Source organism: Halichoeres trimaculatus, unplaced genomic scaffold (genome assembly GCF_033239565.1).
Source record: "Halichoeres trimaculatus isolate MK-OKI-2021-1 unplaced genomic scaffold, fHalTri1.1 fHalTri1_scaffold_5, whole genome shotgun sequence".
Taxonomy (NCBI): Eukaryota; Metazoa; Chordata; class Actinopteri; order Labriformes; family Labridae; genus Halichoeres; species Halichoeres trimaculatus.
In genome coordinates this window covers 36911472-37045508 of record NW_027437183.1, presented here as the reverse complement: position 1 = coordinate 37045508, position 134037 = coordinate 36911472, and the positions used below count along the sequence as shown (strand labels likewise).

General features: G+C 42.8%; 5 protein-coding genes across 7 annotated transcripts in view; 2 read left to right on the top strand and 3 right to left on the bottom strand.

The window, feature by feature from the left end:
* Positions 1–13239: 13239 nt before the first annotated feature.
* npdc1b (neural proliferation, differentiation and control, 1b) lies at positions 13240–57503 on the bottom strand. Of its 2 annotated transcripts, none has more exons than XM_074671008.1 (9): positions 57116–57503; positions 38482–38649; positions 31414–31506; positions 31123–31332; positions 27947–28013; positions 22216–22297; positions 21526–21605; positions 21295–21394; positions 13240–16926 (listed from the first exon to the last, which is right to left on the bottom strand). In XM_074671008.1, the coding sequence occupies exons 1-9, from the start codon at positions 57183–57185 to the stop codon at positions 16855–16857; spliced, it is 942 nt and encodes a 313-aa protein (XP_074527109.1). In that variant the 5' UTR covers positions 57186–57503; the 3' UTR covers positions 13240–16854. The 2 variants fall into 2 exon arrangements, with proteins under 2 accessions (XP_074527109.1, XP_074527111.1); XM_074671010.1 differs by having other exon boundaries at positions 31414–31503.
* Positions 57504–63961: 6458 nt separating this feature from the next.
* Positions 63962–69644, bottom strand: LOC141790366 (NLR family CARD domain-containing protein 3-like). The gene is made up of 10 exons (XM_074670191.1): positions 69553–69644; positions 69237–69359; positions 68987–69106; positions 68639–68711; positions 68020–68227; positions 65950–67756; positions 65645–65818; positions 65374–65547; positions 64622–64668; positions 63962–64497 (listed from the first exon to the last, which is right to left on the bottom strand). Exons 1-10 carry the CDS (start codon positions 69642–69644, stop codon positions 63962–63964), a joined length of 3354 nt encoding a protein of 1117 aa, XP_074526292.1.
* A 33933-nt stretch (positions 69645–103577) lies between these two features.
* LOC141790365 (NLR family CARD domain-containing protein 3-like) lies at positions 103578–109994 on the bottom strand. The gene is made up of 11 exons (XM_074670190.1): positions 109924–109994; positions 109152–109257; positions 108840–108962; positions 108590–108709; positions 108239–108302; positions 107620–107827; positions 105551–107354; positions 105262–105435; positions 104991–105164; positions 104238–104284; positions 103578–104113 (listed from the first exon to the last, which is right to left on the bottom strand). Exons 2-11 carry the CDS (start codon positions 109241–109243, stop codon positions 103578–103580), a joined length of 3342 nt encoding a protein of 1113 aa, XP_074526291.1. The 5' UTR covers positions 109244–109257; positions 109924–109994.
* A 7543-nt stretch (positions 109995–117537) lies between these two features.
* On the top strand, positions 117538–121139 carry LOC141790364 (NLR family CARD domain-containing protein 3-like). The gene is given in 8 exon segments (XM_074670189.1): positions 117538–117574; positions 117688–117734; positions 117821–117925; positions 118337–118544; positions 118808–120200; positions 120202–120591; positions 120691–120864; positions 120962–121139. Coding segments are annotated over 8 exon segments (2532 nt in total).
* Positions 121140–131964: 10825 nt separating this feature from the next.
* Positions 131965–134037, top strand: part of LOC141790172 (uncharacterized) — a 2942-nt gene continuing 869 nt past the window's right edge. The window contains exons 1-4 of one of the 2 annotated variants that reach the window (XM_074669854.1): positions 131965–132193; positions 132843–132914; positions 133106–133180; positions 133461–133892. In XM_074669854.1, the coding sequence (XP_074525955.1) occupies positions 131972–132193; positions 132843–132914; positions 133106–133180; positions 133461–133892 (801 nt within the window). In that variant the 5' untranslated portion in view covers positions 131965–131971. Of the gene's footprint in view, positions 132194–132842; positions 132915–133105; positions 133181–133460; positions 133907–134037 lie in introns of both variants that reach the window. The other variant, XM_074669852.1, reaches the window with a different exon arrangement.

Here is a 134037-nt window from a genome sequence, read left to right as displayed (position 1 = left end):
TGCTCCACGCAGAAAGGCCCTCAGAACCAACTGGGAATCAGATCAGTGACCTTCTTGCTGTGAGGCTGCGGTGCTAACTGTTGCACCAATGTGCAGCCCGACAAAAATACAATCAAAGTAAAAAACAAAAAAATCTGACCTCAGAGACATGCTGCTAACTTTGGACACATCACTGTTTCCTCCATGTTCAGACTTTGCTGCTTAAACTTATTTTAAACTCAGGTTCAAAAGTATTGAAATTCACAATATAAGAGTCTTCACAGTCAGGAATTATTCTTTCGGGTTGAAGGACCTGAACTTTCCCTCCGCCTCCTGTTTCACTTCCTGTTTCAGTGGAAGGAGTACAGTTAATAATAAAGGGGAACACAGCTTCCAGAGGAACAAAAACATACCGTGATGAAATATGAGCGTGTTTCACAAGATGTCTTATTGAGGAAATGTTTCATCACGCAAAGATCAGAGACTATCTTCAACACACACTTCTCTATTCTGTCTGTGTCTCAGTTAATCTGATGCTAGTTTCCTAAAACTGAGAGTGTTTCCCCTAAATGACTCAGTGATGCTGGATTACATCCACAGGCCGCTCTGTTAGGTAGACCTTGCTAGCACCAGGTTGGACCCCCTTTTGCCTTCAGAACTGCCGTAATCCTTGGTATTACATATTAGTCAAGGTGCTGCAAACCCTCAGAGGTTTTGCTCCATATTGACATGATAGCATCACACAGCTGTAGTTGAAGGTCCGTGGCTGAACATCCATGATGAGGATCTCCTGTTCCAGTATCAGGGAACTCATTGTCATGTCAAAGAAGCCAGTTTGAGATGATCTGAGCTCCACATTCACTCAGTAATCAACACAATATGAGACTTCATTGATTCCCAGGGGAGAAATTATTTTGTTGCAGCATTCAGCTAGTGAAAAAATTAAAGAGCAGTAAAATAAATTGCACTGTGCAATACACAATAATATATGTAAGTTTTGGCTTAACTTGTATTTATCATATTTTCGGTACTACTTGCTTATTTTTGCCTGAGACTAATTTTATTTCAATGTCTGTCTTATCTTATTCTCTTTCTAATTTTATTTTGTTGCTAACTACCTTATTCTATTCCATTTCCTATTTTTAATTCCTACTGCTGTGCAGTGTGAAGAGTAATTGGTAAATCCAAACCACCTCCTGGGGATTAATTAAGTATTTTCTGATTCTGGTTTTAAAGTGTTAAGCTTCTCTCACTAGGAGCTGGAAATGACAAAATTTTACAAAAGCAGTTTTATTTCTCTATTCAGGCATTTTAAAACAATTAACCTTAAAAACTTTTAAAGGAATAGTTCATACATCTCAAAAAACATTTCCCTTACCCGATGCACAGTCATGCATGGCTGCTTTTGGCCTTTTGGCCACCACACATTGGTATGCCGAACAAAAAGGGGGACGACAGAATATTAAAAATATTAAAGATTCTGGCTGTGACATTGACTCTCCTGCCATCTCCTGTAAAATCACATTGATAAAAATGAATTTTTATAACAGATTTAAGAGGATAAAGATTCTGATCTCCACAGGGAGATTTTTCCTGAGCACTGACAGAAAAGGTCAAAGGTCACTCTGGGTCCTCAGCTTGGACTTTGGGACGGCGAGCAGAGCTCTGGTTGAGGACCTCTGGTTATAACCAGGCATGCATAAACTGAAAAGATCAGAAATGTACTAAGTCCTAAGTCCAAACAGACTTTAAAGGTCAACAATAAAAGCAGTTCTAAAATGTATCAGGAGTCTGTGAAGGGAAGCTGAAACAGGAGAAATGTGGCCTCTCTTTTTAGTTAATGAGGATGTCAATTTAAAAACACATACAAAGCTAATTGCTGATGAAGAGAATCAGACTTGAATGCTTAAAACTGCAAAAAATGAAGAAGTTGAATCAGACAAAAACTAATGGAAGAATATGTCTTTAGAGGAGGATTTGTATCAAAATCTTGTCACATATTTATTCTCAAGTATTCATTGTGATGCATGTCTGTATGTGATGTTTAGGGCTGTGGGGCCTCCAAAGTGTGTTTTCACAGGGGGTATTGGTTGTGTCTGCTTTGACCTGTAGTTCAACACAGAGACTTATGACGTGTGTGTTTTGACTGGTTCAGTCTACACGTGTCTCTGATTTCCATTTCCTGTTGAGAAAGTCACATTTACGGGAATTGACGGGAATTGTCCTCACAGCCAATAGAGGAAGAGAAACTACTGCAAAGATCCTTCAGCTGTGAAACTGAAATCCCCTCACACATCCAGCTGACACAGCAATAACCTGTTTCCTTCACTGACCTATTTAGCATAGTTAAATATGAGATACGCTATTAAAGTTTTCTTAACCTTTCCATGCAGAGTCTGGATCCTTTCAGAAAAAAACTTTTCAGCTTCTCAGCATTTAAACACAATCAAATCTTTAACTTGTGCTTTCTTTTATTATAGGTGTCTTTTATTGTGGTGCTGTACTTTTTTTTTTCATTAAGCATGATGTGTCAGGTCAGTGCTCAAAATTATTTTTCTCTTGAAGTAAAGGTGCCAAGGATTTAAGTCCTACATTAGGCTGAGAGCAAAGGTCCACAACATGTCCAAACATCTAGAAATCTTTAGTTTCATTGATTTAAGAAGAAAACAAACGGAATTATGGTGTGTAAATAATATATTCAAAGAACTTAATTTATCCGTTAGGAACCTCATTTGTGCAGAGCATCAGTGTGTATACAATACAACATGCATTCAAACAGTCAATCCCTATGCTCATACATCGAAAAGCAAAATCGATGAATGGATGCATGAAAATGTACAATTAATTAAAATGAATAAGTGAATAGATAGTGATGATAAAAACGGTTGATTAAAATACAGAGGGTATATAATTAGGTAAATAAAAACCGGTGGCGAACCGTGGCCCCAGCCACTGGGCCTTCAGTAGGACCATGGGACCACACGTGGCAATAAACAATCAAACAAAGAAATAAAAACAATAGCCAGAATCATGTGACATGGAAGTTCAGTATATTGATAGTTTTGCGGAATTACAAATTTATCATGTGCCTGAACACTGCAACACCTAACACAACTTCAAACAATAAAAAAAAATTAAGATATAAAATTGAAAAAAAAAATCAACTTAAAATCAATCAGTATGCTCACAATGGGCCTCATTCACGAACAGTGCATACACACAAATTTTTGCTTAAATTGTGCATACCTGTAGTGATATACTGTATACTCTCCTGGTGTCTCCTCTTCATCCTCCTTACAATAATATTCTCCATCTTTTTATATCAGGTTAAAAATAAATACTCAAATAGAGAAATATGGGAAATAACAGGTACATCCAGAGTAACATACATTTATTTTCTCTTTTTTTTCTTTGTCTTTTCTCTCCCTCTTTTCTTTGAATTAGATGAAATGAGAGAACCAGATATATACTCAGTATCAGATGTTAAGGCTGTTTATTGTTTAATTGTAAGATGTGCATCAAACTTCCAGCTGCCGTCAGGTTAACTTTCCATTATGACAAACGGCTTTAATCTGACATCAGATGTGATGGGACAGTTAATATAGATATAAATGTATATGCTGGTTCAGACAGTTACATTAAATAGTGATTACTGTGATTGTTTATTGCATTAAAATGTGCCTGACACTTTGGAAACCTGCCTCTGAGGCGTGCACACATGTGTGCTTGTCACCAAATTACAGCTGTGGAGGGTGCGCTCCGCCCTGGGCCGAGGTTAGACCAGGTTGGAGCTGGTGAGCTTTCAGTGCACTTTCAAGCTTTTCTTGAAAATGGAGTTTTAAGTAATCCAGCAACCACACTGTCTTCTCAGTTACTTTCCGCCATTTCTCTTCACGTTCTGCCAACTAGATCTTCTCTTTTCTCCTCACTCACTCACAGCTACAGTTGGGCGAATCCATTGAGTATTCCCAAATCCCCGGAAGATGACAGGAAATGATCCCGCCCACAACTTAACAAAATATGATTGGCTAAGACGGCTGTCATTGTCAAATTGTGTCCACATTTGCTTGAGTTACACAGGCATTCGTTGCAGTTACTGAAGGCCCTGCCTGCCAGAAGGTGTTGCTGATTTACCCAGATACTGTCAAAAGGAAAGTTGTGATTGGTCCATTTTCCATTTAGTTATATTAACCCACTGTTTGCCAGGACAAGTTCATAAAAATAATATAAAACTCATTGCGATGATTTCAGTGAGTAAAACAAATAAATAAAAATAAAATAAAATAAAACAAAATAATTTTTTAGGAGTACAAAAATTCTTTCAATATTTTTCATTAGGCCTTCACTAAATACCTTGAAGGCCCAGAGGGTTCCCCTCTGATAAAAACAGACCCTAGTCATAGACTCGTGCAAACATACATGGAGCAGGCTTTCATGAACTTTTTGCAGATGTGCAAAGTGCAAAATTACAAATTACAGACAGGTCAGGCATTCCTGAGCCGGATGGATGTGGGTATGAAGCTGGACATGGCTCTCTTGGTCCTGAATGTCAAAGATCTGTATCTCTTGCCTGAGGGCAACAGGTTGTAGTGACTGTGCAGTGTGTGTGTGTGGTATCTGAGGCTATGTGTGTACCTTTCAGTTTAACCCTTCTGTTGTAGATGTTGGTGAGTGAATCCTGCTCCAGTCCAATTATTTTACTGCTCAATGTTATGATTTTGTTGAGTGGGCTGCGATGGATATTGGATAGTGAACCAAACCAGGCTGATATATTGAAGGTGATGACAGATTCAATGAAGCATTTATAGAAAACTGTCAGGACTGACTGGTGAACCTGGAGCCTGTGAAGCTTCCTCAGGAAAAAGAGGCACTGCTGGCATTTGGAGAAGAAGGTTTCACCGTTTAGGTGGAAGGTGAGTCTCTGATCAATTATTGTCCTGAGGTATTTGAACGACTCGACCCTCTCTATCACCTGGTTGTTGACTGACAGAAAGGGGGTGATGGTGGGGTTTTTCTGTTGGTGTGTTATTAGTGTCAATGATCACAGTGTCATCAGAATATTTGATAAATGTTGTGTCCGGGTTGGTGCTTCTGCAGTCGTCGGTGTACAGAGTGTACAGGACAGGTGAGATGACAGATCCGGTGGAAACAGTCCTGGATGAGCTGAGGTGACCCCTAACCCTTACCCTCTGCTGTCCGTCAGTCAGGAAAGAGAGGGTCCAGAGTATCAGATGTGGGTTGACGTCCATCTGTAGTAACTTACCTCGCATCAGATAAAGTAGCACAGCATTGAAGGTGCTCGAGAAATCCACAAACAGCAGTTTGATGAGAGACTTGGGCTTCTCAAGAAGAGCGTAGGCGCCGTGCAGCGGTGTCAATACTGCATCATCCACACCCCAATGGTGTTTGTAAGCAAACTGAAGGGGGTCAGCATGTATGCTGACTTCATTACCACAGATGTTAGTGCTACTGGCTGAAAGTTGTTATTGTGGATAGGATTGCTCTTTTTGGGTACTGGGCAGATAATGGAGGATTTCCAGAGATGGGATTGTGTGTTCAGAGAGGGAGCTGTAAAAAATGGCAGAAAACACTTTTATTTTCAACATTTATTTTAATGCTAAAGAATAATTATTTGATTATTTTTTTCAGAGAACTCCTTTTAATGATCACTCCATATAACAGACATCTCCTGCAGACTGCGATGACTCTGAAGCTGAAACTTAGACCAAAGAAGTGTCTGAGATTACGAGAAAAAGGATGTTGAAGGAAAAAGGAAGGATCTGAAAAGTGAAAGTTCAGCTGGAAAGTGAAAGTGTGTTATCATGAGTCACAGGGTGTGTATAAAAGAGAGACGTTTCTGAGCTGAACACCATCAGTGTCCTGACTGAACACAGACACATACACAGACACACAGAGGAGTGTGATCCAGAACCTTCTACACACACCATGAAGATAACCATCATCGCCTTCCTCTCCTGCCTGCTCGTCCTCTCTGCACAAGGTGAGACAGTGTTTTATAATGTGACGTCTGGATGCATACTGTAGAGAGTTCTGGATTCAGCCTCTCTGTGTTTGGAGCCGTCCTCTCTCTGAGAATCATCCTGCTGCTCTCTGTCTGCTCTGAAGATGATCATCTTTTATACCCAGTGTCTTTGTGCCTTTCCCTCACACAGGACAACCAGACATGGCTGAAAGGTGCAAGTGTTCTGGCTGGTTTAAGGGCAGGGTCCACTCAAAGATCATAAAGGCCGGACCCTTCATACACGAGCCCAGTGTCTTCTGTCCTCGCACAGAGATCACGTGAGTAAAACCACTCTGTTTACCCACATGTCTTGATCCTGGATCATTGAGAGGTTTTGATTCTGACCAGGTTTTCTCTGGTTCCTGTCACAGATTCATCACGACAGCCAACAAGATGAAATGTGTGGATCCAGATTCTCCGTCAGGAAAGCTCTTCCTGAAGAACAGGTGAGAGCAGCTGGTTTCACAGTGAACTGATGAAGAGCTGCTGTAACCTGCAGGACTCTGACTAACTGTGTTTAATGTTGATTCAGTCAGAAGAAGAAGACAGCTGTGAGCGGGACCACGGTGACCGCCTCGGCTCAGACCAGCACACAGAGCACCCCAGGCCTCCAGACCACGACCAAGCTGTGAGAGTCTGACTGAGGAGGAGGAAGAGGAGGAAGACCAATGCCAAGACTTTATATCAAATTATGATCACCGGCTCTGTGTAAATATCTTATTTTATACAAAATGTGTATACAAAGTAATATATGTGTAAATACCTTTGGAATATAAAACAATAAAACCATCTGAGAGGACTCTCTGAGCTCTGTGGGATGTTTGACCACGTGCAGGTTTATTTGAATCAAAGTTCAAATGTTGACATGAAGATCACAGAAAAGTGAGAGGATGGCAGAGACAGAGACAGAAGTGACCAAATTTCAGCAGATGTTAAAATATATATTTGATCAGCATCCAAGTTTGAGTAAACTCAAAGTCTCTTAGGCTGCATCCATGGATCCCACGCTCGTGTTTTCCACTTCCATCAACCCCCCACCAGAGATTCCTGAATAGGTTCAAGGAAACAAATAGGAGATGAGGATGAAAACAGTGGGTTTTAAAGAACACATGGCTTCCTTCCCTCTGCAACTCATGTGAGGTCATTTTACCTTGTGATGAAAACAGCCACCACAGGATCAGCTGTGGGTCAGCTGAATCCTCCTCAGCAGGGCAAGGAGTCATTATTAAAGAGGCTGTGAGGACTTTCTTAGTGATCCTGAAAATGTCTCACCTGTAGATATAAGCCTGGTTGTAATTTTAAAATGAGATTATCAGCACCAACATAGGTTATTTCCAGATGCTTTAGTTATTAAATATAGGGCTAAACAATAAATCGAGTTTAAACCTACATCGCACTGTAATACAATGCAATTTTCAAATCCCGAAGGCTGCAATTTGAAAAAGAAAGTTTTACAGTGCATTTAAAAAGTGTAATCCACAGATTTCACACATAACATATTTCAGTGGTTAAGCCAAAAATTTGTTTATATATTTATTTCTGCACTTCGATTTGTATTTTGTTATAGATGAAAGATCAGTAGGATTTTTATACATTTGGTTTATATATATATATATATATATATGACACGTTTGTATTTAGGACCCGGGAGCAAGTAGTTGGTGACAAACAATGAACAGTCTTTTTTGGCAGAAACTTAAAGGCACAGTTCAGAGCAGGATTTGAACCCACACACTTTGGAATGAAGGGTGAGTGTCTTTCCAGTAGAGCCACACAGGACACGTTTGGGACAAAGGCTCAGACAGTCTTTGAATGCAGGGAGTTGCAGCTTGAGCGGGGATCAAACCCGCAACCACAGGATCTCTTAGACGAGCGCTCTCCTGACTGAGCCACACAGGAGACGTACAGGCAAAGGCTCACGTAGTAGAAGGCCGGCGAGGGTTCAGTAACCAGGCAGACCAACACGGAGTTGGATTCAGGCGATACTCAGAGTCGAAGACAGGCAGGGATCAGGTACCAGGTAGACCAACACAGATCAGGACAGGCTGAACTCGGCGTCAGAGACAGGAGCAGGATCAACAGCCGGGGACTCAGGCAGGCAGGTGAGTGACGCACAGAAGCTTTAGTCGATACCTTGTAGTCAGGCCGAGGGTCAGGCGTAACAGGCAGAAACTGGGACGAAACTTGTAGGCAACAGGTAAGCAGTCCGAAGACAGGTCTGAAGTTCGGGCCCCTTAGTACCAACTGAGCATGGTTTAAAGTCCACAGCCTACCTGAGTATTGTTGCTGACCATGTCCATCCCTTTATGAGCACAGTGTACCCATCTTCTGATGGCTACTTCCAGCAGGATAACGCTCCATGTCATAAAGCTGGAATCATCTCAGACTGCTTTCTTCAACATGACAATGAGTTCCCTGTACTCAAATGTCCTCCACAGTCCCCAGATCTCAATCCAATAGAGCACCTTTGGGATGTGGTGGAACGGGAGATTCTCATCATGGATGTTCAGACGACAAATCTGCAGCAACTGTGTGATGCTATCATGTCAATATGGACCAAACTCTCTGAGGAATGTTTCCAGTACCTTGTTGAGTCTATGCCGCCAAGGACTGAGGCAGTTCTGAAGATAAAACGGGGTCCAACCTGGTACTAGACAGGTGTCCCAAATAAACTGGCCAGTGAGTAGAAACATACCGATCCACAAAATTTGCATCGGCAGTGTTGATGATGTGACCCTATCAGTTAATGCAAATAATAATAATGCCTTGGAGACTGAAACAGTAATGCTAAAAGAAAAAAAAATCATTGCTGCTCTGTTTGTGTGAAAAACGTCGCTCTCTCCTTACTATTCATGAATTATGACCATGGTTATGTCAGATGATGGTTATTTCTGTGATCCTCACTGCTCCCTTTTCAGGAAGAATTCAACACGATTCAGCCTTGGAGGGACAGACTTTGTAAGCCTTCAATCATCCCGTCAACTAAATCAGGCTAAAAGGACATTAGCGCGATTATTTAAACCACGTATGAGTAACTGAGCTCAGCTCTATGTAACTGTTGATAAATAGGGGAGACTGGGGACAGTTGCAACAAGGGACGGTTGCAACAAGCCTTATTTCTCCAATCAGAAACATGCTAGAGTGATGACACTCACACTGCACATGCTCAGTTAGACCCTCTACCCACCAAGAAGAGAGAGGCCATATTGAGCATCTGGTCCTGCTTCTATCAAGTTAAGTTGTTTTGGAGGTATGAAAGTAGCTTTTTTCATGAGCTGTTTTTTTGTCATACTGTCCTGACCTTATGTATGAATGAATCCAAACCTATCTAGTTTGAATCACTGTTTGTTGACTATTAAATGACATGGTGAGCATGTGTCAATGTCAATGTCAATGTGGCTAGCTAGCACATGGTGTTTTGGGGGCAGTTGCAACTGTTGCAACTGTCCCCATGCTATTAGGTTAGTCATATTAGAAGAGACCACACAACCATATTTTTAAAGATTTTTAGTTCAAAATAGGCAAAATTAATATATTTTATTGCTCATGATGAACAGAACAGGCAATCATATGTAGAAACTAACACTAATGATAAACAGAATAATTTCCCAAATTACTTGTTAAGCAAAAATGAGCAATTAGTTATTATTGTATGTTGTATGTGTCATATAAACTTGTCATATAGTAAATGAAACAGCTAAATAGAGACATTGTAAAAAAAAAAAAAAAAAAAAAAAAAAAAAAAAAAAGAAAATAAATTATTCCATTCTTTTTGTCCCAAAATGCAATATTGAGTTTTTATAGCTTCAGTAATATCTGCACATTGACTCAAAGTAGGCCCATGTTTAAAACACAACAAAATTAATTAAATACCTTAAAGCTGTACAGAAAAGAAAATTGAATTTGAGCCCACTCTGGGTCATAACATTGGTATTTGTCCTATTTAGACAAAACACTGAGGATAGTTAGTGAAAAATTAATGTTTGTTTTTCATATGTTGCAACCGTCCCTGATCTGTGTTGCAACTGTCCCCAGGTTTGGGCTCAGTTGCAACGTCTGAATTCCTCTATTCAAATTAATAGTGTGATTAATATGTTATATGTAGCCATCTTTAAATGGTATGGGCATTGAGCAGACAGATGTAGGTTTAATATGTAAAGATTTGGTGAGACTAGTCCAAATATTCTCTGAGTAACTGAGAGTAATGTAAAAAGTGTTGCAACTGTCCCCAGTCTCCCCTACCTCACCTTGTTGCACTGAATCCAGTAAAAGTTGTCTTGAAGAAAGAAAAGTGGTCTCAAAAAGAAGATGGTCATTTTTTTTTCAATACAAACACACGCCTTGTTACGAGTCATGTCATCATGTCATGGTGGATGCATCGCGCCCATGTGAGGCTGCATGCTCCTTGGTGTCTGTGCTGCGACACCTTCCCTTCACAACACCCTTCCAGCTCCCACATGGAAAAGTCTTTGAGTTTTGTTGTAATGGTTTATCATGTGCTTCTGTGCTGAAGTGTTTATGTCCTAATCCCACACTGCGCCCCCTACAGGAGCCCAGTGTGGTCTTTGCTTTTCCCCCTTCTCCTCCATCATGTATTCTCTTCACATCTAAGGAGACGGGCCCAACAGTTCTCCAGCTCCTGTCCTCCCCCTGTTACATGTCACTGCCTTTTTATGTTTCTTAGAAGGGATGAAACTGAAAAGTTATTTCTCCTTGGGGATCAATAAAGTATTTTTAAGTAAAGGTTTCACTGCAATCCAATTCAAACAGATAGTCCTCACAGTCCCTTTAAGTAATCCATCCATTATTTACATTTCCATTCAGTGGGTTTCTAATCATATCTGTGTTTCATTCACAGGAAGCTCACATTTATTTTGTTAAAAAAAAAAGTTTGACAGAGAAACCAAACACTATCTGAATCAGTGTTATTGTTTTTCTGTTCACTGTTGTCTCAGATCTCAGTTTCAGCCTCAGATGGTGGGGTCAATAAAGCTTTGTTTATTATCAGCCTTTTCCATCCCTGATTCTCCTCCATCAGGTATTTTTGTGTTCTTTAAAGACTGAAACATTTCTGTGTGAAAGATCCTGTGAACAGAGACTATTTATGAAAACTTAATTCATCAAAAGCGTCACAAACACAGACCCTCATCTTTGCTGATCCTCGACAATGCTGCCACCTAGTGGCTGAGAAGTAGATGTACACTAAAAAATAGCACTTGGTAGGTCTTTGAATTGGACTTTGATGGATTGGTCCTGAGAGCCGCTCCAAACCGCTCCTGCTCAGTGAGCTGCTGTTTAACAGAGTCTAAAGAAGTCTGTCCCCGTACAGGTGTACGACAGGTGGAACGTGAGAGCGCTGTCAGACAGGAAGCTGCTGCCCACCATCTCAAAGTGCTTCTTCTACCTTTCCTTTGAGAATTCTAAAGCCACAGACTACAACAGCGAGAAGCTCTGGAGGAATGCTGTCCAAGCAGGAGTCGTTCCGGTGGTCCTTGGCCCCAGCAGAGCCACCTACGAGGCCCTGGCCCCCCCTGGCTCCTTCATCCATGTGTCAAATTCAGGAGCACAGAGGACCTGGCTGCCTATCTGAGGCGTGTGGCTGCTGACAGGAGGGCGTATGAGGAGCACTCTCAGTGGCACCGCACTCACAGAGTAAAAACTTACACTGACTGGGTAGAAAGGCTGTGCCAGATCTGTGTTCAATACCCCAGGCTACCTCCACACAGGGGCTGTTTTCCAAAGCCCAGATACCTTGCCTTGCCTTGGAAGGCAGTGCCTCCAAAGCCACTTCCTTCCAATCCAAGGCAAGTGTCCTGCCTCTGCTCAAAAGGAGATGCTAATGGAACAGCCTTCAAAGACATATTTTTTACCATCAGATTCCTGTCACAAATGTATATGTAATTGGAGGTTCATTGTCTCACATAACATGTGTTGCACTGTGGACAGTGTTTGGAAAGTTTATACAAACGTGAGAGTAGACCGTATGCTCAAGCGGGTACTAATATTGTCATGGCTTGCCACTTTTGTACGTTTTTTGCTTTTTTATTGTCACATCATCGACACTCTGCAGGTGCAGCTTCTCAGTAGTTATAGTTACGTGAGTGACACATAAAAGAGTTAAGTGGTGGGCATGGTATAAGTTGTTATTTTCAGAGGTGTATTTGCCCACATCAGACCAAGGCAAGGCAAGGCAAGGTACCTGGGCTTAGGGAAGCAGCCAGGGTCTATGAGGACCTGTAGGGCTGGGTCCACAGCTGTGGGCTAGGGAAGACTATGAGCCTCTTAACCAGCTACAGGGTGCCAGATCTGTTACGCTCATAAGCGGCACATATATATATATATATATATATATATATATATATATATATATATATATATATATATATATATATATATATATATATATATATATATATATATATATATATATATATATATATATATATATATATATATATATATATATATATATATATATATATATATACATATATCTTGTAGTTTGTGCTCTATCTCCCCCCTGTTTATCTTTCTTCTGCTCTTCTGTCCTTTTTCTGTCTGAGAGTTAGGCTCCAATGTCCACCACCACTACATAATTAATCACAGAAATCGTTTTCAGCAGAAAAAACACAGATCTCTCTTTTCACCACTGAACTCAGGCATGATGTTGTCATAGAGACTTGGATGTACTACAAATCAATTCAGTTTTGCTCAACCCAATCAGGAAGTAGCATTTTGTGATAATCTATATTGATGCTTAAGATCTCATTTTAAAGTGAGGATTACGATTGGGTATATATCTAGAAGGGAGACTTTTTCAAGATCACTTTCAAACTCCTCACAGCCCCTTTAAATTAGTAAAAAAAAAAAAACAAAGTACGACATCAAAACTTCACAAATTATAGCTTGCACTTGTGTTTTAAGAAATATCAAATATTTATCTTTGAAAGCACAGCATTTGCATGAATCTGATAACTTTCTTACGCTCATAAAACACAGGGGCTGGTTGGGTGGCCATTTGGGAAAAATAGATCTTATGTTTCATTGGTCAAACTCTAACAAATCTGAAATTATTGGCCCAGGATGTCCTCTACAGAACACAACAGGTGTTATCCATGCAGACTACTTTATTTTTTAAAGAAAGCTCTGAAAGTGATGTCCTCTACAGAAGATAAAAATGCATTGTTGGGTCTCAGGAGGATGAGTTTGGCAGAAAAAAGAGACTTCACAACCCAGCATGTTTCACTTGAGATTATATAAATATTTATTTCCTTCATTTCAGCTCTGGTGTATCCTCATGCATGCTAAACAGGTCGATAAAGTACTGTAGTCTGAAAACAGTCAGTATCAAAGAGAGCTAGTCTAGGTAGTTACAGAGTTCCTTCAACAGACAACCTGCTGGGTTAGTGTTCAGCTCACAGGTGAAAAGAAAGCAGAGATATGTCACATGGAAAAAGGCAAACAGTATGAGAGTTATGTTTCTGAGCCTGTCCTTGGTTCTTCAAGCTCAGCGAGTTTGAGTCAAACAGTCTTTACAACACAGCTCACTCTCCAGAGTTAATACTCCCTGGTGTTTCTGTTTTACATGAACACACTGTAAATGTGTGTGTGTGAGTGTGTGTTTGATAAATAACATGTGCAGGTCAAGTACAGTTTTTCGAGCTCCTCCCTGTGGGCGAGCAAGAAGCAGAGAAAGAGGAGTGGAGAGAAAGAGAGGAGCCACGGGGAGCGGCTTTCCTGAGAGACGACAGCGAGAGGCCACAGTTACATCCAGGGTTCCTGTTAGAGACGTCTGTCAGAGGAGCTGACAGTCGTCTCACGTGTGTAAAGCAACATGTGTGATCTCTGAGGGCAGCAGGGGGAGTGGTTACATCAGGTGGATGTAGGATCATTAGGGTCAGGTCAGATAGCAGCTACAGTAAAGGAGGAAGCAGAGAACATCCGCTCAGCTCGCTTCATTCAACGTGAAAAAAAATGTTTTTAATTTAACTCACATCAGTCTTTGAGTGATCACAATTTAATTAGTGGCCTCTTCATCGTTCACACTGTTGTCAGGTTCCTTAAAACAGGCTGCAGCTTTTTGATGTCTTGTATAAACAGCATACAATACGTAACAATTGATAAAGACCACCATGACACATTGTTCATTTATGAAAATGTGTTTGTTTTTCAGCCACATACTTTAGGCTGCTTTTTTGCATCTAGGTTTGATAGAGAAGAGTTCAGCATTTTTGACAGTAAAGTCTTTACACTGCTTCATAATGTTGAATCAATAAAATGTTATATTAAGTTTGATTTTATAAAATCTCCCAAAGCTTTTACTTTTTTAAATTTAATGCTTTTTTTTAGCCCTTTCTTAGGTCCTCCAACCAAGAACTTCCTTTTTATTTCATCTGCAGCATGGGCGTGGCCTTTTTTCAGTCCATAACATCCCCTAAGATATGTCCTGACAGCTCTCAGGTCAACAGTAGACACACAGACCTCTCAACCAGGCACCTTCAGCGGTGTGAAGCTGGAAAAAATACCTTCTTTAATTATGTCCCTCTGGTGCCCCCCTACCAGTCCCTTCTAAGTCCCTTGTTTCCTCTCACTGGTGTTTTTAAGCCTCTTTGTGAAACGCTTTGTTTTAGCTGCTGTCTCTTTAAGACTCCTTGCTCCACAAACCCCCTTCACTCTGATTGGCAAGCCCTTTGGAAGCCCGCAGTTAAAAGATCCTTATGTGATGACGTCATCATTTCAGGGAGTCTGGTTAAGATCCCATGCTGATTTTAGAACACACCATTTTGATCCATTTACAGACAGATTCAGGGATTTTTTGCAACATGTGAGTATGTAGAAGTTTGAAAATCTGCACGTTGAGTCTGAACATCCAGCTTTGTTACTGTAACTCTGTGTTTAAAACTTGGGGTAGCTGAATACCCCCTCTTTAAGTTTGATAAAATAACTTTATGATGCAGATTAGCAAAACATTTAAAAGTCAAGCTTTATCTGGTCTGTCTTTAAGAAGAGAAATTACTGCCCCCTCTGCTGTGACACTTTGTATACTTAGGTCTTTGAGTCAGTTGCAAAGTCATTTCACTTTATTTTTTTCTCATCTTGTCAATTTACGACCATGTTACAATCTGATCAATCACTAACAGTCCTTCAATGGCTTCATGATTCTGTGGTTTGGACGACGTGGTAGATTTAATAAAACCTTTATGTTAAAATATATATTTCTTTTGATATTAATTCTATGGCTATATACCATCTTTTTTCAAATTTGTGGCTCTAGCATTTAGAGTCGTTGGTCTTAACAATACATAAAATATTATTAAGAACCCACATACATGCTTTTTATATGTTGATTTTTTTAATCAAAGATTCCATAAAATGGTACTTTTAGCTGCTTACAATATTTTCCATCCATCTATGTTCCAGGTCCTAGTTGTCTTTATGCAATATATATATAAAAAAAAAAAAAGATCATAAACTGAGCCACTATGGAGGATTTGCAGCAATTATGTTCCTTAGCTCATGCATTCAGATGGATGCAGAGGTGGAAAAACACCAAAACAACCTCCACTAACACTCCACAAGAATTAGTCCTCTACATGTGTCCTAGAGTCTGACCCCTAAAAAAGGATGAATTTGATGACTTGTTGCGGCAGTAGTTGAAAAGAAAATGATAAACTATGGTTTGTTTTTGGTTCCCCCTATACACAGAAAGAGCATTTTCAGCAGCTGTAAAACCAGCAACATGTGGACCGTACTGTCAGTGAATTCCCCACTGGTGAGCTACAATGATGGATGAGAAAAAACATGTTTTTCATGATATGGGGCTTTTAAAGGCTTGGTTGGTTTGAAAAACTTCTCCTCATGTTTTTATAAAAGTTAATCTGTGTGCAGATATTCTCTGCTTCCCCCTTGTACGCTTTACATAAAAACCTTTCTGCACAGTAACAAAGATATTAGATCACACATGTTGTACACCCGGACGTCCTTTACACACGTGTAGGAACCCTGCAGATATCATAACTCACAATAAGGAAACATATAAGTGTAGAATATGTGACACAGCACTCACTGACAAACACACGGAGTGAGAGGTAACATCTCTGTCCTGTACAACACGTCAGCAGCTATTTACACGTCACAAAACCATGGGACAGGTGAGTGGGATCATGTATGTACAGGAGGGCGTCGCTCTGGTTCAGAGGTCTCAGTAAAGAGGTTTCAAATTCCTTTGAAATCATGTAACTTACATATATATATTCATATATATAATCATGGCAAGTTTGCACAAGAAACTTGTAAGGGTTTTAAATGCATATTGACTCTCAGGCTTCATAACACAGCATCATCAATTCATGCATAGAGGAACGAGACTGAGAAAACACAAAGGCTACATAACGATCTGAGAGAGCACGCTGCTGCATATCCTAAAATCATGTTTCTCTTTAAAACACTCAAAGAAACAAAAAGCTGCAGCAAACAGAAGAGAAGAGTGGATATTCATGGTGATCTATCAGTGAACTGCGTTGAATACTTTGAGTTTCCTGTGTGACCTGACAGAAGTCAAAAATAGAAAAAACGAAGGAGTGAATTCGTAAAAATAGAAAACAGAGTGATAAAACTAAAAGAGGAGGATGTGGCTGTAGAAAGAGTCGTTCTTCAAACCAAAAACTGGTCCTTAGACGTCCTCTTCCTCCATCTCCTCACGCGGACCTCACACTCTTCATCCTGTCCGTTTTAAAGGCTGGACACTGAGCACAGTATCATATGTGTACAGTGTGTGTGATGTGTGTAAACTCAACTGCTGTTACACACAGGTGCTGCATTTGGAGCGGGGACACGAGTCTCAGTGTCCGGGTTTACTTTGGGAACCTCTGAAAGTAAAGGGTGGAGTCGTCAAACAGCGGGTTCTTCACCTCCATCTCCCCCGTCTGCAGAGAGACAGAGACTCTCAGTCACACAGAGCAAAGTGTGGAAGATAAGCATAAAACAGTCTCAAAATAATGAGCAGTCAACCCACAGGTGTTTCATGTGCTGAGATTAAAGCAGCAGCCGACAGGAGGAAACATTTGTTGATTTTATCCAGACTGTCACAATCAAGTGCTTCAGATACGACTGTTTGAGCTGTAAGTCACCAAAAGTCCCAGATTTTTTATTTTTATTTCTTGAAATCCTCCAATCTAATATGTTAAAGGTATATCTTAATGGTTCTAAAGAAAAAGAATAAAACAGAGAAAAAAGGAAAAAATAGTTTTGAATACAAATGTCTGTATTTGAGAAGTAATAACAGATTAAAAACTACTTTGACAGAAATATTTTGCCAAACAGGATCATGTGTATAATGAACAGGAAGGGTAGTTACAGTCTCTGTGAGGATTATCTGTTTGGTGTTGACTGCAGTGACACCTGTGGACAGTTTTGGTAGTGTTTTTTCTTTTTTAAATGAAGGCTGTTTTCCAAACCACCTAGATTAGTATGAATGTAGTTTGTGGTCAGACAGTTCTGTTGGGTCTTTTTGTACATCTTTACATTTCAGTAAGTAACATGCAAAGAGATTACCAGGTGGTCCATTTAACATCAATCAGTGGTAAAGAACAGATATGTTTGATAAAAAGTAAGTAAAATGTGAATGAAATTAACAAGTGAACAAACAAGTTTTTTTTTTAATTAGCTTTTTTTCGTGTTTTATCCCTTTAATTATTTTCAATGTTTGAAGATAAATCTTAAATTTAAAAAGAAAAACAAAAATTTCATCATACTTTATTTTTAAGCTCACACCCAAATTCATATTGTTTATTGAAATTTAATCTGGAACACACTGCCTTTTTATTTTTTACAGCTGATGGGAAAAAAATCATGTATGGTGACCATCTAATGTCAGTGTTGTTGTATTGTAGCTGTAATGCTGACTTCTCCCAGAAGGTGGCAGTAACTTACCTAAACCTGAGTGCCACCCACAGGTGGAAACACAGTTAGATCTTTCCACATCTAGTCGTATAAGAAGCTGAAACGATCTCACAGGTAATGTTTGCTTCTACCTAATTACAGTTTTTCTCAGTTGCTTTGGTACATTTCTGAAATCATCCTTGTTATTTGCAAAACATTAAGTGCATTTCTCAAAACAGTTTGTACAAATATCAGAACACCATGGATTACCTGCAAAAGCCAGTCTTTTACTCAAATTCTTAGTTTATCCCTCAAAAGTCAATTTCCATCAGTGAACGTGTCATTGCATCAGAATAAGGAGTCCTAGTGTCAGTGTGTATGGATAGGTCAGTCAAAGTGCTGAGTCATGTTGTCAGTATAACAGTTCACTCTGGAAGGATGTTCTGATGTAAACTATGCCTAACGGTTTGATGACAGTTATTATAAATTATAAGTTACATCTTGGTGTGTGTGGGAGATTGATTACAAGAGACTGGACAAAAGTCACTACACTTTACACTTTTACTTTTTATGCTGTAATTTGTTGACTGACCCCATCATTGGGATACAGAAAGAAGAATAAGGTGCTGCATTGCACAAAGAAAAAAAAACAAGTAAGAAGTAAAAGTAAAGTAAAAAAAAAAAAAAAAAAAGTGATCTTAGGATAGTCTCTTTGGGCTGTCCATGCAGTGCTGTGGGAATTACAGAGCACTGCAGTCTTCCTACACCTCCTTATGTTCCTGTATGCTGGACCACAAATTCTCATCCACATCAAAACAAAGATCTTCTCTGTCCACAAAACGTCTGAGTGATTGAGAGCACAGTTGTTCTCCCAGCTTTTGGCTGCATCCTTTAACCAACCTGGGCTGTTATAAGCTGATGATTGAGATCATGGTCCATAGGTGTGATAGATCTTTATTGTCCTTTACAGGAAATCTGTTGTTTCTGCACAGAGGAAAGTACACACACAGACTTACCAGTTGATGGTTCATGAGATGAACCTTTGAGCTTTTTCAGAAAACTGGTTGATCATTGGTTGATCTGATGCGTCACACATTTCTATTTGTAAGAGAAAGTGAAGATTGACCAGGGAGCAATTTACCAATCCAGACAGATTTAGAAAAACAGGCTAATGAGATTGTGTGGGAAGATGTTTGACATATTATGATAACTTGTTCAACCTTTTTGCATGTAAAGATTTATGCATTGAACTAAAGACTAAATGTTGTGGGTAGTGAGACTATTCAACAGAGACCCATGATAATCCATTTAGATCAACATGACAAAAGCAACTAATACTGTAGGAAACAGCAGAGAATTGTACAGATTCATTTGCATGGATGTCCGAAAGCATCTGCATCTTGTTCAAAGGAATGAGAAACTGCTTTTCTGATGTGCACAAGTGACACAATGATGTGAAGACTGAACAAGTTGTTTAGAGAATTTCAATTCTGATCTGAGGAATGAACCAAAGCAACTGAGAAAAACTGTAATTAAAGTCCATATAAAACATTTGTTAACTCTATAACGCCAAACGTATCATATTTGATACATGACTTTTTCAGCCCTCCACATGAGCAGTGTGGTATTTTTTATCCTGAAAAACCTGATGTGTACAATCAGATACATGCAGTGCACAGATAAACCAACACTGGGTAGTAAGTCACTCATTAGCCGTCCTTCCAGTGACACTCTAAGACTGCCATGACTCAGGACTTGGACACAGGTGGTTTTTCAAGAAGAACTTTGCCAAGTTTCAAAAGGTTAAGGTAAGAAAAACATTACAATATTTACTGGCACATCAATAGGAACAGTTACTGGGTTCATGCAAAGTAAAAATACTAAAAAATTCACAATATATGTTTGAGTAAACCGTGATGAAGATGGCGTATCAAATTTGATACAATGGGTACATAAGGTCATGTAACTAAAACAGTCAATCGCCATTTACTTGTATTTCATGCATTATATCTAAAATCAAGCAGCATACAGTCTTTTTATTTTTAAATTACCTAGTTTGGTACATTTAGTTAAAAACTAGGTATGAAACTTTCTGTACTGCTGTATGAAAGGATGGCCTGGATCGTTCCCCAACATGGGAAACCCGACAGAGATGCAAGCAGTGCACAGGCCACTTTGCCCATGTGTACTGTCATGCGGAGCGCATCTTTGCTTAAACAAGGAGAGAAACTGTTTTCAGGCCTTGCACCATGCAAAATAAAAGGTTGTAAACCGCAGAATGAGTAAAATACTAAAATGTTATTTTTTTCCAGGCTTCCACCCAGCCAGTTCCATTGTTGGCTTTCTCACTACTGCATGATGGTAGCACTGTTTATGTTTGGAAGCATTTGTTACATTTGTTTGTGATTTATTATGTTTTTGTTTGTTCAGGAAAAAAACAATCATTGAGCATTGTGACCTGATGCATCAAATATGATACAAATTGAAACTCAAATATGGAAAGTGATATTTGAACATTTTTTGGGGGGGTTGTTCAGAGGGACCAATCAAGGCTCCAAGTTCAAAGAACTGGAATTTTCTGTTGATTATTTAATGGTTTGGACTTTATAGGGTTAACTTTTTTTCAAACCACATGTGGATTATAAGAAGGCGGTCTTTCCTTCAGCTGTAATATAAAATGTTATAAAATGTTATAAAATGTTATAAAATGTTATAAAATGTTATTGCGCAGCATAAATGTATTTATTTAAAAAACCTAAATATAACTTTAGGTATAAAATAAAAATCATATATGATGAATTCTGCTTTAATACAATGCTACGCATTTTCCGTTTTTTTTCTATTTCTTAAATAGGACACTAAAATCTCTCCTCCAAAAACCTTTAAAAAAAATATACAACAGTTAAAAGAATCCTTCATTGAAATAAAATAACTTCCTCCCAACACTGATTGATTTACAAGAAATGCTCCACCTGGCAATCTTTTTTCATATCTATAACAGAAATGTCAAGATGTGCACGTAGTTAATTTAGTACATCAGCTGAACTTCTGCAGAACAGACGCACTACAGACTACACTCACATGTAGCAGCAAATAAGCGGTTTGGAAAACAGCCTCGGTTTCCCATGAGCACTCACTGTCAAACAGATGTGACGCTTGCCAAAATGTTTATTTGTTTTGAAAGTAAGAATCCTCTTTTTAGCTCTGTTTTTCTTTTTACAAGACATTTTTCCCAAGATGCAAAGCGGAAAGGCAGTGTATTTGTTTGTAGTTACGTAGGGTCATTGTTTGAAATCCCTTCCTCCTAACAGTTGTAGTAGAGTGCTGTGGGTGAGTTAGCTGACCTGTTAATATGAACCCAGTGTAGTTTCAGTGAGTTAATCATAGGTTCAGACTCTGCAGGTTTTACTCACCGGTGCCAAGCCAGGACACTCGTACACTGTGAAGTCTCCTTCATCATTCTCCTCATCCGTTGATGCTCCCGAGTCAGGAACCTTGGGCTCGTCCCGTTGTCTGCAAACAGACAGACACACACAGAGTCAATATTCATAAGATAGCAAATCATTTGGAGAGGCTTCGAGGTCAGACGAGGACACGACAAACACGCGCCCTCCAAAAGACGAGCACGGCGGGGGATGACTCACTTCTCCAGGGAGAGCATCTGCTGCTTCTGGTGCTGGTAGTGGTACATCTGAGCGCTGTGGTCCAGCTTCTTGTCCCCGGGCTGCAGAGCACAGAGAAGCATGAGGAGCTCAGGGGGTAAAGACCTCAGGTCACATTGTTCGTCTGACATTCAGCGCAGCAGCATGTGTCCGCTCTGCACATGCTGCTCAGACACATTTGTCCTTTTCAGGATGACTCAGGCGACTTTGTTTCCCAGCTCAGGTTCATTCAGGCTGACATTTGCAGAAAAGCATTCACAGTTTTACATGTCTGTCTTTCTTCTAAATGAGATGATAAGTCCGGATAGATGTGTTTAGTTAATATGAATTTAAATGTGTATTATCTATTTAGCCACTTGAGGGCAGCAATCTTAATAATGTGAGCACGTGAATGATCAGTGGGCTGCTATTTACTGATCCTGCAGGAAGAGAACGACCTTCATTCAGAGTCACGTTTGTCTCCCTGTGATAAGTCACTTGGTTACTTCAAATGTGCTCGGATAAATCTGGATATAAAATGGTTTTACTTTCTTAGTGGTAGTTTTCTGTGGAAGCAAATTCTTTCTATGAGGCAGAATTTTGGAAACAACGCAGATAAACATTTTAACATGATAATTAATTTTCTCTGTAAATCTACAATAATGTGTAACGTCACAGAGGGTCTCTGCTCACCATGTTGTCAAAGGTTTGGGCTCTCATCAGTCCATAGACAGGGTAGTCCACCTTCTGAGTCAGACGCACACTTTTCTGCAATCTGCAACAACAAGAGAGATCATTAGAGATACCATGAAATAGAGACAAATAGATAAATAAATAGAGATAAAGTGACATTTTTTCCTGACTTCTTATGACTATCATTCTGAAATTTCTAAGTGGATCGCCTTTTTTCCCATCAAATGCTGAGGATGGTCATCTAAATCATCAATTTCCCAACAGTCAATCATATAGCATAGAGGTTACACAACAGATTTATGCTGAAGTATAATCTGATCAGTGCCAGAATTGGGAAGATAAAATCAATACCATTAGTTTCTGAAACAGCAATGAAAATTACTGCAGTGTATTTTTCATTACTTTATTATTTTTAAAACGAAACAGAACAAAATGCAAGGCTTGCAGAGCAGGTTTCCTTATCATGTCCCCCCCTTCCCCCAAGACACATATATGATTGTACATTAGTAACTTCAAAGAGTGACACTCATCAGCAGATCATTGACTCAAGAGACATAATTGTTAAGTATCACTTCAAGGATGCAGAATATGCAGCCCTGTTTCCACCAAGCAGTCCGGTTTGGATCAGTACTGTTTGGTACAGGTAGGCCTGTCACGATAACAAATTTTGCTAGACGATAATTTTCCAAAATATTATTGTCGTATAATAAATTTAACAAACGAGATAGAAAAAAAAAATACAATGAAAATGAAATGGACTCTCTTTTAGAAAAAAATACATGTCAATGAAAATGATTAATACTAATCAAAAACAATAAAAACATAGACCTTGTCTCTAAAGAAAAACAAAACTCCAAAAAACAACAACAATAAAAACTATAGCCTAAATAAAAGGGAGTTTATACAGTTCCTGAATTGTTTGTAACATGTACTTTTCCCCAGTCAATCCGTACTGTCTGTCAAACATTTTGAACATTTCTGGCTTTCAACCGTATTGAAGGGCTGCATTTCTTTGGCAATGTATCTGTCTTTGAGCGCCCACCATTTGGCGCTTTTATTTCTATTTACTTTGCCGACCAAAAGCCTCAGTAAGAGCGGATTGTCAAAGAACAAGGCTCCGCTGCACCTCCCCTTCTTCTTCTTCATCGCCACTATTTTCAAACAAATGCGACATATCAGCTGGTTGGTGTTCATGAGCTCACACTTTGTTCATTTTGATAAAAAACAAAATATTCCCACACTGGGACTGTGGCAGGCGGCTTAAGAACCGTATCTTTGGTGCCATCACTCATATTAGCATGTGTTTCTTCCTTACCCCTCAGGACGCTCGCTTCAGCTCTCTCCGTGTGTACGCGCGAGCAGCCCCGTCTTCACCCCAAAGATCACATTTTTGACAGATGCTCACTCCGCTATAAATCCTCTAAATCCGCTATAGAACCTATGCGCCCTGATGTTAGGAAAGATAGACGTGGTGAGCCATCTTCTCATTCAGCCTCTTTGGTGGAAAGAGAGGAGGAAAACAAACATGCATGCACGTGTCAGTTTATCGAGGCTGGCAAACTTACCGAGGACGTTTTTATTTATCGTTCGGTTAATTGATTTATTGATTATCGTGACAGGCCTAGGTACAGGTTGAATCTGGGGATGTCCCAATCCCAGTCCCTAATATTGGATCGGGCCGTAGTAACATGTGAGGATGTGATGATGGTGAGATCAGTCTGACAACAGAAGTTTTCCCTGGTGTTTCTGCTGGGCCTCGCAGCACACTAGATTGATCCCTTGCCATGGATGGTTCATGTCAGTTAAAATTAGAATCTAGTTTGTAGCAAAATAAGTATTTCCATGAAAGGAGAAAGACATGACATAGTCCCATTGGTGTTCAATATGTACGATTGAACTCTCTCACCATCTTTGGAGAGTTGTGTTCAGGGCAACCTCTGATTCTAGCCTGCTGTATTACATGCATACAAGTTGTCCACCACTCAGGGTTTCCTGAAAGCCGTAAGAAGCGTAGAATTATTATTATTTTTAAACTAAATTTAGAGAGCAAACTGGTCATTTCTGCAAATGTTCAGAGAAGACAGACTCAAGGGGTGTTGATGAAATTCTCTCTATTCTGCGTGATGTTAAGACATGTTTCCAGCTTCGTATGTGATACATTCAAGTACCCTCGGAAACTTGAGAATCTGACAATTACCCCAGTTTTTTCAGGTTTTAGATTGAACAAATGGCTTGTAAATGCCAGTCATTTAAAAAATTATTTTTTACTAGTTTATCTCCAAACCCAAAAATTGGATTGGGACTCTGTTACGATACTCAATATCAAATAAACGGGATCAGGATCGGGGGGCAAAATATGCTGATTGGGACATCCCTGGTTGAATCAGTAAAGCTTGATCCTGTTTGTGTTTCCACAGCCTACCATGCACCCTCTTGGTAGGTGGTGTATGAGCCAGATGCTGATAGCAAAGTCAGCTTTGTAATAGTATGACAGCATAGCAGTGTACCCGCTAATAAATCCAACAAAGAAGAAAAACGCAATGAGAGCAATAATGGAAGACATTCAGCAATTTGTCTTCTTTGTGATTGGCTCTTTGTTAGCCTCTGTCACACAGGAAGTGATCATTCTTTCCACAATCAATGGACTGTAGTGTTTCTAGCTCCACCTTCTGGGGTCAGATTAGTATGTATGGCACCCGGGTCGGCAATTTGGGGTCCTGGCCTGATTTTAGTCAAAGGAAATGCCACAAAATGTGAGCAAAACCAAAAGAAACCAAACCAAACTGCTTGGTGAAAACGGGACTTTTGTTTCCACTCCTTGAGGTACTGGCTCCTCATCTGTGTACGTTTGAGATCTGAAGGCAGATAATCCAGGGCTGGATTCCAGACCTTGATAAATAAGTTATCATTGGTCTATAGGAATGCACTTGTGCTTTCATGAGGCATTACACTGAAGATCTCCCTACACCAGTGTTACTGTGAGTGGTGTGTCCTCAACTCAACTCTTTACAACACAATTTGCACATTTGCTAGCAAGAAGCCGAAGTTTGTCGATCGATATTTGATAATTGACCTTAGACTGAGTCCTGCCCTCAAATGTGATGAGCCAGACACAGTGGGTAAAGCCATTCCCATACATTCAGACATTCTCTGCCTGGACGTCCATTGAAATGAAGAAAGTCAGTTTTCGTTCAGTTTCATGAAGTATGTCTGAGATTTTTGGTTCAAAAATGACCACACTGTGTTCATGGGGTACACGCAACTCTGACACAAGGTATCCTGAGAGGCTCTTTAACCCTTTCCTAAGACACACTGAACAGAGAAAAGTGTCTTCTTTGGATAAAGTGTGCAGTAGACCACACAACATCAGCTCTGTGTGAATCAAATGAAGAAGGATGACTCTATCTGTTCTAAGGTCAGCTGACATGGTCAGCTGACAAGCAGCAGATTGTGACTCTGCTGTAAAGAAATATAAAGTTATCTTTCACACTAGACGACCACTGAGTCTGACGGACATTTGGGGATTTTCTCTAACATTAGCTCAAGTTAGATAACTTTAGCCTAACGTTAGCACCTAGCAGTGTTGTTCATCATGTCTCTTCGTTTGTTGGGAGTTCATTGGCCTGTTGTGTTCTAGTTTTTGTACTTTGGTGATCGTACATCATCGTGTATAACAACGCTGATCTTGTTGTCTGAGACTACATGTGGTTTATCAGGTTTGCTCTGGGAGCTGTAAATTTAGTCTGGAACTGAAGCTTTTTATCAACCTTCCCCACAATAAAATGATTCATATAATCCTGTAATGTGGAATTTAGAGCCTTTTGGGGAATGAAAGATGACCTCTGATATTTCTGTCTACAAAAATCATCAAACAAATTACATACTTTTATAGTTACTGACCCAATTCTGTCTGAGAGAGTACTGAAAACCGATTCACAAAAAAAAAAATTATCAGCACCATGTTTGGGTACCTAAACCCATCCTTTTGACTGAGGGAGTGGAAGAGTAGGTGATTTTCCATGCTGGACATGAACACAGCATTGCAAGTTTATATGTTGAGAAATAAATACGTTAAATTGAGACACTTTGAGATTTTGTTATCAAACAGATTAATATCCATTACTGCATTAACACAAACAAAAATACCAAAAATTGGTTCTGTTGAGTATCAAAACCCATTGCCAGGCACTGGGCTTCTGTATCGTATCAAACATGATGAGTAGCCATCTCTACCAGTGTTCCTCATTGAGCTGATTTCTAAGCACTTCCTCCCATTTTTGGGTGGTATCATCTGTTGCTGTATCTGCTGTTGATGGAATACAGAGTAAAAGTGAGAAATTACATACTCCAGATTCTCCATCTTTAGTACAACATTTCTGCTTCACTGAAGATGGCATTTACCTCTGATATCAATAATTCTTTTTAAGGTAGTAGGGATGGCTACCTTTCACATTTGACAGGATACGGTACTAATGCCCGGTACCTTGTAATTATGGTTACATGGTACTCAACAGTACCAATTTTCAGTACTTCTTGTGTTTATGTGGTAAAAATTTCAATTTGCTTAACTACATTTTTTTTAAAATTTGACATATTAATTATTTTATATTTGACCTTGCAATGCTAGATCACCTACTCTTCCACTTTCTCACATTCAAAAGGATGTGTTTAAGTACCTAAACATGGTACCTTTTGATTTTATGTTAATTGGTACCTGGTACTTCTAACAGAATTAGGTCAGTACCTACCATATTTTCCACACTACAAGGCGCTTCTGAGTATAAGGCGCACCTTCAATGAATGGCCCATTTGAAAACTGTTTTCATATATAGGGCGCACCACATTATAAGGGGCATAGAATAGAAGCTACAGTCGTGGCTGGGGTTGCATTATGCATCCGCTAGATGGAGCTGGGCTTAAGGGAATGTCAACAAAACAGTCAGATAAGTCAGTCAAACTCAGGCTACATCCACATGGACCGGCACGTTTTTCTATCGGACTATTTTCTGTGCCATTTTCAAAAAAAGTGCGCTGTAAAGACTAAGCCGTTTCTGCCGTCAACAAAAGCCGTTTCCAGAGATCAGTTCAAATGCCAGACCTTTGGGGGGCGCTGTATTGCTCTAACAATAAACAAGAGAAGAAGCCCGGGCCAGCCTGTGAGCCAACGTTAGCACTTACAGGAATTCCTCTTTACAGGTTCTCACCGCTATTACTTCGTCAACTGCTACGGTAGCCATGATTAATTAATATTGATCCATATATAAGGCGCATCGGATTATAAGGCGCACTGTCAGCTTTTGAGAAAGCTGAAGGCTTTAGGTGCGCCTTATAGTGCGAAAAATATGGTATAAAAGTTTCTAATTCGGTACCCATCCCTATAAGGTAGTAATGTCAGGAGTCATTCGATTTTAACTTCTCAGGGTAAATGTTCGATCCAGAGCGAATTGTTGCTGCTCTTTGTGCAGATATCTGTTCATGGAGAAATGTAAATCCTCCTCAGATTACAAACAATGGGAGCCAGGATGCTGTTACAGCAGATTGTGTTCCTCCTGCTTTTACTCTCCATACAGACACAAAAACCTACTGACACCTGATAGGTCAAATACTAAAACACTTCCAAGAGAAAAATCCGACCCTACCTACAGATAATATGCAAAAAAAGTATGATGAGAAATCATTGGTTTATCAAACTTCATGCAGAAATGCTGAAACATGCCAAGTTTCTTCTTACCTGACCCAACAGGCGCCCGCGATGATCAGAGCCATCGAGCCGGCCGCGATGAAGACACTGCTCATGACTGAAAAGAAAAACATACCCACAGTCAGAGGGAGAGAGTACTGAGCAGATCTAGAGGTTCTGTAGGAAGACATGGTCCCTGACTGAACATCTGGAGAAGTATCTGCAGCAGAGTGGAGCTGCTGGAAATAACCAGGAGTCAGTGGAGCTGCCTGGTTTCATCCTGCAGAGCCAACAAATAACAGCATTGATGGCAGAAATGAAGCGAGGCAGAACTAATCAACTGAAATGTACGAGCTCTGTTCGACTTAGCACCGATGTTAATCTGAGGTCAGTCTCGAGAGTTTCCAAAGCATGAGGTGCCCACGCTTTTTAGAGATTTGAGTTTAATAAAAACAAACTCTACGTGTTCAGCAGTCATGATGGAGGTCTTTTAAACCTTGGAGTCTTTCGTAACATTTAATTCCATGACCAAAATGACGCATGTTTATGTTTGAAATGAGATCTGGGTGATCCCCAGGATGTTTTTCCTAAAAAATGCGGCTGATTAAAAACACCCTGAGGGGAGCAGAAGCTTACAGTGGGTGAATCTGTGAGTTTTTTATAAGATGATTAACCAATCAACGTCTGACCTTCAGCAGAAAATACCAAAACCATGATGAGACTTGCAGAAAACTGCGTCAGACTTTTCAACACTATCTCTGAGGTTGTTAATGAAGTAACACTGAACACGACGTGTTCACCAATGATGATACCTTGACCCTTTAGTCTGACTCACTCTTACATAGCCATCCATCAGTGAGGAGCCTTTAAAGCTGGATTAAGAGCTCTAAGGCAGACTAAGAGCAATAAGTGTTACTGTTTCCACCCCACGCAGTCAACTGTTTTACACCAACATTTGGAAAAAGCAAATGAACTTGTGCCCATGGTTTAGAAAAAAGCAGCTTCAAATCTACTGTAAAGATTTAAAAGATTTAAAAAATTATCTGTGTGGATGTGCTTTAATATCTTCAAATTACTCAAAGACCAAACTAAAGAAGAGAGGAAATCTCAAAGTCAGTGAGCAGATGTTTCAGTAAAAACCTTTTGATCCAGCCAGAAACTGAAAAGTGGTCACAGACTGAGATCTGACAGATCTTACACCCCACTTTCAGACAATTACAAAGTTGGAGAACATTTCAAGGACCAATGGTTTTATGTTCAAGCAGGACCTGGAAAAACCTGGAAAATCCGGTCCATGCATTCATCTGGACCGGGGTTAATGTCACAGTGTCTTTACAGTTCCCTCTAAAAACATCAGTCAGACAACTGCTACTGCTCAGGTCCTCACTAAGACCACGGAAGTGGATTACATAAGTCCAGGTTAAAGGTCTTTACAATGGCTCCCTGTTCGCTGGGAAACAGATTTTAAATACTGGAGCTGGTTTCTAAAGCTCTGAACAGGCGGGCTGTGACTAGAAGGGTGATTTCCTGCAGACCGATCACAGGGCTGTAGCCCTCTGTGTTGTTCTGTCACAAAGACACAAGGTAGACATCAGGTTATGTGAATACACTTCTGTGTCTACATGGGACTACAGGGCTACAAGAACTACAATTTTTGCTACAGCAAAGATTCAACACAGAACCAGGGGGTTAAAATGTGACCCCACACCTACAGGCTCCGCTTTTTATGCAGACAAATTAATATGATCGTTTAAGTTTAAAGGGGACATATCATGGTTGTTTCTCCTTTTCACTATGCTAGGATGCCTGTAAAGCATTTCTGCCCTCAGTACAAGTCATTTAGTCCCTTCATTGCCCCACAATAGCGTTCTCAATATCCTCATTTTAGGCCATTCTGAAGATCTCGTTGGAACGCTCCGTTTCCAGAATGACCTCCAGTAACCCCACAACGTCACAGCCCTTTGTGCTCTGATTGGTCAGTTCAATCAGAGGGGCAGAGGGGGTAGAGCCAGGGGGCGGTTTTTGCAGCATGGCGGTATTTACAAAATCGCCACATTGAATGGGGCAAACCGAGCGAGTTTGCTGTTTGCCAAAACTTCACCGTAAGGCATTGATAGCACTAATAAAATGGCAGAGTGTAGGATACGTCCTTTTGTATTGTACCCTGAGTCAGACCTGGACAGTTCTGCAGCTCAGGAGGAAGAAAATCCACCTGGACACAGATCATCTCAGGACGCTTCAGTGTGGTGAGTCAAAGCGGTACTGTAACATGTATAGTTTATATGTGGAAATATAGGCAGACTTCACCAATAAACTATTTCTATAACAGGGCTCCTTCCTGCTCCTTCACTTTTCTCTGTCTGTTTTATCCATCATGCTGAAAGTGTAGTCTAAAGATCGCCTCTACCGTCAGTTCCTCACTATGTTGTTACCGCAGCATTATTGTGGTCCAGGTTCACAGTGCATGTCAGAACAAGCATGCAAATATCACAGTCTCACAAGTATTATGACGTCTGCTAAAACTACGGTGTTTTAACTGCTAATTCATCATGTAAAGCCGAGCTGCTCAGCAGAGCAGAGTCCCTGCATCCAGCACTCAGTCAAGTCAGCCAGAGCTAGTAGGGAGCTGTATTTATAGTCGGCTCTTGGTGGGTGTATCCCTCGGTGGCGGTTGTGTGACTAACTGACATCACAGAGGAGGAGCTGCTTTATCAGATTACTCCAATAAAAAGAAAGGATCCTCGTGTCATCATGAAGGTCGAAATCTCAAAGCCAAATGTCAATGACCTATTTTCAGAGGCATCAAATCTCGTTCTAGGATATCAGAAAAAATACAATATCTCATTTTTTGAAAATTCGGGGGGTGAAAGGTCTTGTTTTCAAACTTATTATATTATATGTAAGTATTAAATCAGGCATCAGCATGACATGTCCCCTTTAATGATTACATTGTAGGCTGCCTATTTCACAACTAGCCGGGGACTACAGCTGGAAATTAGCCGTACAGGCTAGAGCTGCCTCTTTTACTGCATAGTGAATTAAAGGGGACTGTCCAAGAAACAATAGCCGAATAAACTTAACTAAACTAAACTAAGTCTCTGTGGGTTCTGGCTTTGAGACATCTGACCAACAGAAATTTCCTGGTGTTGGTTTTTCCTCTGAGTGAAGTGGTCTGAATCCAGTCCTGAGCTCAGAACAGAAGCTGGGGTAACAGGAGGTGGACTCACTGATGAAGACGTGGTCATTGGAGGGGTAAGGGATGATGACTGGGTCTCTGAGCAGAGCGGGCGTGTGGTTTGTGGGTGTGGCAGTGGTGGGCACTCTGGTGAACTGGTCTCTCTGGGTTGCAGGCAGCTCTGTGGTGGATCTATTTCGGGCAGGACCAGGCTCAGTGGGCTGCTTGGATTCAGGTTTAGAACCATCCTGGACGGGTGGAGCTAGATCAGATAAAGGATAGAGAGTTATTCAGACAGCAGGGTGGGTGGGTGGTACACAAAAGAAGTGTCCTTCTCAGTCACCTGGCAGCCGGGTCTCAGTCCTCTGCTCGCTGATGATGGCGGAGAGGACGTCAATCTCCTCGTCCAGCTCTGGGTAGGCACCCACCTTCCCTGCTGGGACACAAAAACCAGAACCCCTCACACAGAGTCCAGCAGGAAACTCATGCAGAGAGATCTAATTCTGATTGGCTGGCTTAGTGTATAACCTTCTTTTAATTAAAAGATCTACATATGTATAAAATAATATCATCTTAACGAAACACTTTGCAGCCCTTTTTTTGGTAAATGCTGTGGATTCAGTCTGAAAAAACACAAAAACAGAAAACAGCGCCCTTGTGTTGCCTAATAAAGTACTGCAGTCTCTGCTGTTTTGATGCCACGTAACTACACCTGCACCTCTCCAGCCTCACACAGCCCACAGTTTATCACGCTGACAAGTAGGAGGAAGTTCCAGTGATGCAGTGTGTGTGCATGTGTGTGTGTAAGTGTTTTGGAGTGTGTAAGGGTGGATGGGTAAGTGTGTGTGTGTGTGTGGTTGTAGAGGAATCAGTGTGGGAGGAAACGTGTGTGGAAACGTGTGCTCTTCATTCATTATAGTTCTATTTGGAGTGAGTGGGTGAAAAAAGATTGCAATGGGTCTTTTGTGTCAGCTTTTGTCCATGTGTGTGTGTGTGTGTGTGTGTGTGTGTGTGTGTGTGTGTGTGTGTGTGTGTGGGCGGTTGGCCTGCTGCTCTACTGTGAAGTCCGGCTGCTGAGTGTGGGCTGATGGCAGCAAAGGAGAAAGAGCGAAGAGGAGGAGGAGGAGGAGGATGTGGAGCGGGTTTTCCTCGGAGTCATGAATGTGAGGCATCGCTATGGAAACAGGGAGGAGGGAGAGGGAAGAAGAGGAGGATGGAGAGGAATGAAACCTGGACATGGTCAGTAGAGTCTCTCAGTCTCAGATATCAGAGTATTGGTGGAAAATCAGTGACAGCTCACATTCACTCACATACCACTTACAGATGGGAATCAGTCAGGTTTGTTGTTGTTTCCCTGGGATTAGACTGAAATATGTTTATGTGTTTTTAATGGTATTATTATTATATATACTTGAAATGTGCAATACCCTGACGGTAAAAACTTGTTTCTGTGTGCAATAAACTGACTGTGAAGTACATATCCCTTCAATAAGTGCAATATTTTCTACTCTTACAGTGTTTTTTTGGTACTCTACTATTTTTTTTGTATATTCTTTATTTAAGCTGTTTCATACTCTTTATTCACAGTGTTAACTTCTCTATTTTAAACTTTTTATATACCCTATATAAGTCTTTTGTACATAGGGATGGGTACCAAATTAGGTACTTTTATAGGCACCTACCATATTCTGTCAAAAGTACCAGGTACCGGTTCATGTAAAATCAAAAGGTACCATGTTTAGGTACCTAAATGTATACTTGTGACTGTGAGGGAGTGGAAGGGTAGACAATTTTCCATGCTGGACATGAACACAGCATTGCAAGGTTATTTAATGAAGGATAAATATGTGTAGTCAAAAATGCATGTTTTTTGTTACTAAACAAATTGGTATTTTTTATCACAGAAACACAAAAAAGTACTGAAAATTGGTACCGCTGAGTACCGGTACCAATTGCCAGGTACCGGGCATCGGTACCGTATCGTTTCAAATGTGAAAGGTACCCATACCTATTTGTACGTATCTTGATATCCTTTAAATCTTTTGTCTTTGACTCTCAGAGAGCCCTGCACAAGATTTCCAATGTATCTGGACTGTTGGTCCATCTGCAAATGGCAAATAAAAAACCTTGAATCCTTGTTTGGATCAATGTACGCTATCTAATACCTTATAGACAATAAAAGACTGACATGTTTTGTTTTCTACCCACTGAATGAATATTCAAATTAGTTATAGTTAGTTAATCATCATGGACATAAGGTGCAGACTCTCAGCTTCCATCTGAGGGTGTCCACATTCAAACTGGATGAAGTGTGTAGGAGTGTGAGCTCTTTAACATGTGCCACCCTCTTTCAAGAAGGGACCAAAGTGAGTGGACCATTGACTCAAAGGCTGTTTCATGGGCAGGTGTGGGCTATTTCATCATGTCACAATTACTTATGTGTGTAAAAGGTCTGGAGTGATTTGAGGTATGGTGATTTCTTTTAGAAGATTTTGCTCTAACGTGGTCAAAGGAGCGCTCCATGCAGGTGAAACAAGCCATTTTTAAATTGTGAAAACAGAAAAAAAAAAAACATTTGAGAAATTGCTTCAATTTTAGGAGTGGCAAATTTCTGAGAGAGAATAAAAAAGCACTGGTGACCTTAGTAACACAACAAGACCTGGACTTCTGCAGAAGGCAACAGAGGCTGATGATCACAGAACCATATCCATGGTGTGGAGTAGGGCTGGGACTACATGTTATACTCATGATCTGATTCTACGATAATTTTTGAGGTGTCTATTCCATTTAAACTGTGATTCTTTGATATTTACGATTTTTAGTTTGCTATTTTAACACCAGACCATGTGAAAACGTTAAATGATGATGATAATATCTACAGACTATATCAGAAGCCATATTTATCCATGAAAAGCACATCACATGAGTCAGAGAGACACATTTCACCCTCTGCTGGAGAAAAGTGGTAACATTTTTAAAATCCAGTTTATAAACAAAGACTAAAATGAAGAGTTTGAATTTGAAAAAAAAAAAGATTTTTTTGACAAAGAATCCTGGTTTTGATATTTTTAAATAAAAAATCCTGATATATTGTATTTTGATTTTTTTCTCCCACCTCTAGTGTGGAGGAACCCGTTAGCAACAGCCAACCATGTGAGCAACACTCTCCAGGAGGTAGGTGAATCATTATATTGAAGTCGACCATCAAGAGAGTACTGGAAGTAAATACAGAGGGTTCAAGCCACTCACTACTGTCAGGAATAGGGAGGCTAATAATTATAAATATAATAAACTTTATTTATATAGCACTTTTAAAAACGTTTGTTTACAAAGTGCTTTGACAGCGATGACACGGACAACAAGCACAAGAGTTTAGCATCAAAAAAGAAGGTTAAATAAAATCAAAGAACAATTAAAGACAAACACAAATGGCAGAATAAAACAAGGAGTCAGGTTAGGTTGTTCCTTGCCTAGAAAAAAAACACAGAGAGAAAAAAACTCCAAAAAGCCAGAACTGTTCTGACCACGACAAGAATGATACTAAGAAAACAGTACGAAGAAGACGTGGTACAGCTCACGATCCAAAGCACACCACGTCATCCGAAAAACACGGTGGAGACACACGGGGTGTGATGGCACAGGCACGCACAGCTGCCAGTGGCACTGGGTCACTAGTGTTTACAGATGATGTGATAAGATGGATTCTGAGGCCATTACTTCACTAAAAACAATGTTTTCTGAAAACTCAGGCCAAAGTGACAAGTTTGGTAAAGTCCTGTTTCATGATTTCAGAGTTCTCAAACGTCACAGCTGAATGATGGGGGTTAAAGGTATAATTGGTAGTTTGATTTCGATACACTTTTTGTTATGCTGGTTAAAATGATCTATGTACCGATGGCAAGAAATACATGATGTGTTCTTAAAGTAGGGCGGAAACTATCCACTATCTACAGCAGGAGTAAAACAGGGAAAACACCAACCAATCGTCTTCCAGGGACACCTTTTTTGTAAACCAATCAAAACCCGTCGCCGTTCTGCCCGCCTCCGGCGCATACATTTCACTGGCGTGCACATGATTCAGTGCGCATGGCCAAGCTGAGAAGGGAGGAGCAGCGCTGCAGAACGGCGGAGATGCTACCTATACCTCGATTGCCCGTTGCTGCTCCTCCAGCTAAACAGAGCAAGAAAAGAAAGACAGAGGCTTTCTTTTCTCTGTTCTCCTGCCTCTAACTACTGCCCCTCTCGCTCCACCTCGGGCCTGTCCCCTCTGACCTGATGAGGTACTTGGCTCTGGGCTGTAGTTCGGATCAGAGTCTAATAAACTCTCACCACAGGGGCTCTGACAAGAAAAAAAAAAAACTGTGATATTTGGTAAGTCCTAGAGAAAATGTACATGTACTGTTTGTATTTTAGCTTTACTCCTGATATGTCACAGGTAAAAGTGCACGATTCTAACATGACAGTCGCGAGTACTGGCAAAAGCCACGTTTGTTTATTGTTTTTTTTTAGCTTTACGTTTTAACGTTTTGGTGTTTCCTTACCTCTAAATGAAACATGACTCAACATAGTGCAAAACATAAAATGATGTGCTGAGTCCGTCTTTCAGTCGCGGATCACAGTTGCGAATCAGCGGCACCTGTGCATGTGAGCAGGGGCGTTGCTTTGAGGGAGCTCCAAGGGGAGGGGGAGGAGGGGCTAGGAGGAGTCCTGATGAGATGCTACATTCAAATTCATGCTAGTTTTTCAAGACTGCCAACCCTGCCTTTAATTCTGACTGACTGGCACCAGTTTCATGTCTGAAAAACACTGCCACGCATGAGCTTGGCACACTTCGAGCCACACTTATCAACAGATGTGCCCAGTTATGTGTGAACAAAAGTTTTTTTTTTTTTCAAAAATGAATGAGGGGGAATATTAGTTTTTGTAAATACCCAGCTACATGTCGACATGGCCCGAGGTGTTCAGAGACACACTGTCTGCTCAAATCCAGCCAAATGTAGACAGATTAATTGGGTGGTGTTAAACATCCAGCTGAAGCAACACAGGACTATATCAAAGCAAAGAAGTGAAACAATCTCAGATAGCAAAATCAGTCACCTGACCTCAGCCCAGTTGGGTTGTATTTCACTGGTTTAAGACTTAACTTTAGGCAGAAAGGCCCACAAACAAACAGAGACTAAAACCTCTGCAGTAAAGGCCTGGCAGAGCATTAAAAAGAAGAAAACCCAGCATCTGGTGAGGTCCAGACTTCAGACAGTCATTGCGAGCCAAGGGTTTTCAACCGAGCATTAAAAATGACCGTTCAGTACTTCGGAGGCCTGGAAATGGAGGGATTTTTATGCAATCTTTCTGTTCAACTTTTGTTGCCTCTGTCCAAATATTTATGGAGCTAAACTGTTTATTTTGAAAACAATTAGAGAGAAGCAGAAAGAAACTGAAGGTGTCAGAATGAAGGAGAAACTAAGAGAGGATGACTTCTTCGAATGAGGGACAAACTCCATCAGTGTCAGTGTGTCAGTCAGTCAGTCAGTCTTTGTGTCAGTCAGTTTGAGAGTGAGTCAGTCAGTCAGTCAGTCAGTGTGTCAGTCAGTTTGCGAGTGAGTGAGGGAGTCAGTGTGTCAGTCAACATAAGAGATCTGATCTGGGCTCCCTGATCCAATCCAAACATTGAACAAATCTAAAGAGACACCATTTTAACAACCTTTTTAAAAAGGTCCAAGCTCTGGTTCCTATTTCATCCTGTTTCTTAGTATGAGCAGTTTTATTTGTTTAACTCTACTTTCTGTAGAACCAGTGAAGCATCATACCAGACAGACAGATTTAAACAGACAGCCCTCATCTGAACACGATGTAACACCCCCAGATTATTCCTTTTAATCCTGGTATTATTTATGATTTTATAAGCTCTTCATTCTCAGACACAGTTTCTGGGTATTTTCCTCTTTCAGCTCATCCGCGTTCTTCCTGTTCACAGACTCATACTCAGGTCTCCACGGCGCAGGAGGAGTAGGACACGAGGCAGACTCACAGGGATCATTTACTCTGCTGACTGGAGGCTGTTTCTGCTGTGACACCCACTGAGAGGCTCTGAAGTTGACCTTTACTGGAGGACATGACTCATGTTCAAGAGAATTGTCTCAAATGTCTCAGGCTGAATCGAACCTTACATGACTCTCTGGACTCACAGCTCACTCTTTGCTCTGCAAAGAGAAACTGCTGATCTACTGGGATTTTAACCATCAACCATCTCTAGGGTTTACAGAGAATGGTCCCAAAAAGAGCAAACATCCAGTGAGCAGCAGTTCTGTGGGTGAAAATGTCTTGTTGATGCCAGAGGTCAGAGGAGAATGGACAGACTGGTTGGAGCTGATAGAAAGACAACAGTAACTCAAATAACCACTGGTTACAACCGAGGTCTGCAGAAGAGCATCTCTGAACACACAACACGTCCAACCTTGAGGCAGATGGGCTACAGCAGCAGAAGACCACACCAGGTGACCCTCCTGTCAGCTAAGAACAGGAAACTGAGGCTACAATTCACACAGCAACACCAAAACTGGACAATAGAAGATTGAAAAACGTTGTCTGGTCTGATGAGTCTGGATTTCTGCTCCACATTCAGATGGTAGGGTCAGAATTTGGCATCAACAACATGAAAGCATGGATCCATCCTGCCTTGTATCAACGGTTCAGGCTGCTGCTGCTGGTGTAATGGTGTGGGGGATATTTTCTTGGCTCACTTTGGGCCCCTTAGTACCAACTGAGCATGGTTTAAAGTCCACAGTCTACCTGAGTATTGTTGCTGACCATGTCCATCCCTTTATGAGCACAGTGTACCCATCTTCTGATGGCTACTTCCAGCAGGATAACGCTCCATGTCATAAAGCTGGAATCATCTCAGACTGGTTTCTTCAACATGACAATGAGTTCCCTGTACTCAAATGTCCTCCACAGTCCCCAGATCTCAACCCAATAGAGCACCTTTGGGATGTGGTGGAACGGGAGATTCTCATCATGGGTGTTCAGACGACAAATCTGCAGCAACTGTGTGATGCTATCATGTCAATATGGACCAAACTCTCTGAGGAAAGTTTCCAGGACCTTGTTGAATCTATGCCACCAAGGATTAAGGCAGTTCTGAAGGCAAAAGGGGTCCAACCCGGTACTAGCAATGTCTACCTAATAAAGTGGGCAGTGGGTGTGTTCTGGTATCATGGAGTCATTTAGAGGAAAAACTCTAATTTTCAGGAAACCAGCATCAAATTAACTGAGACTCAGACAGAATAGAGAAGTGTGTGTCACAGATCCTCCTGGGATCTCTTCGTGATGAAACATTTCCTCAATAAGACGTCTTGCGTAACTCCCTCATATTGCACCATGGTCTGCTTTTGTCCCTCTTTTGTACTCTTACCTTTAACAGCCTTAGTGGAGTGAAAGGAGTGCCTCCTCTTCACCACGCAGTGTCCGTGGGAGTCCTCCACCAGAGGGTGAAGGCAGGGCCCGCAGTGTGAGCTGCCTGGCTGACAGAAGTGTCGTCCTGCTCGAGCACAGTCCAGACTGCGAGGGCACAGGTGAGAGCCTGCAGAGACACAGAGAGACATGCTCTTTATTTCTGAACGGTTTAGTTTTTTATTCTTGCTTTCCCTTCCTTTCAGGCACATTCCCCTTCTGTGGAAGAGTAAGAGTGTGTCTGGCTGCAGACCTCAAACTCTAAGATCATTACTGAAGTGTTTTGTCTTATTTTCAGTAAAAAATGTCTTTTTAAACTTAATATGAGCCACATTCACCTGACCAGTCCAGAAAAATGTCTGATTTCAAGTTATTTAAAGACAAAAATGAGGTCTGAATTGCTTGTAACAAGTTTTAAAAAAATCTTCTGATGAATTAAGAGAAAAGTTACTTGTATTGAGACATTATTCAAGTTTCAAGCAAATTTTCTAGCAAATTTATCTTGTTCCATCAGCAAAAAGCTTAAAACAAGACATTTTCTGGACTGACCAGTTGAACATGGCTCATATCAAGTATAACCAGACAATTTATACTTAAAATAAGACAAAAACACTTGATAAGATTTCAGTTTTGCAAGCTGAGAAAAGTCTGCTTTATTATGCTCAAAGAGAAAAATTCATGTATGAGCCATATAAAAAGTGCAAACTGCAAAAAGGCTTTGTTTGGACTGATTTACCATAGTAAGGCTAAAAGTATTACTGTTTCAGGTGAATAAAATGGAGTGGTGCTTTTCCTCCATTGTTTTTCTCCATCCCTCTCAGTGACAAACAGCACTGCTGCATGAGGCTCACCACAGGGAGGATCTGTTTCACTGCTTGTTGTGGTGCCACAGTGCAGCGTCTCTCACTCTTCATCGTGTGTTGGTGAGGAAGAGTGAAACCAGCAGAGAACAATAAAACCTGCACAGCCTCTTAAAGTGTCGCTCATGCTGCAGGAGAAACAATTAGAGACAGCCATCAATATTAACCCTGTGGCTTCATCGTCAGTCACCCTGGCCTCTGCTACACAGAGCACAGATGCTGGTTGCCAAGACGACTGCCATAGCAACTGAGGAGGTGTGACATCATCAAAGGGGTGAGTCACCGCGAGGATGCAGATGTCGAGGATGAACGGTTTGTCTCAGGCTGCTGTGTGAAGCAGAGAGATGCAGGACGATGAGGATGAGTGAACATGTGGAGGAGAGGAGGGTTCAGAGCTTCATCCACAGATATTTACACACACACAGTGAAATAGGAAGGTCGGATAGGCTGCATGATCCCAAACTGAGAGGCTGTGGTGCTACTGCAGCAGATTATACCAGAGCATAGAGACGCGCTGGTATAAACACACACACAGAGGCACAATTAAAGTCCTCAACACAAAATGAAAAAGCCTCTCACACAATCATGATGATGATGAAAAAGTACTTAATTTAACGTTTCACTTAAACAAAAAGCTCTTTTCAAAAGAAACCACAGCGTGAAAAAGAACAAGGATATCTGTCAACTGTAAACCAGACATATAAATATGAAACTACACTGTGTTAAAGAAATAAAAATTAGTAAACTGAAATTACGTTAACATTTTATTAAAGTCTAAATCCAAAATTTGAAAAAAATATATGCTTTAATCTTTGATAATGATACTTCAAACTAAAAATGTGCAAAGAAAAGTCTCAAACTCATCGAAAGTGTCAACATAAAAAATAAAATCTAAAATGTAAAGTTTTAACACTGAGAAATAGTTTTAGTGAGTTTAAGTGGTCCACCAAAGCACCAGACAAGCCACAGCAGACAAGCCACACCAAGCCCAGAACATGTTAGATCTTATGCCAAGGTAAAATGAACTTATAAAATTCATCTGAAATAAAAACACCTAAAGAAAAAATGTCAAACATAGGACTTAAATCAACTTAAAATTTCAGCTTTTACAAGAAATTGTAGAGAATCCCCAAAAAATTTCAGCTGTATTTATTTTTTGATCTAAACTATTAGACTAAAGTATGTGTTATAACATACACTGTGAGCTAACTTTCGAGTAGCCTTCTTTTTAGTTAGCCTACCATCTAACAGTGAGTGGTGCTGTGAAGTGACTAGCGTCTTAGAAAAATCTAAACTTAGACTGAATCAGTGGTTTACAGGTAAACCTGTGAGAAAACTGTTGCTTTGGAACAAATTTTCTTTGTTCGAGTCAATGTTTTTCCAGACACAACACTACAGGGTAACGTTTTTATCAGTACAGTTATGTAGCAATCTGGTTTGAAACATGACAACAAGCAAGTGCTTCAGTTTTGTACCGTACATCAGAAGTGGGCTAAATCCAGCGCTATCGTCAGCCTCCGGCGTATCTGTGGGCTAATGTGACAACAAGTAAACACTGTCAGTTTGTTTGTAGTTTAGTACCTGTCTATATTTAGCTCAGCTGACAGTCCGGTGCTCTAAGACATGTCTGTACTGTGTAACGTTAGTGAATCCTGGTTATGTCCTGCCAGTCATCTACTAAGCAGAGCTAACGTAACCTCACTCTTCATTTATTGATAGACTCTCAAGTTTGAACAGACCACTGCAGAATAACTGCTGACTGTGGGTTGGAATGAACATTATCACAAATAGTTTAGCTCTTCTGTTAGCCTTTAGCTCGGACTCTATCTCTCTCCTGTTTATCTTTCTTCTGCTTTTCTGTCCTTTTTCTGTCTAACAGTAAGGCTCCAGTGTCCACCACCACTACAAAATTAATCACAGAAATCGTTTTCAGCAGAGAAAAACACAGATCTCTGTGTTTTGTCTTTTTCCTCTACTAAACGTCATCAGCCCGCTTGGTGTTGTCATAGAGACTTGTCCTGCCTTAAATCAATCCAGTGTTGCTCGACCTGATTGGGGAGCCACAATAAAAGCTACATAGTAGCATTTATGAATAACCTTTATTGGTGCTAATAATCTCATTTTAAAGTGTGTTTTACAATTTGGCATATATCTAGAAAGGAGACTTTTTCAAGATCACTTAGAAACTCCTCACAGCCCCTTTAAGTGTGGATATATGTCAGTTTACCTAGATGATGATAAACCTTCAAATGTTGAAAAGTATTCTTTGTATCTAGATTTATGTTTACAATACAAACATGCATCAGAATATCAAAAATACACAATTTAAATGTATTAAAAATGTAAGCTGTAATGTAATGTAAGTTCTAATTTCAACAAAATAAAACCAAAATATGAACATATCAAAAGAAATCTATACCACAGTATAACAAAGAGAACATATTTGGATGAATTTACAACAAAAACAACTAAGTTATAAAAAAATTTAGCATCAAGGTGCAATTGTAATTTTTTCACATGCTCTGAAACTTTTTTTTGAATAAAAGTCAAAACTTTAAACTTCAAATAATTAAAATTGAAACATACATTGGGGAATCTAATGTAATACACTCAAACATTTCTTCAATGTGGGCTTATTTGGAAGGATGGCACAGGTGTTAAAGTGAAAAACAGGAGCAGAAGGTGGTGATAAATAAAGAGTTGAGCACAGTATCATTCACATGATTCAGACAGAACACGACTTTTCTTCATTCACAGTAGCACTTCAGCTGCACAATTGTATAAAATGATCTTTATCCCTGCTTGCACTATGATTAGTTCCCCCTGTGAAGCAGCGACCTAACTGTCCACCTCTCTCATACACTCAGCAGCCTGGTCTTTAGAGACAACAGCAGAGACCAGTCTAATCTATGCAAAGCTGTACAACGGGAAGAGAGCACAGAGTGCAGAGTGCAGCGGGACAAAGGGCTCTCCTGTTTCTCTCTCAGCCACAGAACAGAAACACGGACATGTCCAAGGCTGAACTCAGGCAGGAGAGGAACTCAGTAAGCGGGCAGACATCAGGGCCAGCAGCACTCTATAAGCTTTATTTACTTTGTATCAAACCGCCCACGGAAGCTGTTATAAAGGAGCACTGCTTGACCCGTCTGCCTCATTCCCCCTGTCCAGCATGCTTTACACAATGAGTGGCTCTTCTGGGTTTAACACCACAACACAAAGACCACGTCCTTGTTGGTGCTCTGCTAAAGAACGACGTACCAAAGAGGAACTGTGACACACTTATTCAAGCTTCAGTTCCAACAGGACTCCTCACTCAGCTCTGTGTGCACTTGTTGCACCAAACAATGAAAAGATAAACTCAGTGAGTTTTCTCACAGTTGAGCGTGCAGCAGCTTTATTGGGCTGGCTCATTAAGGGTTAATTGCATCAGTTTTTTTCCACCTCTTGAAGCAGCAGTGACATTCTCTCAAAGTCAAAGATTCTCTCCTGTAGAGTCACAGTTTCCTAGCAACCTCCTGTGCTGTGTTTGGTCAAAGAAGATGTGTATTCTCTCTTTCTCTCTGGTCTTCATGTGAACATTGTTTCTGATGCTCTGTAAGGCCAACGCTGTTGCATAAAACTTGAATATTTTGTAGCTCTGCTCGTATTTGTTTCTTGTTTGCACAGATATGCAGCTCTGTGAGCAGGTAAGCTTGTAAATATCTGATGAGACATTAAAGAAGATACATCCTTCACATGAACCCACCCATAGACTGTACATAGAGTGGAGGGCGTGGCTATTTACCATTGAACGGTTTTGAAGCCAAAATACCCTTGTCACAGGCACCGCCATTGGCAGCCAGAGTCTGCGCTGTAGAGACTGTGAGGACTCTGAGCGGAGCCGGGTGACAAAATTAAAAATATATTTTTTTCTGTTCAGAGTCCAATCTGGAATGACTGGGGACGTATATTTAGACCTTTACTGCAGCTAGCCACCAGGAGTAGCAGTTTTTGAGGCAACTTCACTTAGAGTATAACAAGATGACGTCCATTTTTTTTTACAGTCTATGATCCCACCATACAAAGCTTCTGAGACAGGCTGTCAGCAGGTAATAAAAAGCACCCACAGCAATACTGCTACCTCTTTGTACCCAAAAAAGTCACAAAGTTAACCTTTAACATCACTACAAACCAAACTAGAATCATCTTACAAAGTTAAAGAGATGGTATTCTGCTTCTTCACAAATATTAAACATTGATCTAAAGTAACAACCCTGGTTGTTCATTCTAAATGTGTGCACACTTCACTCTGTTCTCAAAACAGCACAAGATCTTCAGGAGACCTGCTGAAATGATGATGTCACCATATGAGGATCTGCTAACTGGTTTGTGACATGTTGGCAGGATGGGACTCAAACACCAAGGTCTGCCCATAACTCCACCCCTGACAGGCTTTCAGAGGACTGGCCAATCAGAGTAAAGGGGGTTTTTGGAGTGGGAAACCTTAAAGAGACAGCAGCTTTAACAAAGTTTTTCTGACAGAAGCTGAAATAAAGGTTTTCTGTGTAAAAATTGGGATCTTTTTTGAGCTGAAAACTTGCATAAAGCTACTACTGGGAGCCAGAGGGACCAAATAAAAACAATTGAAGCACAAATACCCTTCTTTAAACTAATTTTTGTATATGAATTGTAAATGAATATAATCGTTTAACTGCCATACTCATGTTGTTTTGTCGAGGTTGTAACCCCAGGGATACAATACAGTCAGGTATAATATGATACAACAGGATGTCCTGAGGTAAGAAATGACTCAAAACAACATGTGGCATGATGAAAAATAATATGAAGTCAGACTGAAACTAGAGTCAGAGGGTTGTTATCATCTCACTGTATGATTCACTTTTACAGCCGTTTCCTGTTTTTGCATCTCATAGCATCCATAATGCATTTTATAGAATAAAAAAGAGTGAAACAGCCAACATGGGCCAGATTATATCACATAGATGTCTCACATGTGGGATTTGATCTGTGGTTAATTTCCTGCACAGACCCAGACAACATCCATGGTGTGCTTTGGGTGACTATGGGGAAAATGAGAGACAAATGTGGGACAAAGTGTTTGTTTCAGTGCGAGACAGTTGAGACTTGGATGAAATGTCCGTTTAACCTTGTGAAATCAACATCTCTATGGAAAACATTAGCTTAGAGGCTAAATATCATCAACAATGCTCAACTACAGGTTGATTTGAGTGCAAATTAACCACAAAAAGCCAGCACTGTAAATATCACAAATCTATTAAAAAAAATATACAGGTAGTGATGTAGTGATGTATGATATGGCACACCCCTATTTGGCAGCCATCCTGATTTTCCCAGATGCAGAGCCGTGACGCATAAATTCATTGCAGGGAAGATCAAGCTGGACAGGAAGTTGAGACAGGAAACTACCTAAAAACACTGACTTTTAAAATAAAACAAACCATGTCAAAAACTTGATCATATTTAGCTTGACTACAAGCGATGGGCATTTCAAGCAAAAAAGCTAGTGCTTCGTTCATTACGTCAATTTGTTGCTGTAGTCAGGTCAAACACAATCTGGTTTGGAAACAGTTAGTTTTATTTTGAAAGTCATTGGGCATTTTAGATGGTTTCTGTGCACAATGTCCTGTCCTGCTCGACCTGTTGTATTGTGAATTTGTAACAGCTCCAGTATCTGGCATTAAACTGTGACCTGAAAACAGGAGCCATTGTCACGAGAACTTTTTGATTTTTAATTTTTTTTTTCAAGTTTAATGACTATTTGAATATTCAAAAATCATCGCCCAGACATAATGAATAGAGCCAGACCAGGAGTCAACACGTTTGCAGTTTTACAGCCCAACATGAATGAAGAGAGACTTATCAATGGAGTGGGAAGAGCAGGAACTCCTCGATCTGTAACTCCAGCTGTCTGTCAGTCATACAGCTTGATGGACTGAACACGCAGCTAGTGTAAGTTGACAAACACAGTCAACACGCAACAGACTGCAGACACATCTGGTGTATTAGAGGAGTAAGGGTCAGGGTCAACATTCATTCAATAATTGGGGTCTATGTCGTAGCAGTTATGATCAACCTGAGGTTAGTTAGCCCTACAGTTTGTAACATTCAACCTTTATCCTTCAGCTGTCTTTGTGTCTGTCTGTCAGAGCATCACCTGGAGAAGATGAATCTGCTCAAACTCTGAAAGATTCACAAAGAGGAACATGATCATTATACAAGACTTTCTTAATCAGAATCAGAATCAGAATCAGAATCACCTTTATTGGCCAAGTATTTTCAAGAATACAAGGAACTTGACTCCGGTTTAAACTGCACTCTCTCAGTACAAACGTGGATAGAATTACAAGAGTAGAAAAATAGAGTTTAAGTAGTAGAAAAAGAATAATAATTATTACAATATTAAATAAAGAACTCTGCACAGAGTAAATACAAAAATATATACACAATTTAAGTTAGGAAAAATAGTGCACTGAATAAATGTCATAAAAAAAATGTGCAACTTGCAACAGGGAATGGAAGATGGATGTGCAATAGAAACAGAAACAGAGAGACTGTGGCTGTACATGAGGTATATGAGTTTTTTTTTTAAAGCAGGTTAAGTGTTTATCAGAGTGACGGCCTGGGGGAAGAAACTGTTCCTGGGTCTGGACGTCTTGACGCAGAGAGCTCTGTAACGCCGACCAGAGGGGAGCAGTTCAAACAGTTTGTGTCCGGGGTGTGAAGGGTCTGCAGAGATGTTGCCAGCCCGCTTCCTGGTCCTGGACCTGTACAAGTCCTGGATGGAGGGCAGGCTGACTCCGATGATTTTTTCTGCAGCCCTGACAGTTCGTTGCAGTCTGTGCCTGTCGTGTTTGGAGGCTGAGGAAAACCAAACCGAGATGGAGGAGCACAGGACAGACTGAATGATGGAGGTGTAAAAAATGATGAGCAGGTCCTGGGGCAGGTTGAACTTCCTGAGCTGTCTGAGGAAGTACAACCTCTGCTGTGCCTTCTTCCTGATGGAGTCTATGTGGGAGGTCCACTTCAGATCCCTGGAGATGGTGGATCCCAGGAACCGGAAGGAGTCCACAGTAGACACGGTGTTGTTCAGAATGGTGAGGGGGGGCGGAGGAGGGGGGTTTCTCCTAAAGTCCACTGTCATCTCCACAGTCTTGAGCGGGTTCAGCTCCAGGTGGTTCTGACCACACCAGAGGACCAGCTGTTCCACCTCCTGTCTGTAAGCGGCTTTGTCACCATCCTGGATGAGACCGATGATGGTGGTGTCGTCCGCAAACTTCAGGAGTTTCACAGAGGGGTCCCCTGAGGTGCAGTCATTAGTGTAGAGGGAGAAGAGCAGTGGGGAGAGCACACACCCCTGGGGGGCGCCGGTGTTGACTGTCCGTGTGCTGGATGTGATGGACCCCAGCCTCACCTGCTGGGTCCTGCCAGTCAGGAAGCTGGAGATCCACTGACAGGTGGGGGGTGGCACAGAGAGGTGGGAGAGCTTGTGGTGGAGGATGTCAGGGATGATGGTGTTGAATGCCGAGCTGAAGTCCACAAACAGGATCCTCACGTACGTCCCTGCAGAGTCCAGGTGCTGTAGGATGTAATGCAGTCCCATGTTGACTGCATCCTCAGCTGACCTGTTTGCCCGGTAGGCAAACTGCAGGGGGTCCAGCAGGGGTCCTGTGATGTCCTTCAGGTAACTCAGCACCAGGCGTTCAAAAGACTTCATGACTACAGAAGTCAGGGCGACGGGCCTGTAGTCATTCAGTCCTGTTATGGAGGGTTTCTTTGGGACTGGGATGATGGTGGAGCGTTTGAAGCAGGAGGGCACCTCACACAGCTCCAGAGATCTGTTGAAGATCCGGGTGAAGATGGGGGCCAGCTGGTCCGCGCAGGCCCTCAGACATGAGGGGGAGACACCATCAGGTCCTGGAGCCTTCTTGATCTTTTGTCTCTGGAACTGCTGGCACACATCCTCTTCACGGATCGTCAGTACGGGTGGGGTTGCAGAGGGGGGGGAGCTGTCCAGGGGGGCAGGTAGTCTTTTGTTGATGGGATGAGTGGGGGGTTAATATAGTGCTTTCTATTCCTGGATCACATCAGAGGACCAAAGCAGCTCCATCACCTGGGGCCACAGGTGCCTGACTACAGGAAGGGCTCCTAAAATAGATCCCTGAATATCATTCAGAGGAAAAGTTATGAACTTTCAGTGTCTTTCTCAGTGAAGTACCATCTGCAGACTGGATCTGAGTCACTCACTCACTCAGAAGGAGATGACTGTGTATTTAATGACTCATTGTGGTTACTGTACGCTCCAGCTGAAGAAGACTGACTGTAATTCTGAGGTTTTGTCTCCTCAGACATGATCTGAGTCAGGCCTCTGTCCTTGTTTCATCTAAACTTGTTTTTATGGTTCTGCTGCTCTGAGGTGAGGAGATATGGGAAAAGAAGGTAAATCATGTTCAGCGGTGCAAGGGGAAGCTAATCAGAGTAGGTACAATAGTGGACATAGTATGGAGAAAGACACAACTAAAGTCAATCGAAACGTCAAACAGATAAAGCTTTTTTCTAAACCAGGGTGAAGCTTGGCTCAACTTTCACCCGCTTTGGAGAACTTGGAGAGCAGCACGGGATGAAAAGCGGCACAACTTATGATGTGTCAAATACCCGTGGTTAGCTTGTGCTAGCATGCCAAGTCAGGTACACGGCTCTTGAGTCTCTCCCTAGCAGAAAAGTGATGCTACAGGTGGTTGCTGGGCTAATGAGTGTGTTCATGCAGTCACGGTTGGAGGCTGTGGGTGTGTGCTGCTGCTGGCACTGAACCAAGGAGGAGGAGCCTAGTTTGAATGCTGTGTTGTGTATACTAACAAGTAACAGAAATTCCTGCAGAACCTACCTTTAAAGAGAGGGTATCGTGTTTTTCTAGTCTTTATTCTGTCCCTCTTGTACCCCCATTAGAGCTTTACATGCTTTACAGTAGGGGTGCAACGGTTTCAGATTTTGGTATACGGTTATAGTCTGAGAAAAAAACCACAGTTTTACGGTTTTACGGTTATTATTTTAGACATTAAAAAATCACATTGGCATTCTTTGAAAATATGTTTCATTTTTTTTCCCACATTGTTTAACAGTTGCTGCCTTTTGAAACAAATACAGCACACAAATAAGTGAAAAAAAGTTTATATTTCTGGAATGAAATATAAGCTGAAATACAGCACTCACTGTATTTATATTGAACAGAACAGACTCAAAGGCTGCTCGACAAACCATAATATAGTAGGCCCACTAGATTGTGGTCTTTTTTCTACATTTCTTAATTGCAAACTTGAAACAACATAAAGATGTCTAATTGGCTTTAGTTTTGAATACCAAAATGAACATAAATCACTGACTAATAAAATTTAAAGTAGCTGCCTTTTGAAACAATACACTTAACAGTGACATAAAAATAAAGCTGCCTTTTGAAACATAAATAATACACTTAACAGTGAAATAAATAAAAAAAAACCCAACACATTAGATATGCATTTCCCTACTGAAAATGAAACGCTGCAGAACCTCTGTCTACATCAGGCCAAATGACAATTTACAGTACTTTTAGTTCAAATTATAGGTCGTTTTTGTTGGGTTGAGTATCAGGTGTATCTGCCTGCTCAGCGACATCTGCCATTAGCTCTTTGCTAATGTAACCACCATGGTTAGCTGAGCTTGTCTCTCCTGGGATTCGTGGGCTGCAGCTCCTATGTCTGTAACACGAACAATGGTCCCTGTCCATCTTGATTTGTTTTAATAACACTGTTTCACTATTTCTCTTTGTATCTCCTGGTCTCCTTGTCTCTCGTCTGTGTGCTGCTGTGGTACGCCCGCTAAAAAGGCGGAAACAAAGCGCGCGCGAGAGAGACAAAGGGACCGTTTTGGCTGCATTTTGCGGTGCACGGGAGTTTAAACTGACAGACTGTTGTGAGTGGAAATAACTGTTGTTGCCAAACGTCTACGGTTATATAACCGTGACGTTTAAAACCACTGTTAATAGAATAACCGATTAACTGCTGCACCCCTAGTTTACAGCATGATTTTTTACTCCACAAACCCCCCTCCCTCTGATTGGCCAGAGCTGTGGTAGACCTTGGTGTTTGAGGTCCATCCAACAAACATGGCATGAGCCAGTCAGGAGACCCTTGTGGGATGACATCCTCATTTCGTCATGTCTTGTTAAGATCTCATGCTAAGATCTGCACAAGTCCAGTCCAAACATCCTTCATCAAAACTTTGTATCAATGTTAAGAAAACATGAAAACACAACACCCCCTCTTTGAAGCAGATTCAAACAGCCATACCTCGAATGTTACCCTGCAATGTGTGAATCCCGTGTGGAGTGAAAGTGTGCTGACTATCCTTCACCACAAACCAGCCTCACACTGCTCCTACATGGCCATACATCTTTATGTGCAGCTTTCCGATTCATGCATCAAAGCACGTCACAGAGCTGACAGGGTGGTGAGCGCTGCGTTGGCAGTTCTGAAAGAAACATCACTCATGGTGCAGTGAAAATGAAGCCAACAGATTTCAGTCGAAGCAAACCACATGATGCAGCAGACATCTAAAATATTAAATACTAAAAGACTTGATTGATCCCAGGGTGCTGACTGCGGTGAGTTAGAGGATTATTTGTCTGAACCAGCACAGCAGTAACAGACCTGTCGCGCTCACTGTGATTGGAAAGATGATTGGCTGCTGGTTGCCAAGTGATAATTGTGTAATCTGAAAGAATCATTAACTAAGGCTCTTATTGCTGCAATTGTTTTAGAGGCCAATGCTTATCAAGAGTGAACTGTAGAGAGATTAAAAATCCTGACAGCAGATGAGTGTCAGTGTGTGGGTGCTTTAAGTGAATTAGCTCTAATAAATCTCTGACCCGAGCCAATACAACTAATGCAGCTACAGCAGGAAAACCAAAGCCATAAACCATGACTGGGTCTGTGCACGCTGGGTCAGAATGTGCTATCAGCAGAGACCCTAAATATGACGACTACTACTCGAACTTCAGACCTTTCTCATGGGAACCCTTTCATCACCCGTAGAGGATTCTGGAGCCCGCAGGATGAGTGGCCCCTCACAGACTCAGACCCTTATCTGGTTATCTGTGTGGCAGTCTGCATGAAAGCCCGGTATCAGCTGTGAGACGGCAGCCACACTGAGGCTCAAACCTCCTCTCCCCTGAGCCCTTTTTCATTCTTACCAGACCCCACAGACGTACAGTGACCCAGAGACTCTCCTGCTGTTTTAAGTTTTACAACAAAGTTTTCTGTGAACAATATCCAGCCAACTTATTAACCTGTTACATAACCTCGTCTTATAGAACCACCTCCCCCATGGAGACAGTTGCCATAGAGCTCCACAGTTGCACCAAATCTATTGAGACACATCAGTGAGGCATGCTGTTACATTACAGTGAACACATCTCGCTCCTTCTGTTGGTTTAATAACTCAAACATCGTCCAGCTGCGCTGAGCACTGAAAGATTACATAAAATGTCTTCCTTCTCTAAAAATATCTGAAACTAGACATTTTCAGAAAATATGCGGCTTTTATCAAAGAGTTAGACCCTGTCTCTGTTCACGACTCCAAGCTATTTTTATTTGCACTAGCAGCACCCGTTTTCTAAAGAAAACCAAAGCCATTTAAGGTTTCCCATTCAGTCCTCGGTGCAACAGGAGGATTAACAGCAGGATGTTATCAAAGCTGAACAGCCTGTGTTCATGGCTTATCCATTAGCTGGTAAATGATCCTCATATCCAAACACAATCAGTCACATTTTTTGGTAGTTACCAACAGCTGTTCATAAATCTTTACACTGAGCTCAGAGAGCCTGTGGAGCTTGCAGCTGCATGACGTGGCACACTCCTTTATATGCATTCAAATGTTTTTTCTGTTTGTTGTAGTTATGCACTCTGATCTTGTGGGGGATAATAAGTGCCCATAATGAGAGGATATTGTGCTTTTAAGTCTTATTTCTCCCTCTGGTAGCCTTGTAGCTTTTTCATAATTTACAGGCAAAGAAAATACCCTTTTTTTCCTAAGGGTGTTTTAGAAAAACCCTTATTTCAGCCTCAACCTGCAGCACTTCATTTTAGCTTCTGTTGCTTTAAGATCAACCCCCATCACTCTGATTGGTCAGAGTGAGTAGGCCTGGGATGATATTTAACAAATCAAATAACCATATGATAAATGAAATTAACTCAATCATTTTGCCTCGATACATTGCCATCGCCAGCTAACGTAAATACTAAGGACTCTAATGTCGTGGCGCAGCGCAGGGGGCGCAAGCCTGGCGCACCCCGCGCAGTGTTAATTTCGTGCGGGGCACTGCCGTGTGCTGCCAGTTTGACAATTTGGTAGACCGTCTGCGCAAAGATGGGTGTGACTGTGCGCCAGGGGGAGGTGTCAGCAGATTAATGTTGGTGCAGTGACAATTTTGTGCCAAAAACAGTGCAGAAAATGCACTGAAAGCTCGCCAGCTCCAACCTGGTCTATCCTCGGCGCAAGGCAGAGTGCACCCTCCGCAGCTGTAATTTGGTGACAGGCGCACATGTCAACAAAGCCACAGAGGCAGGTTTCCAGAGTGTCAGGCACATTTTGATGCAGTAAACAATCACAGCAATCACTATTTAATGTAACCGTCTGAACCAGCATATACATTTATATCTATATTAACTGTCCCGTCACATCTGATGTCAGATTAAAGTCGTTTGTCATAATGGATAAGCCAGCTGTGTAACTGTCTCTTCATTTTGTTCTCCTATTAATGACAAAGGAACAGATTACATCTGTCCCGGGAGCTGGCCCACACGGTGACCTGTTTCGTGTCCTCCGATGCGCCCCGCTGTCCATTCTCCTGCTGCAGGGACAGCGGCTCTGACCGTCTCCTCTACCGAGTCTTTCCAGCACACTTTCCACGGTGCTGGGGATCACTCAGACCAATCAGACGCTGCGCCTCGGCCGCAGCGCATTTAAAGGCGAGGAGAGGCGCTTATTTGATTGGTGAAGACAGCGCTCAGCTGTGTTAAACCCACTCACGGCTTTTCTCCTCCCTCCCTGTAATTTGCGTGGAGGGAGGCGTGGAAGCGCTCCTCTGCGCCTTGACTGCGCCTTTATTGGCACTGCAGGAAACTTGCAAAGTGCGCCGGTCACGCCCTGTTCGCGCGGCGAAGGCTGGCGCAGGGCAGGTACACCTGCGCTTGCGCCTGGTCTACAAAATTAGAGCCCTTAATGTTTAAAATATAAGAAAACTTAAAACCCCTCTTTAAAAGGTTTGACACACGGGGAGACCATTATGTTTCACTGTGATATGGAAGAGTGCAAGAATTCCCAACTAGGTTTTACTGGATATTAGACAGAAATGGAAATGAAATCTATTTAAGAAGAAAGAGACATCAATGATCTATGACTGGATGTTAACCGCCCTCACATCTGGATGCCTGGGGACAAGAGGTCTCAGCGTCCCCGTGGTTCTGGTGCCACTGCCAAGAGGTTAACCCAGTCGCTGAACCAGATGTGCAGATGTGTTCTCAAATAACTACCCCAAAGCTTTAAGACATTTTTCTAATTATTATTCTAGGTACCTGATGTGAACTACACAGCACAGTCCTCTTTCACTCATCGACTCCTCAGCTGTTGTCTGTCACTGAGTGTTTTGGAGGTGTGGATTTTAATGAGGATCAGAGACACAGTACATTACCTACATGTCCACACTGAAATCTCTTCTTCTTTACATAAACTCTACACTGTTTTTCTTTCAAAGCTAAAAAAAGAAATCATTTGAGTGTTTCCCAGGATAGGCTGTGACGTAGGTGACAGAGGACTCTTCAGCTCTGACTGTGAGAATGTGTTTCTGATGGCCCACAGAGCAGAGCTGACACCTCTGTCATGATAACTGAGGACATTAGCGCCGCACTGACACGTCCTCTTCCGTCCATTCATCCCTCTGACTGTGAGTCAGACCTGCTCGCTGCCTCCTCATGTGATTTCTGCTACATGCTCTCCAGACAGATGCAGACAAAAGCACGCTGCATCCTCTGGAAAAGTCTCGTTATGGTCTACATGGAAACATTTTTATCCTCCACTGCCATATCTGATGCTCTGAATTTAAGCTGTGATACTAAAATAGACTATGGCTGTTGATGTTATTTTTTGTATTGAGGTGAGGCCTGTTAGCTACCTTTTTAACCGTTTCATTACAAAACAAAACTAAACAATATATATATATATATATATATATATATATATATATATATATATATATATATATATATATATATATATATACTTTTTTAGTATATAACGTCTGATGGTACCAAGTCCTGATCCATTACTTGGGCTGCACACTTTTTTATTTTGTGTTTTAACAAAAATGAATAGTAAAAAACAACAGATAAAATATATCTTGAGCTTATTAATTCTATTGAACTTACTCAGGCTAGTTTTGATGTGAAAGTCATATGATCTATTTTACATGCTCTCCTGTGTGAGGCCCCCTGACTTTATGAGCACTCAAATACTCGCAGTTAACCTCATTATTCAAATAACATTGTGATGTCTGCTAGTACTTCATCAAAAACGATGAAGTTAATGAGCAGTGGCAGATGTGGCCTTAAACTTCATTTGATAAAATAACTACTTTGATGCTTTACCACAAACACTCAAAGGATTGAAAAGCTGACAGAAAACAGGAAGTCTCACATCACGTCAGCTGCTTGCCCTGTTAGTAGGTTGTTAAGACGAAACCAGAGCGGAGGAGATTAGGCCGCTAATAACCAAAATGGTGACTGCAGATATGCTCTCATGAAGTTTTGTGGGAGGTGAAGGCTTCAGAGAGCTGATGGCGTTTGTCGAGCCGGGGTACAAGCCACCGCCACAGAAACCAACATCTACAAGAGCGGGAAAGTTTTATGTCAAGACTTGAATTACGGTCCAGGATAGGAATGGGTACCAAATTAGATACTTTGATATGTGCTGACCAAATTCTGTCTGTAGTACCATTAACCGATTCACCTACAGTCAAAAGGTACCATGTTAAGGTACCTAAATCCATCCTTGTGACTGTGAGGAAGTGGAACAGTAGATGATTTTCTATTCTGGAAAGAACACAGCATTGCAAGTTGAAAATAAATCTGTTACATTGAAAACTTTGGGGTTATATTTTTAAAAAATGTATAGATTTCCACTTAAACACACACACAAAGTACCGAAAATTGGTACTGTTGAGCACCGATAACGATTGCCGGGTATGGGGCATGGGTACTGTATCGTTCAAAATGTGAAAGGTACCCATCAGTAGTCCAGGAAGTCTGTGTCCAACAGACCCTATTTTTGTACAGGGTTAAAATAAGAATAAATATGATCGGCAAATATTCACTCATTAGATATTTAGAGTATGTAAAAACTGGAATTACTGTAACTTCCCACCCCTATGAATCACATCATGTTTAAAACACCATGAATGTTGTCACGGACTCTGCTGTACAGCTCCAGTGAGGCAGGATGGGAAACTAAAGCCGCGTTTCCACCAAGCAGTCCGGGTCAGTTCAGTACAGATTGGCATGGTTTGGTACAGTTAAGTCTGATCCCGTTTACGTTTCCACAGCACACTGTGCCCTCTCCTGGTAGGGGGTGTGTAAGCCGGATGCCACAAGCCCCAGCTGTTAAACAATAGTGTGACGCCGTAGCAGCGTGACACAGTTTACCCCGCTAATAAATCCAATGAAGAAGAAAAACACGACACAGTAAACAAAGAGCACGGATGGAAGACATGCAGCATTTCGTCCTCTCTGTGAGGACGAAATGCTGCAAGCTTGATTGCAAAGTGCAATCAAGCTTTGTTTCAGAGAAGTCTGTGTACCATCAGGAGAAAAACAGAAGTTGTCAGGGTAAGTGATGATTCTTTTGACCAATCAATGGTCTGCAGTGTTGTTGCTCCACCTTCCAAGATCTGTTTGGTTCAGTCTGGCACCCATACGGAAAGGTCCCAAAAAAGTAGGCCGGCTCGTCTCGTTTTTTGGGGATCTGTCCTGGGATAAGTCAGTGGAAACGCCACAAAGACGAGACGATCCGATCCGGTCAACTTGGTGGAAACGCGGCTTAAGTGTCTGAATGGCAAGACATACCATGGGAATGGCATAAACCTGTGTCCAACCTTCTCCTCTGAGAGTGAACTACACTACATGTTGTTTTTGGATGTTTTAGTTGTAACAACACCTCGAGAAAAGATCGTTGTGTGTAAATTTGTGGCTGTTGTGCTGTTTTTACGTTCTGGTTTGATATATTTCCACACTGCTAACATTTAAGCCACAGGGTTGCTAATGCTAAGCTAACATACTGTAACATGTTTTGTTTGTTTTTGCCTGTTTGAACTGTATGTCCCTAGAGAGTTACCTTAGAGTGATGTGTCTGGTTGTGCTCATGCGTTCTGTAATAAAGCTAAGTGTGGCTGCTGCTCCACGTCAATGAACCATGCCTTATTTATTTTTTAGTATCAACTTTATGAGGTTGGGTGAACTCAGTGCTCTGGGTTAAACTGACTCACTATCCTTGGACCGTACATTGTGCTCAGTGACGGCTAACGGGATGAGAAAATCATCAAAAATGCAGATCGCTGATCAATTAGAAAAATGCCAGTCCAATACCTCAGATCAGGATCAGGACGTGGTGAGAATCAAGAGTCAACCGCTGATATTAACATCCAATAAACTTCATCTTCTTGATAAAAATAATTGAACATCTTGTTGATTTTTCAACAATGAATCAACAATTTTTTTTTATCTAAAATATCCACAAAGATGTTTCTATGGAAATGGTCTAAGATATGTCAATCGATATTTTGACCTCAGACAGTTCAATAAAAGGCTGTAGTTAGCGCAAAGCCTCCACATAAATAAGAAGAATGAACTGTCCAATGCCTCTCTGTCACAAACGAGCAATCATTTATGAGCTCTAATGGGGATCGCTGTGGAATTATTCTATTAAAGCTAAAACACAGTTAAATCATTGGTTTATCTGCAGATTCTTTGCTCCTAACATTTAATAACGCCTCATCTGAAACCAAAGAACGACCTGTTTCCTATTAGGGTTTACATTTGTGAGGTTGAGAGATGCTTTCTGTCTAAACTGAAAACAGTTGGATGTCTCCTGCCTAATATTTATCTATTTCAACTTTAAATTCAGCTCATCATTAAAACTCTGCTTTAATGATGCCTGTCCCCAAAACGTGACGTTTTTGACGTTCTTGGAGAAGCTGCTATTTATATAAAGCACATCATGTTCTGATGCTTGATCATATTTTTAATCTAGTGTAAACGATGAGGGCAATTTGATATTTTACATTTATAATGTAGATGCATGGAATAGTCAAAGGAAAAGATTTTTTAAAAGGTCAAATAAGATTAACAAAGAGTAAACTGTGAGGCATATTAAGGTCATTTTACAGAGTGCTGAGCAGCAAAGCAGAAAAATACATCACATGAGGATTTAAACAGAACCACTGAACACACGCAGAGCAATCACAGGAGATGATAAATATCTGAGGTCACTTCAAAGTCCACAACAAACACATCAGCCTCATTTCTGCAGAGCACACTGTGCACTTCAGATGAAGACAAAAAGGAAAGAAGCAGCTTAAAATAGCAGGTTGTGAGTGAGCTCGTGTGTGTGTGTGTCAGCTGCAGCAGCTCTCACCTGTCAGGCAGGTGCTCAGCGCCCACAGGGCCGCAAACACTGCAGCCTGGCCGAGCAGCGGGGCCCGCATCCTGGGCACAGACACGGACACCGACCGAGGGAGCAGCAGGATGAGGAAGAGGACGAAGAGGCGAGGGGGAGTCGGTGCAGATCATTCCCCCATCCCCTGGTGTCCGAGGAGGAGGAGGTGAGCAGCAGGAGCGGGACAGTTAGCCCGGGTTAGCTCAGGAGCGGGTGGAAGCAGCAGCAGAGGTCAGCCGGACTCTTCCTGGGCTTCTGACGCAAGGTGTCTACTCTCCACCGGGCACCTGCAACATGGATGCTCGCAGATCTCTGGCTCACTGGCTGTGGAGGTTCCTCCTGCTGAGCTGGAGCTGAAGCACGCACAGCCGTGACGTCAGCACGCTGACACTTGTCTTCAAGCGCTGTTCAGAGAGAAACACCCACCGTTTGACAATGAGTCTCCGCTGTGAACTGAAACCATAGACTGGGTAATACAGTCAAAGCTGCTGGTCCTGGGGAAACTCTGAGGGACCGGATCAGGAGAATGAGGACAGAAAGTAATCTGAGGAAAATGCTGCAGTCACATTATTTTCATGGAGCCATTCTTATCTAATTAGTAGAAGAGAATCAGAGGTGATGTTTTTTACATGACATGAAATTGGTTTGTTAAAATGTTTGGCAAGACACACACCCGTTCTTTTTTTTATTTTTATTCCAATTAAAATAAAAAACACATTTTCACCTTCAAAGTGTATAACTACATAAATGACATTTTCTGATGAAAATACACTCACCCCTTGGTTGTGCTCAAAAGCATCAATAGCTGGTACCAAACAGAACTATGGACAAAACATCTGGGAAGAATGGTAATATTCTGCTTTTGAGTTCAGATCATATAATAATGTCTTTGGGGTCTGAAATTTTATTACTCTTCTAGGAAAAATAAACACTTAAACCGTAAAGGCACATTCAGAAACGACAAAGCACGAAAGGTTAAAATGTTGGGATAATGGCAACATTTCAGATTCATACTAGAGGCAGAGACACTAAAGTACACTATTGTAAAGAGGTATTTGTAGATGGTATATTCAATGTTTGTCAGACTGAGGAGGGAAAAGTCAGAGCCACACATAAAGCAAGCATTAGCAGAGGACAGAACAAACTCAATGTTGTTAACTTTGCTGAGAACATTTTGATATTAAACACAAACTCAGTGTGGAAACTAAACACAAGTTAGCTACATTAGAAACTCGTGGTTTTCCCATATACTTCAAATATTGTCAACAATGAGAGCAAAGCTAAAGAGTTAAACTTACAAAATGTTCTGACGTCCTCTAGTGGCCCAAACTTAAACTGCATATTGTAATGCAATATGAGAATAGACAGGACAGTTAAAGTCAAAAGTTTGGAGCATAGACTGTATAATAAATGGAAATAGTGCTGTGACACTACCTTTCTGTTCCTTACAAACAGCTTTAATATAATAATAATAATAATAATAATAATAATAATAATAATAATAATAATAATAATAATAATAATACATTTTATCTTTATCTATTTTATATAAAAGCTCCTTTCAAAACACTCAAGGAAACTGTACAGTAATTAAAAACACAATTAAAAAGACAATCATGGTAAAGATAAATAGTACCAACAGACAAACAGGGGTGACATTGATCAGTGGGAGTATCATGGCACAGACTGAAGGAGGACTCAGACGTGGTACCCAAAAGTCTTTTCCAAAGTCTTAGTTTTTATTGGATTGAAATCTGCAGGCAGAAAGTCAGGCTGCGGGCCAGAAAACAAAAGGGGAGAGACAAGACAGGAGTCGGAAAAGGTCAAATCACGAGGTAGTGATACTGAAGGGTAGCTGGACAACTATTAGAGTGGATCTGGCAGGTGGTGAGGGGAAACACCGAGGCCCGTATACTTAACCCAGGGTCGCTGTCGTCAATTTAACAAGTTTGAATTGCTTTTTGCTTTTCTGTGCCTGGGTCCTTCCAATATGTGTGGTGAAATGTTGGAGTTCATAAACTGCTTTAAGAGTTACTCATCAAGGTACTGGGGCATTGCTGCAGCGCTTGTTTCGTAGAGCAGCTCTCATATTACATCTTTTATCATTGAGGTTTTCTACTCTGCGCTCAGGAACACCACACACATTTACTCTGTTCAAGTTCGCCAAACTTTATCTTTCTACTTTTTAAAGGGGACATATCATGCTGATCCCTGATTTAATACTTACATATAATATAATAAATTTGAAAACAAGACCTTGCACCCCCCGAATTTTCAAAAAAATGAGATATTGTATTTTTTCCGATATCCTAGAACGAGATTTGATACCTCTGAAAATAGGTCATTGACCGCGAAATTTCGAACTTCTTGACGACACGAGGATCCTTTCTTTTTATTGGAGTAATCTGATAAAGCAGCTCCTCCTCTGTGATGTCAGTTAGTCACACAACCTCCACCGAGGGATACACCCACCAAGAGCCGAGTATCCCCCCTCAGATGCTGGATGCAGGGACTCTGCTCTGCCGAGCAGCTCGGCTTTACATGGTGAATTAGCAGTTAAAACACTGTAGTTTTAGCAGACGTTGTAATACTTGTGAGACTGTGATTTTTGCATGCTTGTTCTGACATGCACTGTGAACCTGGACCACAATAATGCTGCGGTAATAACATAGTGACGAGCTGACGGTAAAGGTGATCTTTAGACGACACTTTCAGCATGATGGATAAAACAGACAGAGAAAAGTAAAGGAGCAGGATGGAGCCCTGTTATAGAAATAGTTTATTGGTGAAGTCTGCCTATATTTCCACATATAAACTATACATGTTACAGTACCGGTTTGACTCACCACACTGAAGCGTCCTGCGGTGATCTGTGTCCAGGTGGATTTTCTTCCTCCTGAGCTGCAGAACCGTCCGGGTCTGACTCAGGGTCCAATACAAAAGGACGTATCCTACACTCTGCCATTTTATTAGCGCTATCAATGCCTTACGGTGAGGTTTTGGCAAACAGCAAACTCGCTCGGTCTGCTCCATCCAATATGGCGGTTTTGTAAATACTGCCATGCTGCAAAAACCGCCCCCTGGCTCTACCCCCTCCGCCCCTCTGATAGAACTGACCAATCAGAGCACAAAGGGCTGTGACGTTGCGAGGTTACTGGAGGTCATTCTCCAAACGGAGCGTTTCAACGAGATCTTCAGAATGGCCTAAACTGAGGATATTGAGAACGCTATTGTGGGGAAATGAAGGAACTAAATGACTTGTACTGAGGGCAGAAATGCTTTACAGGCATCCTAGTCTGGCATAGTGAAAAGGAGAAACAAGCATGATATGTCCCCTTTAAACCAGGGGTGGGCAAACTTTTTGGCTCAGGGGCCACAATGATTTTTAAAAACTGACAGATGGACCAGGCCTACACCAGAAACATATCTAACAGAAACATAATTAAAACAGATATAGTTGCATTCCTTTATCTCGGACATGTAGGTTGTTAACATTCCTTGACATGTTTCGGCGGAAACTTCCGCCTTCTTCAGAAGTGTCACCAGGGCCCAGTATTTCAAACATTTTCCACCAGGATTAATCCTGGTGGATCGGATTAAACCCAGATCTGATCCAAAATTGGGTATTTCAAACAACATTTAATCTTGATAATTTAAATCCAGATTTGGAAATCCAATCCTGCTTTTAATCCAGATCTGAGCCTGTATTGGGTATTTCAAAACTTCAGTCCCAAATCTGGATCAGGTTTGTCCTGAAAAACAGCATTAAATTAATCCCACCTCAGGGTAGGATCAGAGTGTGATCCCATGTTTAAGTTCCACGTATACTCATCCATAAAGAGCTTTTACTTGCATTTCTCGCAATCATTAGTATAAAAAGATATTTTTAATAAATTAAACCTCTTCATGTACAGTTTTATTATCGAACAGAAAAAAAATCCCAATTTCACAATTATCAGAAAAGTAATTCAAACAACACACATTTCCTCAACCCAACTTAAAGCCAATTAAATTTTTCACACTACTTTTCCATTTGCTTTTCCAGTGATTGTATTTTTAACTGGATGTGTTCTGACTGAAGCATGGTTAGTTTTATTTGTTCCCTAGCAAGTAAAATTTGCCGGTGTGCTTGCTCAGTTTCCATCTTGAGGAGATTTTGGTAGGCATGATCCTCATCATGATGCCTCTTCCGGTGATGTCTTGGTGGAGGTACAGGGGGAACCTCCCCACTGCTCTGACTTGTGCTTGGCTCCCCTTCTGGTCTGTCTGTCTGTGACCCTGAGGGCGGGTTGATCTGAGGAGCGGGATGGATTTGAAAATCTCAATCCGAGAGGATCAGGATTATTCTGATCCAATCTAGCAAAGTTTTGAAATACCGGGATAGAAGATCCTGATCCATGGATCAGGAAAGTGGAATTTGGAGATGTGGATCAATTTAATCTGGATTTAAATTTTTGAAATACTGGGCCCAGATGATAGATGTGACGCGTTAAATCAGTGTTCCGGAGATGAGGCACGTGGGGATGGTCCAGGGCGTGAAAAACTCTCTGGCTGTCCTAGCCCTGGGCTCTGGACTTGGCCAATCCTAGGCCCCCCCTTCCCAGCGGGGTCCCGGGGAACTGGGGTGCCTATTGCTGCCAGCAGGGTGGTTCTCCTGAGGGGGAGTTCTCTCCTCTCCGGTCCTACTTAGTCCCACAACCCTCACTCCCCCACTCCTTTAAACACCCACACACTTAGGACCTTGAGGTGCATGCTTGTCAGGTGCGGTGGGGGGGGTCCTTACGGACCACTTCTGCAGCACCCTGATAGGACTAATTCCTCAGTTTAAATTGCACTTAGACAACCCTACATGGTACCAACTACTCTACACAAAATACACACAGGGCCTTGGGGGGTGGGCCAAGTGGTATATGGTGGGCAGGGCTCCTCAGGCTAACCACCTGAAGGGCACTGCCTCCAGAGCTGTGCGGCTGTCTACTCCCCAATTTTAACCTTTTTTTTTAACTGCTTTAGAGTCACAAACATCTACCCAAAACAGAGCGGGAGACGTGGGTTGGGGGTCCCTTCTCAGACCCCTGTTTCCTTGGTGCTCCCTGGGGCACAGGGTAGAGGAAATACCCTGGCTTGGGCTCCTGCGGCGCCCTGGGGGTGCCCATGCCTCTCTGTCTTGGAGAAAAGGGAGGTAGCAAGAGAGAAAAGACTGGTGATCCCCATGGATCACATTGGTCTGAGTGTGTCTGATGTTTTGTCATTGTGCCATTGTATTGTTGTGTCGATATGTGGGTGTGGATGGGCACAGTGGCTCAAGTATGTGTTTGTATCTGGTGTGTGAGTGTCGGGGCTTGGTGTCCTCTGGCCTACTCCAAGGGGGAGTAAGGGTGGACGAGCGCTAGGGTTACCGGGGGGAGGGCTGGTGAGCTTGGGTACAGATGGGAAGGGGATGGGGACGGGTTGGGATGGGGGTTAAGTTTTGGGGACGTTGTGTCTTGGGGAGGGGATCTCTGTGGTCTCCGGAAACTGGCTGGGAGCAGGTACCAACTTGGCTGGGATGGGTCCTCCCTCTTTAGGGGTGGGCGGCCTTTGGGCTCCCCCTGCACTCAATTGGGGGCCCGGCATCTTGGCCCTGGCCCCCTGGGGCCCTGACACCGCAGTCTTGGGGGTCTGCCTCCTGCCTCCCAATGCCTCCTGGGTTGGCGTGCTGCTGTCTCCATGGTGTACTGTCTGGGCTCTGTGCTCTGTTGTAGCTGCTAGATGCCGGCTCTAGGGGCCCTCTCATTATGCGTCTGGCCTCTGGTGGTGGCAGGGATACATTTGCACAATCAATCCTTGGCACAATCACTTCACATAAAACAAAACTAACCTCTAATAATCTGCACTCTCACCTTTACCCCCTACATGTGTAGGTAAGTGTGTGGCTCTGTGTGTATTTATATATCTACACATATAGATCTATAATTGTTGTTCCTGTGCTCATTGAAGCTCATGATCTTTCCAGGTCTCCACAAAGACCTCAGGATACTGTCTCTTTTCAGGCTCAGCAGCTGGTTGTTTGGTTCCTCAGGTCTGCCTCTCCTGTCTGTAGTCATTTGCTCAGTTGTTGTGGTTGCTCTCTGCTGTTGTTTTGTTGTTTCTCTCTCTCTCTCTCTGTCTAGTCTCTTGTCTCTCTACACTCTTTCCTTCTGTTACTGTTTCTTTTCTGGTATCACTTTGGTCCGGTCAAGCAGTAATCTCTAAATTATGCGGGAAAAAAGATATCACGAAACACTAATAAAGAGTCTCATTTTAAACTCAAGGGGAGCCTTATAGACAAACAGCTCCTCTTGGAAAAGTAAATGTGTTCCACACAATACGACAGCCAGACCATAATTCTGTTGTCATGACGCTGGACAGGACAAGATAAAAAACAATGTTAGTCACAGCTGTGTCACTGTTTGCTCCATAGTCCTGTCCATAGTGTTATAATATTACAAGTATATCTACACTTAGGGTCAGTGTGATTTTTGGATGAAGTAATGCTTGCAGTAATAAACAGAAAAATGATTAATTGATTTTATTCAACAGTTTAAAGAATCTGACTCAGGCTTTTCAGACAAACTTTAAAGAAATACGCTGAGGAAAAAAGTCTGAATGATTTTTTCAGCATAGAGATATAAATGAGTAAAGTTGAGTGATCAAGTTTTCCTCTGAGTCCTGCTCTTTGATAACATTCAGACTGATTGTGACAGGATAGAAAGAGTCAAAGGATCAGCTGAAGTTTGTGTGTGTTAGTGCAGAGGCTAAACTCTCCTTCAGCAGCTGTTTGTGTTTCCTACACACAACACACACTCACTGAGGAACACACATACTCACTGAGGAACCAGGAAAAAACCAAAACCCAGGATAGAGAGGTTGAGTGAAGGTGGAGCTGAATGTGTGGAGGTGGATCAGTGAGTCAGAGGAGACTCTGTAGAAGGACAGAGTGCCAGCAGGACAGTCCACATACACTGCTACTCTGCCAGAGTCAGAGGACGGGCACAGAGGGAGGTCTGTTTCTCTGTTATTGTGACAGACAGAGTAACCTTCAATAGAGCAGAACAGACTCCAGGACTGATCATTGCGTCCAAACACACAGTCATAGCTGTCTCCTTTCCTTCTGATTCCTCTGTAACTCACTGATATATCAACCCATCCTTTCCACTCCACCTCCCAGTAACAGCGCCCAGTCAGACCATCTCTACACAGCAGCTGAGGCCAGTGGTCAAATCTGTCTGGATGATCAGGATATGACTGATTCTCTCTCACATGTGTCACCTTCCTGTTGTTGTCAGACAGTCTGAGCTCTCTGTGAGCTGTGTTTGAGTCCAGAGTGAGTTCACAGAAATCTGATGGAGAGAAAAAGACACAACACAGCAGCAGATTATCATCAGACACACCTGAAGGCTTCATTCTTTGTTAGCTGACAGTCTGCTGTTTGCTCATCAGGAGTCAAAGTGATTCCACACTTACACTTCTTCAGACCAGGTTTTAACCTCTGCTGTCCACCATGGTCCACCCTGGAGGAAGAAACACAGTCAGAGTGATTTTCTGTCCAACATGAGTCCTAACTGCTGCTCAACATGAAGCAGTGATCCTCAGTTTGTCCCTGTGACAGAGAAACAGGCTGAAACTCCTCTGAGCCAACTGTCTCCATCACTCTGTCACTTTTTCTGACAGTGTGGAGATCCTGGAGGAAAAGAAGAAGAAAAAGAAGAAGAAAAAGAGTCAAAAAGCAAAGGCTGCCTGTTGCTCTTTGGATCCATAAAGTCCATGTTCTGCTTCTCATGTCCTCTTTGAAATGAGGAAGGCCAAATCCTGCTCTACCTCTGACCTGTCTCTTTAAAGTAGTCGCTCTTTTTAGGAGTGAGGAGGAAAAATTCACCTCTATAATATTTGATCCTGTTCATTTGATCAGACAGCACTGTCTCCTAGAGATGAGCTCTTTCTATTTCTCCATCTTTTCAATCATCCTGATGATCTGACCATGAACATCTGCCTTCTTTCTGCTCACACACATTATTAGTGGATGAACGCTCAGATGGACTTTTTCTGTAGAGAACAGAACCATCAAAGAAGTGAAGACATGCTGCTGTTTCTATGAAACAGAGTTTTTCTATTTGATGCTCTTCTGCTGCTCTGTGTGTTTCCTGGTTCAGCTCCAATCACTGCTCTGAAAAGAATCAAACAGATTCAGTCTTTGAGCTCTTGTTGTCTGCTTTTACCTCAGTGTGTCCAGTCTGCAGAGTGGATCCTCAAGTCCAGCAGAAAGCTGCTCCACTCCTGAGTCTCCTGGATGATTGTAGCTCAGGTCCAGCTCTCTCAGGTGTGAGGGGTTGGAGCTCAGAGCTGAGGCCAGAGAAGCACAGCCTCTCTCTGTGATCAGACATCCTGACAGTCTGAGGTTAGAAAAAGAATCAGGCAATAAGAAAAAGTCCACTGATTATCACCATTTCTTTATCTCTGACCTCAAGCAGGATGAGCCAAAGACCTGACCTGAGAGTTTCCAGTTTGCAGTGTGGACTCTTCAGTCCAGCACACAGAGTCTGGACTCCTGAATCCTGCAGGTCGTTGTTACCCAGGTCCAGGTCTCTGAGCCTGGAGGACTGTGAGCTGAGGACTGAGGACAGAGCTTCACAGCTTCTCTCTGACAGGTTACATCCACTCAGCCTGAAGGAGATCATGGAAAGAGAACAAACAGATGGTTTCAGTGTCATGAACAGAATTCATTCTGTTTCTAATGTCTCACTCATTCACTCATTCACTCATTCACTCATTCACTCATTCACTCATTCACTCACACAGCTTTGTTTGCAGCTCTGATCACTGGCAGCAGCCTCAGAAGAGCCTCCTCTGAAGCAGAGTATTTATTCAGGTCAAACAGGTCCAGATCTTTGTCTGAGGACAGTAAGATGAAGCCCAGAGCTGACCACTGAGCAGGAGACAGTCGATCTGTGGACAGACGTCCTGATCTCAGGGTCTGTTGGATCTGCTCCTCTAGAGAACGATCATTCAGTTCATTCAGACAGTGGAACAGGTTGATGCTTTGCTCTGCAGACACATTTTTACTGAGCTTCTTCTTGATGTACTTGACTGTTTTCTGATTGGTCTGTGAGTCACTTCCTGTCTGTGTCAGCAGACCTCTCAGGAGACTCTGATTGGTCTGCAGAGTGAGACCCAGGAGGAAGCGCAGGAACAAGTCCAGGTGTCCGTTTGGACTCTGTGAGGCCTTGTCCACAGCGCTCTGATGGAGACGTTTCAGTTCAGGTTTGTCTCTGAACATTTTAGACCACCAGGATGTTGTTTGTTGTTGTTCTTCCATCAAGTTGAGTCCAGACTTGGTGAAGGTCAGATGGACGTGAAGAGCAGCCAGAAACTCCTGAACGCTCAGATGGATGAAGCAGAACACCTTGTCCTGGTACAGTCCTCTCTCCTCTCTAAAGATCTGTGTGAACACTCCTGAGTACCAAGAGGCTGCTGTGACATCAATGCCACACTCTGTCAGGTCTGATTCATAGAAGATCAGGTTTCCTTTCTGCAGCTGCTCAAAAGCCAGTTTTCCCAGAGACTCAATCATCTTCCTGCTCTCTGGACTCCAGACTGGATCAGTCTCAGCTCCTCCATCATACTTGATGCTCTTCACTTTGGACTGAACCAGCAGGAAGTGGATGTACATCTGAGTCAGGGTCCTGGGCAGCTGTCCTCCCTCTCTGGTCTTCAGCACATCCTCCAGAACTGTAGCAGTGATCCAGCAGAAGACCGGGATGTGGCACATGATGTGGAGGCTTCTGGAGGTCTTGATGTGGGAGATGATGGTGCTGGCCTGATCCTCATCTCTGGATCTCTTCCTGAAGTACTCCTCCTTCTTAGGGTCACTGAACCCTCTGACCTCTGTCACCATGTCAACACACTCAGGAGGGATCTGATTGGCTGCTGCAGGTCGTGTGGTTATCCAGAGGCGAGCAGAGGGAAGCAGGTTCCCCCTGATGAGGTTTGTCAGCAGCACATCCACTGAGGTGGACTCTGTACCATCAGTCAGGACCTGGTTGTTGTGGAAGTCCAGAGGAAGTCGACACTCATCCAGACCGTCAAAGATGAACAGGACCTGGAACTCTTCAAACCTGCAGAGTCCTGCTTCTTTGGTTTGAGGGAAGAAGTGATGAAGCAGTTCCACCAAGCTGAACTTTCTCTCTTTCAGCACATTCAGCTCTCTGAAAGGGAATGGAAATGTGAACTGGATGTCCTGGTTGCTTTTGTCTTCAGCCCAGTCCAGAGTGAACTTCTGTGTTAAGACTGTTTTCCCGATGCCAGCCACTCCCTTTGTCAGCACTCTTCTGATTGGTTCCTGTCTTCCAGGTGGGCCTTTAAAGATGTCTTCTTGTCTGATGCTAGTTTCTGCTCTGTCTGGTGTCCTGGATGCTGCTTCAATCTGTCTGACCTCATGTTCCTCATTGACCTCTCCAGTCCCTCCCTCTGTGATGTAGAGCTCTGTGTAGATCTGGTTCAGAAGGGTTGGGTTTCCTGCTTTAGCTATCCCCTCAAACACACACTGGAACTTCTCCTTCAGCCCAGACTTCACTTTACATCTGCACTCTGGAACAACAGCTCCTGAATGAAGAAAACAGAAATGTAATGAATGATGTGAAGCTACAATCAGTCTGATGAGTTTCAACTTTCAGACATCAGGATGGATTTGATTTGGCTCCTCTCTGAAATCTCTTCAGCTCATCAGTTGTGAACAGTTTGTCACAGCTCATAGATGTGATCCAAATGTGAGCGTCATGTTAAGAGCAGAGTTTGAAATGTAAACCTCTCCCATGTTGTCTCCATTTCCTCTTTCCATCGTGTTAAATGTGTTCAAATCCTCTTACTGCTCTGCAGACAGTCAGCCAGCTCCTCCTGCTTCATTCTCCTCAGGAAGTGCAGAGTGATCTTCAGGAAGGCCTCTCTGCTCCTCCTCTGCTCTTCATCCTCATCCTCCCACTGACTCTCAAAGCATTCTGGGTAATCTGGACTCAGAACTCTCTGGATCTCCTTCAGCTGGCTCTTTATGAAGCTGATGATGTTCTCCTGGAGCAGCTGGAAGCGAAGAAAATGGCAGGTTGAACTTGTAGAAGGTCAGATCAGATCATGTGTGACAGACAGAAAGCCTGCTGGTCTGCAGAGTCCAGCATGGAGACTGGATCACAAAGCTGCTCCACCTCTTAGTCTGTGGATGCTCCTGTCTTCAACAAATCAAGTTTCTATGAAATGAACTCTGCTGACAAAGTCTGAGTCTGTGTGAGAGCAGCATCCAGCATGACCTCTGACCTGTGAGTGTGAGCAGCTCAGAAATGTGCGGCTTCATTCAATCAGTCAAACACTGAGTGTGAAGAGAATTCAGGCAGAGATGATGTTTGCAGTGTGATCAGGAAAGCATTCAGAAAGCTCCAAACACAATGAGTGTGTGCTCTGAGGCTCAGGAGGAGCTGTGTTTGGACATTTACACACCATCAATATGGAGTCCAGCTGTGTGTGATGCTGCTGGGCAGACTGACCAATGGGAGCCTCTGATCTCTGAACTCTGAGGAACAAACAGAAGATCATGGAGTGTTTCTAACAGAGTGACACACAGTGTTCATGTGATAGACTCTATCTGCTGGATCCTCCTACAAACACAGGACACACATGAAGAGACATGCTGAGTCCAGCTCTTTCTGCCTCCAGTCCTGTTTACTGCTGTTGGATCCTGATAGAAACACAAAGACTGAAACATGTTCACCTTCACAGAGAAAACACCAAGCACAGTTAGGATCAAATGTTTCACACACAACAGGAAGTTACCTTTGAAACACTCACCTTTCATCAAATCTAAGCTCTGAAGATTTAAATTCATGGCGTATATCCATAGACAGATCACTCTTTAAGGAGACACAGCTGGGTCCAGGTCCAGGAGAGTCTGGTCTCTCATGTTTGACCCTGACAGAATCACAAACACTGGTGAATAAACATGAACACTGAAAATCTTCCAGATTTGAGTTCTCCTGAAGTTTACCACAAACTTTTCTAAAGTTTGAATTCTGATAAAAACACTGAGATGGATTCTTACTTTAGACGATCAGACTGACGCACAGATTTGAAGTTAAGAGGTTCAGGCATAGACCTGTCACTTTTTAAAGAGACACAGCTGGGAGCAGGTCCAGGTGAGTTTGGTCCAGTCTGACGCATTTTGCTTCAGAACATACATACACACACACACACACACACACACACACACACACACACACACACACACACACACACACACACACACACACACACACACACACACACACACACACACACACACACACACACAGCTGTAAGTGTGAATAATGATGGTGCAGTGATGTTAGTCCATGGACAGTTAGAGATCCTGGTCTCACCTCTGAGCTCTGGTCTGGCTCTCATGGTCCCCACACAGAGGGAGGGTTTTAGAGGGAGGGGCTCCCTCCTCTCTGTCCTCACTCTGATCCATAGCAGAGCCCCCACCTTCACACAAACACAACAACATGTTCAGTCATTACATCAAGCTTCATCGTAGTTCTTCTTCCTCTCAGGAACATGACACAGATATTCAGGACTGAATCAAACCTTAATGGAGCCTAAAACAGGATCTGAGGAGCCCCCCCATTAAAAAAAAAAAAAAAAAAAAAACACTTTATAAACACATATGTTACACAGGTTTCATTGTCTGTCACAGTCCAAACAAAGAGTCTCTGTTTGAATCCTCCAGTGTGTGGACTGTGTTAAAGGGTCTTTAGAGAAACAGAGTCAGTTTCAGTGCTGGAAGATATTTGACCTCTGACCTCTTCATCCACACTCTTCACTTCAGAGTCTCAACAGTTAATGAAAAAAAAACCTGAGCTAAGTTGATCCAGGCTGTCAGACCGGTTCAGACACATCCTGCATTTTTTCAGAGACAAAGTGATGCAGATTACGATCTAACTGCTGCTGACTCCACTCATCAGACACAAACTATAAAACAGATCAATCTTTGTAAAATCCCTGCTCTTTAACTCACAGACAAGTTCTCCATGTTTCAAACAGCCAATCAGCACCCAGAAACATTTCTGCAGGTCAACAGTGATCCAGCAGCATGAGAGCTCAGTGATCCTGATCATCAAACAGGGACAGGTTTCTCTGGAAGGATTCTCACCTGTTGAAGTGAGTTCAGCTCAGCTCACAGACACTTTCCAGCTTCAGGTGTGGAGAGAAGAAGCTGCTGCTCTGTCCCTCGTTGGTCCTGGTGTCCATCTGTGTTTGACCTGAAGAGACAGTCACAGCCTAACTTCAGAGTGACGTCAGAACTGGTCTGACCTGTATCAGAAACACATTCTCAGATTACACACTGCTCACATGATGTAGTTTTACTATCTGACCACTAGATGGTGCTGACTAACCTTCTAATGGAACAAGCAGCAGTCAGATGTGATGAAGCAGCAGTGTGGATCACTCTGAGACTCCACTTTCTGTTTTTATTATTCTGAACCCCACAGTCTGCCCTCATAGTTTTTACATCAAGTTCTTCAGAGACAGAGACAGTCCTGAAGATGGTCCAAACACCAGAGTTAGGGTTTTTTACCAGCCCTGACCCACTTCTTACACGCAGGTTCAGCATAGTTTCAGTAATGTTGAGCTTGTAGCTCTGGTAAGTACAGAGCTGTTTTTGGGGGCCTTGCTCACAGTTCATTGTGTGGCAGCACCATGGCAGATCCACATGCTGTTAGTGAGACTCTTGATTTTACATTTGATCTCTAAACTGGTGAGGAGGAGAGAGGTCCAGAAACTAACAGTGAGGATGGGTTAGCATACATGGGTCTTCTGGTTTTGGCTGCTGTGTATGTAGTAGGTTGAAAAACGCTACTTGTTTGTGTTTTGCATTGTGACAGACCCCCCTTATTTTTTTGTTAAGTGTGAAACAGATTTAATACCATTCAAATAGTATGGCATTACAACGTGTCTAAAATGCCTTAGCAGATGGCGCTGTTGCGCTGCTGTGAACGCAGGGGAGACTATTTCACTGCTCATGCGCAGCTCAGGATAAAGAGAGCTACAACGGAGCAAGGAGCTAATCTGTGTCCATGTCTCTCCTTGCTTCACAAGTAGCTTTAAAAGTTTCTTTTCCAAACAGACTATGTCTGTCAATCAGTGTAAGGTTATGATAAGTGCTTTTGTGATGTTTCGGGTTGTAAGACCGATTGAATGAGTGTCGTGTTTGTGCTTTGTGGTCGAGTGTGTGTTGTCGAGACGAGCTAGTTACTTTTGATCGTCATTCTGTTCGCATGTTAGCGCCAAGTTGCTGCGTAGTTTGTGTGGAACTGAGACGGCATTGTGTGTGTGTGTGTGTGTGTGTGTGTGTGTGTGTGTGTGTGTGTGTGTGTGTGTGTGTGTGTGTGTGTGTGTGTGTGTTTGCTCGCGTGTGTGTTCGGGCCCGTGTGTGTGCGCGAGCGGGATTGGAAGTGAATGTGGAGATTGAAGTAAAACTATGATTTAGGTTAAAGTGATACTTTGGGATAAGGTATTGAAATGTTCTATGGTTAAACAGTCCCAGCTTGAGTTCCTTGCATTGAAGTGGGCGATCTGCGACAAGTTTAGGGATTATCTCTATTACACACCCACCTTCACTGTGTACACAGATAATAATCCCCTTACTTGTGTTTTGAGTACAGCAAAGTTGAACGCAGTTGGGCATCGCTGGGTGGGTGAGTTAGCAGACATTTCACAGACACTTCATTTCACCATCAGGTATCGGCCAGACAAGTCAAACACAGATGCAGACACACTCTCAAGATATCCAATCCAGCTCCATGACAACCTCAAGGACTACACAGAGACATTGCCACCACCAGACATCAGCCGAGATGGCGTTCATCCCACTCTGGATGGCGCAGCTCGTTTAACTAGAAATCTGGCTGATTTTATTAGTTTACCCATCTGACAACTCAGAGTGGAGACCAGGCAGCAGAGCAGCAGTCCTACACGCTCCTCTGCGTTTCCCTTAGTGCAGTTTCCCAGCCACTCCTCTTGTAACATAGAGACTGTGTCGGTTCCCTGACCGAGACCCTTTTTCTATAACAATAAAAATAACAATAATTATAACAACAACAACAACAACAACAACAACAACAACAACAACAATAATAATAATATTAATAAAGGAGTGAATTATGATAATCTTATACAAATTAAAACTTCCGGTGCGGATGAACCACCTGACGTTAAAGTCAAATGTGGTTTGTTAAATATTAGATCTTTGTCATCTAAAGCTGTGCTAGTTGATGAACTTATATCAGATTATCACATTGATTTACTTGCTCTGACTGAAACCTGGCTGTGTGAGGGTGAATATGTTAGTTTAAACGAGTCCACTCCTCCCAGTCACCTTAATACTCATAACCCTCGAGACACAGGCCGTGGGGGGGAGTGTCAGCTATTTTTAACGCTAGCTTTAATATTAGCCCTAGACCTAAACCAGGCTTTAGCTCTTTTGAAAGTCTTTTTCTCAGTTTCTTGCATCCAGCTATAAAAACCGCACAACTGTTTTTGTTTGTTTGTTTATGTTTTGTTTGTCGTCTACCGGCCTCCTGGCACGTACTCTCAATTTCTCTCCGACTTTTCAGAGTTTCTTTCTAATATCGTTCTTCTTTCGTATAATATTATCATTGTTGGTGACTTTAATATTCATGTGGACGTCGTTGACGATAGTCTTTGTATTGCCTTCATGTCTTTACTGGATTCTTTTGGTTTCACACAGTCTGTGAACCATCCTACTCATCGCTTTAACCACACCTTGGATCTTGTTCTTGCTTATGGCGTGGAACCTGTCAACTTGGCTGTTTACCGCAGAATCCTCTTATGTCGGATCATTTCTTCATTACTTTCGAATTCTTGCTGTCGGATTTCTCACCTGCGAACAAAATCATCTTGTCCAGGAACTTGTCTCACAGAGCTGTAGACATTTTCAAGGAAGCTATTCCTGCTGCCTTGAATTCTTGCTCTACTTTTGCAGAGAGCTCTTGTGCTCCCTCTCAGCTTGATCAACTTGTTGCGGATACCACGGGTTCTCTTCAAGCCGTCCTCGATTCAATTGCTCCGCTCAGACAAAGGACTCTCAGACGACATCGTTCCGCTCCGTGGTACAACGCTCAAACTCGTGAGCTCAAACAAAAATCGAGGAAATTAGAAAGAATATGGCATTCGGCTAAAACAACCGAATCCTGCTCGCGTTGGAAAAATAGTCTAAATGAATATGGAAAGGCTTTGCGACTGGCGCGTGCAACTTACTACTCAACTCTTATACAAGAGAATAAAAACAATCCTAGATTCCTTTTCAGCACTGTAGCCAGGCTGACAAACAGTCATAGCTCTGCTGAGCCATGCGTTCCTCTATCGCTTAGCAGTGAGGACTTTTTGAGCTTTTTTAACAATAAGATATTAAAGATTAGAGATAAAATTAGTAACGTGTTACATGCAACCGCGATAGAACCTTTGACCGATGGCGAATTTGCGGAAACGTCGCTTAGAGCTAATATACTCCTAGACTGCTTCTCGCCTGTGGACCTGTCAGAGCTGGATTCAACAGTCTCTTCAGCCAAACCATCAACTTGTCTTCTGGATCCCATCCCAGCTTGGCTGTTAAAGGAAGTCTTTCCCTTGGTCGGATCTTCTTTACTTAGGATGAATAATGCGTCTTTACTGTCGGGCTACGTGCCCCAACTTTTTAAAGTTGCTGTTATTAAGCCTCTTCTTAAAAAGCCTACACTTGATTCAGGCTCTTTGGTCAACTACAGACCGATATCTAACCTCTCTTTCGTTTCTAAGATCTTGGAGAAAGTTGTTGCGAATCAGCTCTGTGATTTTCTTCATAGCAACAGTCTTTTTGAGGTCTTTCAGTCTGGGTTCAGAGCCCACCACAGCACTGAGACTGCGCTGCTGAAAGTAACCAACGATCTACTTTTGGCTTCGGACAGTGGTCTTCTTTCTGTGCTTGTCTTGCTTGATCTTAGTGCCGCTTTCGACACTATTCATCATTGCATTCTTCTGTGGAGATTAGAGAGTCTTCTTGATATCTCAGGAACCGCTTTAGCCTGGCTTCGATCGTATCTTTCGGATCAACATCAGTTTGTTCATGTGAACAACGTCTCTTCTTCGCACACCAGGGTGCAATATGGAGTTCCTCAAGGTTCTGTGCTCGGACCGATTCTTTTCATCTTGTATATGCTTCCTCTCGACACTATATTGAGGAAACACTCCATAAACTTTCACTGCTATGCAGATGACACTCAGCTTTACTTGTCAATGAAGCCCGAAGAAACCAACCGCTTATCTAAACTTGAAGCATGCCTCAAAGCCGTAAGGTCCTGAATGAGCAGAAACTTCTTCCTGCTGAACTCAGAGAAGACTGAAGTCATTGTTCTTGGACCTAAACATCTCAGAGAAGCTTTCTTGAACAACATCGCCGCCTCTGACGACATCAGCTTGGCTTCCGGCACCACTGTCAGGAACCTGGGAGTTCTTTCGGATCAGGACCTGTCATTTACATCCAACAGGTCTCAAGGACGGCATTTTTTCATCTTCGCAATATCAAGAGAATTAGACACATCTTGTCTCGGAGCGATGCTGAGAAACTGGTCCATGCTTTCGTTTCTTCTAGGCTGGACTACTGTAACTCTCTTTTATCCGGCTGTCCTAATAAGTCTATTAGGACTCTTCAGCTTGTTCAGAACGCTGCCGCTCGGGTACTGACTTGGACTGGGAGGAGAGAGCACATCTCTCCAGTGTTAGCGTCTCTACACTGGTTACCAATAAAATCTAGGATAGAGTTTAAAATTCTTCTTTTGACTTACAAAGCGCTTGATGGCATCGGGCCATCGTATCTGAAAGACTTAATCGTTCCGTATAATCCGTCTAGGTCTTTGCGTTCTCAACATGCAGGTCTGCTCGTTGTACCTAGGGTCTCTAAAAGTAGTATGGGAGGTCGAGCCTTTAGTTATCAAGCTCCTCTTCTTTGGAATAACTTACTGGTTGAGATCCGGGGAGCAGACACGGTCTCAACCTTTAAGAGTAGACTTAAAACTTTCCTTTTTGATAAAGCTTACAGTTAGAGCTGGATCAGATCTGAACCAGCTCTTAGTCATGCTGCTATAGGTTTAGACTGCTGGGGGGAACTGACACACAGGGCTCCTGTTTCCCTCGCTATCTGTCAGTCTAACTTCTAGTCTTAATGTCCTGTTATAGTTACTGACCATACACCTCTCTGGGAGGCTCTGAGTTTGTCTTGTAGGTTCCTGGGGATCGGTGAAGTAGACGGCCTGCTGCTGTGCTCCTGTCCGACACCAGCTGCTACGGCTTTGGATTGTTGCCGGGAATGGCCTGCTGGTTTCTCCTTAACTGTCGCCACAGCGCCAAACTTCAGACTGCGTCTGTTTCTCTCTCTCTCCCTTTCTCTGTGTGTGTGTGTGTGTGTGTGTGTGTGTGTGTGCGTGTGTGTACCCCCCCCCCCCTCCTCCCCGCCCCCCCCTATTCTCTCTCCCACTCTCTGTCCTCTATCTGTCTCTCTAACCCCAACACAGTCGAGACAGATGTCTGTCTAACATGAGTCTGGTTCTGTCCGAGGTTTCTGCCCGTTAAAGGGAAGTTTTTCCTTGCCATTGTAACTTGCTAAATGCTGCCAAGTCCTGTACTCATGGTGGATTAAGATAAGATAAGACTCCTTATCTTGTCTTGATGTTGGGTTTCTGCTAATAAAATTTTATTAACATTTACGGGTCTAGACCTGTAAATGTTTTTGTAAAGTGTCTTAACAACATTTGTTATGTTTTGGCGCTATATAAATAAAGATTGATTGATTGATTGATTGATTGATTGAATCACTCATGATGAAGAGCAGAAACACACAACCTGCTGAGAGAAGAGGACAGACTGGAGAATTGAGAATCTCAAAACAACAACCTACATTCAGCAGCAGTGTTTCTTATTCACATCACCAGTTAGCTCCTGGTTAGCTTTGGGAGCTAATGTAACACACATCACTTCAACATCTTTATGGAAACTTTCATGAGAGTTTTATCAACATCTGTTCAAGTAAAATCACACCAAAAAGTCTGTTTGGCTCTGTACTAGCCTCCTTTGGGAAAATACCTCACAGTTAATACAATATTTACGCTTTAAGCTAGCTAGCCCTGCAAGAAGCTTTCAAACTAAAACACATTACAAAGGAAAAATGTTCAGAGGAAGTTCCCTTTAAGTTTCTCTCTGTGTCTCTGAAACAAACTGCTCCTTTGACTTCATTCATTTGGGTTGGGCTTGTTCTTCAGTCAACATTAAATGTTTAGGAGCGTATCATACAACTTACCTGGCTATGATGTCGGTCAAGTAAGGACGATACTGTCCTGATGTCAACTACGAATCCCACGATGCATTGCGACCAAAACATCCAATCACCGAGCTTGAAAGCTGTTGACTGATCCCTGACAGGGATCTGAGGCTGACCTGCATAGATAGATAGATAGATAGATAGATAGATAGATAGATAGATAGATAGATACATACATACATACATACATACATACATACATACATACATACATACATACATACATACATACAAACATACATACTTTAGTTATACACTTGGAAAATTCAAGGCATCCAGTAGTGGTTACAAGACAACATGACATAATGACAAAATGAAAAAAAAAGAAAAAAAAAAACAGTTACAAATGAACCATAAGGACTGATGTCCCCTCCCACACACTTGTTTATCAATTAAAAAATATATTTTAAGTAGAAATAGAAAATAAAAATAAAATATTTGAAAACCGTGCAAATTCAGAACAAGATATTAAAAAAACGTAGTGCATGGTGATGTTTTTAGACTTAAGCTCATTTATTAATTACTTTTGATCAGTTTACATTCACATTTCGTTCATTAGAACAAACTGTAAAAATGTTTTTCGGATTGGGTCGTGAGACGACACGCGTCACTACTCATATTCTGAGGATTCTGGGTGGTGAAGTGCTTTCAGTTTTTCTGATCTTTAATATTTGGACTGTGAAAGAGAAAATGTCTCAGTCAGGGAAAACAACTCTTTCTTAAATGAATCATGTGACACTTGCTCCAGACCTGCTCTGTAAGGAAAGAGTCTCCAGAAAACATCAGCTGACATTTCATCAACACACACTGATCCATTCAGCATTCATCTACTGCAGGTTAGGCCGGAAACAACCACACTTGTTGAATTGTGCTCCCCCAAATGAAGTCTTGATCTCCGGCTCTGCAGAGAGCTCAGTAGATGGCGCTGATCCACAGAGGACTTTTCAGGCGCCATCCAAATCCAAAGAAGAAGAAAACATGCGCCCCTGTCTTCTTTCAAGTTCTCAGCCAACATTTAAATCCCTGTGAGCTCTGGGACTGATCCATGCTACTACTTTTATCTCCACAACATTACAGGAACTAAACAAAGTACCTCCAAAACCATCCACTGCAGATCAAAAAGAAAAACCCCACGCCCCCTTAAATCTGACTGAGCCTACCACTCAAGAGCTGCCCCCACCCTCCGTCCCCCCAACTTCAGCCACCACAGCCACCATTGACAACCTCATCATGAAGAACATTTTCCATCAACTCAGCCACCTCCTATCAGAGCTCGGCAAATATACACAACCCACCCCCCTCCATAATGATGTCATGCAGATCCAGTCCACCCTCTCCACTATAAAAGAAATACTCCTGAATGGCCAAGACCCCCAGACCCCCCTACCCCAACTTCCAACTACATACTCTGCTATAGTCAGCACCAACCTCGACAGCTACCCCCCATCATTCAACACCGCAACAAAAAAAAGAGCAAGGAGAGAGTCAACTGAACAACCGCAACCTACACCTGTCGTACTTCAAGGCATTGCCACAACCAGCCACAAATCAAGCCATTTCCCAGGAAATCAGAAAACATAAACCACAGGCCCAAATACAAAAACTGGTTCACATGAAAAATGGAAACATTCTCATTTTCCCTAAGGACATCCCCTCACTGAACACCCTCCTCTCACCCTGGCCCCCTGAAGCCTTCAACAGAACAAGCTTCATCTATAGACTTGCACGAAAACCCGGACAATCCCCCACAACAGATATCCCCATAAAAGCACTGGTTATAAAAGGAAAAAATACAGACATCACGGAAGAACAAATCCAACACAAACTGGAAAGAGAAGGAATCGTCATCACTAAAATACACAGGATAATTAGCCAGACCACACAACAGCCAACCACCTTCATAAAAATCATCCTCTCCAACCCCAGCCAAGCCAACGCCCTTCTCCACGAAGGCTTCTACATGGATCTGTTCCAATATGAAGTGGAGAAGGCCCGGCCCCCACCCATCATCAGACAATGTTTCAAGTGTCAAAAATTCAATCATATCTCCATAAACTGCAATAACCCGGTCACCTGCCTATGTTGTGGAGAAAACCATCATCACAAGAACTGTACTGTTGATAAAAGGAACCCCAAATGCCCCAACTGCTCTGGACCCCACTCAGCAGCCTCAAAATCTTGCCCTGTCTACTTCTCACATATGAGCTCTACAACAAAGAAACATCCACCAGCAAACACAACCACCCCCAAACCCCAAACTCCCCTTCAAAACTTCTCAAGCCAGCTCCCCCATCTCCGAGAAGACCTCAAAAAACTTCAAATGGATGACAACAACATTGACCTCGTCATCCAAAGTATTCAAAAACACACCTCTCTGATTTCCAACATCCCACCCCAGATCCACCTACCACCACCACCAAAATGACTCCTATAAACATACTACACATCAATATCCGAGGACTGCGAACAAGCAAAGAAGAGCTCACCCAACTACTCCACCAACTAAACATCTCCATTGCATCAATAAATGAAACCTTCCTCTCACCCACCTCCCAAATCTCTATCCCTGGCTGAACAATCATTCGCAAGGACAGGACAACAAGACAAGGGGGGGGGGTTGCCTTACTCATTAGGAACAACATAGACTTTACTGAACTGGACTATAGACTAACGACTGAACAGCTGAATGACAACTAATATATTGCAATAAAAATTCAACTGCAAACTCATCACACCATTACATTTATTAGTATCTACTGCCCCCCCAACAAAAAACCTTCAGCTTCCCTTCTCCACCATACATCCAAACCGCAGCTATCCCTCATTATGGGCGACTTGAATTCAAAACACATCGACTTCAACTGCAATAAAAACCAACACCAACGGTACAATACTCAAACAAATACTACAAGATACCAACCTCACCATCCTCAACACCAATGAACCCACATACGTCTCACCACAAACTGGAAATACGGACATCCTGACCCTCATCATCTCCACTCCAGATCTGGCAACAAAACTCAACAGCTTTACAACCACCCATCATCTCTCCAGCGACCACCTACCTGTCATTGTCGTACGGCAGAAGTATTGGTTTTAGTTTGTTTTTATTCTGCATGGTTTTATATTTTGGGTGATTGTTTTTACTGTTTTTAGTTTATTTATAGCATGGTTTTTAGTATGTTTTAGTTACTCCCTGCCGGGACAGTCTTTATGTTGATAACCTGCACCTGTGTAGAACTTTTACTACCCCCAGAGACGCTCAATGTGGCGGGAGAACACAGTGGGTCTGTGGCCAATCAGATGACAGAGGGAACAACTTTACCTGTGGCACACCTGGAAGTGAACAGAACGCCGGAAGGAGCAGAACGAGTGACACGTGTGGACAGGACAACGGAGGAGCAGCCGAGCACAGTGGATCAGACAGCAGCCGAGCACAGTGGATCAGACAGCCGCCGAACACTGCCGAGCACCGCAGACCAGTCAGTCGCCGAACCCGGCGGAGCAGAGTCAAACTGAGAAGGAAAGTCCAGAGTGTTACGACGCCTCAGTCAGTATCCTTCGTTGTAGTAGCACTCTGGCTTAGGAGGAAGAGCTCATTTGGCTGAATTGTGTTGTGCACCCCCACTGCCGCTGTGTTTCTTTTTAATTACAGGGGTTTTTTTGGCTGAAGCTCTGTCCGCCACTGGAGGTGTGAAGGAGCGGAAGGGCCCTAACTGTTTGCCGGCGTTGCAATCCTTTTTAATAGACCTTCCATCCTTAGAGGATAGTCACCTGCTTCACCTGCTTGTGTTTTACAACAAACAACTACTTTTGATTAAAAAAAGATCTGGTTTTAACAGCATTTTTATTGTCGTCTCCTTGGTTTAACTTGCTGCTCACCACTTGATTTTAAAGGACCAGTTCAGAATTTTTAAAATAATTTTAATCTCAATCTATTTTACCACCATTACATCATCACTGCCTTCAGCTTCAACCCTCAGACAACAACAAGGACTACATACAAGTACAGGAAAGCAAACTGGGACAAGTACAGAAAAAACATAATGGACAGACTCGCTGTTTTGAATCCATCTCTCCACCCAGAAAACTTGGACTCCACTGCAGATAATTTAGGAAACATTCTCACCCAAGCCCGCCAAGAAACTATCCCCAAAAAAAACAACCAATACCCCATCCTCACCATTGCCCATGCACCTCCTCCATCTCATCAGCCAGAAAAGAAAAATACCCTGCTTCACATTCACGGACAAAACAACTGGACAGACTTCTACAAATCCCTGGAACAAGACACCAACCCACAAACATTCTGGCAAAAAATTAAATCTATCAACGGAAACACCAAAACAACTAACATAGCACCGATCAGACAGAATGGACAGACCTATACACAAAATATTGACAAAGCTACCATTTTCTGCCAACATCTCAAAACCATCCACATGTGCCCTGACAACCCCTTCTTTGACTCCAGCTGGAAAACCCAAGTTGACACTGAAGTATCCCATTACATAGCAAACCGCACCAATCTCCCGATGCTCCCCTCAAGTCCACACCCACTTACTAACCCTGTTGCAATAAAGGAAATTCAACAACAACTCAAGAAAATGAAAAACAAAGCCCCAGGAGAAGACCAAATACACACCACATTAATCAAACAAGCCCCCACCATCTACTTCCTTCACCTCAGCCACCTGTTCACTGCCTGCCTCATTCATGGACACTTCCCCTCCCCCTGGAAAACAGCAATGGTCAGAATGATTCTCAAACCCGGAAAAGACCCACACAACCCCTCAAGCTACCGACCGATCAGCCTACTCAGCCACCTTGGAAAACTATTCGAACGCATCATTACCAGTAGACTTACGACTCATATAGAAGGATTTGGACTGATTTCACTTCACCAAGCCGGATTCAGAAAAGGACGGACCACTACTGATAACACTCTCCGACTATCAGAACATATCCACCGAAACTTTAATAAAAAACATCTCTCTCTGGCCATATTCTTCGACATCGACAAAGCATTCGACAGACTTTGGCACAATGGACTCATCTACAGACTTCTCGACACCAACCTCCAACTCCCACCCTCCACCCAGTCACTCATTACCAGCTTTCTTCATCAACGCCAGATAAAGGTCAAGGTCTCATCTGCAATATCCACCCCTTTCACCCCCCAAGCAGGAGTCCCCCAAGGTTCAGTTCTCAGCCCACTTCTTTTCACCTTGTACGTTTCAGATATATATTACCCCCCAGCCACTGTTGCACAAGTGTCCCAGTTTGCCGACGACCTCTGCTACTGGACATCATCCAAATCACCTCAGCTTGCTGCCAAAAAACTCCAATATTGCATCACAGAAATAGAGAACTGGACAAACCTCTGGAGGATCACCCTCAACCCAAATAAAACTCAACTGGTCATCTTCACCCGCAACCCAAGACTCATGTCACCAAACATTACAGTCACTCTTCATAACACTCAACTTCCGATCAGTCACAGTGCCACCTTCCTTGGCACCACATTCCAAACAAACATGTCCTGGACCACCCACATCACTACAATCGAGCACAAAGCCAACAATAGACTAAACCATCTCAAAGCCCTCTGCGGCAAGCATGGCGCCTCACCCACAACAATAATAAAAGTGTACCTTGCATACATCAGACCACTCCTGGAATTCTCAGTACCAGCATGGATCACCGCCTCCAACTACCAAACCCAACGACTGCAGAAAATACAAAACAAAGCAATAAAACTGGCCTACAGACTACCTTCCTTCATAAATACGGACTACATACACACACTCTCAGGACTCCAGACTATTGAAGACCGACATATACGACTGACCAGACAATACATCCAATCAGCCACAAACAACCCAGCCCTCAGCAAAACAATCATGGAAGCAAAGGACCTGATCAATACACCCCTTTCTACCATCATAAACTCTGATGACAAACAAACATGATACCTCTTCAACTCCCATCAAACCAATAAGCTCAACATGCAGCTGCCTGAGGAAATGACCACACACGCATGCACGCACACACAAAACCATTTAAAAAAAAAAAAAAAAAAAAAAAAAAAAAAATTAAAAAGGGTGTGTGTCTCTGTGTATATGTATATGTGTATATATGTAGAGATATGTATGTATGTGTGTGTGTGTGTGTGTGTGTGTGTATGTATGTCTATATGTATGTAAACGGGTGTATGTGTATATATGCATGTGTATTTTTCCATGTCTTATGGATTATAATAGACAAGTGATTGCCTTGATCTCCATGTGTCTTGTGCCTTGAGTACCCCCCCCCCCTCCTCTTAACCAAACAGATGGACAGAAAAGGGCAGAGAAGCTCTGAGCTGTCCCACCAGGCCCAAGAGAAAAAACTGCAAACTGATCCATTCTGCAGAGCTCTCTGCCTCGTTTTAGCGTCACCCTAACCTGGTTTTAACATACGTTTTACCTGGTTTTAATCGTTTTTAAAAGCCGGAAATCCATGATATATGCGGATGCACCCCCGGAGTGAAGCAGTCAACCGCTGCACGCTGCCTCCCAGCCTGTTTCCTCCCATCGACGCGTCATTGCCTGCCTGCCAGCAGACTCATCGCCATCCTTCAGCGCTTTGGGGTGCCCACGTCCCGTCACCTGCGGAAGGAGAGACGAGCGTGGAGTGAACTGAGCCTCCAGCCACATTCCCTCACCGCTCACTGGCAGCACCTAGAAGACGTCTCCGCTGTTCACCACGGGGCCCCTCCAGAGGGGGGGTCGAGAGGTACGATACATGTGAGACCAAGGCACATTGTTTAAGCACTTAAACTACAACCCCTTATTCTTTCTTCCAAAAAAACCCACCACTTTCCACATCCTCCATTTTTCTGTGCACACACAATCAACACCAATAAACACAGCTGATAACATTTTCACCTCAGTGCCGCATCAAACGCCCCACCACAACCTCCACCCTGAAAAGTATGGCAACCCCTTCAAATCCCACTATCACCCCACAAGAGCGGAAACAGATATGGAGAACGGCATTCTCAGACAGTCACAAACCCACCCAGGATCCAGCCAAGCAGAAATCAAGCACCATCAAGAAAAAAGCAGCACCTGCCACTCCTGTAACTACTTTTATCTCCACAACATTACAGGAGCTAAACAAAGTACCTCAAAAACCATCCACTACAGATCACAAAGAAAAACCCCACGCCCCCTTAAATCTGACCGAACCTACCACTCAAGAGCTGCCCCCACCCTCTGTCCCCCCAACTTCAGCCACCACAGCCACCATTGACAACCTCATCATGAAGAACATTTTCCATCAACTCAGCCACCTCCTATCAGAGCTTGGCAAATATACACAACCCACCCCCCTCCATAATGATGTCATGCAGATCCAGTCCACCCTCTCCACTATAAAAGAAATACTCCTGAATGGCCAAGACCCCCAGACCCCCCTACCCCAACTTCCAAATACATACTCTGCTATAGTCAGCACCAACCTCGACAGCTACCCCCCATCATTCAACACCGCAACAAGAAAAAGAGCAAGGAGAGAGTCAACTGAACAACCGCAACCTACACCTGTCGTACTTCAAGGCATTGCCACAACCAGCCACAAATCAAGCCATTTCCCAGGAAATCAGAAAACATAAACCACAGGCCCAAATACAAAAACTGGTTCACATGAAAAATGGAAACATTCTCATTTTCCCTAAGGACATCCCCTCACTGAACACCCTCCTCTCACCCTGGCCCCCTGAAGCCTTCAACAGAACAAGCTTCATCTATAGACTTGCACGAAAACCCGGACAATCCCCCACAACAGATATCCCCATAAAAGCACTGGTTATAAAAGGAAAAAATACAGACATCACGGAAGAACAAATCCAACACAAACTGGAAAGAGAAGGAATCGTCATCACTAAAATACACAGGATAATTAGCCAGACCACACAACAGCCAACCACCTTCATAAAAATCATCCTCTCCAACCCCAGCCAAGCCAACGCCCTTCTCCACGAAGGCTTCTACATGGATCTGTTCCAATATGAAGTGGAGAAGGCCCGGCCCCCACCCATCATCAGACAATGTTTCAAGTGTCAAAAATTCAATCATATCTCCATAAACTGCAATAACCCGGTCACCTGCCTACGTTGTGGAGAAAACCATCATCACAAGAACTGTACTGTTGATAAAAGGAACCCCAAATGCCCCAACTGCTCTGGACCCCACTCAGCAGCCTCAAAATCTTGCCCTGTCTACTTCTCACATATGAGCTCTACAACAAAGAAACATCCACCAGCAAACACAATCACCCCCAAACCCCAAACTCCCCTTCAAAACTTCTCAAGCCAGCTCCCCCATCTCCGAGAAGACCTCAAAAAACTTCAAATGGATGACAACAACATTGACCTCATCTTCCAAAGTATTCAAAAACACACCTCTCTGATTTCCAACATCCCACCCCAGATCCACCTACCACCACCACCAAAATGACTCCTATAAACATACTACACATCAATATCCGAGGACTGCGAACAAGCAAAGAAGAGCTCACCCAACTACTCCACCAACTAAACATCTCCATTGCATCAATAAATGAAACCTTCCTCTCACCCACCTCCCAAATCTCTATCCCTGGCTACACAATCATTCGCAAGGACAGGACAACAAGACAAGGAGGGGGGGTTGCCATACTCATTAGGAACAACATAGACTTTACTGAACTGGACTATAGACTAACGACTGAACAGCTGAATGACAACTAATATATTGCAATAAAAATTCAACTGCAAACTCATCACACCATTACATTTACTAGTATCTACTGCCCCCCCAACAAAAACCTTCAGCTTCCCTTCTCCACCATACATCCAAACCGCAGCTATCCCTCATTATGGGCGACTTGAACTCAAAACACATCGACTTCAACTGCAATAAAAACCAACACCAACGGTACAATACTCAAACAAATACTACAAGATACCAACCTCACCATCCTCAACACCAATGAACCCACATACGTCTCACCACAAACTGGAAATACGGACATCCTGGACCTCATCATCTCCACTCCAGATCTGGCAACAAAACTCAACAGCTTTACAACCACCCATCATCTCTCCAGCGACCACCTACCTGTCATTGTCGTACGGCAGAAGTATTGGTTTTAGTTTGTTTTTATTCTGCATGGTTTTATATTTTGGGTGATTGTTTTTACTGTTTTTAGTTTATTTATAGCATGGTTTTTAGTATGTTTTAGTTACTCCCTGCCGGGACAGTCTTTATGTTGATAACCTGCACCTGTGTAGAACTTTTACTACCCCCAGAGACGCTCAATGTGGCGGGAGAACACAGTGGGTCTGTGGCCAATCAGATGACAGAGGGAACAACTTTACCTGTGGCACACCTGGAAGTGAACAGAACGCCGGAAGGAGCAGAACGAGTGACACGTGTGGACAGGACAACGGAGGAGCAGCCGAGCACAGTGGATCAGACAGCAGCCGAGCACAGTGGATCAGACAGCCGCCGAACACTGCCGAGCACCGCAGACCAGTCAGTCGCCGAACCCGGCGGAGCAGAGTCAAACTGAGAAGGAAAGTCCAGAGTGTTACGACGCCTCAGTCAGTATCCTTCGTTGTAGTAGCACTCTGGCTTAGGAGGAAGAGCTCATTTGGCTGAATTGTGTTGTGCACCCCCACTGCCGCTGTGTTTCTTTTTAATTACAGGGGTTTTTTTGGCTGAAGCTCTGTCCGCCACTGGAGGTGTGAAGGAGCGGAAGGGCCCTAACTGTTTGCCGGCGTTGCAATCCTTTTTAATAGACCTTCCATCCTTAGAGGATAGTCACCTGCTTCACCTGCTTGTGTTTTACAACAAACAACTACTTTTGATTAAAAAAAGATCTGGTTTTAACAGCATTTTTATTGTCGTCTCCTTGGTTTAACTTGCTGCTCACCACTTGATTTTAAAGGACCAGTTCAGAATTTTTAAAATAATTTTAATCTCAATCTATTTTACCACCATTACATCATCACTGCCTTCAGCTTCAACCCTCAGACAACAACAAGGACTACATACAAGTACAGGAAAGCAAACTGGGACAAGTACAGAAAAAACATAATGGACAGACTCGCTGTTTTGAATCCATCTCTCCACCCAGAAAACTTGGACTCCACTGCAGATAATTTAGGAAACATTCTCACCCAAGCCCGCCAAGAAACTATCCCCAAAAAAAACAACCAATACCCCATCCTCACCATTGCCCATGCACCTCCTCCATCTCATCAGCCAGAAAAGAAAAATACCCAGCTTCACATTCACGGACAAAACAACTGGACAGACTTCTACAAATCCCTGGAACAAGACACCAACCCACAAACATTCTGGCAAAAAATTAAATCTATCAACGGAAACACCAAAACAACTAACATAGCACCGATCAGACAGAATGGACAGACCTATACACAAAATATTGACAAAGCTACCATTTTCTGCCAACATCTCAAAACCATCCACATGTGCCCTGACAACCCCTTCTTTGACTCCAGCTGGAAAACCCAAGTTGACACTGAAGTATCCCATTACATAGCAAACCGCACCAATCTCCCGATGCTCCCCTCAAGTCCACACCCACTTACTAACCCTGTTGCAATAAAGGAAATTCAACAACAACTCAAGAAAATGAAAAACAAAGCCCCAGGAGAAGACCAAATACACACCACATTAATCAAACAAGCCCCCACCATCTACTTCCTTCACCTCAGCCACCTGTTCACTGCCTGCCTCATTCATGGACACTTCCCCTCCCCCTGGAAAACAGCAATGGTCAGAATGATTCTCAAACCCGGAAAAGACCCACACAACCCCTCAAGCTACCGACCGATCAGCCTACTCAGCCACCTTGGAAAACTATTCGAACGCATCATTACCAGTAGACTTACGACTCATATAGAAGGATTTGGACTGATTTCACTTCACCAAGCCGGATTCAGAAAAGGACGGACCACTACTGATAACACTCTCCGACTATCAGAACATATCCACCGAAACTTTAATAAAAAACATCTCTCTCTGGCCATATTCTTCGACATCGACAAAGCATTCGACAGACTTTGGCACAATGGACTCATCTACAGACTTCTCGACACCAACCTCCAACTCCCACCCTCCACCCAGTCACTCATTACCAGCTTTCTTCATCAACGCCAGATAAAGGTCAAGGTCTCATCTGCAATATCCACCCCTTTCACCCCCCAAGCAGGAGTCCCCCAAGGTTCAGTTCTCAGCCCACTTCTTTTCACCTTGTACGTTTCAGATATATATTACCCCCCAGCCACTGTTGCACAAGTGTCCCAGTTTGCCGACGACCTCTGCTACTACTGGACATCATCCAAATCACCTCAGCTTGCTGCCAAAAAACTCCAATATTGCATCACAGAAATAGAGAACTGGACAAACCTCTGGAGGATCACCCTCAACCCAAATAAAACTCAACTGGTCATCTTCACCCGCAACCCAAGACTCATGTCACCAAACATCAAAGTCACTCTTCATAACACCCAACTTCCGATCAGTCACAGTGCCACCTTCCTTGGCACCACATTCCAAACAAACATGTCCTGGACCACTCACATCACTACAATCGAGCATAAAGCCAACAATAGACTAAACCATCTCAAAGCCCTCTGCGGCAAGCATGGCGCCTCTCCCACAACAATAATAAAAGTATACCTTGCATACATCAGACCACTCCTGGAATTCTCAGTACCAGCATGGATCACCGCCTCCAACTACCAAACCCAACAAAAATACAAAACAAAGCAATAAAACTGGCCTTCCTTCATAAATACGGACTACATACACACACTCTCAGGACTCCAGACTATTAAAGACCGACATAGACGACTGACCAGACAATACATCCAATCAGCCACAAACAACCCAAACCTCAGCAAAACAATCATGGAAGCAAAGGACCTGATCAACACACCCCTTTCTACCATCATAAACTCTGACGACAAACAAACATGACCCCTCTTCAACTCCCATCAAACCAATAAGCTCAACATGCAGCTGCCTGAGGGAATGACCACACACGCATGCACGCACGCACAAAACCACAAAAAAAAAAAATTAAAAAGGATGTGTGTGTGTGTGTGTGTACATGTATATGTGTATATATGTAGATATATGTGTGTGTGTGTGTGTGTGTGTGTGTGTGTGTGTGTGTGTGTGTGTGTGTGTGTGAGTGTGTGTGTGTATGTATGTATGTCTATATGTATGTAAACGAGTGTATGTGTATATATGCATGTATATATATGTCTTGTGCCTTATAATAGACAAGTGATTGACCTGGTCTCCATGTGTCTTGTGCCTTGAGCCCCCCCCTAACCAAACAGATGGACAGAAAAGGGCAGAGAAGCTCTGAGCTGTCCCACCAGGCCCAAGAGGGAAACTGCAAACTGCTGATCCATTATTGACACCATCACCACAAATCATGCAACATGGACAGAAGCAACACCAAATGTGCCAACTGCCCCGGACCACACTCCTCTGTATCTAAAGCCTGTCCAGTCTACCTTTCACTCCTGACTCCATCTGCAAGCAGGCCCCCACCCACAGGACACCTTAGTAGGAACTCATCCTCATCCAACCCCCCCAGCCAGCACAGTACCGACTGCACACACCTCACCCACCTCTGTGAAGACCTCCAAAAACTGTCCATGGATGAAGACAAAATCACCCAAGTCATCCAGAGTATCAGAAAAGAGACAAACGTCACCATCTGAACCCAAACACACAGACTTTTACTGCAAGAAAACCAATTCAAATGGAACAGCACTCAAGAAGATCCTTCAGGACACCAACCTATCAATAATCAATACAAACTAATCTACATCTCCCCACAGACCAGCAACACAGACATCTTGGACTTCATCCCCTGCACCCCTGACCTCGCTACAAGACTTCACAGCTTCACCACCACTAACCACCTCTCAAACGACCACCTTCTGGTCCTGACCACCTTTTCCTTTCAACTCCAACCAATCACAACTAAGCAATATAACTACAGGGAAGCTGTTATGTGCCACTAATGTTTTGTTTCTGTTTTATCTTGAGGCCACCTTGGACCTCCATACCTGCTTCGCTCCTGATCCCTGGCACCTGTGAGCTGGCTTCAAAAGCCACTGCTTGGCTCCTCCCACACTCTCTCTCACACTGCAGCCAGGATCAGCAGCAAGGCAGCAGCTCCTCTGAATCTGTTCTGGTCTTTTCTTTCAGTTTTTTGTAATAAATGATTGTTGAAACTTCACTTAATGTCTCCTATGTTGCCTCCCCTGAGCCAGGGTCGTAACATATTGGGGGCTCGTCCGGGATAAGTAAACCTGGAGGAGTTTGTTTGATGTTTTCTCCTAGTTTGAAGAGATTTGTGTTCTTTGTTTCAGTAGTGTGCTGCTGGGTGTTAGCTGTGAGCTGCTATGTTTTCTCTGCTGGTGAGTACACGGTGAGTTTGTTCTGAGTGCAAATAAGTTTGGTTTGCTGGTGATCTCCCTGGTTAGAGAGGGAGTGGGCCAGCTGGGCTGATTGATTCGTCCTTCCGACAGCCCACTCATTTATTATTCTGTCTTTTTTGTTTTTGAGGTAATCCTGGGTGGAGACTTGTTCTCTGTTGGGGGTAAACTGGGCTCAGGTCCTTGGTCTTCTGACTGAGGCGAACCAAAGCCCAGTTTTGAAAGTTGCCTCGAGCCCGGCACGCCTCGGAAGATACTTAGGTTTACTCTAAACTAGGCAGGTTCCAGGGAGGTTTCCTGTTGCTTTTTGCACTTAAGGGCTTGTCACTGTGCTCTCCTGCAGGAGATTTAGTAAGTTAGGTGAGTTTGGTGGTCCCTGATTGGAGGCCATCTTGTGTTGTATTGTGTCCAGGATCCTAACTTTAGAGTGAGTAGCAGTGTTTGTCTGGTCAAGTGAATGTGTGTATTTGACTTTGGTAGGCTAGTTCGCCCTGAGAGTGTAGTTGCCTTTTGTTGTATCCATGATTACCTGCATATGTGATGTTTGTAGTGTGATGTGCTTAGGTAATGTTTTGTGCTGTGTTAGCAGACTGATGGGTAGTGACTAGGTCTACTTTTTGGTAAAGTGGTTGGGTAAGCCACTCTGTTGAGAGCATCTGATACTGCTGTTTGTGTGTTGGACACTTGGTGCATTGTGACTGTTCACCTCGTTTGAAATCCTTAAATTGTGTTTGTAGCTAACTATTAGCTGAACATTTTGTAAAGTGATCTAGCATGGCAACACTAGATGATTTTATTGTTGCCCCCTCAGAGGAGGTGCTTGAACAGTTCACTAAAGATCAACTGCTTAAGCTTGCTTCTCACTATGGAATCGAAATTCCTAGTGGTGATAAAAGTATTAAGAAAACTGTAAAAGAAACTCTTAAGTCTCTTTTGATAGAACAGGGGATTCTAGGGCCTGAACCCTCAAAAGTAACACTCAAGACTCCAGCTCCTCCTCAGCTCTCAGATGACGCTATTGAGTTGAGACTGAGGGAGTTGGCTTTGAAAGAGTTAGAGTTGGAAGAAAGACAAAAGGAGCGTATGTTAAAGGAAAAACAAATTTATTTAGAACATGAACGTTTCCTTAAAGAGCTTGAATTCAAGCAGGCATCACTGTCCCGCTCCACCGAGACGGAGCAGACTGGATTTGATGTAGCCAAAAACATAAGACTGGTACCCCCTTTTGTTGAAAAGGACGTTGAAAGATACTTTCCTCATTTCGAACGAGTGGCTACAATTTCAAAATGGCCGAAACACTCCTGGACTTTGCTTTTGCAAAGTGTCCTTGTTGGGAAAGCACAGGAAGCTTTCTCTGTCCTGAGCCTCGAAGAAAGTCAGGATTATGATAAAGTTAAAGCCACAATACTCAAGGCTTATGAACTGGTTCCTGAGGCTTATCGCCAGCGTTTCAGAAGCCTCAGCAAGCTTGACAAACAAACCTATGTTGAGTTTTCCAAAGAGAAGGAGATCCTTTTTGATAGATGGTGTGGCTCGCAGTCCGTAAAAACCAAGGAAGACCTCAGACAACTCGTTCTGCTTGAAGAATTCAAACATTGTCTGCCAAACGCTGTCTGTACTTACCTTAATGAGCAGAAGGTTGAAACTCTTGACAGAGCGGCTGTATTAGCCGATGAGTTTGTGTTGACCCACAAGCAGAGCTTTGATAAAGATCAAGGTGAGCAGAGGAGAAGGGCTTTGCTTCAAAAAACTTACCCCTCTAAACAGTTTCCCTCTGCCTCTGGCTTCTCTAGGAAGAACAGCACAGGGAATGCCTCCTCAGAGAAGGTTTGTTTCTATTGCAAGAAACCTGGCCATATCATTGCAGAGTGTCCTGTTTTGGGTAAGAAGCAGAAATCTGTTAAGCCTGTAGCCTTGATTAAGACTGTCGAAAATCCCACCCTGGAGAGAGTGAAGAAGTGTCAGTCTGAAAAGGCAGAGCTTGCTGGCTCCTCATCTTTTTTAATGGATGGGTTTGTGTCATTGGATTCTGATCCTACCAGTATGCAACCAATCAAAATCTGGAGAGATACTGGAGCTTTTCAGTCCCTGATTCTGCAAGATTTCCTTTCATTCAGTAAGAAGTCCTCTCTGGGATCTTATGCCCTTGTTGAAGGTTTTGGTGGTGGTTATTTGCATTTGCCAATGCATCGCCTAAATCTACAAACTGCCCTGGTTTCCGGTAATGTTGATGTAGCCATTTGTCCGCATATTCCAATTGATGGTGTGTCCTTCATCCTTGGAAATGATTTAGCTGGAGATAGAGTTGCAGCTGCACCTCATGTAGTCCCTTCTCCTGATGTTTCTGAAACTCCTGATGAACTTGAAAAACAGTATCCAGACACTTTTCCTGTGTGTGTGACCACTCGGGCCATGTCAAAAAAAGTCAGAGACAGAGCTTGTGATTCTGAGGTTACTCTTTCAGACACTTTCTTTGCTAAGGATGTAACCCTTGGGTTCAATAAAGTGTTTCCCTCTCGTGCTCAGTTAAAATTTGAGCAGGAAAATGACCCAGACTTGTCCAAGCTTTTTGAAGAGGTGGTTGAACAGGATGCAGCAAAAGGTGTTTCATGTGGATACTTTGTTGATGAGGGAGTGTTGATGAGGAAGTGGACCCCTCCTCAGATGTCTTGTCATGATGATTGGGGTACTGTATTCCAAGTTGTTGTTCCAAGAAAGTTTCGTCCTGAAATCTTGAGTATGGCCCATGATCACTGTCTTGCAGGACATATGGGAGTGAAGAAAACCTTGAACCGAGTTTTGAGGCACTTTTTCTGGCCGGGTATAAAATCTGATGTCACCCAGTACTGTAAAACTTGTCATGTGTGCCAGAGTGTTGGAAAACCCAACCAGAAAATACCTCCTGCTCCTTTATACCCAATTCCTGCTATTGGGGAACCATTCGAGCATGTCATGGTTGACTGTGTTGGCCCACTTCCTCGTACTAAATCTGGTAACCAGTTCTTGTTAACCATTATGTGTGCTGCTACCAGGTTTCCTGAAGCCATCCCTCTGCGGCGTATCACTGCTACAACGGTCTCCAAGGCTCTTATCAAGTTCTTCACTCTTTTTGGTCTGCCAAGGATCGTTCAGACTGATCAAGGGTCAAATTTCATGTCTCGTGTGTTCACTCAGGTACTCCAGCAGTTGTCTATCCAGCACTGCACCTCATCAGCATACCATCCGGAGTCTCAGGGAGCCTTGGAAAGGTTCCATCAGACTTTAAAGACAATGCTGCGAGCCTTCTGTCAAGAATTTGAGAAAGACTGGGATGAGGGAACCCCTCTACTCCTCTTTGCTGCCAGAGAAGTGACACAAGAGTCTCTTGGTTTCAGCCCAGCTGAACTTGTGTTTGGCCATACTGTGCGTGGTCCCTTGAAGCTCCTGAAAGAAAATTGGCTAGCTAACCAAACCTCTCCTACTAATGTCTTAGACTTTGTGTGCAATTTCAGGTCTAAGCTTAGCAGGGCATGCGAACTAGCCAAGCAAAACTTGGGGGAAGCCCAGGCGAAGATGAAGGGTTGGTATGACAGGAAGGCTAAAGATCGAGCGTTCTCTCCAGGTGATAAAGTGCTCCTGTTTTTGCCAATTCCAGGATCTGCTTTGCAGGCCAGATACAGCGGGCCTTACATTGTGGAACGTCAGGTTGGTGAGGTTGATTACTTGGTTAAAACTCCAGACAGGAAGCGTAAGGCACGCTTATGTCATATCAACCTGTTGAAACCTTACTGTGAGAGGAACCAGGCTACACCCTCTGAGGCCAAGCCTGTGGCAGTTGTAGGCCATGTTGCTCCTGTGGGTGAGAAAGAGGCAGATGGTGCAGCCATTATCTCAGAAAAATCACAGGCTAGGTTGCCGAACTCCACAATCCTCACAAATCTAGACGCCCACCTTTCTTATCTAGATTTGTCGAAGCGCTCGGGTGTCATTGAGCTGATTCAGGAATATCCTCTCCTTTTTTCTGATGTGCCTTCCTGTACCACCGTTCTGAAGCATGACATTGATGTTGGTGATGCTGCTCCTGTAAAACAACACCCTTACAGAGTGAACCCTGAGAAGCATAAGATCTTAAGGCGAGAAGTTGATTACATGCTTCAGCATGGCATAGCAGAGCCTAGTGCTAGTTCGTGGAGCTCCCCTTGTCTGCTTGTTGATAAGTCAGATAAGACACCGCGTTTCTGTACTGACTTTCGAAAAGTTAACTCGGTAACAAAACCAGACTGTTTTCCTCTTCCTCGTTTGGAGGACTGCATTGACAGGGTAGGTTCTGCCACTTTTGTCACAAAGTTGGACCTCCTCAAAGGTTACTGGCAAGTCCCTCTTACTGATAGGGCTCGTGAAATCTCTGCTTTTGTGACCCCTGATGATTTTTGTCAGTACACTGTTATGGCATTTGGGATGCGGAATGCACCTGCAACTTTTCAGCGCTTGGTGAACAAAGTGCTGAGAGATGTGACAAGCTGTGAAGCTTATCTGGACGATGTAGTCATTTACAGCTCTGACTGGTCGCAGCATTTGTCCCAGCTTGAGGAAGTGTTCAGGAAACTTGCTACAGCCAACTTGACATTAAATCTTGCCAAATGTGAATTCGGACAGGCAACTGTAACCTATTTAGGGAAAGTTGTTGGGTGTGGAAAGGTCTGCCCAATTAGTGCCAAAGTGGAGGCCATTCTAAGTTTTGGAGTCCCGAGTTCGCGTCGTGAGCTAAAGCGTTTCCTAGGGATGGCTGGTTACTACAGGGGTTTTTGCAGGAATTTTGCATCTGTTGCTGCCCCCTTAACAAACCTGCTTAGTCCTAAAGTGCAGTTTGTCTGGACAGGGGTCTGTCAAGTCGCTTTTGAGAACTTGAAGGCTTTACTAGCAAGTGCTCCGGTTCTTGCTGCACCAGATTTTGACCGACCTTTTAAGTTGGCTGTTGATGCGAGCGACGCTGGTGTTGGGGCTGTGCTTCTGCAGGATGATTCGTCAGTTGTTGAACGTCCCTTAGCGTATTTTTCAAAAAAATTCAACGCGCATCAGAAGCATTATTCAACTATTGAAAAAGAGGCTTTAGCTCTGGTTCTTGCTCTGATTCACTTTGGTGTGTATGTGTCCTCCAGCCAGTCCCTGGTGGTCTATACAGATCACAACCCTTTGGTTTTCCTTAACAGGATGAAAAACTCAAACAGCCGCCTGATGCGATGGAGCCTGTTCCTGCAAGAGTTCAACCTCACTTTCGTGCATGTCCGGGGGAAGGACAACATTGTTGCAGACTCTCTCTCAAGGTCGTGAGTGATTCTTAACACACAAAGAAAAAGAGAAAAAGTTTGAAAATATTAGTTCAGCTCACTTAAATAATAGTTGTTTGAGTGCTACTTTATGGCTTGCCTTGGGGCAAACCATTTATGGGAGGAGGTGTTATGTGCCACTAATGTTTTGTTTCTGTTTTATCTTGAGGCCACCTTGGACCTCCATACCTGCTTCGCTCCTGATCCCTGGCACCTGTGAGCTGGCTTCAAAAGCCACTGCTTGGCTCCTCCCACACTCTCTCTCACACTGCAGCCAGGATCAGCAGCAAGGCAGCAGCTCCTCTGAATCTGTTCTGGTCTTTTCTTTCAGTTTTTTGTAATAAATGATTGTTGAAACTTCACTTAATGTCTCCTATGTTGCCTCCCCTGAGCCAGGGTCGTAACAGAAGCCAACTGGGACATCTACAGACAAACCATAGAAAACAAACTGAAGAACATAAACCAAATATACACCCCTCCCAACCCCCAAAGTTTTGACCAACAAGCCACCTTGCTAGGAAACTTACTCAAACAAGCCAGAGAAGAAGCCATACCCCAAAAACCTGAAAAACCCTCAACACAGTCCCAACCCCAACCCCCCACCTCCTCCACCTCATCAGACAATGATGGAAACTCTTCAGGGAATACATCCGAACAAGATCACCACAAACCAAAACAGAAATAAACCGCCTCCAAACAACCATTAAATCACAGCTCAGTATCCACCGTCAAAAAATCTGGAACACTTTCTACCATCGTCTGGACCAAGACACAAACCCCCAGACATTCTGACAAAAAAACAAATCCCTAAATGGCAACACCGAAAACAACAATAACACACCCTCCCTCAAATTAGCAGGAATCATCATCACCGACTATAAAGACAAAGCATCACTCTTCAGGAACCATCTGGAATCCATCCACACCTGCTCAAACCACCCGAACTTTGATGACAACTGGAAAAATCATGTTGACACAGAAATAACAAAGACCAGCAGGAGACAAACCCCAACAGCTACTGCCCCATCAGCCTCCTCAGCCACATAGGCAAACTGTTCGAACGCATCCTCACTTCACGTCTCCAGCCACATAGACTCTGTTGGACTCATTGATCTACATTAAGCTGGATTCAGGAAAAACAGAACTACTACAAGACAACATCCTCCGTTTATCAGAAGACATCTACCGCAATCTCAACAAGAAACAAATAACCCTGGCGATATTCTTTGACATTGAAAAAGCATTTGATAAAGTATGGCACAACAGACTTATTTACAGACTACTCGACAATAACCTCAAACTTCCCAAACACACCCAATCCATCATCTCAAGCTTCCTTGATAACAGGCAAATAAAGATCAAAATCTCCACCTCCATTTCAACCCACTTCACACCACAAGCTGGCGTCCCTCAAGGTTCCGTCCTTAGTCCCCTCCTCTTCCTCATCTACATCTCTGGCATCTATTACCCTCCACCCACCATAGCCAAAGTCTCACAGTTTGCTGATGACCTCTGTTACTGGATCACCTCAAAATCCCCACAGCTCGCAGTTTCCAAATTACAACTCTGCATCACCAAAGTACAAGAATGGACTAACCTCTGGAGGATCTCACTCAACCCCATAAAAACACAGGCCGTCATCTTCACCTGAAACCTTCACCTTCAGTCTACCCACATCACCCTCACACTTCATAACCAGACAGTAAACCTCAGCCAGGAAGCAACCTTTCTTGGAGTCACATGAAAATGTGACATGTGAGTCACATGAAAATGTGACTCCAAGAAATGAAATGTCTGCTGATGTTTTCTGAAGACTCTTTCCTTACAGAGCAGGTCTGGAGAGAGTGTCACATGATTCATTTCAGAAAGAGTTGTGTTCCCTGACTGAGACATTTTCTTTGTAACAATCCAAACATGAAAGGAGGAAATCTTGAAAATGTCACACAGATTTGTACCTGCGATGGAGCTGAATCATACAACATTAATGTTAAATAGGTTTTAAGAAACATTTCATCTTCTAAAGCTGTATTTTGGTCAGTGATGTGCCACTGATTGTTGATTCCAGAGGATATTTCTGTTACTTGTATGATATAAATTAAATTTTATGTTTTTATTTTGTTCTCTTTCTTTTTTTATGAATTCCCCACCAATTTCCCTCCACATTATTCACATTTGCATGAAACATACAAAACTGTCAGTCTTTCACATCTTTGTAAATGTCATGCTGTAGACCTGACTACCTTGAGTGTAAATGGCTAAAATCATTAACTTTTGTCCCAGGAATATTTCAAAAAGGCTAGAGTACACCTAGTTTTTTTGGTTAGTGGTAAAACCAAAACACTGAAGATACTACCCATAATCTTCAGGGAAAAAAACTTTTTACACAGTTTGTTTAATAATGTGAACTGATCAAAAGTTATTGATAAATGAGCTAAAGTCTGAAAACATCACCATGTAGATCAGCCTCAGATCGCTGTCAGTGATCAGTCAACAGCTTTCAAGCTCGGTGATTGGATGTTTTGGTCGCAATGCATCGTGGGATTCGTAGTTGACATCAGGTCAGTATCGTCCGAGTTCAGAGCCAGGTAAGTTGTTTGATACGCTCCTAAACATTTAATGTTGACTGAAGAAGAAGCCCAACCCAAATGAATGAAGTCAAAGGAGCAGTTTGTTTCAGAGACACAGAGAGAAACTTAAAGGGAACTTCCTCTGAACATTTTTCCTTTGTAATGTGTTTTAGTTTGAAAGCTTCTTGCTGGGCTAGCTAGCTTAAAGCGGGAATATTGTATTAACTGTGACGAATTTTCCCAAAGGAGGCTAGTACAGAGCCAAACAGACTTTTTATTGTGATTTTACTTGAACACATATTGATCAAACTCTCATGACAGTTTCCATAAAGATGTGAAGTGATGTGTGTTACATTAGCTCCCAAAAGCTAACCAGGAGCTAACTGGTGATGTAAAAAGAAACACTGCTGCTGAATGTAGGTTGTTGTTTGGAGATTCTCAACTCTCCAGTCTGTCCTCTTCTCTCAGCAGGTTGTGTGTTTCTGCTCTTCATCATGAGTGATTCAGAGCTCCAGGATTTGCTTCAGAGTGCAGATAACCTGACTGAGCAGAGAGAGCTCATTGATGACCTGGAGAGGGTTGATGGCTTGCTTGGTGAGCTGCAGAAAGAGGAAGCAGCAGCACCAGTGGCAGCTTTGCCAGTGGTGAGGGGGAAAAGAGAAGCAGTGATGGGACTTAATCCATGAAGACCACGATGGACCAGAAATCAGTCAACACAGGGTCAGTATTGTTATTGCATTTTAGATATCTTAAAGTTATAGATTCTTATTAGTTGCTCAAGTTTATCAAATCAAGGGAAACCTAAAGCTTGATTATTTTTTAAAACAAAATCTTGATCTGTTTGGTACAAAACAAACTAGAGCTAGTTTTTACAACTGATTTGGAGCTTCAATTCTGTACATAGATAATTTAATCTATGACTATTGAGTAATATGGCAGCATTAGAAAAAACACACTAAGTTGGTAAATTTACATTATAGTGTGTTTGTGTTTGGTTTGTGTTTTTCAAGGACGTCATGAGCTCAGTCTGCCTGAGTTGGCTTGTGAAGCCTGCAGAGCCACATGGACGGCTGGAATTGATGACATTCTGCAAAGTGACGACTGGCCAGCTACCCTTCACTTTGTAACTATTTATGCCACAGATGTTTTCTTCTCATTTGAAGAAATGAAAATGACTGCTCCTGGTCTGTCCTGTCGAGCATTTTTAAGAGTTTTAGAGCAGTAAACGGTCTGCTTTGGTCACGTGAGTATTGAAGTTGTAAAGCCCAAGGTCAAAATTACAGTCAGGGGAGGCCTCACTGGAATGGGAGATATTGTTGTTTTTATTTGCTGTTCTGTTTTGAGGTGAGGTAGCACCTGATTCCTTTACATAGCCAGGCACACAGGGTTATTGGGTTGTTTATGTTTGTTGTTGTTTTTTTTGTTTATGGAGTCGGTGATGTTTGGGCTGTGTTATTCTGGATGTGTTTTGCTGTATGTTTTTTATTCTTATTTTTGAGTTCACTTCCGTTGAGAAGTGTCAAAGGGGTGGGGAAAGAAACTTTTGGGGGAGAGTAAGGTGTGCACCGGTGAGCAGCGTGGTGAAGCTACCCCGACAGCAAGGAGCTTTTGTCGGATTATTCCTCTTTTTTCCTTTCTTCGATTGTCACCCTGCTGTTCTGGGGGGATCGTCAGCTTTGGAGGAAGCTGGGGAGCAAAATATCTTTAAGGGAATTATGATTTCTTCATTATTTTTCTTTCCCCTGTTGGAATAAGAGGCTGGTCGGTGGACACCGCAGGTTTTTTCCTTTGTTCCGGTCTGGATTACGTTGGTTTCGTTGGGATTACAGGTGGGAACTGAGAGAGGACTCAAATAACTCAAGGATGGACACAAGGGACTAAGGACTATTTCTTTTTTATTGGATTGAGTATTTTTTGTTTTATTTGTGAGTTGTGTTCTTCGGATTTGTCCGTCCAGGTTGGGCGTGTTTTCAGTTAAAGATTTTGAGCAAATATAAGTTTCAATTCAAGCACTGATCTGTTTTCGTTCTTGGTTATTTTTACCTTCTTTTTTGATTTATAAAGGGCAAGCAGAGGGATCGAGATCGTTAAGATCTTTGTTTTTCTTTTGTGTGTCGGCCCCAGTTACCCCGGCGGCCTGTGCTGTCCGCCTGCCCTGGTGAGTACAGTTTCGCGTTATTCTAAGGGATAAAGTTGAACTGTTACAAAGTTATTGCTCAGTTTTCACCTATCTAAGTTTTAATTGAAAAGCTGTGTTTATAAAGTTGATTTTTGAAGTCATCAGCTGAAAATATTGTTTCTTTGTGGTAGACCTGGAAGATCTCAGCTGACAGCTTTCTCAAAAGTTTCTCTGAGTGGGAGGCTGTACGATATGAGGTGGACAGCATCTGCAAAGAAGAGCCCTTCATCTGTCCTTCAGGCAGCTCAGATATGCTCACAGTTTCTGTGGATGGAAACCATAAACATTACTGTTTTAAGAATGCAGCAAAGTACTATAAGATTTTTATAATGTCATCGTGTTTGAACTGAAAACAAAACACAACTCTCTGACTGTTCACTGATAAACCTCATAAGATAAGATTTATTCTGTCCCTTTGCTGTACTTCGATCTGAGGAACAGGTCGTTTTTGACGGTGTCTTCATAGCAAAGGACAAAGACGTCACAAGATTTGTCAGCTACATACAAAGGACAACCAAACATGTAATATTGCAGACCGTAATTATACAGAAACACAATAATCTCCAGTTGAAGAGTTTATAAAGGAAACTGTGGATCATTTCATCAATCAGTTTTTATTCTGTAGGTCTCTGGTAGAGGTATTTGTGGAGGGGAATGATCAGCAGCCAGAGAGACCTCCCAAAGATCAAGCAGCGAGCTGGATGAAGAGGGACTGGAGCTGCAGTCTGTCCACACAGAGTGCTCCTCTGCGCCCTCAATATGTACAGGGGAGAAATATTCTCATATCCCCTGAACATACAACACAAACTGAGCAGTAGTATTAGTCCCACATTTCTTCACCAGGAGGGGCCGGATTAAGACTGGGGGAGGAGGTGGAACAGGTCAGTGCCTTCCTCTCTGGTATAGCAGTGACCACAAAACATACGTCAAAAGCAGGTGAGATGGCAAAATGATATAAAGTGTCTGAAGGTTTAAGAAAGAAGTGGAATAGTGAAAACCTCCTGTTTTCTGTTGCAGGGCGTACAGACACGCTGACTCTCATGTCCATGTGCTGGAATCAATCAAAGATCAATAACTTGTCCACCTCACTGTACCACACATATCTGAAAGTAACAGCAGGAGGTTTTGGGGGTGAATAGTCTTTGATAGCAGTTCTTGAGGCTCTGGGCTTCAGTGTTTCATTTTTGATCATCATTTTCATCTGTAGACCACAAAAGCTGTGGAAAAGCAGTTGTGGAGCCTGGAGTCCCTGAAGGTAGAGTTGGCAGTGACTGACAGCCAGGTGGAAGATTGGGTCAGTGATGTGAAGGAGTGGGCAGAAGGTGAGGAATTATGACTCTTTTTGTTTGTTTGTTTTTCATTTTCCAGCACAGACTCAGCGTCAGACTTTGATGTAGTCATGATCAATAAATAAACATTTTCAGTCTCAGGATTAATGATAACACCTGCTGGTAACATCCTGTATGAGCTGGTTTGTCAAGAAGCACTGAGGATATATTCCAACACTTTGTCCTGGAGTTCCTTCATCTCTCATTTGGAGTCATTTACTAAATGGTTTCCCTCTTATTCTATGGAGAGAAGAGATGTTTAATGTTGGTTTTCATTCAGGAGCAGAATTTGGACTAAACCAACTTCAGTCCAGTTACAAAGTTCAGCATTTCCATATGTGGAGAAATGCTCCAGATTACCCACAATCCTCTTTTCCCTCTTTAAGTCAAACTAAATAAAACAAACTCTGATGATGGAGTGAATGTTATTAAAGTGGATATGAATGACTCTGAAGATTTCAGCCTCTTGTAGTTTTAGGAGTCAGTAAAGAGGACAGAGGTCACCTCATGGACCAATGCTCCAAGCAGCTCCTCAGCTCAGTTTACTGAAACAGCACAACGCTGCCACACAGTGGTGGTTTGGAGCTCCTGCATCAAACTTTCAATCTGATCATGAGACCATGAACAACCACAGCAGAAACTTTGCTTCAGTAGCTGATTTGTTTTATTTTAAATGATGGTTTTGTCCAAGAAGTAATATTTAAACTGTAAGAGCCAGATTAACCCTGTGTTGACTGGAGGAGGAGTTATTCAGATACCATGTGATCCTCCTCTAAAGTCTCCATCACACCTGCTTTTAGCTCACTGCACTGACTGAAGACTTTAAACTCACATGGATTTTTAAGGCAAGACTCAGACAAACCATGGACTATCTCTGCTTCAGTGTTTGCTGGAGGAGGGATTCCTGATCAATCTGAGCTCTAACAGCTTCATGATGTTTGTGTTTCTCTCTTTGCTCTCTGTTCAAGTTTGTTTTTCATCATGTGATCACACAGTAACTCACACACGGTGTGGAGCGTACAGGAACAGGTCAGATTTATACTGTGTGTGTTTGTTTTTAGCTTCATCCACAGGAAGTCTTGTCAGAACTATCACTCCCTCTGTGTCCTCCTCCTCTGGGAGTGTAGCGCTGCTGTCGCTGTCCCAGGTGCTGAACAACATCAGGTCAAAGCTGTGGTATTAAAGCTCCTTAAAGAGACACCTCACTCTGCTACAGAGATGATTTCCACTCTGTGAGGATGTGTTGACAAAGTGTTTCATACACACTGACCTGCAGCAGACCATCCATTGGAACAGGAATGTTAATATAACATGAATCTACAGGGGTTATGTTTATTATGCACTCAGACGTGGAGTCAGACGAGTGTATTTGATTGATCCTTCAGTTTATGATTTCATCAGGAAATACTCATTTATATTCTTAAATCACCTGTGAGGAGTTTTATCTGCTGCTGCTGGGATAATGTACGGTTAGAGGGTTGTTGAATGAAGTAGAAACAGGGTCAGACCAGACCTGACGCCGTGCTGCAGTGAACCTGACTTCACCCAAACTTACTGTGATCAGAGTTTAACAGCAGAGAAAAGAGAAATATGAAAACAGTCACTGAGAGGAGCCTGAAACAGATCTTCATCATGGCTCAGTTTCTAAACACTTGGTTTGTGATGAGCTGGGATTAAAACAGAGTTTGACAGATTATTAAGAAGAAAATGCTGAGCACAACTTTATTGAAATCAACATTACACAGAATCAATCCTCAGTTTGTGTCAGATTGATTTTCTGATTCATGATTGAACAAAACAGTTTGTCTAATATATGAGTCAAAGCTAAAATACATCAAAGAAAAAAGTCTGGATGATTTTTTCAGCATAGAGATGTAAATGAGTAAAGTTGAGTGATCCAGTTTTCCTCTGAGTCCTGCTCTTTGATAACATTCAGACTGATGTGACAGGATAGAAAGAGTCAAAGGATCAGCTGAAGTTTGTGTGTGTTAGTGCAGAGGCTAAACTCTTCTTCAGCAGCTGTTTGTGTTTGTGTAGAGAGGAGGAGACTCTCCCTCCTACACACAACACACACTCACTGAGGAACACACACTCACTGAGAAACACACACTCACTCACTGAGGAACACACACACTCACTGAGGAACACACACACTCACTGAGGAACCAGAAAACAACCAAAACCCAGGATAGAGAGGTTGAGTGAAGGTGGAGCTGAAGGTGTGGAGGTGGATCAGTGAGTCAGAGGAGACTCTGTAGAAGGACAGAGTGCCAGCAGGACAGTCCACATACACTGCTACTCTGTCAGAGTCAGAGGACGGAGACAGAGGGAGGACTGTTCTTCTGTTATTGTGACAGACAGAGTAACCTTCATCAGAGCACCTCAGACTCCAGGACTGATCATTGCGTCCAAACACACAGTCAACACTGTTTCCTTTCCTTCTGATTCCTCTGTAACTCACTGATATATCAACCTTTCCTTTCCACTCCACCTCCCAGTAACAGCGCCCAGTCAGACCATCTCTACACAGCAGCTGAGGCCAGTGGTTAAATCTGTCTGGATGATCAGGATATGACTGATCCTCTCTCACACGTGTCACCTTCCTGCTGTTTTCAGACAGTCTGAGCTCTCTGTGAGCTGTGTTTGAGTCCAGAGTGAGTTCACAGAAATCTGATGGAGAGAAAAAGACACAACACAGCAGCAGTTTATCATCAGACACACCTGAAGGCTTCATTCTTTGTTAGCTGACAGTCTGCTGTTTGCTCATCAGGAGTCAAAGTGATTCCACACTTACACTTCTTCAGACCAGGTTTTAACCTCTGCTGTCCACCATGGTCCACCCTGGAGGAAGAAACACAGTCAGAGTGATTTTCTGTCCAACATGAGTCCTAACTGCTGCTCAACATGAAGCAGTGATCCTCAGTTTGTCCCTGTGACAGAGAAACAGGCTGAAACTCATCTGAGCCAACTGTCTCCATCACTCTGTCACTTTTTCTGACAGTGTGGAGATCCTGGAGGAAAAGAAGAAGAAAAAGAAGAAGAAAAAGAGTCAAAAAGCAAAGGCTGCCTGTTGCTCTTTGGATCCATAAAGTCCACGTTCTGCTTCTCATGTCCTCTTTGAAATGAGGAAGGCCAAATCCTGCTCTACCTCTGACCTGTCTCTTTAAAGTAGTCGCTCTTTTTAGGAGTGAGGAGGAAAAATTCACCTCTATAATATTTGTTCCTGTTCATTTGATCAGACAGCACTGTCTCCTAGAGATGAGCTCTTTCTATTTCTCCATCTTTTCAATCATCCTGATGATCTGACCATGGAACATCTGCCTTCTTTCTGCTCACACACATTATTAGTGGATGAACGCTCAGATGGACTTTTTCTGTAGAGAACAGAACCATCAAAGAAGTGAAGACATGCTGCTGTTTCTATGAAACAGAGTTTTTCTATTTGATGCTCTTCTGCTGCTCTGTGTGTTTCCTGGTTCAGCTCCAATCACTGCTCTGAAAAGAATCAAACAGATTCAGTCTTTGAGCTCTTGTTGTCTGCTTTTACCTCAGTGTGTCCAGTCTGCAGAGTGGATCCTCAAGTCCAGCAGAAAGCTGCTCCACTCCTGAGTCTCCTGGATGATTGTAGCTCAGGTCCAGCTCTCTCAGGTGTGAGGGGTTGGAGCTCAGAGCTGAGGCCAGAGAAGCACAGCCTCTCTCTGTGATCAGACATCCTGACAGTCTGAGGTTAGAAAATGAATCAGGCAATAAGAAAAAGTCCACTGATTATCACCATTTCTTTATCTCCGACCTCAAGCAGGATGAGCCAAAGACCTGACCTGAGAGTTTCCAGTTTGCAGTGTGGACTCTTCAGTCCAGCACACAGAGTCTGGACTCCTGAATCCTGCAGGTCGTTGTGACTCAGGTCCAGGTCTCTGAGCCTGGAGGACTGTGAGCTGAGGACTGAGGACAGAGCTTCACAGCTTCTCTCTGACAGGTCACATCCACTCAGCCTGAAGGAGATCATGGAAAGAGAACAAACAGATGTTTTCAGTGTCATGAACAGAATTCATTCTGTTTCTAATGTCTCACTCATTTACTCATTCACTCATTCACTCATTCACTCACACAGCTTTGTTTGCAGCTCTGATCACTGGCAGCAGCCTCAGAAGAGCCTCCTCTGAAGCAGAGTATTTCTTCAGGTCAAACAGGTCCAGATCTTTGTCTGAGGACAGCAAGATGAAGACCAGAGCTGACCACTGAGCAGGAGACAGTCGATCTGTGGACAGACGTCCTGATCTCAGGGTCTGTTGGATCTGCTCCTCTAGAGAACGATCATTCAGTTCATTCAGACAGTGGAACAGGTTGATGCTTTGCTCTGCAGACACATCCTCACTGAGCTTTTTCTTGATGTACTCAACTGTTTTCTGATTGGTCTGTGAGTCACTTCCTGTCTGTGTCAGCAGACCTCTCAGGAGACTCTGATTGGTCCGCAGAGAGAGACCCAGGAGGAAGCGCAGGAACAAGTCCAGGTGTCCGTTTGGACTCTGTAAGGCCTTGTCCACAGCACTCTGATGGAGGTGTTCCAGTTCAGGTTTGACTCTGAACATTTTAGGCCACCAGGATGTTGTTTGTTGTTGTTCCATCAGGTTGAGTCCAGACTTGGTGAAGGTCAGATGGACGTGAAGAGCAGCCAGAAACTCCTGAACGCTCAGATGGATGAAGCAGAACACCTTGTCCTGGTACAGTCCTCTCTCCTCTCTAAAGATCTGTGTGAACACTCCTGAGTACCAAGAGGCGTCTCTGATGTTGATGCCACACTCTGTCAGGTCTGATTCATAGAAGATCAGGTTTCCTTTCTGCAGCTGCTCAAAAGCCAGTTTTCCCAGAGACTCAATCATCTTCCTGCTCTCTGGACTCCAGACAGGATCAGTCTCAGCTCCTCCATCATACTTGATGCTCTTCACTTTGGACTGAACCAGCAGGAAGTGGATGTACATCTGAGTCAGGGTCCTGGGCAGCTGTCCCCCCTCTCTGGTCTTCAGCACATCCTCCAGAACTGTAGCAGTGATCCAGCAGAAGACCGGGATGTGGCACATGATGTGGAGGCTTCTGGAGGTCTTGATGTGGGAGATGATGGTGCTGGCCTGATCCTCATCTCTGGATCTCTTCCTGAAGTACTCCTCCTTCTGAGGGTCACTGAACCCTCTGACCTCTGTCACCATGTCAACACACTCAGGAGGGATCTGATTGGCTGCTGCAGGTCGTGTGGTTATCCAGAGGCGAGCAGAGGGAAGCAGGTTCCCCCTGATGAGGTTTGTCAGCAGCACATCCACTGAGGTGGACTCTGTACCATCAGTCAGGACCTGGTTGTTGTGGAAGTCCAGAGGAAGTCGACACTCATCCAGACCGTCAAAGATGAACAGGACCTGGAACTCTTCAAACCTGCAGAGTCCTGTTTCTTTGGTTTGAGGGAAGAAGTGATGAAGCAGTTCCACCAAGCTGAACTTTCTCTCTTTCAGCACATTCAGCTCTCTGAAAGGGAATGGAAATGTGAACTGGATGTCCTGGTTGCTTTTGTCTTCAGCCCAGTCCAGAGTGAACTTGTGTGTTAAGACTGTTTTCCCGATGCCAGCCACTCCCTTTGTCAGCACTCTTCTGATTGGTTCCTGTCTTCCAGGTGGGCCTTTAAAGATGTCTTCTTGTCTGATGCTAGTATCTGCTCTGTCTGGTGTCCTGGATGCTGCTTCAATCTGTCTGACCTCATGTTCCTCATTGACCTCTCCAGTCCCTCCCTCTGTGATGTAGAGCTCTGTGTAGATCTGGTTCAGAAGGGTTGGGTTTCCTGCTTTAGAGATCCCCTCAAACACACACTGGAACTTCTCCTTCAGCTCAGACTTCACTTTACGTCTGCACTCTGCAGCAGCAGAAGCTCCTGAATGAAGAAAACAGAAATGTAATGAATGATGTGAAGCTACAATCAGTCTGATGAGTTTCAACTTTCAGACATCAGGATGGATTTGATTGGCTCCTCTCTGAAATCTCTTCAGCTCATCAGTTGTGAACAGTTTGTCTCAGCTCATAGATGTGATCCAAATGTGAGCGTCATGTTAAGAGCAGAGTTTGAAATGTAAACCTCTCCCATGTTGTCTCCATTTCCTCTTTCCATCATGTTAAATGTGTTCAAATCCTCTTACTGCTCTGCAGACAGTCAGCCAGCTCCTCCTGCTTCATTCTCCTCAGGAAGTGCAGAGTGATCTTCAGGAAGGCCTCTCTGCTCCTCCTCTGCTCTTCATCCTCATCCTCCCTCTGACTCTCAAAGCATTCTGGGTAATCTGGACTCAGAGCTCTCTGGATCTCCTTCAGCTGGCTCTTTACGAAGCTGATGATGTTCTCCTGGAGCAGCTGGAAGAGAAGAAAATGTCAGGTTGAACTTGTAGAAGGTCAGATCAGATCATGTGTGACAGACAGAAAGCCTGCTGGTCTGCAGAGTCCAGCATGGAGACTGGATCACAAAGCTGCTCCACCTCTTAGTCTGTGGATGCTCCTGTCTTCTACAAATCGAGTTTCTAGGAAATGAACTCTGCTGACAAAGTCTGAGTGTGTGTGAGAGCAGCATCCAGCATGACCTCTGACCTGTGAGTGTGAGCAGCTCAGAAATGTGCGGCTTCATTCAATCAGTCAAACACTGAGTGTGAAGAGAATTCAGGCAGAGATGATGTTTGCAGTGTGATCAGGAAAGCATTCAGAAAGCTCCAAACACAATGAGTGTGTGCTCTGAGGCTCAGGAGGAGCTGTGTTTGGACATTTACACACCATCAATATGGAGTCCAGCTGTGTGTGATGCTGCTGGGCAGACTGACCAATGGGAGCCTCTGATCTCTGAACTCTGAGGAACAAACAGAAGATCATGGAGTGTTTCTAACAGAGTGACACACAGTGTTCATGTGATAGACTCTATCTGCTGGATCCTCCTACAAACACAGGACACACATGAAGAGACATGCTGAGTCCAGCTCTTTCTGCCTCCAGTCCTGTTTACTGCTGTTGGATCCTGATAGAAACACAAAGACTGAAACATGTTCACCTTCACAGAGAAAACACCAAGCACAGTTAGGATCAAATGTTTCACACACAACAACAGGAAGTTACCTTTGAAACACTCACCTTTCATCAAATCTAAGCTCTGAAGATTTAACTTCATGGCGTATATCCATAGACAGATCACTCTTTAAGGAGACACAGCTGGGTCCAGGTTCTGGAGAGTCTGGTCTCTCATGTTTGACTCTGACAGAATCATAAACACTGATAAACAAACACGAACACTGAATATCTTCCAGATTTGAGTTCTGCTGAAATTTACCACAAACTTTCCTAAAGTTTGAATTCTGATTAAAACACTGAGATGGATTCTTACTTTAGACGATCAGACTGACGCACAGATTTGAAGTGAAAAGGTTCAACCATAGACCTGTCACTTTTTAAAGAGACACAGCTGGGAGCAGGTCCAGGAGAGTCTGGTCCAGTCTGACGCATTTTGCTTCAAAACAAACACACGCACACACACACACGCACACACACACACACACACACACACGCACACACACACACGCACACACACACACACACACACACACACACACACACACACACACACACACAGCTGTAAGTGTGAATAATGATGGTGCAGTGATGTTAGTCCATGGACAGTTAGAGATCCTGGTCTCACCTCTGAGCTCTGGTCTGGCTCTCATGGTCCCCACACAGAGGGAGGGTTTTAGAGGGAGGGGCTCCCTCCTCTCTGTCCTCACTCTGATCCATAGCAGAGCCCCCACCTTCACACAAACACAACAACATGTTCAGTCATTACATCAAGCTTCATCGTAGTTCTTCTTCCTCTCAGGAACATGACTCGGATATTCAGGACTGAATCAAACCTTGTTAGAGAAAAAACAGGATCTGAGGAGCCCCCCCATTAAAAAAAAAAAAAAAAAACACTTTATAAACACATATGTTACACAGGTTTCATTGTCTGTCACAGTCCAAACAAAGAGTCTCTGTTTGAATCCTCCAGTGTGTGGACTGTGTTAAAGGGTCTTTAGAGAAACAGAGTCAGTTTCAGTGCTGGAATATATTTGACCTCTGACCTTTTGATCCACACTCCTCACTTCAGAGTCTCAACAGTTAATAAAAAAAAAACCCTGAGCTAAGTTGATCCAGGCTGTCAGACCGGTTCAGACACACCCTGCATTTTTTCAGAGACAATGTGACTCAGACTATGATCTAACTGCTGCTGACTCTACTCATCAGACACAAACTATAAAACAGATCAATCTTTGTAAAATCACTGCTATTTAACTCACAGACATGTTCTCCAACATGTTTCAAACAGCCAATCAGCACCCAGAAACATTTCTACAGGTCAACAGTGATCCAGCAGCATGAGAGCTCAGTGATCCTGATCATCAAACAGGGACAGGTTTCTCTGGAAGGATTCTCACCTGTTGAAGTGAGTTCAGCTCAGCTCACAGACACTTTCCAGCTTCAGGTGTGGAGAGAAGAAGCTGCTGCTCTGTCCCTCGTTGGTCCTGGTGTCGATCTGTGTTTGACCTGAAGAGACAGTCACAGCCTAACTTCAGAGTGACGTCAGAACTGGTCTGACCTGTATCAGAAACACACTCTCAGATTACACACTGCTCACATGATGTAGTTTTACTATCTGACCACTAGATGGTGCTGACTAACCTTCTAATGGAACAAGCAGCAGTCAGATGTGATGAAGCAGCAGTGTGGATCACTCTGAGACTCCACTTTCTGTTTTTATTATTCTGAACTCCACAGTCTGCCCTCATAGATTTTACATCAAGTTCTTCAGAGACAGAGACAGTCCTGAAGATGGTCCAAACACCAGAGTTAGGGTTTTTACCAGCCCTGACCCACTTCTTACAGGCAAGTTCGGTGTAGTTTCAGTAATGTTGAGCTTGTAGCTCTGGTGAATACAGAGCTGTTTTTGGGGCCTAACAGTGAGGATGGGTCAGCATCAGTGGTGGCTGCTGGTCAGTCAAGAAGGGGAAGTTATTTTTTTTCCAGCCTACATCGTAAATTTGTTTATTTATTTAAACGTAAATTCTCCCCTCCGTGTCAGCTTGTTAGAAGCTGGAGCCACTCCATGAGACTACGACAGGCTGTAAGTGTGAGTGACTGGGGGAGAAACTCTGCAGCTGCAGCTGTAGCTGTTTATTGGTGAAAAGAGAGAGAATCTTTAAACATTAAGTAAATGTAGAACTCAGAAGATGCTCCGGTGGAGGGTTTTACTTCAAGATCGCTGACTGGCTCATTTCACTGTCAATCAAAAAGGGATTCAGCCTCAGACAGATCATCCAGTCATCATGCAGAAGCCCAGCGTCTAGGCCAACCCACTGTCTCATAGACCCCCAGAGACGCTGAGCGTCCGAGGGCCTATATTCTGAACAAAAGATGAAGGAAATCTACAACGAGATGTCTCGACGTCTCGAGAAACAAAGACAATATGAAAGTGTGAACCTTGGTTTATGCTTAACACATCCACGAGGTCAGCGGGGCTTCCTGCTGGTGAATAATCTCATTTGAGCAGTCTTATCCCCTCAAACTGTCCTTTTCAAGAAAAAAGTTTTCACGCCGCACACATCCAATAAATTCTAACTTTTGTGCAGAGTCGCAAACCAGAGCTCCAGTGTCCGAAGCAAGGGGCAACGTCCAGTTTAGAAAAATGAAACCTTTGCGGAAGAGCTAAAAGTTGCTGTTCATCAAAGATATGCTTGAGGCTGGCTGCAGAAAGACTGGAAGTCACATACACATCTAGCCAGAAGATATAAGATATTAGACGGTAGTAGGTTTGTTTGTCTACTTAGAGTGTCATGGCAGTAACACTGTTTACAACCTAGAATGGTTGTAATAATTAGGTGTGTCCTTATTGGCTGGTTCAACTCATCTGACTTGTGGGTGGGTTGTGGGACAGAGGAGAGTTCAGTTTGTGGAAAAGTCTCTGTGAAGCCAGACAGAGAGCTTCTCTCTTCATGTGTGTGCCTTGGGGAGCCTTCTCTGTAGGTTTGCTCATTTTTTTCTGTGTTATATACAGGTGTACATATGTAACTTTAAATCAATATGCTTATTTGAAAAGTATCTGCTGATCATTTAATATACTAATGTTATAGAACTTTATATTTGTTATTTCAAGAAGAACACAATGAATCAACAAACTTTGACCAACAAATCAAATCACAGAGATTAAATACAGGACGTTATGTTTTGATTAAATTCTGTAAATGTTTAGATGGAGAATCAGAAACAGGATAAGGTCAAACTTTATGTTACCTGTGTGACATGTTCCATATTTACATGTTACCTGTGTGTTATTTAACCAGGTAAACCTGCACTGTCCTCATAAGTTCCTTTGATTATAAACACATTTCTTAGCTGTTCAGACAAATGAAGTATTGTCTGTTGTCTGAAGTGATAAAACACACCTTTATACAGCAGTTGGTTTTATTGTTTTATAAGTTTCATGGCTGTTTCAAAGGTCAATCATTTGGTGTCTTATAAACTGAGCAAATATTCAACAACCAGTGTGATTATGATCATTCAGTCCACTGTAAAACACAAACCATTTGAACCTCTTCATTGGAGAATCAGTTGGACTCATCACAGCTGAAATATTGTTAACCTTTGATTATTCAGTTTTAAAAGCAGAGTGAGAGCAGCAGTGACTCAAACTATCAACACCAATATCATGTCTGTTCATTACTAAGAGCCATAGACTGTATGAGGCATGGACTTGGTCTCCCTGACATCACTGTTCTTGAAACCTTGAAATGAAGCCAATCCACGGATGCAGCCACATTTGATGTGACGTCAGCTGTGAGTTTTCTTTTGAACAGCTACAGGGCGCTCATCAGTCACGTGACCTGAGCTGTGTCTCTGATCGGACAATCAAACAATCCTAATTACTTCTAAACTGACGAGTTAGGAAAAAATTCACTCACCGTACAGTGTGTGCTGATAGTGAAATCAGAGTTTTAGACCTAAGATGTTTTTTGAACCAGGCTGTAAATATGTTTTTAATGCTGTAAAAGTCTGTTTTTATGGCTAGATGTGAATGTGACTTCTGGTCTTTCTGCAGCCAGCCTCGAGCAGATTCTTGATGAACAGAAACTTTTAGCACTTCTACAAAGGCTTCATTTCTACTAACTGGATGTTTCCCCTTGCTCAGAGCACAACCTTTAGAAGGCATCATACCTAACAAAGAGGTCAACCACACCTTCTCACCAAGATCAAAATTTCTGTCCCCTATTAAGCTAAGACTCTTTGCTAGGAGTTTTCAGGCTAAGTTAGCTCTCTGAGAGGATCTCTGTCCACATGTAGCATCTAGGTATCTGGGAAACCATATAAAGTTTTATACTTTTAAGACTTGCTAGAGCCCAAAATGTAACAACAACCCTGAGGGCTCTAATTTCTGGTGGAATGGAGTGCATTATTGTGAGGAGAATGAGGTGGAGACACTGGAAGAGTACACAGTATATCACAAAGGTTCTGCTATTTGGTGATAACAAACCAGGAGTGCAGGTGGATCAAAAGCATTGCTCACACGGTGACGCGCTTCGTGTCCTCCGATGCGCCCCACTGTCTATTCTCCTGCTGCAGGGACAGTGGCCCGGCTGTCTCCGCTACCAGCACTGTTTCCGCAGTGCTGGAGATCACTCAGACCAATCAGACGCTGCACCTCAGCCGCAGCACATTTAAAGGCAAAAAAAGGCGCTAATTTGATTGGTGAAGACAGTGCTTGGCTGTGTTAAACCCACTCACAGTTTTTCTCCTCCCTCTCTGCCATTTGCGCGGAGGGAGGCTTGGAAGCGCTCTCCTGCGCCTCTCTGCGCCTTGACTGCGCCTCTCTTGGCACTGCAGGAAACCTGCAAAGTGCGCCAGTCACGCTCTGTCCGCGCGGCAAAGGCAGGCGCACAGCAGGTGCGCCTGGTCTACGAAATTAGAGCCCACAATGTAAATTAAAAAAATATAATGAAAACCAAAATGTTTTAATTTGATCAGTTATTACATTTCAGGGTTCATTATTTTTTTTTTTTATTATTACATCTTGGGTCGTTGTTACATTTCAGGCCCTAACAGGCCTGTCATCCACACCAAACTTTAGTTTTACGTCACTAAAAACCATGTTTTCTGAAAACTCCAGCCAAAGTGAAGATTAAAAAATAATCTGGTTTAATGGTTTTGTGTTTTTTTGCCGAGATCCAAAGTTCTTGATTGTTAAACGTCATAGCTGAATGAAGGGAGTTCATTCTGATTGGCTGGTGCGGGTTTCACATCTGAAAAACACTGCCACTGTCGTGCTTCAAGTCACATTTTTCGGCAGATTTGCCCAGTGCATGCAGAAAAAAGTATTTCTAAATCAAATGTTGGGTTGGTGGATTTCATTTCTTAAGATACCCGGCTACGTGTGTCCAAGGCCTTAGAAGTTCTATACGGGTCCAGGTGTTTTGGTTTGACCCCAAAAGCAACAGCCAGAGGAAACAGTCACACATTTATTATTTGTTATAAAACATAAAATGTTTTTCCCTTCATGCTTTAGCTACACCACATGTCATTTTTCTGTCTGTATCATTTACTTTGAGTTTAGTCAAACTAAAATCTGATTCTTTATGAGAAGATGTCACATGGTTTGTTCTTTCTGTAGCAGACAACAGGGCCCTGTTCTATGAAGCAGGATTACTGCCTAGCAAGATAGCTTTGAGGATAGGTTCCGGATTCCCTGTTCTACGACATGGGATCACTCCTCAGCGAGGCGAGTCTCCATGGCAACATACGCTGAACGGCTAACCTGCTCCGGGGCAGGTTAGGTTCCAGATTGAACTCGCAGACTATAAAAACCCCGCCCACTGACCAATGAGTCCTTACGAAAAAATGGCTTTTCCGTTCTTAGAAGATCCCGTGGACATCGGAGCCCGACCCACTCTCTTTTTCGGATGACCACCTTTATAAAAGTTACCGGTTTTCCAAGGAGGGGTTGGTAGTACATGACACTTTCTCATATTCATCAGTGTGAACAGAACTTTGAGCTAACTCACTTTTTGTGTGAGCTTGCACAACACTGACTCTTAAACCATTCACACTTCCTGTTAGGAAACTATCCAAAACTGTGGGTTCCTCCTTTCTAACCTGAATATTTGTTCATGTATACGCCTATCGGTATATCCCCGTCCAAAGAAACATTAATCTGTGTTCTGTTCACAAGGAATCTTGGTCTTTTGAGTACAGGAAGTCCGCCGTGCGTGGTCTTGTTGATGTTGTTGCTGGTGTTGCTATGCATACTGGAAGACGAAGCGGAAATGATGCAAATGCAACATGGTATCTCCTTTCTTCCAGATATTGTCTGTGCGTTGCTGTTTTGATCAGTGTATCATGTGGAAGTGTAGCCCCTTCTTTTCGGTCGTACTTCTGGCAGAATGATGAGACGACTCAGAGTTCAGGGTCACAGCGTTTACTACATACTGCATACAGGAAACACGATGAGACACAGGGTACGTGCTCTTATTTACAGACATAGGACACAGCTCCTGCTCCGCTAATTAGAATCCAGACAGCAGAGAGCATAAGCAGATTGTACAACACTCCTATGGTGATCGTATAGTTTTTCATCATCTATTACTCATACAGTGTTTTAGCTGTGAACCTACTTCTCTTCTCTTTATAGATATCAAACATTCAACAGGTCTATAAAAATGCAATACAAAACTCATGCAAAGGCCTACCAGATGAAGTTTTTTTTAACACAGAATCCATACCTGCATACAGGAAACACACGATGAGACGCAGGGTACGTGCTCTTATTTACAGACATAGGACACAGCTCCTGCTCCTATGAGTCAAAACAAACACACACACACACACACACACACACACACACACACACACACACACACACACACACACACACACACACACACACACACAGTTAAGTACTCGTCTCCACGTGGCTGATACAGTGCTAGCATCGCTAGTGATTCAGCGGTTTTATCACGGACATAACAAAGTCATACATGAAAATATTCACAGAAAGTCTGTGTCAGAAAATGTCTGCACCTTTCATGGACGTACACACCACTTGGTTTAACTTAAGACTCTTGTATTGTGTGTTAAAACAAAAAAATGTACCGTACCGTTAATTAGAATCCAGACAGCAGAGAGAGTGAGCTGCTGGATTCTGTCACAAATCAAAGCACGCCCCTTCAAAATAAAAGTCTGCTTCTTCAAACACATAAAGTAGAGCCTTGCACGTAAATACAAAACGTTAACATTTTCCAAAATGAAAATAAATTAGAAAAATGATATTTAGGGAACACTAGGAAGAATTTTGACAAACTTCACACAAAAAAATACATACTTGTTACAGAAGGAATTATGACACACATAAAGGTTATTCCAAATGTTTCAGAAACTGGAATATCAACCTCAACCCGAATATTGGCTGCACAAAAACATAGCCTGTGATAATCTGGCAGAGAAGTGAGAGAACAGTGAAGTAGAAGAAAACAAGGGGAGTGAATCAAACAAGACACAGGTGCAACACATTAGGGAGGGGTCCGGTGATCAGCGGTGAGGGAGGTAACTTGACAGGAACTGAAAAACACAAGAGGTTAGCAAAATGAAACAGAAAGTTCAAAAATAATATTCTAACTTGACAGATACTGAGAGTATCAGTGTCTGCGTCAAAGCGAGCTGCCCCACCAGCTGCTCTGTATTTGTTTACAGAGGTACCAGTACCCGTGCAACATAAGACCCTTAACCTCTGGGATTGGTTAGCATTTGATTGTTGGCTGGAGAGTTTTACTTAAGGGGGCCAACTGGCACACTTTCTTCACCTTTAACTGTAAGGGTTTCCAACTGTGTTAATATGTGGCTCAGTACAGCTCGACCTGTGACTTACAGAAGTGGTGTCATCCTGTTGTCAGACACCAAAAAACTTAGAAAAGAGCTCAGAGTGATTCGGGATCCTGTATAATTTTACTGCTGCTCATTCTTAAACACGGAAACATTCATGTTCTCCTCCTGTTGTCTGCTACAGAAAGAACAAACCATGTGACATCTTCTCATAAAGGGTCAGGTTCACAGAAACACCTCACTCTGTTCTCAAAGATCAGGGATTAGGTTCTGTAATCTGAAGCTTTCTCAGTCGTGTCCTGACAGGAAGTCTCTGCAGGTTCCTGCTCTGTGATTGGAGCTGACCTCTGCTTTCTGCTCGTAGCTCACACTGAGCTCATGTTCTCTTCATGTTTCTAGACTCTGACTGTTCAGTGGAGAGAGCGTGACCGAGTCCTTGGATTGATGATGATGATGATGATGATGATGATGATGATGATGATGATGATGATGATGATGATGAAGTGAGGGAGGATCAGCTGCAGTGTCTCTCTTTGGGTTTCTTCTCCGTGTGAAGGAGGAAGTCAGTCTGAATTCATCTGGTGAGTATTTTCTACTTTCTGTCAAAAATCAAACTGAAAGTTTTCTCATGTTTTCATTTTGAAAAGAGCTGAACCAGAAGCTGATCCAGATTAACTCTGGACTCATTAAGAGGAACAGAACGAATGTGGCTCCACCTGGTGGGTGGATCTTGAAAGACACTGTGTCAGAGGGCAATATGTGTGTGTGTGTGTGTGTGTGTGTGTGTGTGTGTGTGCGCGTGTGTGCGTGTGTGTGTGTGTGCGTGTGTGTGTGTGTGTGTGTGTGTGTGTGTGTGTGTGTGTGTCTGTGTGTGTGTGTGTCTGTGTGTGCCCCAGCTGTGTCTATTTAAAAAGTGACTGGTCTATGTTTACACCTCTTAACTTTAAATCTGATCGTCTAAAGTAAGAATCCATCTCAGAGTTTTTATCAGAATTCAAACTTGAGGAAAGTTTGTGGTAAATTTCAGCAGAACTCAAACCTGGAAGATTTTCAGTGTTCATGTCTATTCATCAGTGTTTGTGATTCTGTCAGGGTCAAACGTAAGACAGCAGACTTTCCTAAACCTGAACCTGGACCTGGACCCAGCTGTGTCTCCTTGAAGAGTGATTGGTCTATGGATATACGTCATGATTTCAAATCATCAGAGCATTGTGTTGATGAAAGGTGAGTGTTTCAAAGGTAACTTCCTGTTGTTGTGTGTGAAACATTTGGTCCTAACTGTGCTTGGTGTTTTCTCTGTGAAGGTGAACATGTTTCAGTCTTTGTGTTTCTATCAGGATCCAACAGCAGTAAACAGGACTGGAGGCAGAAAGACCTGGACTCAGCATGTCTCTTCATGTGTGTCCTGTGTTTGTAGGAGGATCCAGCAGATAGAGTCTATCACATGAACACTGTGTGTCACTCTGTTAGAAACACTCCATGATCTTCTGTTTGTTCCTCAGAGTTCAGAGATCAGAGGCTCCCATTGGTCAGTCTGCCCAGCAGCATCACACACAGCTGGACTCCATATTGATGGTGTGTAAATGTCCAAACACAGCTCCTCCTGAGCCTCAGAGCACACACTCATTGTGTTTGGAGCTTTCTGAATGCTTTCCTGATCACACTGCAAACATCATCTCTGCCTGAATTCTCTTCACACTCAGTGTTTGACTGATTGAATGAAGCCGCACATTTCTGAGCTGCTCACACTCACAGGTCAGAGGTCATGCTGGATGCTGCTCTCACACAGACTCAGACTTTGTCAGCAGAGTTCATTTCATAGAAACTTGATTTGTAGAAGACAGGAGCATCCACAGACTAAGAGGTGGAGCAGCTTTGTGATCCAGTCTCCATGCTGGACTCTGCAGACCAGCAGGCTTTCTGTCTGTCACACATGATCTGATCTGACCTTCTACAAGTTCAACCTGACATTTTCTTCTCTTCCAGCTGCTCCAGGAGAACATCATCAGCTTCGTAAAGAGCCAGCTGAAGGAGATCCAGAGAGCTCTGAGTCCAGATTACCCAGAATGCTTTGAGAGTCAGAGGGAGGATGAGGATGAAGAGCAGAGGAGGAGCAGAGAGGCCTTCCTGAAGATCACTCTGCACTTCCTGAGGAGAATGAAGCAGGAGGAGCTGGCTGACTGTCTGCAGAGCAGTAAGAGGATTTGAACACATTTAACATGATGGAAAGAGGAAATGGAGACAACATGGGAGAGGTTTACATTTCAAACTCTGCTCTTAACATGACGCTGACATTTGGATCACATCTATGAGCTGAGACAAACTGTTCACAACTGATGAGCTGAAGAGATTTCAGAGAGGAGCCAAATCAAATCCATCCTGATGTCTGAAAGTTGAAACTCATCAGACTGATTGTAGCTTCACATCATTCATTACATTTCTGTTTTCTTCATTCAGGAGCTGTTGTTCCAGAGTGCAGACGTAAAGTGAAGTCTGAGCTGAAGGAGAAGTTCCAGTGTGTGTTTGAGGGGATCGCTAAAGCAGGAAACCCAACCCTTCTGAACCAGATCTACACAGAGCTCTACATCACAGAGGGAGGGACTGGAGAGGTCAATGAGGAACATGAGGTCAGACAGATTGAAGCAGCATCCAGGACACCAGACAGAGCAGAAACTAGCATCAGACAAGAAGACATCTTTAAAGGCCCACCTGGAAGACAGGAACCAATCAGAAGAGTGCTGACAAAGGGAGTGGCTGGCATCGGGAAAACAGTCTTAACACAGAAGTTCACTCTGGACTGGGCTGAAGACAAAAGCAACCAGGACATCCACTTCACATTTCCATTCCCTTTCAGAGAGCTGAATGTGCTGAAAGAGAGAAAGTTCAGCTTGGTGGAACTGCTTCATCACTTCTTCCCTCAAACCAAAGAAGCAGGACTCTGCAGGTTTGAAGAGTTCCAGGTCCTCTTCATCTTTGACGGTCTGGATGAGTGTCGACTTCCTCTGGACTTCCACAACAACCAGGTCCTGACTGATGGTACAGAGTCCACCTCAGTGGATGTGCTGCTGACAAACCTCATCAGGGGGAACCTGCTTCCCTCTGCTCGCCTCTGGATAACCACACGACCTGCAGCAGCCAATCACATCCCTCCTGAGTGTGTTGACATGGTGACAGAGGTCAGAGGGTTCAGTGACCCTCAGAAGGAGGAGTACTTCAGGAAGAGATCCAGAGATGAGGATCAGACCAGCACCATCATCTCCCACATCAAGACCTCCAGAAGCCTCCACATCATGTGCCACATCCCGGTCTTCTGCTGGATCACTGACACAGTTCTGGAGGATGTGCTGAAGACCAGAGAGGGGGGACAGCTGCCCAGGACCCTGACTCAGATGTACATCCACTTCCTGCTGGTTCAGTCCAAAGTGAAGAGCATCAAGTATGATGGAGGAGCTGAGACTGATCCTGTCTGGAGTCCAGAGAGCAGGAAGATGATTGAGTCTCTGGGAAAACTGGCTTTTGAGCAGCTGCAGAAAGGAAACCTGATCTTCTATGAATCAGACCTGACAGAGTGTGGCATCAACATCAGAGACGCCTCTTGGTACTCAGGAGTGTTCACACAGATCTTTAGAGAGGAGAGAGGACTGTACCAGGACAAGGTGTTCTGCTTCATCCATCTGAGCGTTCAGGAGTTTCTGGCTGCTCTTCACGTCCATCTGACCTTCACCAAGTCTGGACTCAACCTGATGGAACAACAACAAACAACAACATCCTTGATCTCCAGAAAAAGAAAAACCAAACCAGCAGTGACACATCTCCATCAGAGTGCTGTGGACAAGGCCTTACAGAGTCCTGCGCTTCCTCCTGGGTCTCTCTCTGCAGACCAATCAGAGTCTCCCGAGAGGTCTGCTGACACAGACAGGAAGTGGCTCACTGACCAATCAGAAAACAGTTGAGTACATCAAGAAGAAGATCAGTGAGGATGTGTCTGCAGAGCAAAGCATCAACCTGTTCCACTGTCTGAATGAACTGAATGATCGTTCTCTAGAGGAGCAGATCCAACAGACCCTGAGATCAGGACGTCTGTCCACAGATCGACTGTCTCCTGCTCAGTGGTCAGCTCTGGTCTTCATCTTACTGTCCCCAGACAAAGATCTGGACCAGTTTGACCTGAAGAAATACTCTGCTTCAGAGGAGGATCTTCTGATGCTGCTGCCAGTGATCAGAGCTGCAAACAAAGCTGTGTGAGTGAATGAGTGAATGAGTGAGACATTAGACACAGAATGGATTCTGTTCATGACACTGAAACCATCTGTTTGTTCTCTTTCCATGATCTCCTTCAGGCTTCATGGATGTAACCTGTCAGAGAGAAGCTGTGAAGCTCTGTCCTCAGTCCTCAGCTCACAGTCCTCCAGACTCAGAGACCTGGACCTGAGTCACAACGACCTGCAGGATTCAGGAGTCCAGACTCTGTGTGCTGGACTGAAGAGTCCACACTGCAAACTGGAAAATCTCAGGTCAGCTCTTTGGCTCATCCTGCTTGAGGTCAGAGATAAAGAAATGGTGATAATCAGTGGACTTTTTCTTATTGCCTGATTCTTTTTCTAACCTCAGACTGTCAGGATGTCTGATCACAGAGAGAGGCTGTGCTTCTCTGGCCTCAGCTCTGAGCTCCAACCCCTCACACCTGAGAGAGCTGGACCTGAGCTACAATCATCCAGGAGACTCAGGAGTGGAGCAGCTTTCTGCTGGACTTGAGGATCCACTCTGCAGACTGGACACACTGAGGTAAAAGCAGACAACAAGAGCTCAAAGACTGAATCTGTTTGATTCTTTTCAGAGCAGTGATTGGAGCTGAACCAGGAAACACACAGAGCAGCAGAAGAGCATCAAAGAGAAAAACTCTGTTTAATAGAAACAGCAGCATGTCTTCACTTCTTTGATGGTTCTGTTGTCTACAGAAAAAGTCCATCTGAGCGTTCATCCACTAATAATGTGTGTGAGCAGAAAGAAGGCAGATGTTCCATGGTCAGATCATCAGGATGATTGAAAAGATGGAGAAATAGAAAGAGCTCATCTCTAGGAGACAGTGCTGTCTGATCAAATGAACAGGATCAAATATTATAGAGGTGAATTTTTCCTCCTCACTCCTAAAAAGAGCGACTGCTTTAAAGAGACAGGTCAGAGGTAGAGCAGGATTTGGCCTTCCTCATTTCAAAGAGGACATGAGAAGCAGAACGTGGACTTTATGGATCCAAAGAGCAACAGGCAGCCTTTGCTTTTCGACTCTTTTTCTTCTTCTTTTTCTTCTTATTTTCCTCCAGGATCTCCACACTGTCAGAAAAAGTGACAGAGTGATGGAGACAGTCCAAAAACTTGTCTCTCAAAGAAAGGAGTCAGCACTCCAGAGAGTACTGCACATGCATGCACACAGCACTGTCTGGAGTGACAGACTGCAGAGAGAGGACTATCTTGGAGCGGACCATGATGGTATATTGGTGAAAAATACGAGTTTCTGGACGATTAAGCCTTTTTGGGCTTTCACGCATTGCCCTCTGCAGCTGAACCTTGACAGAGCCAAACAAGGTGTTGAGTACAAGGATGTGTGTGTGCCATGTGTGTGCCATGTGTGTGCCATGTGAGTTCATGTGAGTGTATGTGTAAGCTCATAGAATTCATCCCCTCCAGACTAACCACTGTCCGGCATCTAATGGTATCTGTGGAGATGACCTAGAAGAGTTCTGATCCAGAGACAAGTTCACAGGAGAAGGGGGGGGGGCATCTGTTTGCATTTCATCCAGGAGAGAGAAAAGCGCTTATCAGCCTACCAAGGCTGACGCAGAGCGGCCAAGAGACAGATAAAAAAAAAATTTGGATCAGGCAGACTGTAAAATTTTCCATCTGCTTTAGAGTTTTCTGGTCATCTCTGTGGTGATCCAAATGACCTAATTTGGTGGCCCATTACAGCCAAGCCGAGCTGACAACTTCTCCAAGTTGTTATCCATCCTATCCTGCCTGCGATTAAGTTCGCATGTCACTTGAGTCTGAGTGTTGACAGCCCTGCCCAATCCCTCAAAGATGGGCTGCTTGTGGATGGCAAAAATAGCAGCCTGTAGCTTCTGAAATTGGTGATACATCAGGAAACCGCCAGCTCCAAACGCCAGAGAGCCTGTTATCATAATTCCAAATATGTCGATGTCTTCAACATCCTCGACGAAAAGGATTGGCAGGCATACAGTCCTCCAAGTACTCCTGGAGTCGATTGTATACCCGGCTGCAATCGTTCCGCCGGGGCAGGCAGGCTTCCCCTTGCCCAGTTTCCTTGTTGAGAAATTTTGATCAATTGTGTTGAGACCAGCCGATCAAATCCATGGTTTTAGGTTTTGAATAGGATTCAAAGAGGCTCTGACAGTTGAGACAGAGACAGATGAAGAGCAAGCAGGACAGGTAAGGAGGAGGGAGCTAGACGAAAAGCATCCGCCTTTGTTGAGAGCTGAGAGAAGAAGGAGGGAGAGTCTCCTCCTCTCTACACAAACACAAACAGCTGCTGAAGAAGAGTTTAGCCTCTGCACTAACACACACAAACTTCAGCTGATCCTTTGACTCTTTCTATCCTGTCACATCAGTCTGAATGTTATCAAAGAGCTGGACTCAGAGGAAAACTGGATCACTCAACTCATTCAGACTTTTTCTCTTCAACATTTTTCACAAAAAAATATTTTTGAAAAGTCTGAGTCACATTCTTTAAATTGTTGAATGAAATCAATAAATCACTTTTTTGTCCGTTACTCTGTATAATGAAATTACTAGATGTTTTGATTGAAGGAGGGGGTCTCGAGTCTAAAGGTTTACCTTCCACATGACTTATCAATCTGTAGCTCCACTTCACCATGTAGACTGCTTACAGCTGATGGTCTCAGAGGATATTTTTGAGGTCTCAGTTGTTCAGTCTTGTTTGTCAGACTGTAAATATACTCTGCTAACCTGAATAAAGTTGAGAGAGTCAAATACTCGTTTGCTGTTTCCTTTCTTTCTCCCTTTGATCAAAGATTTGGGCTAAATCAGTTACTGAAGCAAAGTTTCTGCTGTGGTTGTTCATGGTCTCATGATCAGATTGAAAGTTTGATGCAGGAGCTCCAAACCACCACTGTGTGGCAGCATTGTGCTGTTTCAGTAAACTGAGCTGAGGAGCTGCTTGGAGCATTGGTCCATGAGGTGACCTCTGTCCTCTTTACTGAAATCTTCAGAATCATTCATATCCACTTTAATAACATTCACTCCATCATCAGAGTTTGTCTTATTTAGTTTGACTTAAAGAGGGAAACGAGGATTGTGGGTAATCTGGAGCATTTCTCCACATATGGAAATGCTGAACTTTGTAACTAGACTGAAGTTGGTTTAGTCCAAATTCTGCTCCTGAATGAAAACCAACATTAAACATCTCTTCTCTCCATAGAATAAGAGGGAAACCATTTAGTAAATGACTCCAAATGAGAGATGAAGGAACTCCAGGACAAAGTGTTGGAATATATCCTCAGTGCTTCTTGACAAACCAGCTCATACAGGATGTTACCAGCAGGTGTTATCATTAATCCTGAGACTGAAAATGTTCATTTATTGATCATGACTACATCAAAGTCTGACGCTGAGTCTGTGCTGGAAAATGAAAAACCAAACAAACAAAAAGAGTCATAATTCCTCACCTTCTGCCCACTCCTTCACATCACTGACCCAATCTTCCACCTGGCTGTCAGTCACTGCCAACTCTACCTTCAGGGACTCCAGGCTCCACAACTGCTTTTCCACAGCTTTTGTGGTCTACAGATGAAAATGATGATCAAAAATGAAACACTGAAGCCCAGAGCCTCAAGAACTGCTATCAAAGACTATTTACCCCCAAAACCTCCTGCTGTTACTTTCAGATATGTGTGGTACAGTGAGGTGGACAAGTTATTGATCTTTGATTGATTCCAGCACATGGACATGAGAGTCAGCGTGTCTGTACGCCCTGCAACAGAAAACAGGAGGTTTTCACTATTCCACTTCTTTCTTAAACCTTCAGACACTTGATATCATTTTGCCATCTCACCTGCTTTTGACGGATGTTTTGTGGTCACTAGAGAATATAGGTACGCACAACCTTTCAAAAAGTGATTTATGACCCTAGAGGTCAAGAGGTCACCCCCTCCCCCCACCTGTTGTTGTCAATCAATTATTTACATAACAACCCCGCCCCCTCACCTGATGTTGTCAATCAACTCCCCCCACCCATACTTTATTGATGACACCTTTTACCATATACAAGCCATATAAATAATAATAATGATAATAATAATAATAATAATAATAATAATAATAATAATAATAATAATAATAATAATAATAATAATAATAAAGAAACTACAGGACAAGTATGGTTGGTGTTACCTATTACAGAATGGTTATTCAGTATCTTTCTAGAATTACTCATAGGCCAATGTTGCATGCTATTTTGCTCAAAGCACATTCACGGTGAAGTCTATGTAGTTTGGTAGTTTCTTCTTCTTCTCTTCTTCTTCTCTGTGACTTTATTATAATCATTTTGTATCCTTTATTATCCTGCTTGTAAAAGTATATTGTGAGTTATACTTCCGATACACTCCATCCTCTCTCTTTCCCTGCTTTGATAGCAGAGTCCTAAAGCAGCTGAGCTGCCAAAATGAGTTCAGCATATTAGTAAGACGGCCGGGCAATCACTTTGTTTTTAAATGCTATTCTGATCAACATTGGTTTCGGCTAAAACTTGAAAAAATGAACTTGTGACAAAAAGCGACACACAATATTACTCAAAATTTGGAGTGCTCTCAGGTGGGTAAAAACATTAAAAAAAGGAAAAAAATAAATCAGAAGCACTTTCAAGAAGTATATCACTGTGCACACACATAAACATGACCTCTACTGATGATGGAAAAATCCTTTTGCTGTACTGGTAGAGGGCAAAGAAATACCTAAACAGAATGAAACAAGATATTTCTTAAAGACTTTTTTTTAGCAAATACATGCCTTTTTAAATCTGTCTTCAGAGAAGTTTTCTTGGCAGAATTATTTGCAGCTGCTTTATGTGTTAGCAGTCCACGATCCAAACAACAATTTGATGACATAACATTAAAACAGGTTATAGAAAATGATGCACAAAGATGCAACAAAGAAAGGTCGAACCAAAGACTGGGACACTTTAAGTTCTCAAAACTATGACCACGTTACATAAAACCTGTTTAATTTCTCTGAGCTAACGTTATACCAGTAATTACATAATGCACACTGTAATTATAAAGCTTCACTGCGCTGACTTCCACATGCATTAATTCATTATCATGATTTATACTCAAGAAACAGAGGTATGTTCTAACAATGACATAAAAAAAAAACGCTTCAACTCTTTATCCCTTTTATTAATTGGAAGTTTTTAAACATCTGTTTTTGTTTTTGTCTTATTTTTTTTTTTTGTTTGTTGTTTTGTTTTGTTGCTTGTCCGTGTGCTCTGTAGTTTGTTTGGGTGAAATGTTTGTTTCTCCCTTTGTTTCTTTCACTGTAGTAGAGAGGAACGTTAACCACTTTCTGTATGAACCTAAAGGCCTGGCTCTCTACACTCATGGATCTTTGGTCATGTTAGAGGCCTCATAGTGCTTTCATCACATTGTCCACTGCCACACCAGTTACAGAGGAGAAGATGTGTGGCATCGAACAGAGGCAAAACAAAGTACAAAAAAAATTAATAGGTTTGGATGAGGTGAGGTGAGGTTAATAATTTAAATGACATTCAACAGATTAAGGACCAAATTATAAAACTGGGTCAAAAATAAATAGATAATTTTTAAAAAAGCAGATTACATATTTTTGTCGCAGGGCTCTCAGAAGTAAGCAGTGACAGGAAAACACTGAGGCCTCTGGAGGCCAAAAACTCTGGTTACATTAAAGTCAGGGTATGGAATATTAAGAGGATGGATTGGGAGTGATTACAATCCATAATATATGGAAATAAATATATCCAGAGTTCATTTTATGAGTGCATTTTGTTTTCATCTGAGTCTGTGGGCGACAGATTTGTGCTTTTTTATGTGTGTTCTGTTCAGACCAAGGAGACAAATGTCGTCAATAAAGGACACAGTACATGTTTCTATGTATGCATTACCTGGATGCACAAAGCACCAAATAGAAACCCCCACTTCATCCAACGCATCATCAACCTTTACATCCCAACACAATTCATACAGTAATAAAGAAATAGGAATGATGAATGATGAATGAAACAGCTCTTTACTTAAATTAGCATTCTTCAGAACCATCTTTGAATTTGAATACAATAAAAGAAAAAAATATTCTAACATTTTTCTGCAATGTTTACAACACTGAGATTCAAACGACTCTTAACTTGTGTACAGATGCTCTAGAATAAAAAGCATAATAGGATTTTCCCATGAGTAAGGCCACAAATGACTTTTTGCACAGCATGTTCAATACAAGACATTAATATAGTATTTAGTCCACGTCATAACTTCAAATGAAACAGAATGCTCAAGAAGTACTACAGATCTCTTCTTGAATCCTTGAGTAAATCAAATTTTAAGTTCATCACAAAGCGCTATTGCATGTATTAATTCAGGCAAAGTCATCGACTACTGCTCAGGTCTAAAGTTGCTCTGAAGAGCTCAGGCTTAAGGTAGAATGCTATATAAGTCGTTACTTTATGGCATGAAAACAGTTGCTTAAACTATGAAAACGTGTGTATTCGGTGATAAAACATGATCACAAAGCTGGCGTAATGAGAGAGTGAGCCGTCAGAGAAACGTATGTAATAGTTCCTTTGCCAGCTGCACAGTTCAGCCTCCTGTGGGACACAACACAGACCACGTCTTCCATGCAGTATCATCTTCTTAACTCTGTTTCCCACCCCTTTTTTTCTGTCTCTGTTTTGTTTTTCCTTTCTCCTTTGTTAAACTTTGACCTGGACATGGACCACTGCAGGCTTTTCATATCCATGTCTCTTTCTGTTGCGCAAATAGTTTGTCATAATCTTTTTATTTATTTGTTTGTGTATGTGTGTTTAAACTGTTTGAACATACCCCGTATAGTTAAAGGATTCAACCGATCCTGTTGTTGCAGTCTAATGAAGTGAACTGTACCGGCTGTTTGTTTTTTTCTGTTGTTGGACTTATTGGCCAGTTTTTGATGATGTGTTTCTCAGTCTTACTACAGCCACAAGTTATCTTTTCTAACCAGGCAGTTGCAAACAGCTGAAAGGAGCTGAAAGCAGCTGGAAGGAGCTGAAAGCAGCTGAAAGCAGCTGAAAGCAGCTGAGAGGAGCAGTGCGAGCCTCAGGTTACCCATTGAGCCTTTAGCCCTGATTTATGCCTCTGTCTCTGGTAAGGTGACTGACCTAGACAACATGGTGTTACTTGAAACACATCTTTATTGATGATGATAAGGATTAAAATCATCACTCAGATTTGACAGAGCAGCGATCAAAATTAATCCTAAGACGTATGTATATCCTGCTCAAATCATGTGTTTCTTGATGTTCTATGCAATTTAATAAATAAACGAGCGCCCCTTATGCTTTCAGTGATAGGTTCTAACTGCAGGGTACAAAAGTACATCAGAAGTATTCTCCTGAAAACACTTGAACCTGTTTTTAACCACCCCAAAGGCCTTGGCTTGTTTGTGATCTGAATACGCTGCATCTGGAGTACCTGCAGTGGCTGTTGTTGCTGTTGTTGCTGCCATAAACATGTTAGTTGGAGTGTGACCACACTATGCTGAAATATTTTCCTCAATCCTTTGAAGAAGTAATGGCTGTCAGTTTAGTCATTATGAATCAGTAGTTCTTACGACAGAGCAAAGTTGCTCAGACTAAATAGGAAAACTGGCTAAATGCTGGAGTGTGGATGATGGGTTAAAGAAATGACGCCTGCAGCTTTGAAAATCTTTTTTGAGGCCCGTGGAGTTGCTGGAGCCTATGGAGGTGGAGAATGACTCGCAGAGATCACTAGTCTGTCTCAGAGCTACCCAGGGAAAACCAACCTCACCCATGCTGTCTTGCAGTGAGGGAACCCCGCCTACTACTGCGCCACCGTCTCGCCTCAGCTGTAAAAAGTGTTCACTGATTGCAACAAGAGTAACTTTGGACATACAGGGAGGCTTTTTCATACTGCAAAGATCTCAGCACGTCTTCAGAATCTATGTTGAAGATGTGTCAAGACACAAACAGGGTTACAGAAAACAGTGGAACCAGAGTGTCTGTTGTGTACTCCCACAGGAATTGAAACTGGAGTGGAGGCCTGTAAGACCCACGAGGTGTGTGGACCACGTGTCATAGGTCTGCAAGGCTTCAAATTGCTCTCTCAGTTTTTCACAATTTTTTACCGTTGTAAAGAGTGTCTCGAGCTGACTGCTGGAGCTGAATGAGTCTCTAGTTGAGTCACAGTGACCTGACACTGGCTCAAGGAGAGAAAGTGGTGGGTGAAAGAGGTCTTTTGTCACGTGTGGAGAAGTTGTTTCATATATTTTGTTCAGACAGTAGGCTGACTGTAGGCTGAAGCAACAACTCGGTAAGGGGGAACACGGTAGCAGTGGCCAACTGCAGGCAAAATGCATGGCAACACATAGCGGACTGTGTAAAAGCCTAAGTTACTCATCATGGCTCAATATGATAGTGATCACACTTCTAAATGTCATAAAATAATAAATGCTACTGTGCAAATGACTTGCGTGTATTCCAATTATCATGTCATTCTCCCAGATGTAATCCTTCTGGAGTCAGAAGAACATGGGAGCAGATAAAAAAACAAACACAAGAACATCATCACGTCTGATAAGTCTGTTTCAAGCCGTGGCACTTGCTCTAAGACTACAAGGGAAGCTCAGCTTCCTCTAAAATGTCCCCAAAAAAGTGGTGACATGTTCTGCTGTGTGAACATTTCATTGACAAAATCTGAGCTGGAATTCCTTCATCTTTTGTTCAGAATCAGATCACAGGTAACTGGCTCCACCTCCTTCTCATTCATCCTGGGAACACTATGAATTTGTCCCTAAGTTACGTGAGGGCAGCAGCAACTTGATGCACAACGCGGGATGCCGGAAACTTGCTCAGCTGCTCTGCATCCCCAACAGAGTACATGTAGCTGCTGGGAAAAGGATCGCAGGGCGACGCACAATGTCTGTGGGACAGTCAGTGCACCGCCCCTGCGGGTTGCACGGGCAATGTACGGCTCTAATATTTCACAGAGGTAGAGTAGTCCAGGCCGTCAGAACCTCTCATACAGCGAATCGTCACTTTGATCAAGTGGATCTGATCGATCTTTAAACACCCTTTCTCTTTGTAAAGCTCTTCTTACAACTTGTGCGCCTCTGTCCACCGGGTTTGGGAGAAAAGGGCAGGCCGTTGTTTCTGAGAAGCCGATTGGCCACTGGGAGGGGCTTTTTATAGATTCAGATTCAACCTCCAACTTATCCTGCTCCAGAGCAGGATAGCCGTTCAGAGTAGGTCACCATGGTGATCTACTCTGATAAAAAAAGATCCAGCTTCGTGCTGTCGGTAATCAAGAGAAAACCCTGAAGTTATCTCGCTAAGACACTAATCCTGCTTCGTGATATTGGCCTCTGGTGTCTGATGAGCATCTTGATGTGGCACGCCTGTGAGGTGGGATGGATTATCTCAACAAAGCAGAAGTGCTCAATATCACACATTTAGACAGATTTGTGAACAATGTTTGAGAGAAATGGTAATATTGTGTATCTGGAATGGATTTTAGATCTTCACATCCATCTCATAGCAGAAACAAAAGTGTTGGGTTTATATTTTTGTTGAGTGTATATCACCAAAGTAAGACAGAGTATATGACAATACGGCAGTTTGTACAGGATATCAGATGGGTATTGTTGATACCAGCCTGAATTTCACTCAGTATCGGTTCAGAAAGGAAACCAGTGGTATCGAACATCACTACCATTAAGCTGACTTTATCTACGCTCTCTTGACAGAGAAGCTACCTCGACTACAACTTGTCATGATGGTCAACTAAGTTAAATGAAAAAAAAATCAAAATCAGCCCGTACTTCATCTTCCTTTTATTTGATCTATATTCACGAAAGGAAAATAATGGCAAAAAAAAGTTTTTCATTGTTTTGTTTTTCAGTCATAATTGAATACTACTTGTACCAGTGATACATCGATCAGGCTGCCCTCACACTGTCTTCAGAAATTTTCACCCAAGTGTACTGTGTCTCTGTGGGTGAGGCTTTCACCAAACATCTGTCAAGACATTTTCTGAGCCTCCAGCAGACAGAGAGGAGGCTGATAGTGGATGAGGTTCCTCTGTCAACAGACAGATGTGTGCTGCAGTTCCAGTCTCCACTGCTGATCTGCTGTAATCTGTCATGAAGCCTTTTAAAAAGCTCAACACTCTCCAACCTCAAGTTAAAGACGTACACATTGGGTGCATCACTGATGGTTGCTTCTTTTACCTGTGTCCTATACACATGAGGTCAAAGGTCAGGCCCACAGTCTGTGTGGACTCATGAAAACACTCAGTGATGAAGATTCCTGCTTTTGACACAGCTGAGCTGCACGTTGATGCACGTTGATGCTGGAACAGAGTGAAGCTGCAGTGAGGACTTTCTGTCACCAGAGGGCGCCAGTGATCATCAGATCCTCTCCTGAAAGCTGAAGCATGAGACAATAAACTGAACAATGTGAAGAGACAAGTCCATGTTCAAATTCTGTTTCTTGTAATAAAAGCAAAGAATCAAAGTGTCTGTTCACCAAATGTTCCTCTCTTTAGAGACGAGTTGGAGCTACAGGACACAGACAACCTCTGTTCCTCTCCCCCTCTCCTCCCCCATTCATTGACTCCATCAGGAAGAACCAGACAAATCCAAACCTCTTCAAGTTTTGGAGTGGACTTGATGTTGATGGCTTTTTGTTCAGTCTTTGTTATATCAGGGAAATATGGAGCAGGAGCACATTTATAGACACAGACAGCTCAGTGATGACACATTAGATATGACACCACTGATCTTTAAAAGTGTTCAACCTGTTCTATCACATTCTGACCAGTGACAGTAAATTAATTCAGCACTGAATTTACAGCAAAGGATCATTTATCAGATTAAACTGATATAATTTACTAAAGAAGAAATATTACTGTCCATACAGATTTTATAGAATATGTGAGATACAACCCCCTCCCCAAAAGACTCGCCTTTAACGGGTCCATTAATTGCGGTGCACAGCAACATCTCACACACAAAGGTGCTGCTCTGAAAGCATGACATCATGCAGTTCCTTTCCAAGGCATGCTGCCGTACTTATACACTGCCCAGGGCGGACTGGCCATCGGGAGCACCGGGAGCTTTCCCGGTGGGCCGCTGCCTCAGTGGGCCGGTACGGCCAAGACTGAGGGTGAAAAAAAGGAATCCACCGCTGGTTTACCGTTTCTCTAGTGTCTGGCTGATCAACATTGGCCCACATGGTGTGCCAATCACCATGTGGGCCAATCACAGCCGAAGACCGAGGGCCGCGGCCCCTCCTCCCACGGCCCCTCCTCCCTCTGCATGTGTCAATCAATCAACCTGTAAACTGCAAAGATGGATAAGAAAAGGAAAGGCGCAGCGGAGAAGAAGAGAGAAAAGAAAAAACAAGCGCTACCAGCAGATGCTGCAAGGAATAAAAAATTGACGGATATATTTGCTGCAGCAGGACCATCGACATTAACAGCAGCACCTGCAGCTCTCGAGGCGGCGGCATCGAATTCGGCGATGACATTCGGAGGAGGACGAGGAGGACACCACCGGGGGGATGCTAGTGAGGTAAGCTATATGCTAATGTTATAGCTTGTTAACTTTTAACGCAACGCACGTGGGCTAGTTTGGATGTCAGAACGTCATCGTTTGTAGAGTTCAGCTCAGTGGCATCAACCAACATCAACATGGCAGCTGATTTCCTAATAAAATAGCTTAATATCTGACAGTATCTCTTGTGTATTTCCCTTAACGCTGGCGAGCTAAATGCTGCTCTGCTGTCTTAACGCTTTCCCTGCCAAACTCGTGTTTTCATATGTCTTCTCTGAAGGCTCAGACCGCTAAACGCGTGTTTTCTCCGAAGTCTCGCCAAACTCGTGTTTTCATGTGTTTTCTTTGAAGGCTCAGAGTCTGAGCCTTCAAAGAAAACACATGAAAACACGAGTTTGGCGGTCTGACCGCCAAACTCGGCTCAGACCGCCAAACTCATGTTTTCACATGTTTTTTAAACCTGGTTTAGAGACGATTGTCTACTTGGGGATAAAACACATTCTGTAAAGTACATTTCATAGCACACTTTTTCCACCTGTGTTTACTTATCTTTTAAACCATAATTTTCTATACTATATTGTTTATTGTAATGCAGCTTTTTGTCACCTAAACATCTGGGAATTCCCAGAGGCTTCAACTTAATGTCTCTCCTCATATCTCCTGCCAGGTTGAGCCACCACTGTCCTCTCAGAAGGAAAGTGCCTGCAGGGAGGAGAGCAGCCTGCACATACTAGTCAAGGTAAAGGCACATTCACATATATAATTTTCTTTTAAAATCATCTAGATTAATGAATAAAACAATCATTAAAATGCATGCAATGCTTAACACCACAATAGTGTACAACTATTAAATGCAACTATTTTGATATTTCACTGATTGTGTTTTTTGAAGTGCTTTACTAACATTAATAATACCACTCTCTTATCTAGAGTGAAGATGATCATAGTGAAGGTGAGGGCGAAACTGCACAGCAGCTGCCAGAGCCCAGCACCAGTGACATGATGGTAAAGTTGATAATGATAATGTTTCTTTGACTAGCTTTATTTTTAGCTAAATGAAAAATGTGAGCTGTATTTCTCAACCTTCTGTAGCTACTATCTAGTTGTAATAAGCCTATAACAGTTTATGAGTCCAGCTACCACTAGTACTGCTAGGCCTGGTATACTAACAATATAACATTGTTTAACCATCTGAGCCTCATTATCCAAAATGTCGATATTTTACTGATAGTGTGGCTTTAGTGGTTTACTAAAACAATACTAACCATACTAATCTCTGATTTAGACTGAAGATCCAGCTACTGACAGGGGAAGCCAGGCCCAGGAAGCCAGTGCCCTCTCTAAAATAGACTTTTTTATTCGTCCAAATCCAGAGGCCTTGGATCACTTTTTCAGTTTCCAACCCCAGCAGAAGGCAGAGAAGCCCATAGTTCAAAGAGCTTTTTTTTGCAAAGATGGGACAAACAGGAAGTGGCTATTCTACAATCAAGAAAAACAAACACTATTCTCCTTCCTCTGTATGGCGTTTGCCAAACCCACCGATAGCAGTTTATTCATCACCGGCATGGCAGACTTTAAACACATACACCAGAGGGTCGAAGAACACGAGAGGAGCAATTCACACAGAGGATGTGCAGAGGCGTATCTCCTTAGGTCCTCAAAAGCCAATATTGAGCACCTTCTCATCGGACATCAGATGTCTCTTCATAAAGAGCAGGTGCGCAAGAGGAGGCAAGTGTTGGAGCGCATCATAGATGTGGTGAAGCTCATTGGAAAGAGGGGTTTGAGTTACAGAGGCTCACAGTCAGAGGCAGCATACATGCTTGATGATGACACAGTGGATCATGGCAACTTCTTGGAAA

What these genes read in the sequence shown, in the direction of transcription:
- LOC141790365 (XM_074670190.1), bottom strand. Translation starts at nt 109,243, where the DNA reads ATGGATCAGAGTGAGGACAGAGAGGAGGGAGCCCCTCCCTCTAAAACC. An exon ending in CGTCAGTCTGATCGTCTAAA is followed by an intron (nt 108,710 to 108,839) that starts GTAAGAATCCAT and finishes TGATTCTGTCAG; the next exon opens with AGTCAAACATGAGAGACCAG. An exon ending in AGCTGGACTCCATATTGATG is followed by an intron (nt 107,828 to 108,238) that starts GTGTGTAAATGT and finishes CTTCTCTTCCAG; the next exon opens with CTGCTCCAGGAGAACATCAT.
- LOC141790366 (XM_074670191.1), bottom strand. Translation starts at nt 69,644, where the DNA reads ATGGATCAGAGTGAGGACAGAGAGGAGGGAGCCCCTCCCTCTAAAACC. An exon ending in GAGCTTAGATTTGATGAAAG is followed by an intron (nt 68,712 to 68,986) that starts GTGAGTGTTTCA and finishes TTTGTTCCTCAG; the next exon opens with AGTTCAGAGATCAGAGGCTC. An exon ending in AGAGCTGCAAACAAAGCTGT is followed by an intron (nt 65,819 to 65,949) that starts GTGAGTGAATGA and finishes GATCTCCTTCAG; the next exon opens with GCTGAGTGGATGTAACCTGT.
- npdc1b (XM_074671008.1), bottom strand. Translation starts at nt 57,185, where the DNA reads ATGCGGGCCCCGCTGCTCGGCCAGGCTGCAGTGTTTGCGGCCCTGTGG. An exon ending in GCTGAGCACCTGCCTGACAG is followed by an intron (nt 38,650 to 57,115) that starts GTGAGAGCTGCT and finishes GTGTCTCTGCAG; the next exon opens with GCTCTCACCTGTGCCCTCGC. An exon ending in CTCCACTAAGGCTGTTAAAG is followed by an intron (nt 31,507 to 38,481) that starts GTAAGAGTACAA and finishes TTTGTGTCCCAG; the next exon opens with CAGGGAAGGTGGGTGCCTAC.